This window comes from Callospermophilus lateralis, chromosome 15 (assembly GCF_048772815.1).
Source record: "Callospermophilus lateralis isolate mCalLat2 chromosome 15, mCalLat2.hap1, whole genome shotgun sequence".
NCBI lineage: Eukaryota > Metazoa > Chordata > Mammalia > Rodentia > Sciuridae > Callospermophilus > Callospermophilus lateralis.
Window position 1 is genome coordinate 63,345,473 of NC_135319.1, and position 144,179 is coordinate 63,489,651.

A 144,179-nucleotide genomic window follows, 5' to 3' on the forward strand; every position below is an offset into this window, starting at 1 on the left:
CCAGCATCCCCTAAGAAAACCAACAAAGTGGGTGGGAACAAAATTGCAATGCATGGTAATATGTCAAACCTTACCTTAGGACATATTTCAGTTTGATGTTTGTGCACCTGGGAACCAGTTAGGATCAATTTGACTGAACAGGTGTGCTACAAAACCTACAGTTCTGACTGGAACTGGGCATAGGATTCTTGTTACCTGGTTTTGGGACTCCTCCTCTTTGTCCACCCCCTTTCCCTCTTCTTTCCTATGACCTTGCTCATGTCTGTGTTACCTATCTAACAAATTGACCTCATGGGCTTCCTTATCTAGTCTACTAAGAAGAATATAACATCACCAACCTATGTCACTAGTGTTTAATCTAATCCAACCAAGGAAACAACAAAGTCAAAGTGGGGGTGACATATGTAACAAGGTGATTATACTAGGGCATCAGCAAATTTCTTTAAAAGGCCAGATAGTAAATATTTTAGGTTTCAGGGCAACATGATCCCTGTTACAAATTTTTGACTCTGTCATCATGGCACAAAAGGAGCCTTACACGATAGGTACATTAAGGAGTATGCCTGTGTTCTAATAAAACTTTATTTATAGAAATAAGTGGTCAGTCTACGGAATGTAATTTGACAATGGCTGGCCTAAACTCTTAACAAATGATGTTGTTAAAAACCAAAAATAGACTATTCTAGATGGAGAATAGTAAAGATACATGACAACTAAAATATATGTATGACCCTTATTGAATCATGGATCAAAATCCAAACCAATTACATTGGGAAATCTGAACATAGGTGTTTTAGTCAGCTTTTTTGCTGCCATGACTAAAGGATCTGACCAGAACAATTTTAGAGGAGGAAAACTTTATTTGAGGGCAGATAGTTTCAGAAGTCTCAGTCCATAGAAGTCCAGCACTATTCCTCGGGGGCCTCAGATATATGTACTTTTATATATATATATATATATATATATATATATATATATATATACACATACACATACACACACACACACACATACATACACATCTACATATCTGCATAAAATATATACAAAATATGCATACATATATAATACTAATGTTCTGCCAACCAAAAGTCCTTTGTGTTCTTCCTTCTCTAAACTGACATTTGCATTAATGGATCATAAAATTCAGCAAGCTATTATATGTTCTTAATCTCTAATATTTTTATACGTCTTATTCTCACAATGAATACTTTGAGCTCTTTAAAGATGGAAAGTAGACCTGATGCTTCCTTTGTATTCCCAAAGAATACTGGGCATGGTAGCATGCATACAGTGTACAATAAACTTTCAGTTAATAAATTATATACTGGGCCTGGAGATGCTTCCTTAGGATGTCAGAAGCCCTGGGGATCCATCCCCAGCACCACAATAAACTAACAAACTGGCATGTGACCATAAAAACCTGAACAAGCATTTACCTGGGCCATAAATCCCAGTAAATAATGACAAGTAGTAATAAGGTCACCCTACTTGATTGAACCAATACCTAGACCACATACAAAATAAATAAATGCAATAATTTTAAGACAAATTAAACAAATTATTAAAATGTAAGTGGTAAAGCATAGGTAACAGATAATTTCATTAACACTGAAATGAAGTGAGTCTTCTCTGGCTTGGTCACATTCTGGTGAGAATTAAGGAGTAGTTAGTTGTAATAATGATTACATTGCAGGCTTTCATTTATCCCAGAAACTTTCATAAATATTATCCTGTTTATCATATGTGAGTTAGGGTAGACAATTTTTAGGGAAGATACTATCTTCACTTGAAAGATTATTAAAAAAAAAAAAAGAAAAGAAACCAGAATTGATTGTAGTTGTCAAAAGGCATGGAAATCTCATGGGAAAGTGGAAACCCAAATCTAGGTCTTGTCACTTCTCTTAAGGGACATCCCATATTTGAGGCAATAAAGGCAGCAAAGAATAGAAGACTCTGTTTAGGAAGACAAGGGTCGATTTGTCCTTCCCCATTTAGATTCATTTAAAAAAAAAAAAAGTATGTTCTACAGCAATCTTTTTTTTTTTTTTAATGTTGATTCTTTTACTTATGGTGAAAATGCAAGCTTCTCAAAGTTTCTTCTTGATTTCTGTCCTGTTTTCTTAGAATAACATGCTTGAGTACATTTTTTTTTTTTTAATTCCCTGTTGAGAGCTACAGCTGAAGGGGCCCCAGCAAACTTCCAGCTGATTGGCTCACAGCAGCCCCAGCAAACTTCCAGCTGATTGGCTCACAGCAGCCCCAGCAAACTTCCAGCTGCCAGCTGATTGGCTCCTCTGCGGTGATGCTCATTGGGCTGTTTCCCCACCCTTTCAGACCATGGAGCTGCTCATTGGGGGATTCTTTTGGCTCCGCCCATATGACCCAGCCAATCGGCCTCAAGAGCGGGAGAAGTGGGGGGGTTGAGAGGCTCCCCCAGAAGCTGGTGGTGGCAGTTGGGCTCCGAGGGAATTCCTGAAGAGCTAGTGTGGTGCCCTGTGTGAGTTCTAAAAATAAAGTTTGTTTCTGCTTGACAAGTGGCTCCTGAATTGTGCCCAGCCAGGCTGCGGCAATTCCCCACACCACAACCATATACTAGACTCCTATGAAAGTGAAATTTGGTGTAGCATTAGTGAAGGGTATGTATTCTTAAGTTATTTTTACCTACTGTCCTGGATCCTCATTACATTCCTATGATCAAATAATTACCTAATTGTTATCATTGTATAGAAAAGGAAACTAAAAAAATTAATTACCAAAAGTTATACAGCTACATAGTTGAAAGGGGACAACTTGGACTGTAGCTATAGCTCAGTGGCAGAGGGCTTGCCTAGCATATGTGAGGCAGTGGGTTTGATCCCTTGCACCATGTAAAAATAAACAAATAAAATAAAGGCATTCTGTCCATCTACAAGTACAAAAGATATTTTAAATTTAAAAAAGGAGGAGAGAACTAGAATTCAAAGTATTCTTTTTTTTTTTTTTAATTTTACGTGATGCTAATGATCTAACCCAGTGCCTCACATGGGCTAGGCAAGATCTCTGCCACTGAGCTCCAGCCCCCAAAGTATTCTCCTTTTAATGCTGCCTAACCTTTAATACAAATAGTTTTATAATACTTCCTATTATAGAAGCAGCTACATTTTTTTAACCCACTGTTATAGCAACATTCTATAACCATGGTTACTGATCTCATGACAGGATAAAATTCAAACCTGCCCAGGCTCTTTCAAGGCCTGGTGTCACACAGACTGATGCCATCATTTGAATCTTAACTTTCACCACACATCCCACCCAGAAATTATCTCTTTGGTCCAGCAGGTCTCCTTAGAGTTCAACAAATACATCAAGTTCCTCCCTCTTTTTTGTTTTGTTTCTCTAGTTTCCTTGACCATTTAAACCAGAGTTTCTCAACAGGGTGCTGGTAATGTTTTGAGTAAATAACTCTCTGAAGGACTGCACTGCCAAGCATTCCTGGAAAGGTGATAATAAACATTTGTCCAACGTTTGAATGAATGAAAGTCTACAGATCATTGCTGTGCTCTCCTCCATGCTAGTAACTTCCTTAACTCCATCTTTTCGGGTTTTCCTAGAACATTTTCTGTGCGAAACATGAACTTGAATGGTCCATTTTCAGAATATAATATTTAGCCTTAATTGGGAAATTTTAAAAATCGATTTGTAGTCATTTTTAACTATCGTCCTTCCCTTTGCCCTCCCCTATTTTAAAATCAGTTGATCATGTAGACTAACCTATGTGACCAACTATAAAGAGAAGAGGACAGCCCACCCAAGTGTGCTTGCTAGCCAGCTTCCCAGCCCTTCTGGCAGAGTAAAGTTTGCCTTGGTATTTCTAAAATTTCCAAATTGTTAAGGGACTGAGGCCTTCTGCCAAACTGAGGTAGCGCAAAGAACCCCTCTTGAAAAAACTCTTATTCTTCTGACCAAGTCAGAAAGATTTCAGAAGTGGCTCAGAGTAATCAGCATGAGTTTATTGAAAGGATAGGAAAGGAGAAGGGGACAGTCTCAAGGGAGAGAGTGGGTCCTCTGGAGCTGAGAGGGGACAATGTGTCTCTCCTGCACTCCAGTTTTAATGGGATCCCAGAGAAGTTTCCAGAGAGTTCCATCCAGGTCTACCTCTTGACTTTTGACAGAAAGGTGACATCAGACTTTTTTTTAAGACCACTATCATGGCAACTCTAGGTCACCTTGGCCTGTGTGCACTGGTTCTAATTGGATTCTTAACTGCACTGGCTCTCTCTCATCCATCAAGGAGGTCCACAGAACAGGGTAGAGGAGAGTATGGCCACAGAATTGCTAATCACCCCGGGGGGGAGACCAAGCAGGAAGTTGGTCTGATTTTATAATGCAGTTACTATGTATATATATTCAGGCAGTAACTAAGCAGATTATTGTCAGTGACCAGTACAATTTCTGGCCAACTGTCCTTGCAGGGAGGAGCTGGCCATGGACCAAGCGCAGGGACTGCAATGTGCGGCCTCACACTCAGGGCTGTGCCTATGGGATAAGCAGTTTGCCACTCACACACCTAGCATGGGGGAGTGGTTTGACATTCAGACCCCCTTAACATAAGCCTTGTATGCGGTACTCCATGCCCTTGTCTCCACTTAATCATACATTTTTACTGATTTTATGGTTAGGAGGAACTATCCCTATCTCCCAGAGTTTCAGGATCTGGTCACAAAAGTCTCCTCCTTCATGGTAACTTGGGTTCCTCTTATCAACATTATTTGTGACCTGCATTTCTCTGCCTTTAACAGGCAGTTTGCTGAGGAATGTGATATATCCTGTCCACTTAGGCCAGGCCAGGCTGCAGGTAAATTGCTTCTTGCAAAAGAAAGCATGTGGGGGTCAGCACAGTGGGCCCATATTATAGAATTATTCTCTTAACCTTCTGATCCCACCATTCACATCTGTCTGTCCCCTAACCCAAACCATACACGTTTATTGAAATAGTTATTTTCACGGGGGCCCAGTACTGGGGAAATAAACAATGCAAGTTGCTTCGTTTAGTAAGCAAACATTACACAAGCGAGCATGTCCAGCATGCTCTGAGACTCTTAAAACATTAAAGTATCAAGGCCTGTTTGCTACTTGGTCAAGTGTGCACTTGAAGGGCCGCTGGCCGCCACACTCAGCTTCCCAACAAGGCAGACAAAACCCGGAGGCATCAGCAGGGCTGGCAAAGCCCACCCCACGCTGCAAGAAAGCCACGCCCCAGGTGATTATAGTCCCGGGCTCCCGCCCTGAGCGCTAATAGAGGCTGAAGACTGAGGCGCCCGGATTCTGACCCCGGGAAAGCGGGGGAACAGACGCGCACGGCTCCCGGGATTCCGGAAAGCAAGGGCTTGCGCGCTCCCCGGCCCCGGCCCCGCCCCCGCCCCCGCCCCCGCCCCCGCCCCCGCGCATGCTCCCGGGCCGGACGCTACGAGGCCGGCTGAGGAGGCTTGTGGGCGGTTGGTTGGCTCTCTGGCTCAGCCTAGCGTCGTGAGCTCCGTGTTCGCTGCCCAGGCACAACGGAGGCCCTCTGTCCCTCCAGGTGAATGTGATGCTACCCGTTAAGGCCCCCAGGACCCTTTCCTGACAGACACTCCGAGCTTGGGTTGAAGCCCTGTGCTGTGAGAAAACCCGCGGGGCCCGCCTAAGGTGGGCGAGGGGATGGGGTGGCTCAACGACTTGGAACTGCTCTAGTTTTGGGGGACAGAGTCACTCGGAACCCGGGGACTTGCAGTCCCCAAGGACCTGTTCCGTTGGCTTCCCCTCCTATTTGGGGAAGTGGTAGAGCATTGGAGGCCAGCACTTGAGATGCATCAAATGCCGGTGGGCAAGGTGTTTGTGTGACGAAAACAAGTCCATGACCCAGCCTTCATCCTCATTTAGAATAAGCACAAAGATGAACTTGCAAGGTAGGATGCAGTCAACAAAAACTCGCCTACAAACGAAGTGCCTTCAAAGTCAAGATCAGAGTGGGGGCGGGGCGGGGCGGGGTGGGGTGGGGGGCTTTCTGGAAGATGTAGAATTTGTGTCAGTCTTTGACACAGGAATGTTCCAGGCCAGTGGAAGTTGCAAAAAGCAAAGAATGAAGATGGCAGGAAATGTAAGAGTTTAATCTTATTTGGAGGTTTATGTTGGAGACCTCATTAGAAGGCCGGAGGGCCTTTTGGCCTCACTTGGAGACAGGACCTATGGTTGACTTTCTCTCCAAAGAAGACTAAATGCAGACACAGAGTTACCCCTTGTTTTAAACAGCTTTTTATTTGCTGTGACTAAAGGATTGACTAGAACAACTGAGAGAAGGAAAGGTTTATTTGAGGGCTCACGGTTTCAGAGGTCTTAACCCATGGAAGGTTGGCTCCATTCCTCAGGGCTGGAGGTGAGGCTGAACATCATGCCCGCAGGTGAGGGTGACAGTGGGAAACAGCTTACATCACAGTGATCAGAAAGCAAAGAGAGAGAGAGAGAGCGATTCCACTCTACAGATACAAATATATACCCAAAGTGAGGCCCCAGTTCCCACCCCCTGCAGCTATACCCTACCACTTCAGTTACCACTTCAGGAGATTGAATCACTGATTGGGTTAAGACTCTTATAACCCAATCATTTCTCCTCTGAACCTTCTTGTCTCACACGTGAGCATTTGGGAGACACCTTCCATCCAAACCATAAGACCCCTTGAGTTTCAAATAAAAGACAGCTTCACACACTTCCTCCAGTCGACTTTCTGGACCTCTTGGTGTGATTGCTCTGTGAATTCATATACTTTACTCTCGCAATTATTTTGTGGGTAGCATAATTACTTAGAATTGTGTGTCTGTATTAGATACAAACTTTCAAAATACACCATGGTTTTCATAACCTGTTTCCACATTTATTTAATTTGTACTGAATTGTACCAGAAGTCCCCACACAAGAGAAATGGGCCCAAATGGTTCTGGACCTACAGGAGCGGGTTATGATTTGGGACTTGGTCTTGAGAATAGTGGGTCATTTAAATTTGATACCTTTCAAAGACATAAGAATTCACAGGTCAGAAAATGCTCCTTCAGACCGTGTATTCCTGTTTTGGTTTGGACAGTAAGATCCCACTAAACTAAATTATGTTAATTATCCAACTTGCCAGGTAATGGAATTCAGAAAGTCATGATGCTATTCACAGAATGCTGTAACATACTGCTATATCACACTTAGCTAAGTGTAGAATATTTGTTTTTATATTTATACTTTTAGTTGTAGTTACTGTATCACACTTAGCTAAGTGTAGAATATTTATTTTTATATTTTTAGTTATAGTTGGACACAATACCTTTACTTTATTTATTTTTATGTGGTGCTGAGGATTGAACCCAGGGCCTACATGTGCCAGGCGAGAGCTGTACTACAGAGCCACGTCCTCAGCCCTATTTTTTTTAAACTCTAATTTTCCATGTCCTCACGCCAGTAAAGGGTAACTGATTCCGTATGTTTAATATTTTTATTTTGACAAAATGTAATCCATTGTCTTAATTTTTATCATACATTAAAGTGAGACTTTGATGTTTTTTCATAGTAATCTAATTCAGATCAAAGAAGTCTGAAAAAGCTTGATTTACACTGCTAAAGGAGAGTTCAGAAAGAACTCTCATCAGAGTATGTGACAATAGATGAACCCAGATAAAGACAAAATTGTACTTTGGACTGAATTTAGTTGTGTTATGAAAGGAGAAGGCATTCATTGGCAGATATAGAAAGATTTCCAACAAGAGCTAGGAGGAAAATAAGGGAAAAGAAATTTCTGTTTAGCTTAAAATTAACCAGAGAAACTTAGTAAGTAGTACCAAATGCATTTTTGTGATCATTCTATACACTAGTTTTTTTTTTTTTTTTTTTCTGTAATTTTATTCTGGTAGTACCCATGAACCCGAACTGTGTGACAGAAGCAGTCTGGTTGAAAATTGTGCTGAAAAGAAGTCTGCTGAATCCTAGAAGACATTTCCTTGTGGTCGGTAGTACTTCAGCATTCTGTTCCAAAACTGAAGATCCAGTCAGGATCTTGCATAGCCTTATAGTCCCAGAATTCATTTAGAAACCCATGTGGGACCTGGTACAGTGGCACACGCCTATAATCCCAGGGATTTAGGAGGCTAAGGCAGGAGGATTGTGAATTCAAAGCCAGCCTCAGCAACAGGGAGGTGCTAAGCAACTCAGTGAGACCCTATCTCTAAAAAAAAAGTAGGGCAGGGGATGTGGCTCAGGGGTTGAGGGCCCCTGAGTTCAATCCCTGGTAACCCTGCCATCCATTGCCGCAAAAAAATAAAAAAGAAAACTATGTGGTAGACTAGACTATCTTGGAAATTATACAGACAAGTATTTGTAGCCTTTATGTTGAATGACACTGCTGCAAGGAGTACTTGTGGAGCCAGAAATGAATGTGGAAAGAGAAATAAAGCTGGCAGGATCATTTTGGCCTCCACAAATCTCCATTCATTTAATTTAATATTTTCTTTAATTTGTAAATATGAAAGACTTTCAAATTAGGCAATTGCTGCTTATTTTGTTGTGTTACCCTCAACAAGCTGCTCTTCAGATTTTTTTTTTTTCTGATTACATTGCTGTTTTATTTGGTTTTACAGAAGCTGGCTTCCATCCTAAAGACTGTGTAAGAGTGTGAGATGTCAACCTTCACAGTCATTGGAAAGTAATGTCTTTGGTTTCATCTTTGACTTAATTACATTAATTTCAAATAAAAAGAACCTACAGTAAAATTTATTGTGCCAACATCCCTGTTTGTAAAACTTTTTATATTCTATTATATCTATTTCCAAGGAGGCATCATTACTAGATAGATGCTTCCAAAATTACAAGTTGGACTTTGAGGGGCATATTTTCCTATGCCAACCCTTCTAGGAGTAGTTCTCCTGTGCAGCTTTTTTTTTTTTTTTTTTTTTAAGGATTCTGAAAGGTCCCCGTGATATATTCTTGTTTGGATATTAAATTTGCAAAAATCATAAAATATACTTTAGGAAGCTTTATTTCAGGACTCATTATGATATATAGTACTTCTGGTAACTGGCAAAACCCAAAGTTTTCCCATTGCCAGGCAAGAAGGAAATATTTGTACAAATAGAATTTTTTTTTTTTAAAGAGAGAGTGAGGGACAGAGAGAGAGAGAGAGAGAGAGAGAGAGAGAGAGAATTTTTAATATTTATTTTTTAGTTATCGGCGGACACAACATCTTTGTTTGTACGTGGTGCTGAGGATCGAACCCAGGCCGCACGCATGCCAGCCGAGCGAGCTACCGCTTGAGCCACATCCCCAGCCCTGTACAAATAGAATTGCCTTCTGTTAGCTGAGGATCAGAAAAGCCCAAATGAACTTCTAGCTTTAATTGTCATGCTTTGGATGTGGACTTATAGGCCATCTGACCCCAAAATAGTCAATTTCTTTACCCTTTAGCTACAGGAATTGCAAATTAGCAATATCCTCACAGAGAATATTGGGTTTAACTTTTGGAGTCAGTTTTCTAACACAGAAAGTTGAATTGTTGTAAAAGGGATATTTCAGTAGAGCAAATGCAGTTTTTATCTAATATTTTAATTTTATCCAATATTTTGAGTATAATAATTTATTTATCTTTTATGTGGAATAATAAATGAATAGGTTAGGAACATCCTCAGGTGTGCAAAAAAAGGATAAATATTTTCTTACACAATAACATTTTATTTGATAATTTGATTAATTATTACACTTTTACTATCTTTAGGTCATACTACTGCTAATATTTTCTCTAGTTTAGAAGAAAAAATTTAAGTGTGGGAAGCCATTCATGAATTGTGCGTGAACTAAAGTGATGTTAATGCCATTAGGCAAGAAAGTATGGTATCAGGAACTCCCAGTAGCAAGCTTGCTTGTTTGAGAAATGCATTCTCAAACTGGTAACTGGCAAAACCCAAATTTTTCTCATGAACCATGCGGTTCATGTGACATCCTGCCTAGCTCCATTTCAACTTCAGCACAGCACCAGAGATGAGGTGACCTGCTGGAGCCACACAGCCTCTGGGAGATGGGTGTGGCTTGCCAAAATGCCAATCAGCCTGTTTATTGCAAGACCTGTGCCACACCTAGAAGCAAGCACCCTAGATTCCTCCCCCTGAAACCTTATTCCTGCCTTTGATGTATCCCCCTTAAATAAAAAAAAAAAAAAAGAGTATTTTTTTCAGTTGTTCAGTTCTAGCTTCTATCAGGACTGGAAGATTCTGCTTTTCATATCTAATTTCTGGTTCTGTCTTTATTTCTCACCGATTATTTCAGACTTTTTATTTCCCAGGCGGCTCACACCTTCTGAGCAGGAATCTACCCTGGCGGGGGTGCTGGTCACCTCAATACATAAGCATCAAAAAGCCAGGTATTGATCAGAAGTTCATTTCAGAAATTCTTGAAGAATGGAAGGTAAATTCAAACTTCAGTTTTCTTGCTATCCTATTCTAGTGGCGTGTATGTAATAGCTACTCAGGAGGCTGAGGCAGGAGGATCACAAGTTCAAGGGCAGCCTAGGCAACTAAGTAAGACCCTATCTTAAACTTAAAAAATTTATTTCAAAACAACTCGAACTGTAGCTCAGTAGTAGAGCACCTGCATGAAATGTTCGAGGCTCTTGGTTTGATCCCCATAGTTCACACACACACACACACACACACACACAGTCATTAAGCCAATCTGTTTAAGTGTCTTTTTTTAACTGTTAAACAAATAAAAAAATTAACTTAGACTTGATTCTATTCTGTTCCAAATGCTTCAGTCTTTTTAAATACTTCCAAACCTTTCACCTAAGTATCTCATTAACATCCATTCCCATTCTCCATTTCCACATCCATTTTTAAAATTCAGATATCTATTATTTCACATTAATATGATTAAAATGACCTCTTAGTTAATCTCTATGCCTCTGTGTAGTATTTCTATATTTAGTCAAACTCTGATTTTTCTCCCACAGTAAAGTTTAATAGTTCTGCAAGGAAGAAAATTCCAACATATTTTAAGAAGTAATTCTTAGGTATTTTGGAATGTTTTTAAATCGATGTTATGAAAGTGATTTTTTCCTATTATATTAGTATATAGGGAAGATGCTGACTGCTATATATTTTCTCCCTCTTGATAACTTTCTTATTATGTCTAAATGTTTTTGATTCATTCTCTTGAGTTTTCATATATAAAAACTTATCATCTACAAATGATGATAATTTTGTCTTCCATTTCTTAAAGTTCTCTTGTACTTCTTTTGTGTGTCTTGTTACATTGACCAGAATTTCTGCTAGATACTAAAGGGTACAAAAATGATAAATATAAAAAAACTAAAGGGAATATTTATTTGTTTTGTTTTTATTAAATCAGAAAATTTAAATGCCATGTTTATCTTAAATATCACAGTAGTCTTCTTTTAGCATCGTGATAATCATTCTTAAGAATATTTTTCATTTATTTAGAAAGTGGATATGAAAGAAATATCATGAAAAAGATCTCAAAGAGAAGAGACAATATTAAAAAAAGGGTAAAGTATTAATGGAGTTTATAAAGATGTCTAGTATGAATGTCTTATAGCATTTTACCAAGAGGTATGTTTTCCTGAAGACAGTTTACATTTTCATTCAATTGCTTTTGTATTCTCTGCCAAACATTCTGATTCTTAAATAGCCTGTGTACCATGTGGACATCATAGTATTGGATAGAATTAGCTTTACAGAGGTCATTAAAATCATTCCCTGCTTCCTTCCAGGCAATCGAGAATTAATTTTATAATTTCATCCACTAAACAGCACAGGCTTCCCAATCTCCTTTGGTAACTCATTTTAATTATCAACCAACACTTTTCATCAGCGTTTTTTCCCCACACAAACTACTGAAATGAAATGCCTCCACTATTTTTCACTTTTTAAAACCTTAAGGGAAAAAATTTATTGCAGTTTTTAATAAAATCATGAGTTTGTATTCAAGTATTTTTATTAAACCAATCAAACATTTCCTTTTGTTCTTTTCTTTTTGTTCTTTTTAAACATTATCTATTTGACAATGTTTATTATGTACAACATGTTTTTTAATTTGTGTACATTGTGGAATGGCTAAATTGAGCTAATTAGTATATGCATTGTCTCATGTACTTGTTTTTGTGGCAAGAACATTTCAAATCCACTCTCTTAGCAATTTTCAAGAATAGAGTACATTGTTATTAACTCTGGTCACCATGTAATACAACAGGTCTCTTGAGCTTGTTCCTCCTGTCTTTGATCATCATCATCTTCTTCTGAATATCTCCTATCATCCTACCAGACCAGCCCTTGTCCTCATCCACTCCAGCCTCTAGTAACCACCATTCTGTTCTCTCCTTCCATGAGCTCACTTTTTTCAGGTTCCACATGTGAGTGAGATAATACAGTATTTCTCTTTCTTTGACTGACTTACTTTACATACTATCCTTTAAGTTCTATCCAGGTTGTCACCAATGACAGGATTTTCTTGTTTTTAAAACAACAGTATTGCATTACATAAATGTACCACATTTTCTTTATCCATTCATCTGTTTATGGAAACTTAGGTTGAGTTTACAACTTGGCCATGGTGAATAGTGCTGCAGTGAACAGGGGAGTGCAGGTATCTCTCTCATGTGTTTCTGTGTATATATATTTAAACACCATAAGTTTATCTTAAATATCACAATAGTCTTCTTTTAGCATCATGATAATCATTCTTAAGAATATTTTTCATTTATTACACACACACATACTCACACACACACACACACACACTCACACACACATACACCACTTGTGGGATTGCTGGATCCTGTAGTAGTTCTATTTTTAATTTTTTGAGGAACTTTCATGTTCTTTTCCATAATGGAGCTACTAATTTACATTCCCACCAACAGTGTACAAGTGTTATTCAACACTTGTTACCTTTCATCTTTTGGGTATTAGCCATTTTAACTGGGGTGAAATGATTATCATTGTGTTTTTGATTTGCACTTCTCTGATGATTAGTGATGTTGAGCATTTTTGCATATACATATTGATCATTTGTGTGTTTTCTTTTGAGAAATGTCTATTCATATCCTTTGTTCATTTGTAAAAGTCAGTTTATTTATTTTCTTATTATTAAGTTTATCAGTTCCTTATATATTTTGAATTTTTAACTCCTTCTTATGCACATATTTTCTCCCATTCTGTAGGTTGTCTCTTCACTCTGTTGATTGTTTCCTTTGCTGTGCAAAAGTTTTTTTCATTTGATTTAGTTCCATTTGTCTATTTTTGTGTTTGTTGCCTGTGCTTTTGGGATCATCTTAAATATCCTTCCAATGCATGGAGCTTTTCTTTTTCTTTTTTTTTTTTACATTCTTTTTTTTTATTGGTTGTTCAAAACATTACAAAGCTCTTGACATATCATATTTCATACATTAGATTCAAGTGGGTTATGAACTCCCAGTTTTACCCCAAATACAGATTGTAGAATCACATCGGTTACACATCCACATTTTTACATAATGCCATATTAGTAACTGTTGTATTCTGCTACCTTTCCTATCCTCTACTATCCCCCCTCCTCTCCCCTCCCATTTTCTCTCTCTACCCCATCTACTGTAATTCATTCCTCTCCTTGTTTTTTTCCCATTCCCCTCACAACCTCTTATATGTAATTTTGTATAATAATGAGGGTCTCCTTCTATTTCCATGCAATTTCCCTTTTCTCTCCCTTTGCCTCCCACCTCATGTCTCTGTTTAATGTTAATCTTTTCCTCCTGCTCTTCCTCCCTGCTCTGTTCTTAGTTGCTCTCATTATATCAAAGAAGACATTTGGCATTTGTTTTTTAGGGATTGGCTAGCTTCACTTAGCAAAATCTGTTCTAATGCCATCCATTTCCCTGCAAATTCCATGATTTTGTCATTTTTTAGTGCTGCATAATACTCCATTGTGTATAAATGCCACATTTTTTTTATCCATTCATCTATTGAAGGGCATCTAGGTTGGTTCCACAGTCTAGCTATTGTGAATTGTGCTGCTATGAACATCATGTGGCAGTATCCCTGTAGTACGCTCTTTTAAGGTCTTCAGGGAATAGTCCGAGAAGGACAATAGCTGGGTCAAATGGTGGTTCCATTCCCAGCTTTCTCAGGAATCTCCATACTGCTTTCCAAATTGGCCGCACCAATTTGCAGTCCCACCAGCAATGTACAAGAGTACCCTTTTCCCCACATCCTCATCAGCACTTGTTGTTGTTTGACTTAATAATGACTGCCAATCTTATTGGAGTGAGATGGTATCTTAGGGTGGTTTTGATTTGCATTTCTCTGACTGCTAGAGATGGTGAGCATTTTTTCATGTACTTGTTGATTGATTGTATGTCCTCCTCTGAGAAGTGTCTGCTCAGGTCCTTGACCCATTTGTTGATTGGGTTATTTGTTATCTTATTGTTTAATTTTTTGAGTTCTTTGTATACTCTGGATATTAGGGCTCTATCTGAAGTGTCAGGAGTAAAAATTTTTTCCCATGGTGTAGGCTCCCTATTTACCTCTCTTATTGTTTCTCTTGCTGAGAAAAACCTTTTTAGTTTAAGTAAGTCCCATTTGTTGATTCTTGTTATTAACTCTTGTGCTAAGGGTGTTCTATTGAGGAATTTGGAGCCCGACCCCACAGTATGTAGATCATAGCCAACTTTTTCTTCTATCAGATGCAGAGTCTCTGATTTGATATCAAGCTCCTTGATCCATTTTGAGTTAACTTTTGTGCATGGCAAGAGAAGGGGATTCAGTTTCATTTTGTTGCACATGGATTTCTAGTTTTCTCAGCACCATTTGTTGAAGATGCTATCCTTCTTCCATTGCATGCTTTTAGCCCCTTTATCAAATATAAGATAGTTGTAACTTTGTGGATTAGTCTCTGTGTCCTCTATTCTGTACCATTGGTCCACCCGCCTGTTTTGGTACCAGTACCATGCTGTTTTTGTTACTATTGCTCTGTAATATAGTTTGAAGTCTGGTATCGCTATGCCGCCTGATTCACCCTTCCTGCTTAGAGTTGCTTTTGCTATTCTGGGTCTTTTATTTTTCCATATGAATTTCATAATTGCCTTATCTATTTCTACAAGAAGTGCCATTGGGATTTTGATTGGCATTGCATTAAACCTATAGAGAACTTTTGGTAATATCGCCATTTTGATGATGTTAGTTCTGCCTATCCATGAACAGGGTATATTTTTCCATCCTCTAAGATCTTCTTCTATTTCTCTCTTTAGGGTTCTGTAGTTTTCATTGTATAAGTCTTTCACCTTTTTTGTTAGGTTGATTCCCAAGTATTTTTTTTTTTTTTGAGGATATTATGAATGGGGTGTTTTTCCTCATTTCCGTTTCAGAAGTTTTGTCACTGATATACAGAAATGCCTTTGATTTATGCGTATTGATTTTATATCCTGCCACTTTGCTGAATTCATTTATTAGTTCTAGTAGTTTCTTTGTAGACCCTTTTGGGTCTTCTAGGTATAGAATCATGTCATCTGCAAATAGTGATAATTTAAATTCTTTTTTTCCTATTTTTATGCCTTTAATTTCTTTCATCTAATTGCTCTGGCCAGTGTTTTGAGAACTATATTGAATAGAAGTGGTGATAGAGGGCATCCCTGTCTTGTTCCAGATTTTAGAGGGAATACCTTCATTTTTTCTCCATTCAGAATGATGCTAGCCTGAGGCTTAGCATAGATAGCTTTTACAATGTTGAGGTAAGTTCCTGTTATCCATAGTTTTTCTAATGTTTTGAACATAAAGGGATGCTGTACTTTGTCGAATACTTTTTCTGCGTCTATCAAGATGATCATATGATTCTTATCTTTAAGTCTATTGATGTGGTGAATAACATCTCTTGATTTCCGTATATTGAACCATCCTTGCATCCCAGGGATGAATCCTACTTGATCATGGTGCACAATTTTTTTGATGTGTTTTTGTATCCGATTTGCCAGAATTTTATTGAGGATTTTTGCATCTAGGTTCATTAGAGATATTGGTCTGTAGTTCTCTTTCTTTGAGGTGTCTTTGTCTGGTTTCGGAATCAGGGTGATGTTAGCCTCATAGAATGAATTTGGAAGAGCTCCCTCTTTTTCTATTTCCTGAAATAACTTGAAAAGTATTGGTATTAATTCTTCTTTAAAGGTTTTGTAAAACTCCGCTGTATACCCATCCGGTCCTGGGCTTTTCTTGGTTGGTAGTCTTTTGATTGCTTCTTCTATTTCATCCATTCATATTGGTCTGTTCAAATTGTGTGTATCCTGCTGACTCAGTCTGAGCAAATCATATGACTTAAGAAATTTATTGATGTCTTCACTATCTTCTATTTTATTGGAATATAGGTTTTCAAAATAATTTCTAAGTGTCTTCTGTATTTCTGTAGCATCTGTTGTGATATTGCCTTTTTCATCCCGTATGTTAGTAATTTGAGTTCTCTCTCTTCTTCTCTTCGTTAGCATGGCTAAGGGTCTCTCGATCTTATTTATTTTTTCGAAGAACCAACTTTTAGTTTTGTCAATTTTTTCAGTAGTTTCTTTTGTTTCAATTTCGTTGATTTCCGCTCTGATTTTAATTATTTCTTGCCTTCTGCTACATTTGCTGTGTTTTGCTCTTCCTTTTCTAGGGCTTTGAGATGAAGTGTGAGCTCATTTATTTGTTGGGTTTTACTTTTTTTGAGGAATGACCTCCAGGCGATGAATTTCCCTCTTAAAACTGCTTTCATTGTGTCCCATAGATTCCAATATGTTGTGTCTGTATTTTCATTTATCTCTAAGAATTTTTTGATTTCCTCCTTTATGTCTTCTGTAACCCATTGATCATTCAGTAACATATTGTTCATTTTCCATGTGATGTAGGATTTTTCCTTCCTTCTTTTATCATTGATTTCCAGTTTCGTTCCATTATGATCAGATAAAATGCATGGTATTATCTCCACCCCTGTATATTTACTGAGGGTTGCCCTGTGGCATAATATATGGTCTATTTTTGAGAAGGATCCATGTGCTCCTGAGAAAAAAGTATATCCACTTGATGATGGTTGATATATTCTATATATGTCAGTTAAGTCTAGATTATTGATTGTGATATTGAGTTCTATAGTTTCTTTATTCAATTTTTGTTTGGAGGATCTGTCCAATGGTGAGAGAGGTGTGTTGAAGTCACCCATAATTATTGTGTTGTGGTCTATTTGATTCTTGAACTTGAGGAGAGTTTGTTTTATGAACGTCGCAGCACCCTTATTTGGTGCATAAATATTGATAATTGTTATGTCTCATTGGTGAATGGTTCCTTTTTACAGTATATAATGTCCTTCCTTATCCCTTTTGATTAACTTAGTCTTGAAGTTGATTTTATTCGATATGAGTATGGCCACTCCCGCTTGCTTCCGAGGGTAGTGTGAGTGGTATGATTTTTCCCAACCTTTCACCTTCAGCCTGTGTATGTCTTTTCCAATCAGATGTGTCTCCTGGAGGCAGCATATTGTTGGATTTGTTTTCTTAATCCATGTTACCAGCCTATGTCGCTTTATTGGAGAGTTTAAGCCATTAACGTTTAGAGTTACTATTGATATATGGTTTGTACTGCCAGCCATGTTTGATTATTTATCTTTTTTTTTTTAATTTAGTTTGTTTCTCCATGATTAGCTTTCCCCCTGCCCTCTGTCTTTACTGAGGTACTTCCCACTGTTGGTTTTGGTTATTGTTTTTCATTTCTTCCTCATGTAGTGTTTTGCTCAAGATGCTTTGCAATGCTGGTTTTCTGGCTGCAAATTCTTTTAATTTTTGTTTATTATGAAAGATTTTTATTTCATTGTTGTACCTGAAGCTTAATTTTGCTGGATACAAAATTCTTGGTTGGCATCCATTGTCTTTCAGTGTTCAAAATACGTTGTTCCAGGATCTTCTCGCTTTCAGCGTCTGTGATGAAAAATCCGTTGTTAACCTTATTGGTTTACCCCTGAATGTAATCTGCCTCCTTTCTCTTGTAGCTTTTAATATTTTCTCTTTGTTCTGTATATTGGATATCTTCATAACAATGTGTCTTGGCGTTGGTCTACTGTGATTTTGTATGCTCGGTTTCCTGTATGCATCTACAATTTGTATATCCGTTTCCTTTTTTATTTCTGGAAAGTTTTCTATAATTATTTCATTCAGCAGGTTGCTCATTCCCTTGGTTTGAACCTCTATACCTTCCTCTATCCCGATGACTCTTAAGTTTGATTTTTTTATGTTATCCCATATCTCTTGGATGTTTTTCTCATGATTTTTTACCAGCCTTTCTGAGTTGGCTAGACTCTTTTCAAGATGATATATTTTGTCTTCATTATCTGACGTTCTGGATTCTACTTACTCCACTCTGTTAATGATACTCTCATTTGAATTTTTAATTTGGTTTATAGTTTCCTTCATTTCTAGAATTATTGTTTTGATTTTTTTTATAATCTCTATCTTCTGATAAAGATGCTTATTTGCTTCTTTTATCTGTTTATGTAATTCATTTTCAATGTGTTCTTTCACTGTTTGAATTTGCTGTCTCATATCCTCTTTAAGATTCCATTCCATCTGTCTATTCCTTGAGTTCTTTATTTGGCCATTTTTCTGATGCCTCTAGATCCTCCTGAATATTTAGACTGTCCTGAATCGTTTGTACTCCTTTTCTTCCTTGCTTTTTCATGCTGCTCATGTTACTTCTTGTTCTGTTTGACTGCTGAGTTACTGTTTACTCCTATAAATTTATTTGATGCTTGGGAGGAAAGGTTTTAGAAGGGAAGGGAAGAAGTCACTGTTGCCGCAGGTTTCAATGAAGTTATCTCCTCCGTCGCATTCTGGTGATGTCAGTTCTCTGCCATGGTGGTATCCCATGCAAATGGCGACAGCTCGTTCCCTTTGCCGGGTGACCAGTGCAACGGGTGGGTCTTGACTGGCTCTCCCAAGGCCCGTCTCAATCCTGTGGCCACTGCCTATGAGGGCTCGGTTGGTATTAACCTCCGCAGGTTCAGAAGGGCCAACCAGTTATTAGAGCGGGATCATTTAGTGCTGAGTCACAGCAGTTTGTCTGCGAGATGCAGGCAAATGGGAGCTTGAATTCAGCTGATCCGGGCTCAGTGTGTGTTCTGAAAGGCCCAGACTGTTTACCCCAGATCCACGTCAGCTCAACATTGCCTAGTGATCCTGAGCAAACAGCATTTAGACGGTTTACGACTCCCTATGCCCGCACAGCTGAAGAGGTCAGAGACTTGATCTCTCAGTGCCCACCGCCATGTTGGATCTCTCCAGAGCTTTTCTTTTATGCTTTCTTTTAGTAGTTCCACATTTCTGGGTCTTATATTTACATTTTTAATCCATTTTGAGTTGATTTTTCATATTGCATGATATGAAGGGCTAAATTTATTCTTCTGTATATGAATATCCAGTTGTTTCAGCATTGTTTAATGAAGAGATTGTCCTTTACCCATTGTATGTTCTTGGTACACTTGTCAAAAATCAATTAATTGTAAATGTGTGGATTTATTTCTGGGCTCTCTATTCTGTTCCATTGGTCCACATTTTTATGACACTCTAGAGCTTTGTAGAGTATCTTTTGAAATCAGTATGATGCCTCCACCTTTGTTCTTTTTGCTCAAGATTGCTTTTGCTATTCTGGGTATTTTATAATTATGTACAGATTTTGTGATTTTAGAAAGTAGTTTATAAGGATTTTATTTTACTAAATAACCTAATTGTAGAATAATCCTGATAAATGTGATATGTTTAGTTTTAAATACAAATAATTTAATTCATATGTTAATAGGAGAGGTATTAGGTACAAATTATACTCTTTTATTTAAGTCTGTCAGTAATAGAATAGGGAGCTTTAGAGATGATTTACTTATGTATTTATTTAACTATCCTCCAACTTAAATATCCATATATTCATGTATCAGCCAGCCAGCAATCTGTTTCCTTCTTTGCTCAAAAAAATTTTGGGCATAAATGCACGCCTACATTTCTAATGACTGGGGAGGCTAAGGCAGCAGAATCACAAGTTTGAGGCCAACCTCAACAACTTAGCAAGACCCTGTCTCAAAATAAAAAATGATAAAGCAGCTGGGATATTACTTGGTGGCAGAGCACCCCTGGGTTCAATCCCCAGTACCAAAAAAATTTTTTTTTGTCTAGTCAGTTATTGAAACGTATATGGACAAATATTTACCTGTATCTTAGAATAACTCAATTAAGATTCATATTTTTGTCCCTGCCTTATAAATGGAGATGGAAAATTATTAAAATAGGATTGTTGGGCAAAAATATTGAGACTTAAAGGCAGACCTTTGTCAGTCATTTTTCAGGGTTGATATTTCATCATACCTCCAACAGTTTACTATCTCTTGGTTAAGAATAGAATTAGGTAGTAATAATTGTCTTAAGAAAGATATTAAAGGTTGAATAAGAAATAGGGGAACATCTTAGTTCATGTTGACTTTATTCAGTAATTTTAAAATATGGTATAAGAATAATTGGAAGTTCTTTCAGAAAGTTGATAGATTGTACTTCTATCATAATAATGTTTTTATCCCAATCATGTTAGTACCTTGCTTTTTGGCATTTGACACAAAACCATGTTTTAAATGTGATGGTAAAGCTGATGTGTGTCTTCTTGCTCTCCTTCCTTCTCCATAGTAATTTGGTTATTGTGGATAGTTGTTCTTTTAACTAGTATATATATTTAACTAGTAGCTCTAGTAACTATAATAGTCTTTGCAATTACATTTCTTAAAGTTAACAGGAAAAGTATATTCCATATCACTATAAAGGATTTAACATTGCTAGCTTAGTTTACTTTAGAATATTTACTATTAACATATTAAACTTTTAATGATGGTAAAACATTCAACTAGGATTATTGAAATATGGTTTCGATGCTCAGGAAAGCATTCAAGGCTGGAGACACAGATTTGGGAAGCCATGCACTCTCCACAGCCTTGGAATGCACCTACCTGTAGTCTATGGAGAGAAGCATGACCATTAAAGAATATAGGGAATAAGAAATTTAAGAATAGAGGGACAAGAATATGGAAAGTTTCCAGACAGTAAGGGTTTTTAACATTGTCAAATGCTACAGAGTAATCAAGTAATAATTAACACTATAGTGTTGAATTTTCAAATTCTTTTCATGTGTATCTGATCCCATTTGACTCTCCTAGAAGATATATGAAGTAGGTAATATATGAACACTAAGAGTTAGCCTGTGGATTTTATTATTAACAGATACTTTCTGATATTACAAAGAGCAATTTCTTAAAGGTCCATCGTATATATAGAGAGAGCTTGGATAAGTTCATTAAAAGATGTAATTTAAGAAAACAAGCAAAAGGTATGAAGTGGCATTTTAAAGGAGATGATGTTCAACAGGTTGATGAACACATAAAAGATATTCAAAGACAAAACATAAAGATGCAAGTAATCCTTTGTGATTTTTGCTTTTTAAAAAATTTTTGCAGATTTCAGAAGAGACAGTTACCAGTTCAGTAGAAGAAATTGAAGACACACATCTCTCAAAAGGTTTTCATTAAGTATTTCACAATTTTGATATTCTTGATTTTTATTTTTAAAATCATAAATGATTACTCCTATGGTAGAGTTTCAGCTTGGACATAGTTTCTTAAGAAATGAGTTTAAGTGTAAATTAAATTTACTAGATAATACAAGATTGGCGTAGAGAAATACATAGAAGAGTCAATGCATATATAATAAGTTCTATTTTCTCCGTCTTTCTCTGAAAACATGGAGTACTCACTAGTGCTTGAGACTGTTAGAATTTAAACATACATAGATAACAGAACCTGCTTTAAGTAGTTCCAAAGACTTGGGGAGAAAAATAAATAATGGTTGACCTCCGGTTCATTCATTCAACAGATGTTTATTGAGCATCTATTATATATCATGTGCCATTGTAAAATCTGGGAATAGAGTGTAAACAAAGTGAATGATTATTTTTAAATTATTCCAAGGAATGTTATATTTGAGACTAAAATTTTTCATGTCCTATTGTAATTTAAATCTATATTACCCTTTACTTCCACCCATGCAGTATTTAGTTAGGGAGAGGAAAAGACACAGTGTCAGGCAAAATGACCAACAGGTCTTCCTTCCTGTGTCCAGGACTGTGACCTTTGTCTTTCTCAATACATCTGGTAGATCATCCAGTGGATGAGCAGAAAATAATACTTAATTAGGAGTGCACACAACAGCTAGAGCCTTCTGTGTCCCTAAAGACTGATTTGTTTCTTCTAAGAGCTGGCTGAAGTAGGGGTTAGAAGTATTATATTGATTTTTCAAAACTGACTTAAGAACTTAAAATAGGTACTAGAGATTTACCTCTTTATCTTTCAGATTCTGCAGCAGACCCAGTTCCCCCACCCAAAACACCCTTATAATTAAGCTTCTTCTCCTGTCAGATCAGCAGGATGTCTGAAGAGGTTATTGTGGTTGGTAGTTTTGAAAATTCCTCAGGTGTCCAGTCCAGCCTCTTCTGTCCTACTTCAATTCCTTTCTTCCAGTTTAATCAAACAGCTTTGATATCTGTATATTTGTATATTCCACAGAACAGTTTATATAGAATATGACTGTTCTCATGGATTTTTTTTCCCGAACAGGAAAAAGATAAAAGTAAGTTTGTCTGAAGAATCAGAAAAGGAAAGTGACAAAGAGAGAAGTCACAAAAGTAGCAAAATTCATCATAGATAAAAAATATTGATTCCAGATTAGGAGGGGCAAAGGACATCCATTGGTCTTAGGTTCTGAGCTTTCATGGGGCAATGACCTAGTCTTCATAGTTGTCATGATGCTTAGAAATGCATGCAGTTAAGATATTTAACAGGTACTCTTGATGTTTTTTGATGTTTAATTATAAGAAAGTATTATGGAGGCTGAGTTGTGGCTCACTTGCCTAGCATGTGGAAGGCACTGGGTTAGATCCTCAGCACCACATATAAGTAAAATAAATATCCATTGACAACTTTATAAAAAGTGTATTAAAAACTTATAAAAAAGAAAATGTTATGAACTCTATATTATATTTATTTTCTGATAGAGTTAGATACAGAAGAAAATCAAAACATTATAGAGACACTGAGAGGCAAAGTAAGAGAAAAACTAAAAAATGCTAAGGTAAGATTTTTTAAATTTTCCTGTTTTTTCAAAAAAAATGTACTGTTTTAAATGAAACATGTAACATAATAACCTGAATAATAAGCTGAAGCTCAGTTCACTTTTGTTTTGCTTTGTTTTTTGCAATGCTGGGGGTCAGACTCAGAGCCTTGCATACATTAGGCAAATCCTTTATCACTTACCCCCACCCCCAGCCTCCATTGAGCTCCTTAGATCTAAAAGCCTTTATGTTCTTTCCTGGTTTTTGTTTTATTTTGTTTTGTTTTGTTTCCCCCTTTAGTCTCATAGCACTGTGTGATGTCAAACCTAAAGCAAAGACATGTTAAGTGATTTCGTCATAGTAATTCTATGTGACATTTAAGGGAAATACATACATATATTTTTAAAAAGAAAAATATTGAGAAGTCTTGATTTATTCATTTTGGACAGATGATTGATGAGCATAATCATGTTTATTTTTATAAAAATTTATTTTTGTTGTGTTTCAGATTAACCAAGGGGAAAAATCTTCAACTGAGACGCTCATTGATTCTAAGATATATCAGTGGTTTAAGGTGAATAACTTTTTTTAAAAAAAAAAACTTTACGAAACAGCATTATGGATGTATACCTTTTCTAGAGAAAATTCACTCATTTTAACCCTATGATCAATGACTTTCATTTAACTTACAGAATTATGTAATCAACAACACAGTCTAGTTTTAGGCCATTTTCATCATTCCAAAAAGAAGTCTTATGTCCATTTGCAGTCATTCCCTATTTCTTCTTGACATTCCCTATTTCTTCTTGACATTCCCTATTTCTTATTACTTTCATCCTTAAATTATATTAATTTTTATTGGTAAAAGGTAAACTTAAGCACATTAAAATTCTGAAGAGTTTATTTGAGCATAAAGTAGTTCATGAATTAGGCAACTCTAGACTGCAGATAATTAGGGCTCCACCAAAGGGGCATGAGGGTAGAACTTTCACAAAATAAACAAGGCAAAGAAAACATAAAAGTGGAACAGTAGCCTTCACATCCTATTGAGAGGTTAGCTGGCAGTTTCTGATTGAAACTTGAGTTTCATTTTCCTAGGATATGACCATTCATGCTGAGTTGTGTTTCAGTTTACTCATAGAAATTCAGGGCCCTAGAGCCACCTTAGCCTTCTGACCTTCCAATTAGTTATTCTAAAAATACTATAGATGGTCCCCAAATTACAGATTTTGTTCTAAAATTCAGTATGTGATTGCATACTTAAAACATGAAATGACAAAACAATTCATTTTGGGCAACTGTATTATTAAAAGTATAGGTTAAATAGCTGTAACAAAAAGATTTAAGTAAAATGTCTTAAGAGTGAAGCTTTTCTTCTTTCTGGTGTTAACAATAAGTTGTTCAGGCTGATGGGGGAGTTTTGCTGCCTTCAACATGTGCTTTTCATCTCTTAAATTCATGGCATGGCTCCACTGTTTTCATTTGCAAGCCAAAGAAAAGGGAGGAGCAAATAACCAAAGGATTGCAGGTTAATCTTGTGGGACAAGACATGCAGACTGCACACAGCATTTCCAGTAGAGAATATGGGAGCAGTGTCTAGGCATCCAGCTAAAAATAGGTTCTTTTATTAGAGATAGGAGAAAAAAAACAATAAAACAATGATATACAGCTAGTAACTTCTGCCACAAGCACCTAGAGTATTTAAATCTGCAAATTTTAAAATGTAAGAATTGTTGTTGTGTTTGTTGTTGTTGTTTTATTTTATTTTTTATTTTTTTAGTTTTAGGTGGACATAATACCTTTATTTTATTTTTATGTGGTGCTGAGGATCAAACCCAGTGCCTTCACACATGCCAGGCAAGCACTGTACCTGAGTTACAACCCCAGCCCCCTTGTTTGTTGTTTTTAATTCATCTTTATCTCCTCCACAGTGCCTCTCTTGGATGCTTAATTAAAAATATTTTAACTAAGTTAGAAATACAAGCAGATTAAAATGATGTTTGTGCACGTTTTAAATTCAACATATGAATAAGAGTATACCTAAATTGGATTTAATTAAAAATAATAAAAACTATGACCAACACAATGTTTGCAGAGGTTGAACCATTGAGTATAAAGAAAAGAGGTAAAAAGAAAGAGAAATGGGCTCAAAAGAATTTTCATTGTAAGTATTTGACAGTAGTTTTGAGATGAGCAGAGATGATGGAAGTAGTTTTGAGATGAGCAGAGATGATGGAAGTAAAAATACATATTGAGAATATATGCAGCATTGTTGCAAGGTGACACACTGAAAGATAACATGACAGCTAAACTATAGATACAAACAGGATATAAGATCAATTTTCACATTTTACATTTTCAAAAATTCTTTGATTCCTAGTAGCTATTAGTTTTACCTCATTAACAGAATTGATTCCTTTACAACCCCTCTTAAAACAGTTTATTTTAATATGCTTCTGTGAGAAAGAAGCAATGTGATTTATATTTCAAAGAGTCAGACTTTACAGTATGGAAAAACAGGGTGTATTGATCAGCAAGTTTATAATGAAGACTATGGAACTTTTAAAACTTTAGTCACTTCTAATGGCACCAGACTGTGTAGTGAGGTGGTGCTTGTCTGCATCCATGAACACTTGACAGTAGAGGGAAATTTGACCAGTATCAGCATTTTGATCAAGCTACAAGGCAAGGTAGTGCTCTTAAGTCTCAGACTAAAGTAAGAAGATAGTTTGGGAGGACAGAGATTTTGACTTACTTTAATGATTTTTATTGCAGTTACTAGAACATTAAAAAAAAACAAAAACAAAACTAAAAACTCATTTCGAACTGAAAAGACTGGAAGCTAAATATAACTTGATAAAAATAATTCAGTCCTGCTGTTCTTTGCTTATTAAGCAGAAAAGGTCTTCATTTAAACACTGAACGCTGGTTTACTGTTGTTTAAAACCCACAGACTGAAGTCTTATTGGATGAAGGTCTTTCATTTTTCATTCTGAGTGGTGAAGAAGGCTCAGTTTTGGACCAGTCGTCAGAGCAGGTTGGATTTGTTCCCCTCTCTCCCACATCCTTGCTATCAGGAAAAGCAACTCTTTCTTAAATGTATAAAATGTTATAGTTGGATGAGAGATGACATTTTTATTATTGTGCCTTCCTTTTTTCTTTGAAAAGAGAAATTGTTCATAATAATAATAATACCCAAAACTTATTGAGTGCTTACTAGATACCCAGTGATATACTGTTTTCAAAGTGGACCCTGAGAGATAGGTTTTATTGTTATCTTGACTCTTGAGGTGAGGGAACCTGGGCACAGAGAGCTGAGCACTGATAGAGCTAGGGAGCATAGCTCTAAAGCCTGTGTTTCCTTCCTTTGCTATTCTGCCTTCTAAGTGCTTCATGTTGTTCTCCATGATCTTTGTTAGCCTTGATAGTTTCCCCAGTCTCCATCCCTCAGAGGCCAATCCTAGACCCTTCGCACTCCTCAGTCTACTGCTGCTCTGTGCTTGCACTTTCCTGCATTATTAGTCTCACCAGTCTTTCCTTGTCCTCTTCTAACTTGTCACTCTCACTAGCCCCCCTATTTGCTCCTGTTGCTATAACTTTCTCCAGTTCCTCTGAACCTTCAAATCTGTTCACAGTTCTCTTGAGGCCCCCATCACCCAGAACGTCCTATTCCCAATCATCCCACCTAACGTCTTCTGACACCTCTCAATCATTTCTGCATTCCCCAGGTCCTCCTTTCAATTCCTTTTGAACCCCCATTTTTCTTCTTACTTACTCCCCAATCTCTTCCAATTTTTTCTTTGCATTCTCCTCTAGTCTTTTCATTCCTTTCTCGTTAACTGCTTTTTCCACAATGAAAACCTTGTCTTTTAAAATTTTGAACAAATAAAAACATTCATAAATAAAAATGTTAAGTATAAAAACTTAACATGAGAAATAAATGAAAATCATCTGAAACCCCACTGTCCTGAAATAAGCACTAATTGTCATTCTTTCTTATCTTTCTTGTACTTATGCCCATACATGCACACACACAGAGGTTACATAAACAACCATAGTAGTAAATGGCAGTTCCAGTTTTTCAATAACTCAGCCAAACCTTGGTGTCATCCTTGGATCCTCTTTTACTCACATGCCTCAAATCCAGTTCATCACAAATCATGTTGGCGCTACCTTCAAAGTATTCCATTATCTGACTCACTTTTTTCTACCTTTATAGGTATCACCCTAGTTTAAGTCACCATAAATTATCTTCTGGACCATTGTCATAGTCTCCCTCTGAATTCACTGTTGCTCTTATAACCAGTTTTCCATACCATACAATAGTCAGAGTGATCCTGTTAAAAATCTGAGAAAGGCCATTCTGAAATAAAAGCTGAAGTCCTTATAGGAACCTTCAAGGTTTACATGCCGTGTCCCCCTTAGTACCTCTTGACTTCATTTCAATTCTCCTGTTTCCCCCCTCTCACCTAACCGCCCACCACATGAATGTCCTTCTGTTCCTCACAACATGCTCTTGCCTTATGGTCTTTGTTCCTGTATTTCTGCCTAGAAGATTCTTCGTTATCCTCATGCTTTATCCCATATTGTCTTTGGGACTCTGTTCAAATGACACATTATTAAAGATACTGTGTCTATATGTTATAATCTGTATGTACAGATATAGATAGCATAACACATATGTTATAGTTTGTCATACACATATCATAGGCTTCTATGTTAAGTCTTCTTTCTTTTTCTTAAATATCTTCAAGGAAATATGTCTATTCCACATAATTTTGGGTAATATTGCTCTTTGAATGATTAAAAAGAAAGGTGAGGGTGGTTAAGACCATATGGTCTGATAACTTTAGATTATCATACTTATATAATGGTCCAGTATCTCTGGGCATTTTCCATAGGACAGGAGAGGTTTAAGTTAGTTCTATTTCAGCAGTCTTTCATTGGGCAATTGCAAAAATGGATTATTGAAAAATCGTGTTGTATAATACTAAGCCTTAAATTAATTTCTCAAGGAAGTTTCATTATAAGAGTTTCAGCTAGCACTTGTCTGGGTGAGGTGAATCAGAAAGAAATATCACAGTAAAGTTCTAGTACACTTATCTTCATATTGACCATTTGGGACAAGGATATAGACTTATTTTTCTTTTTTGGTATTCAACAGAAGTCAGTAAATGATAGTTATTTCAAACACTTTTCCCTTGGTGATAATTCACAAAATGTTGCTGAGAGCCAAGATGAAGATTTTATGGAAGAAATCCTTTTTGCAGATTTAATTGAAATAAAAGCTGCAGAATATGAAGATGATCAAGAACAAATCAAAAAACAGCAGGCAAATATTTTTGTGCCAAGTAGTTCCCCAGGTAATGTTCTTTTCCAGTAAAATATTTAAGTCATTAATGAGTCATATTTAGGATAATCACTTCTTTGTATGCTGGATTAATAAGAAGTATTGATCTAAAATCATGTAAGTTTTCTGTATTTGTTCTTCTATTTGGGACTTTAAATTAACACCTAAGTTTTGTTTTTAAGTGGCCAACCAGTGTAAACTGCCAAAAGGTATGATACCACGCATTTTAGAAGATGAAGGATTCTATGTTCAGAGAAAGCCAAAAATATATAAAAAGACCTGCAACAAAATGGAAAACCGTCTACTTAAATTAGAAAAGGCAAGTGTATCAGCTAAGAAGCTAAAACACTCATAGATAGTGTGGCATTTGTTTTAGTGAATGTTTAATTAATATATTTAAAAAATATTTTTGATAGGGAAAGTGTTGGTTTGAAGAAAGTGGAGAAATAATGTCATTACCTTCACCTATTAAACAGTCATGGAATTTCAGACTAAATATAAGCAAGGAATCTTTAAATCCAGCACTAAAGACCATATATAGGAAGGTAATCAGAAACAGTTTATTTATAATCATGATTGAAATTCTCACAATATCAATTATAAGTTGTGGTTTTATTTTTCCCTCTAAAGATATTAAGTCTGGTTAAATTGAATTAAAATATTACTTGGCCCTTAAGATTATGTTCTTGGTGAATATTTAATGATATGGGGAAGTGCTCAAAATAAAATGTAAAGTAAAACAAGCAGAATACAAAATTATGTATGATCCTAATTTGATAAAAGTAATGAGTAGTATTCAAAGTAACTACTAATATAACTTCTACCATTGTGATTACTCTTGCCTGTTAATTTTGCCTATTTCACATAAATAAAATCATAAACTAAGTACTCTATGTTGTGTGCAACAATAGTTTGCTCATTTTTTTCCTAGGTAGAATGATACGAAAAATACATTTATTTATTTACCTCTTCTGCTATTGATACAAGATGCATCCAGTATTATCTATTACTAATAACACTGCTGTGTAATTTCTGCACATGCATTCTGAATAATATATGTGTATGTATTTTCTGTTGGGTAAATATCTCAGAATACAAATGCTGATTATAAGTTTGTATGTGTTCTGTTTACTATATAAGGCCAAACAGTTTTCCAGTTGACTATAGGAAATGATACACAAACTAGAAGCTTGTGAGAGTTCTGTTTTATATTCTTGCCAATAGTTGGTATTGTCTATCTTTTAAATTATGCCCATTATGGTGTATGTAAGTGGTATTTCCTTAATGTCTGGTCATTTTGTGCTTTTATCTGGGCTTTAATCCATTGTTGCCCTGATCTTTGTGCTTTTGGTATAACACAGTTATCTGTTTCAAGAAGCCTTTTTAAGCCTCTCAGTTAATCACTGCTTATAACCAGTGTGTCTGGGAGCTTACTGCCACCCAGGAGAATTCATTCCAGTGTTGCACAGTTTTCATTGTTTATTATTTTCTGTTATTGAACTAAAATCTGCCTCCTGATCACTTCTACTTATCTGAACTTATTTGGCCAACAGAGAACTCATAAAGTACTTTACCTGTATGATACCTCTTCAGATATGTAAAGCCTACAGTCACTTCTACCTTTAGCTTTTGCTCTCCAGTCTAAACTCACTTCCTTTGGTTGTTGTTAGAAATTCCACCATCTGTTACTGTCCTCTAGCTCCTGAGTACCACAATCAGTAAGTACTCAACAAGACAAAATCAAAGGCAAAGGTCTATGTCATTCTAATAGAAACCTAAAGCAAGTAGCAACATAGTTATTTTCCATCTTGCCCCGAATCTGCTTAACCAGATGGGCATCTCTCATTTGTAATTTAGTTGTTTAGAACTGAAGCTGTTTATCCCCCTTGGTGCTTTTTTCCTGGTGATGACCAGTTTACCAGTTTGTAACCAATTGACTAAATCCCTTAGGTGGAATCTGAGTTGGCCCTTACACAGAGAATAAGAACTTAACAAATATTAATTTTAAAAGAACAAGCTTTATGGCCATTCTCCCTGAAATCCAGTAAGGAAGAAAGGAAGGTTCCCAACTCAGGAAAGAGTAGGGAGGCAGAGATTTAACCGCCATTCTGGTGGCCTACAGTCCTTGAGGATCCTTGATCCTGCCACTACAGGTTTGGAGTGAGGCAGCACTTTTTTCAGCATAACAGCAGCTGTACTACAATAGTATAGACTATAATACAGTACCACAGACCATGTAATTTTTAAAGAGAATAGGTTTGTTTTGTCTCATTGTCCTGGTCCAGAATTGAGGGACTACAGCTGGGGATGATCTTGTTCGCAGTGTTCTCAAACAACCCAGATCATCACATGATGATAGGCAGGGAACATTCAAGAGATCTAGCCAAACTGTCTTTTATATTAGTTCCACTCTCAAGATAACCAATTAATCACATGAATAGGTTTATCTACTCATTAGGGCAAAATCCTAATCACCTCTTTAATGGCCCTACCTGATCTCACCTCTTAATATCTCATAATGGCAGTTAAATTTCAAGATGAGTTTCAGAAGGGACAAGCAACATTCAAACTATAGAAGTGTGTCATTTTATACCATACTAACCCAGGGAGAGGAGCTCAGTGCTCTCCTCAGGTGGATACAGTCATGGCTCTTACTGGGGGTGGCTATGCATTAATGGATTAGGCTCCCTGTTAAGTAATTCACCCACCTCAAATTATATCGCAAAAACCAATCACATGCATATTCAGATACACATGCTTAAATTCAAAATAGTGGGTGAAACATGCATGAATCATTTTGCATATAACTTAAGTTCTATAGACTTCAACTAATTTGGAACAATCTAGTACCCCTAGATGGAGACAGTCTCATATACAAAGAGTATTTGTTAATGTAGAATTTGCTTAAATGATCCAGATAACTTAATGGAATTTTCCAGATGACTATCAGTAAAATGATTTAGAAACAATGCTTTAATTAGTCATCATTTAGCTCTGATACACAGATGAGCAATACACCATCATGTTACCAAACTTGACCCAAAAGTTAATATCTGTCATAATGTCCCTATATGAAATTTGTTTTCATCTTATAATTTGAAAGTACAACTTCCACTGGTAAACAATAGTGAGGTGCATGGCAATAGACCATAGCAATATAATTAAAATGCTGTAATCCAAATATATTTTAAAAATTTAAGCCATAATCAATTTCAAAGAAGACTGAATTATTGTTTTTAGCTTTTCCATATCTTTTGATTTTTCTACAATTGACATGTTACTTGTAATTTAAAAAGGAATAGCATAAAATTAACATTGTATACACATTTTTCTTTAAAAGGCAATTAAATATGACCTAGGAAGCTCTTTGAGGAGCAAAATGGAAGGTCACAGAGAAATGTACCAAATAGATCTCAACATTGTGGGTTTGCAATTCAGCCATCACCCTCTCTTCAATAAAGAACAAGTATTATGTGCTAGGCTGCTCCAATTTTATGAATGTTTTCAGGAGAGACAGCAACAGAATTTACCTCAGCTGCTGTATGAGAAGGTGAGAACGGCTTTTGTTTTAGTTATAGAGCTGAACATTTAATAAACAGAAAGAAAAATATCTTAGTACAGATCAAGTTATTGTAGAATATTTTCCCTTAGCACTGTAAATATTGAACCAATTAGAACAATGGTTTGATTTCCATTTTTCTGAAAAGAAATTAGGACTAGACTGTCTGAAGAGATAGCTTCAGATATTCTGCAGGATATTTTACGCATGTAAATAATTTACTTACTAATCAGTGGTATTGTTGGTCCTATGACTCAATAAGAGTATTTAAAAAGAGTAGGACTTAAAAGAGTCATGTATTTCTTTTTTAATATATTTTTAAATTTTTTTAGTTGTAGTTGGACACAATACCTTTATTTTATTTATTTATTTTTATGTGGTGCTGAGGATCGAACCCAGGACCTCACCCATGCTAGGCGAGCGCTCTACCTCTGAGCCACAACCCCAACCCTCGTGTATCTCTTTTATAATAAATTTTTTAGTAAAAATATCAGAGATCATGAATCTCAAGTCAAATTTAAGAGTCTTGACTTAATTCAAATATGATGGATGACTAATCCAAACAGTCATTTAATGACATTATGAAGGATATATAAATTTTGAAGAGGAATAAAAGGGGCTACCTACCAATTATTTTCACAAACTTGTACCTCTTGTTTAAATTCTCTGCTGAGTTTCTTTCAGGAAAGGCAGTTTGATAAATCTCTTTCAACTAATGAGTACCTTTGAAATTAAATACCTACCTAATGAGATATTTATTTAATTAAATAGCCAGTTCTGTTAGAGTCACCAGACATCTCAGTAAGCTTGACATGAAACTACACCTTAATAAATGTTTGCTTTTTAAAAAATATTTGTTTAGTTGTAGATGGACACAATACCTTTATTTTATTTGTTTATTTGTATGTGGTGCCAGGCATCAAACCCAGTGCCTCACTCCTGCTAGGCAAGCACTCTACCACTAAACTGCAACCCCAGCCCCATAAATGTTTGCTTTTAAGATGTAAATACAAAAACCATAGGACTTATTTGAATATTCATGTTAGGCATTGTGTAGGAAAATTTAATAGGTGAACACCACCAACACTGGAATAAGACAGACATTGAATATTCTAACTTTTCACTTACTACAGCCATTGTTTTCATGAATGGAGGAACCAACTCTGAAGTTTAGATTCAGCTCACTAAAAAAGTGTCATGGTTTATAGATTTCTATTTTATACAATTTTCTCCAACAATGTTATCTCATCTTTAAAGTCTAATTTAGCAATAATGATTTTATTTCATAGCATACTATCTATTTATACATAGAGAAATTTCAGGTTTATTTTTTCATATAGTATGCATGGCTTTGCATAAAATAATAACCTCTTAGGATCATTGTTTGTAATATATAATGATATTATTGTTATTGATTCTTAGGTAATAGGAATTCTCTAAGAAAAACGATCATTTAAGAACAATTGATAGTGTCTGATGTCTGATGTACAAATCATAAACATAATTTTCTGTATATTTTTGTGATATGTCTGCACGTGTGTGTGTGTGTGTGCGTGTGTGTGTGTGTGTATGTGTGTGTTGTGTAATTTCTAGGCTTTTGTTCTATCTATAATTTATAGCTGTGTCTTTGGCAAAGCTGACTTCTAACTCAATACATAATCCCCCAAAAGTTAGCCTAATAGTTAAACAGCATCATTTCTCTACTGACTTCAAATTCTGCCTTTCTCATAAAGCAGCTGGACATAGTGATGTAATCTTGTTTAAGGATTATTTATTCCACTGACATATTGGTCTAGTCCTATCCTGTTTTCATTATAATATTTAATAATTAAACTCTGATATGTCACGGGACAAGTGCCTTCTCTTTATTGTCTTTCTAGAGTGTTTTTGAATACTTCTATGGATTTGATCTTTCATGCCAACTTTGGAATTAGTTTGCCACCTTCCTTTTTAAAATTCCTGTTGCTGTTTTTACTGTGATTGCATTATATCATTATATTAATTTTTATCTTTATTGGTTCTTACATATGATGGTAGTTATATTAATTTTGAAAGAAATCTTGTCTTTATAAAAATTGAATTTCTTCATCCAGGAATACAGTGTCTTCCTATTTGTTTAGGTCCTTTCATTTGTCTTCCAGTGAAAGTTGTGAGCAGTTTACTTTAGTCTTAAAGGTCCCGCAAGTTACCCTTAATTGACACATTTCTCCTGCCAAGGATTTTAGGATATAGTTTTCTTCAGTTTTATTTCTCTATAAAAATATGTTTAAGATATGTGTTTTATACATTCTCAGTATATCTTTTTTCTTGATTTTATTTTTTCTTATTTTCCTATGTTGTTATGCATTTATATTGTTATAGAAAGGCATAGATAGTTATCAATATAGGTTTTCAGGTGTGGATGTGATGATGGCAAAGTCTTTATGGATAGACAGATTTTTTTCTGTAATCATGAGATTTTAGGTGGAAGATAAGATACATAATCTGTACTTGATCTGCCATCTAATGGCATTTCTTTATCAATCAATGAACTGATTGCCTAGTATATTCAAGGTGTGATATTTATTCTTAGATATTGAGGCTCTTCTCAGTTCTGACCCAAGGTTTCTATATGAAATATATTTTGGAAGACGAAATAATAATACACAAACTACTTAAACATTTATGCTTCTGCTGCAAATCACTATACATTTACATATGTACAGATGAATTGGAATAATGGTTACAAGTGGATGAAATATAATAAAGAGCTTTTTTCTTTGTTGTAGCTGAAAGCACTGACAAATGCTATCAAAACAGAAAGTGAAAATTTTGAAGTAGATCAGCTTACCAAAAAATCTTTACAAAACTATTATTGGCAGATAAGGTAGGTTTTAAGCTATTCATATATTAATCAAATATTTAATTAACTTTGGGTTTGCACTTGAAATGGAAGATATAAAATAAGAAAAGTATAAGAGGTCTACTCTTTTTTCTGCATTTTTATTGGTGCATGATAGGTGTATATATTGATAAGATTTGTTGTTATGTATTCATACATGCATATAACAATATAATTTAACCAATATCAACTCCACCATTTCCCCACTCCCTCCCCGCCTTCCACCATTGGTCCTTTTCCTCACCTGCTCTCCCTTTGATTTTTAGGAGATCCACCTTCACCTTTCTTCTCCTCTCTAGCTTCCACATGTGAGAGAAAACTTGACCCTTGACCTTCTGAGTTCGACTTATTTCCCTTAACATGATGGTCTCAAGTTCCATGCATTTCCCTGCAAATTACATAAATTCATTTTTCTTTATGCATGAATAAAATTCCATAATGTATATATGCTACACTTCCTTTTATCCATTATTTTGGATGGACATGTAGGCTAATTGCTTGATGGTCATGTAGGCTAATTCCACAGTTTGGCTATTGTGAATTGTGCTGCTATAAACATTGATGTAGCTGTGTCATGGGTATGCAGGTTACCATTCTAGTAAGATGACTTTAATTCTTCAGGATAAAAACCAAGCAGTGGTTTACCTGGGTCATAGGATGGCTCCATACCTAGTCCTTTAAGGAACCTCCATACTGATTTCCATAGTAGTTGTACTACTTTACTACCAAGTACTACCAAGGGTGTAAAAGTGTTCCTTTTTTTCCACATCCTATCAAGCATTTATTATTATTTATATTCTTGATGACTGCCATTCTGACTGGCATGAGACAAAATGTCAGTAAAGTTTTGATTTGCATTTCCCTAATTGCTAATAATGTTGAACATTTTTTTCAAGTATTTGTTGAAGAGCACTATTCTTTAAGAAATTATAGAAATGGCTACAATATTTCCTTAAGACTCTTTTATGTAAAAATATTTCAGAGTACCATGAGAAAGTAGTTGTAGTTTTAATATGCATTAATTTTGATGTTGTTGTGCTGGGGATTGAACCTAGGGCCTTTCACATGCTAGGCAAGCACTATATCCTAGCTACACCCTCAACCCTAATATCCATTGATTTCTTAAAAAAAAATATTTGTTGAAGAAAAACTACTATGATGGCACCAATGCTTTTAGATTATTTCAGTCTCAGATGTTGTATATATTTGGTAATCCCTATACATTTACATATGTGCAAGATATATTATTTAGTCTAAAGATAATACATCATGACCATTTGGATTTAAGAGCCCCTATTTAAAAACCTATATTTTACAAATTAGAAACATTGGACTAGTTGGGAAGAGAAGTTATAAAAACATGAAATAACTGGAAAAATAACACTAAAATAAAATAATCATGTCAAGGAATCCCCAAAAGCAGGAAAGCTCACTGCAAGGTACTTACTGCATAGAAAGTTCAACTGTGTAGTGCTTTTGGTAGCATGACACTCCTCATAGAAACAGAAAAAGTAATCATGAAATTCATCTGGAAAAATAAGATACCCAGAATAGCTAAAGCAATCCTTAGCAGGAAGAGTGAAGCAGATAGCATCACTATACCAGACCTTAAATTATACTTTACAGCAAAAGTAACAAAAACAGCATGGTATTGGCACCAAAACAGACTGGTAGACCAATGGTACAGAATAGAGGACACAGAGACTAACCCACATAGTTACAGTTATCTTATATTAGACAAAGGTGCCAAAAATATGCATTGGAGAAAAGATAGCCTCTTCAACAAATAGTGCTGGGGAAACTGGAAATCCATATGCAACAAAGTGAAATTAAACCCCTATCTCTCATCATGCACAAAACTCAACTCAAAGTGGATCAAGGACCTAGGAATTAAACCAGAGACTCTGCATCAAATAGAAGAAAAAGTAGGCCCTAATATTCATCATGTGGGATTAGGCCCCAACTTCCTTAATAAGACTCCTTTAGTGCAAGAATTAAAACCAAGAATCAATAAATGGGATGGACTCAAACTAAAAAGTTTCTTCTCATCAAAAGAAACAATCTGTGAGTGAATCGAGATCCTACATCTTGGGAGCAAATTTTTACCCCTCACACATCAGATAGAGCACTAATCTATATAAAGAACTCAAAAAGCTAAACACCAAAAAAAAAAAGCAAATAACCCAATCAATAAATGGGCCAAAGACCTGAAGAGACACTTCTTAGAAGATGATGTACAATCAATCAACAAATACATGGAAAAAATATTCATCATCACTAGCAATTAGAGAAATGCAAAACAAAACCACTCTAAGATTTCATCTCACTCCCGTCAGAATGGCAGCTATTATGCATACAAACAATAATAAGTGTTGGCGAGGATGCAGGGGAAAAAGATACACTCATACACTGCTGGTGGGACTGCAAATTGGTGCAGCCAATCTGGAAAGCAGTATGGAGATTCCTTGGAAAACTTGGAATGGAACCACCATTGGACCCAGCTGTCCCTCTCCTCGGTCTATACCCAAAGGACTTAAAAACAGCATACTACAGGGACACAGCCACATCAATGTTTATAGCAGCACAATTCACAATAGCTAAACTGTGAAACCAACCTAAATGCCCTTCAGTGGATGAATGGATTAAAAAAAATGTGGTATATATACACAATGGAATTTTACTCAGCAATAAAAAGAGAATAAAATCATGGCATTTGCAGGTAAATGGATGCAGTTGAAGAAGATAATACTAAGTGAAGTTAGCCAATCCCAAAAAAACAAATGCTGGATGTTTTCCCTGATATAAGGTGATTGACTCATAGTGGGGTAGGGAGAGGGAGCATGGGAGGAATAGACAAATTCTAGATAGGGCAAAGGGGTGGGAGGGGAAGGGAGTGGGCAGGAGGTTAGAAATGATGGTGGAATGTGATGGACATCATTATCCAAAGTACATGTATGAAGACATGAATTGTTGTGAACATACTTTATACAGAGATATGAAAAATTACATAAAGATCTCTATATGTGTAATAATAATTGTGATGCATTCTGCTGTCATGTACTTAAAAAATAAAAGCAATTAAAAATAAATAAATAAATAGAAAGATAGATAGATAGATAGATAAAAAACAACTGTCTTAAAGGTGCCCAAAGAAGTAAAGGGAGATGAGAAAAAATCCAAGAAAACGTTTATGGACAAAATGGAAATATCATTAAAGATATGGAAAATTGAAAAATGAAAGAAATTTCAGAGCTAAAAAGTAGAATAACAGAAATTTTAAAAATCACAAGAGGGATTTAAAGGCATATTTGAACAAAGAGAAGAGTCAGTGATCTTAAATATAGGACAATGGAAATTGTAGAGTCTAAGGAATGAAAAGAAAAAAATATTGAAGAAAAATAAACAGAGCTAAGGGACTTCAGGGATGCAACTAAATTGACCAATATACTCATTGTAGGAGATCCAGAAGGAAAAGATAGAAAGATGGAGAGAAATTATTCAAAGAAACAGTGAATGAAAACATCCCAAATTTGATGAAGGGTATGAATGTAAATATTCAAGAAGTTCAGCAAAATCCAAGTGAGATGAACTCAAGGAGACCCACAGCAAGGCACATTATAATCAAATGTTCAAAAGACAGAGCCTAAGAGAGAATCTTAAAAGCAGCAAGAGAGAAGCAACTTGTCACATGCAAGAGATTCTCAATAAGATTATCAGCAGATTTCTCATCAGAAATTTTAGAGACCAAAAAGCAGGGGTTGATATATTCAAAGTTCTGAAACAAAACAAAAATCTGTTAACCAAGATCCTATATCCAGCAAAAATGTCCTTCAAAAGTGAGGGAGAGGGCTGGGGATGTGGCTCAAGCGGTAGCGTGCTCGCCTGGCATGCGTGCGGCCGGGGTTCGATTCTCAGCACCACATACAAACAAAGATGTTGTGTCCGCCAATAACTGAATAAAATATTAAAATTCTCTCTCTCTCTCTCTCTCTCTCTCTCTCTCTCTCTCTCTCTCTCTCTCTCCCTCTCCCTCTCTCACTCTCTCTTTAAAAAAAAAAAAGGAGAAATTAAGATGTTCCCAGATAAACAAAAGCTGAGGGAATTTGTTACCACTAGAACTCCCCCGCGAGAGATGTTTAAGGGAGTCCTACAGGATGAAATAAAAGGATTCTAGATAGAATTCAAAATTACATAAATAAAGATCTCAATAAAGATAAATAGCATGGTCAATGATAAAAACTAGTATTTAACAAGTATTTGTTTTTTACATGGTTTAAAAGACTAATGTATTTAAAAGAATTATGTTTATGTTTTGGGGTACAGAATATAAAGAGAATTTTGTGATATCAACAATTGAAAGGGATGGTGACAGTCACTAAAAGAGCATGGTTTATGCTATTAAAGTTTAAGCTGGATAAATTCAAGTATTTATACAAAGTATTACTTGCCATTAGTGTTATTTATTATGAGTATTATAATTTTAGCAGTCCCCATGGAAACTACAAAGAAAGAATCTATGAGTGTACACAAAAGGAAATGAGAAGGGAATTTAAAAACTTCCCTTTAAAAAAATCAACTAAACACAAAAGAAACTATAATGCAGAAAATAAGAGGAAAAAAAAACAAGCTTTAAGAGATATGAAAAACAAATAATAGAATGATAGAAGTGTGTCCTTTCTTACCAATAGTTACCTTAACTTGCCAATTAAGGATTGGCCAGGGGCTGGGAATGTGGCTCAAGCGGTAGTGCGCTCGCCTGGCATGCATGTGGCCCAGGTTCGATCTTCAGCACTACATACAAACAAAGATGTTGTGTCTGCTGATAACTAAAAAATAAATATTAAAATTCTCTCTCTCTCTCTCTCTCTCTCTCTCTCTCTCTCTCTCTCTCTCTCTCTCTCTCTCTCTCTCTCTTTAAAAAAAAAAAAAGGATTGGCCAGGATTGACAGGAAAGATATAAATATGTGATCCAGTGAATATAGTCTATATGAGACACTTTAGATCCAAAGATGCAAATAGCTTGAAAGTAAAAGTACAGAAAATGAAATTTTATACAAATAGTAACTAAAGAGAACAGGGATGGCTCTGTTAACATTAGACAAAATCTACCTTAAAAATCCCATAGAAGAAAAAAAATAGCAAAAAAATTTTTTGAAGAATCAAACAAAAATTCAATGGAGGACTCTCATTTCTAGTAATGCCAGCCAACCATCCTTCCAAAAACAACTAAAAAGAGTAGATGAAATATATATATTTTCTCTTAAATGCACAAAAGACACAAGAAAAAATTGAGAATAAGGAGGATACCAGACATCAAAGGAGCTCAAATAGGTGAGCCATCTCTGTCTTGGGGTATGAGCCCCAAAAGAGAAGTAGCTGGGAGAGAGAGTTCACTTTTGTCAAACTGGGATAAGAATGGGGTAAGTGGCAGATGAAATGCAAGTTGTTCTGAGGACAGGGAACAGAGTTCTATAGGAACCAGAAGTAAACAAATCCCATCCTCAGCCTCCACACACTATATTGATAGAGGTAAGCTAAAATTTAGAAAGGATTATCAAAGAGACATTATAAGCTGACATTTGAAAGAGAAAATAAAAAATTTAGAGGGATGAAGCCAGACTCCACAATGCACTCCTGTAACCTCAGCAATACAGGAGTCTGAGGCAGGAGGATTACAAGTTTGAGGCCAGCCTGGGCAACTTAGTGAGACTCTGTCTCAAAATGAAAATGGCAGAGGATGTTGTTCAGTGGTAGAGCACCCCTGAGTTAAATCTCCAGTACTACAAATAATAATAATAATAATAATAATTAGAGGGATGAAAAATATAATAACCAAAGTTAAGAATTCAGTAAGTTGTCTTAATGGATTAAGCCTAAATTCATAAATTTATGGATAGGTCAAAATAAACTAGCCAAAATGAAGCACAGAGAAACAAAAAGATGAAAGATAAAAATGAGACTATAAAAACACAAGATACAGCAAGAAAATCTAACATGTATTTGAGTCCTAGAAAGAGAAGAGAAAGAAAATGAGGCAAAATAATAACCAAAGAGGTGATGTTAGATTTCCTACAGTTGATGGAAAACGTCCATCTATTATTTCAAGAAGCCCAACAAACCCAAGTAGACGCCTAAACACATTATGTGGACTAAGACAAAGAATATATTAAAAGCAGTCAGAGACACGGGTATGTCTTTATACTTACTGGAATAGCTATTATCAAAACAAACAAACAAACAAACAAACAATTGGTGAAAAATGTGGAGAAATCTGAGCTCTTTTGCATTGCTGGTTGGAATATAAAAAGGATACAGCCTCTGTGGAAAAAATTTATTGTGGTTCCTCAAAAAATAAAAATGTAGATTAGTGGTTGAATGCATGCTTAGCATGCATAAAGCCCTGAGTTTAATCCCCAGGACCTCAGACAAACAAATAGAATTGCCATGATGTAGCAATTCTATTTCTGGGTATGTATATCCAAAGAAGTGAAACCAGGGTCTTGAATAGGTATTTGTACATGCATGTTCGTAACATATTCACAAATATATCCAAAAGGTGGAAGCCACCCAAGTGTTCAGCAGTGAATGAGATTCATAATATCATGTCTAATATAAACAAAATGCCATATATACACACAATCTAATGTCAGCCTTGAAAAGAAAGTAAATTCTGATGTACGCTGCAGCATGGACAAAATATAAGAATATCATGCTCCTATGGTTTGAATATTTGTTCCTTCTAAAACTTAGGTTAAAATTTAACTGCAAATGTATCAGTAGCGAGAGGTATAGCCTTTAAAAAGTGATTAGGCCATGAAGGTTCCACCCTTATAGGTGGGCTTAGTGCCTGAATAAAAGGACTTTGGGGAGTGCTTTCTGTATCTGGCTATCTCTCTTCCCTTCTGCCTTCTGCCATATGATGAGGCACTTGAAAAGCTACACTGAGGAAGTGATATAAACTGACTTTTGAAAGGTGTCCTCAAGCACTTTAACTAAATAAGAATTCTTCTCCAGCACTTCCTTAGAGTGATTCAAACTATCGTATGGGGCCACTACCATCTTTTCCATCAAGATCTCTTGAGATTTTGGCATCCTAAATTGGAACTAGTCCACACCCTAGTGACTTTGAAGATACCAGTTGCCGCAGTCTCTGGCTGGGCACAAATCACGAGTCTCCACACAGCTTGTAGATTCAAACAGCAATTCTTTATTCCCGAACTCACACCGGCCGTCTACAAACACGCTCTGGGGGAATCCACGTTCTCTGCCCAAATCCACCCGCATGGGCTTCTGTCTCCCAAAATATACTGTCTGACCCTAAGCACTCAAGAGGAACTCAGCAGCAGGATACGCCCTATTCTAAAGGGGGAACACCCTAATCTCCTATTATGCTAAACTGCCCTATTCTAAAGGGGGAACACCCTAATCTCCTATTATGCTAAACCGCCCTATTCTAAAGGGGGAACACCCTAAACACGGATCCTGCCCTGGTCCTTGAGCAAGGTCACCTTTCAGAAGTCCTTCCACTAGACAGCATGGGAGTAAGCTGGCAAGGAATTTGTCATACCTACTTGGCTGATGGCTCCCAGCAACCAGTTTGAACTTATTAGATGGCAAAATAAAAGCTGTGAAAGCATCAATCTGCCAATACAAGTGAAAGCATTGAAAGCATTGCCTTTCTTTTTCATAAATAGTGAAGTTAATTAAAATGCTACAGACCCTGCAAGAACAGTTGTTGTCACAATGTATGGGTTTTCCACCCTTTCTTTCACTGTTCTTTTCTTCTTATTTCTGTGGTACTTCAAGATCTTGTGGAATTCACGGTAGGATATTTCCTTTTTCAGGAGAATTTTATTTTGTCAGGGCACTTTTGAATAGTGAAAAACCTTCAAGGAATTATTTTTTAATGATTAAATTTCAGTGGGTAGAATTTTTAAAATAAGATGATGCGGGTTTCAGATGTAAACAAAATGGGGAAAAAAATAAGGTGAAGGGACCGACAGGAGTAGTTCTAACACATTCTTCCAGACCATTTTTAAGGACTTATAGTTGTAATGCACCAACTTATATTTGATCTGCCATTATTGTCGTAGTAACACAAAACAACTATATGACTTAGAAAAAGAAAAGAACCTCTCCCTGCTACACAGTATGTTACAGACCTGGAAACAGATAAAATCCCTGAGACTACGTCAAGGATTTACAAGCACTCCAATAAAGTTGCAGTTTCAGAGGTAAGTGTTTGCTCTGTTTACTCCTATAGCTCCTCCGAGAAACAGCCCAGGAATAAGTGGGACTTCTTGAAACTAGACAACTGTTCCACGTAGTGTACAAAGGACTTGTATCGTGAAGTCAGACAATTTTTACAATTTAGTAAGAAGACAATCCAACTTAATAATGGGCAAAGGCTTTGAATAGATACTTCACTAAAGAAGATATATGGATGGCAAATAAATACATGAAAAGATTCATAATATCATGTCATATCAATAAAGAAATTTACATTCAAACTGCAGTGAAATGCCACTACATACCTATTCAAGTAACTAAAATCCAAAACAGCGAAAAGAAACAGAGGTTAGCAAATGGCTCTTTTTAATAAAGTTTAAAATAGACTCAACAATCATACTCCTAGGTGAAACATTTTAGGTAAGTGGCTAAAGTTATAAAAACGTATATACTAGAAGAAATGTCATTATAGTTCAAAACTAAATTTATTAATAAGTTACTTATGAACTCATAGTGAAATAGTTCCTTCCCCACAAGTTCAGTGTAATTTTAGGCAATTAGGAAAGATGTTTATTTTACTGATATTTTTTTTCTGCTGCAGTAGATTTTAGCAAAAGTGCATCTGACAGTTTCTTAACCTAAGCCCACCGTGGAACTTTATCTTAGATTCCTAAATTAATGTAAACTTGATAACTTGACTTGTCATATTATGATCTCCTGTGTAAGAAAGAAGAACTACAGATAACATAAATAGACCCATATTGCCTGCCCACCACCACGTTCTGTTCTCACTATTCTGAACTCCAATCCCACATGAGACCCTTTTTTTCTTCCTCACATTTAACATTCAGCTTTCTCAGTAGACCTGGGCTTACATTCAGTTCTCCAGAATACTTTTAATAGCCTATTGAGATATAATTCACATACCATTCAGCTCACCAACTTAAAGTATGCAGTTCAATGGTTTCTAATATATTCACAGAGTTCCAAAACGGTCAACACAAAGTAATCTTAGAACATTTTAATCTTTCCCAAAAGACACCATCTTCCCTTTAACTTTCACTCCTCGGGTGTGGGCATGTTTTCAATTCTCTTGGGCATACCTAGGAGAGGAATTGCTGTGGCAAATGATAACTCTGTAGTTAACCTAGTGAAGAACTGCTAGACTGTTTTCCAAAATAGCTGAACCACATTACATTCACAACAGAGCACAGAATATCTTCCCAAATGATTTTCTTCTTAAAGTTTGAAACTAAAAAAAAAAAAAAAAAAAATGAAACCTTATACTGAGAGGTTTAAAAAAAAAAAAAAAAAAAAAAAACCTTTAAGGTTTTTTCCTGATAGCTTAAGCTATCAGGAAAACTCAACTCCTTGGTCGGTTATTTTCTGAAAGGATTCCAGACAAGTGGGGTTTTGTTGAACTAATAAAAGAAAAAAAAATAGTATACTCACTTCACAACATTGTGAGACTTGAAAGAGTTAATATGCATAAACTTCTTAGAACATTGCATATAGTGAATACTCTGTAAGAATTAACTAATACAAACAGTAGCAGATAGTTAATGTCAGTAATTACTTACTGTTTATGCATAAGCACCAAGGAGTATAGCTATGTTCTATACTTAATATGTGGTCACCTGCCTTTATACCTGGTCATGGTCTCATAACTTAAACAGAGGGAAAAAAAGTGAGAGGAGACATGGTTGCCGGTTGCTCTTTAGTTACATCACCCCATTCCTCTGGTTATTTATTCTCACCAGAGGAAAGTTTGCTTGATATCCTTAGAAAAGGACAGTGAATGCTAATGGTAGATTTACTAAGTAAGGAGAAATCTGTGAAAATGGAACAACCTTAGGAAGATTTTTTTTTTTTGTTCATCATATTGTTAATTTCCTTAGGTTATAAGAGTATTTGTTGGAAGAAATTGGTTTTGTGTGACTGTGTTTGCATGTATGGGTTTTGGTAAGACCTCTAACAACTCAAACACCTCCATTATTTCTGCTTTAAATAATTCTATTTATTCTTAATTAGGACAGATATAAATAAATTTGATAAGCAGAAACAAACAGGAAATCAAGAAATGTCTCAGACTAAGAAGAAAACCAAAGGAAAATCACTTAAGAGTAGAGGAAAACAGGAGGTATTTTTTATTGCAAAATAACATTCAACTCATCTTAAGCTAATCATAGTATGTCATTTTTTGTAGAATAGGAAATCTTGATACATGTAACAGATTCTAACAAAATGATAAATATAAGAAGTCAACTTTAATTTTAAGAATAATTATCCTAAACAATGAATGTACCTGGTGTAAGTTATATATTTTTTATTTTTATTTTTACTTTTTTGGTTCTAGAACCTCTTATGTTTATCATCAGAGCTTGAAGAAACAGAAAATGAAATAATAGAGCCATTTTCCTTGATGCCACAACTTTCTTTCACAGCAGAATTAACACATTTATCCAAGTGTTCGCTGTAAGCATTTTAAAGAATTTTTTTCATTACATAGCCTATTAATTGAATTAGTTTTAATAATTATTTCTTGAATGAGTGCCATATACTAGACACTCTGCTAAGTTCATTTTTTTAAAACATGCTCATGTTTGACAATCCCCATAGTTCTGTGGAGTCTAATGTTATCCTTATCTTAGAGGTGGGAGAATGCAAGGGTCACACATCTAATATGTGACCTGAAGTGAGACAAAAGCCAGTTTGGCTTGTCATAAAGGCTATAATAGCTTCACTAGTAAGTGTAATATATAGTCATTGTTTTATTAGGATAGTAATTTTTATTCATATATATATAGGTGGAATATAAAACTACTGCTTAAAAAAAAGCAAACAAGATTATACTGTCACCTGTTCTCATTAAAGGACCCCTTGCTCCCATAAAAACCGTTCCCTATCAAGAGGACCTGCAGACAATCTCCTTCTTCAACAGTACAAATTTCATTCTATCCCACTTGTGACTTCTTCATTGAACTATGCACCTAGTAAATTATGTAAAAAACTGGCATCATACATAACCCATTTCTCTCATCTACTAAGTCTGTGGATCCAGTCTCCCTTAAAGAGGATAGGGCAAGTCAGAACGCTGAACTAAGTCCAGTTCCTCAACATCTCTGTCCCATAGGAGATTTTGCTATTTTATCTTGAAGTATTTTGGAAACGCACCATTTAGCATGGAGTTAGAACATAGTGGATACTCAATAACTGTTCATATTCATTGATAGTTACATTTAAAAGTGAACATTAAGAGTAGCAGACACAAAGCCACTCTTTCTAACTAGAGATGTGCAACAATGAAGCAACACTCATTTGCTCTACACCTTCCCAATAAATGCCTGAAATCAATTATTATGTCAGTCACATACAAAAGGATCATCTAAATGAGGGGAAAAAACAGAGCTATAAAAATATGAGTTGAAGGGAAAGAGGAAAAAGAGTTGGAAGAAGATATTAGTGCTAGAAAAGCTGGATTAAAACAGTGGAAGTCAAGGCAAAAGGAAATATAATGTTTCATAATCTTTCTACAGCCATTGCTATCTGGTAGTGTTGCTATCCATTTAAATATCCAGCTGAATAAAACTTGATTCTTCAGAGAAAAGTAATATGTTTATATCAAGGATAGAGATATGAAATTAATACAGAGATTGAGGAGGAATTAAGAATGGTTTAGGGCTGGGGCTGGGGCTCAGCGGTAGAGTGCTCACCTAGCATGTGTGAGGCCTTGAGTTCAATCCTCAGCACCACATAAAAATAAATAATATTGTGCCCAACTACAGCTAAAAAAAAATATTTTTTTAAAAAAGAATGGTTTATAGATGAAGAAGAAAGTCGAGATTTCTTGAAGATAAATATAATCCCGATTTAACAAATTTTCATAATCAATTTATGAGCTCATTGTTAAAACTACTTTTAGAAAGTAGTATAAAGGGAGCTAGGAAGAAATACCTTTTTCCCCCTAAACTTCTGAGAAGATTACAGAGAAGATGGGCAGATAATGGGCATGGAGGTTCTGGGTGCATAGGATGATCGGTGGGGGCAAGGGAGGGGGCACTAGAAGGAAATTTTCAGTCTCAATCTAGGGCTTATCTTTCAACAAGTGTTCTCCCTTCTCAAAAGAGGATCAAGTCTTAGATATCATTGTGTCAGTTTCCCTGCAGCTGAGAAGATGCTCCTAAAATGTTGGTTGGGTGGATGAATGGATGGAGGGAAGGCTCTAGGAGTTTCATATCACTCGTGGATCATTTTGTTTCCAATAAGTGTTTCCATAGAAACCTCAGGGAAGTAACCTAGTTTGTCTCTCTGATCTTTGGGTTCAGAGAAAGAATGGCTTCTCCGCTGTCTTGTGCACAGCCCAAAGCCTAGGAGATTTACAAAGACCTTTCAAGAAGATAATAGCAGGCCTATTGCCTGTTGCACAGCTTTGAAGTTATTGAAAACACTGTGTGTGTGTAATGTGTCTTATGAAATCTAGAAAACAGATGTACGTTGTCCCCTAACCCCTGCCCCATGACCAAGTTTCTCACTTTTCTTCTCCTACAGAACATTTGGTGGATAAATGCTGTAATCTGTTATAATTTGGTAAAATAAATAGCTAAATTATCTATAGTACCCTGATTTTAGTTCTTTTTCTATTTTTGAATATATATATATCTTAAAAACATCTGACTTGGAAGGGGAAACTTTTATCCACATATAGGCAGATATTATTTGACTTAAAGATACCATTCGTTCTCTAAAATAACTATCTTTTTAACATACTAAAATACATTTTGGAAAAAAAGATATTTTATAACCATTCTGTTTTCCATGGGTCATTTAAAGATTCATTTAATTTTTAGGCAAGAACAAAAGAGAAGAGCCAAAATTCAGAAGCTTAAATATTTTCTTAAAATACTTTACAACAATAAACAGGTTTCTTGCACTTCAGTATCTCCTCTACAGCTTGATTTTAAAGTAATGTTTCAGCAAATTTTCAATATCCAGTTAATATATTGGCCTGAAACAATTTGCTTGGAGGTATGCCATTGTCATTACTTTTATATCTTATTTTTTGCCATGCATAATTTTTCATGTTAGCTACTGTTATGTGATAAGTTATTTTTATATTAAAGATGGTTTTTCTATAGTTAACAATGTGTATATAATTAATAAATGCATATTCCATCTCTCTTATGGCCTTTTATTTCATAAATACAAAATTATTTTATTTGTGGTTAGTCCTGCTAAAATTCTTGCCAATCCTTGATGTGCATTATTACTGTTCATTCACAAGTGAGTTGGAAGAAGGCTGTTTAAAATATAATAAGTTGCATATCTACTAAGAACATTGAGTGATTTCTCACATTTCCCTATCCTTGATCTGATGGCTTCAGTATTTCTGTATTTTTTCTTCATATTTTAAATTTTGATCCCTTTAAGAATCAGGTGAAAAAACATACAGGAGACTCCTGATCCCTGATCAAAGACCACTTGTACTAAAAGCAGAAGAAAGCAGGATCATTTAAAAATTGGGAACAATTAATAGAGTTAGACAATAAGTCCTTGTGGCTAATGTAGGGGTTAAATTTGAAGCTAGACCTAAAAGTATTTATTTATATGTTTGTTTTAAGAGGGAATAAAGATTTATTTGTGTGAAGATAGAGTTTGGAGTGTGGAGAGAATTATAATTACAAGTCTGATTTTAAATTATTTTGTAATGCTTAGTATAATTTTGTTCTATCCCTGATGAGTGCTTTATTCATTATTTATTTACCCAAGTTTCTATCACCTGCAATATCCTTCTATTGAAGTCCCTACGTTAAAAATATGCTGAACAAGCCCAACACAGTGGTCCGTGTCTGTAATCCCAGCTACTCAGGAGACTGAGGCAGGAGGATCACAAATTTGAGGCTAGCCTTAGTAATTTAGTGAGACCTTGATCAAAATAAAAAATCCAAAGGGTTGGGAGTCTATATTAGTGGAAAAGAGCCTCTGGGTTCATTCCCAGTATCAAAAAACTATGTTGACCAGACTTCTTACCATTGCCATCAGTGGTGTTAAAGACTGTCTCTGGGAAACCTCACTGGGTAGAATTCTTTTGTTCACTTCAGTTATTAATATATCTTATTTTTCACATAGGCAGTAAGGGACAAGGTGATCAAACATTTATATTTCAAAGCACAAAAGGAGAAAGCATGAGTAAAATTTATGCAGAAGAACTATAGAGCAGAAGTTTGAACTTTTTGTAACCAAGACATTTTTATGAGGTGTACAGTTTTCTTCCCTGAGGGAAGTGCAAATTTTTCTTTATTTCTTTCTTTGTTTTTAACTCATCAAAACAAAGTCCTGTCTACATTAACACAGGCTCGAGAAATAATATGATATTTTTCCAAAGGAAAAAAAAGAGGTTTTATTTGTTTGTTTTTGACTTCCTTTATCTTCTTAGAAGGTAGAATGTCTCCTGTAATTTTTTTTTGGAGGGGGGGGTTTCAGCTATCTTTGCAGTGAATTTCTAACAGAATATTTCTCTTGATATTTTTCTGAGTCAGAGATCAAGTGGTTCTATACAAAGACTGGCTGTGCTCTCAGTTAAGAATAGGAGATTTTAAGGAGCTTGAGAAAGGTAATCCAGTCTGCACTTTACCTTCCTTCCTTGCAGTTCCTCTAGAACTTTTTTTCAAAATGGTCTAGAGAAGTGAATTAATTTGTCATGCCAGTTAATCGGTCATAGGAAAATGCTGGTCACTAAGGGTTTCAGAGGTTCAGTCCATCGTCAGCCAACTCCATAGCTCTGGACCTGAGATGACACAGAATATCATGGCCAAAGAGTGTGACAGAAGAAAGCCACTCAGTTAGTGACAGGCAGGAAGCACAAAGAGAAAGCACCAGGTGGAATTCCTTAGCCCTCTCCAAGGTCTGGCTTCCCACCTGTAGTCTTCAAACCTGGATTTGACAGTCCACTGAGAATGCATCTGCATACCCTAAGCAAATTGATGCAGCTGATGTATAAAATCAGAATGCCAATTCAACATCTGAATATATTTATCTGTTTATTTTCTCTTTTTAATTAGTTAATTTACTGATTTACAATAAGAAATTTATTTCATAGACGTACGACTCCTACAAAAAAAAACTTTTTTGCATTAGGAATGCCTTTGTCAAAGGGACCAGTGTGTTGGCTTAAATTCATTCTCACCAGGAAGTAGCAACCACAAGAAATATTGATCTCTTTGTCTTTCATTTTTCTTGTCTTCTTGACTAATCAGCTATCCTTTTGATTAGCTTCCTTCCTTATCTTTCAAGGAGCAGCCACACCCCCACCCCCATCTTGGTTTTCTTCTTTTAGACTACTTATCACTGTTTCTCCAAGTACTGACAACACAGTCTAGGCCAAAAATAAGACTTTTCTATTGAAAAAGAGCTAGGTTTCTAATGATGGCAGTGAACTTACAGGAAACTCTATAGAAAGCACAGTGTATAGAATCACAAGACCTGAGTTTCGTGCCCAGTGTTCTCTGGGGATGTCTGCTTAGTACCTCCCTTTTTCTTCTTGTAGAACTTTCCTTCCTCCCCAGCTCCCATAACTTCTTTTTGCTTGTGCTTGGATTTCATGAGCCAATAACTCTTACTTTTTCCTACGTAATTCAACCTAGATTTCAATCACAATAAAAACTAATATAGTTTTTTTTGTTGTTTTGTTTTTCATTTTTTTTATTGGTTGTTCAAAACATTACAAAGTTCTTGACATATCATATTTCATACATTTGATTCAAGTGGGTTATGAACTCCCATTTTTACCCCAAATACAAATTGCAGAATCACATCGGTTACACATTCACATTTTTACATAATGGCATATTAGTGACTATTGTATTCTGCTACCTTTCCTATCCTCTACTACCCCCCCTCCCCTCCCCTCCCATCTTCTCTCTCTACCCCATCTACTATAATTCATTTCTCTCCTTGTTTTTTTTCCCATTCCCCTCACAACCTCTTATATGTAATTTTGTATAACAATGAGGGTCTCCTTCCATTTCCATGCAATTTCCCTTTTCTCTCCCTTTCCCTCCCACCTCATATCTCTGTTTAATGTTAATCTTTCCTCCTGCTCTTCCTCCCTGCTCTGTTCTTAGTTATTCTCATTATATCAAAGAAGACATTTGGCATTTGTTTTTTAGGGATTGGCTAGCTTCACTTAGCATAATCTGCTCTAATGCCATCCATTTCCCTGCAAATTCCATGATTTTGTCATTTTTTAGTGCTGCATAATACTCCATTGTGTATAAATGCCACATTTTTTTATCCATTCATCTATTGAAGGACATCTGGGTTGGTTCCACAGTCTAGCTATTGTGAATTGTGCTGCTATGAACATCGATGTGGCAGTATTCCTGTAGTATGCTCTTTTCTAATATAGTTTTGTATGAGGTTTCCATTTTTTATTTGTAATGTGAGAAGAATAATATAAGAACTTTAAAAGTGCTATACAAAGATAAGGCATTAGGGCATTATGTTATCTGTACACAAAAGTCAGGTTATTAGGGTATTATGTTATACATATATTCTCAATACTATATTTGTAAGCCTCATATTCTGCTCATTTTCTATGAAACCAGCAAAAGGCATTACACTTCTAAGGTCACATGATTATCTACTTTCCTTTTAATCCTGTGAATGAAATCTTATTGAATAATAGCTGATTTTTAGTCTAGTATTTTAAAAATGATATAAATATCTTATTGATGGTCCTTGTATTTTTTCTTTCACTTTTCTGTTTTGTATTTTCAGTGAGTTACCAACATTTTCTCTTATATTTAGGTTTATGAAAAAAGTAAAAGGACAAGCTTACTGGCAAAACTGTACTTACCTTTACCTAACAACACCGAGGTGAAAGGCAAAAGTGTTCTGGAATATATAGAATTTAGTTCTGATAAGCTGGTAATTCCCGTGGATGAAGAAGTAGGAAGCAGTGAGTTTATTAAATATTTTCTTATCCCCCAGTTTTGTGCATAAGTAACAAATCCTAAATGATCCTAAGGGACTCCAGAACATGTGAATTAGTCTTCAAACTGTGTAGAGGATGGAGAAAGAAAAGAGGGTAGGAATAAAGGAGGGAAGAATTGAGAAAAGGACAAAAGAAAGAAGGGATGTTTCTGTCCATTTATTTTTGCACCAATTTTACTCTTCGTCTGCAATTATATTTAAGTTAGCAAATCTCTGAGAACATTCTTTCCTTCTTCCCAAGATTTCTTTCTTTCCACCGTAGGGATTTTTTTAACCACTTGTGCCCATCTGGTGAAAAGAAAGGAGTTATGAACAAATGAACAAGGAAGAGAAACAAGAAAATAAATAGTCAAAGAGCCTGGAAAGGACAGAGGATGAGGAAGAATGTAGTCTGCCTGGAGTCCACATGAAGCAGAAAAACAGGGAGAGAGATTGAGGACTCAAAAAATTTAGGGAACACTAGGAACTTAGCACAAGTTTCAAGTATGTTAAACTTTCTGGAGATGGAGAAAGAAAAAGTTGAAAGAAGACTCAGGAATGTAGAGAAAGCTGGAGAAAGAGTAGCTCTCATGCCCACTTTCTGCTGCCAATGGTCCTTTCTTGCTGGAAGCCATTCCAAGAAAGAATGGTTATGAAATTTCCAGGCATAAGAAAAGGAAAACAGAAATGCTCATCCCTGTGTATTCAGCTCAACATTTCCCTCTATTTTTTGTAGTCTGCCTGAACCTGTTTCCCTTGAAGTACTTTAGAGAGGAAATGAGGGAGTGCAGAGATAAGAGTGGGGGTCAGCATAAAACTTTGTGTTCCTAGAGGAAATGAGGAAATGTGTTCTAACTGTACATGTTCTAAAAAAATCATGTCTTTAATGCCTTTTATAAAACAGATGTGCCTTTCCTTCTTGAGGGAAATGAAACTGAAGAACTTTGTCTTTTGACATCAGGAAAACTTAGCTATTCTCTATCATGGGCCTTAGATGAAAATGGTATTCCTCTAACACCTATGTCACAGTCAAGATCTGCATACTGTAGGTAAAACATGTTGTCGGCATCCTCATCATCATCCTCTTCCTCTTCCTCCGCCTCCTTCTTTTCCTTCTTCTTTTTTTTTTTTTTTTTTTGTGTGTGTGTGTGTGGGTAACGAACTTTTATATTTCAAAAAGAATGCCAAGTCTCAGCAAGGCATCATACAAAATGTATGTGTAAAAAAAGGGAAAACCCAAGCAGCAGTAGAAGCAGTTTACTTTATTTGGATGTAGATTTATTCCTTTATTTAAATCACTCTACTAAGTCATTAAGTGCGTTTGTAAGTAAGAGAATGTATTAATGCTTAGAATGTTAGCCACATGGATAATGAGAAATGCATTTCCATAGCTCTTCATTTGTAGGCAGCCAAGACACCCCAAAATTTTATTTCTGGAGCTTTTAAATCTCCTAATCATTCTGGATTAACAAAGAATGATTTATGCATTATCACTTTGCTGGAAGGAAAATCCTAGAAATTTTATTCTTGTTCCAAGAAATACACATGCCCCTTGTGTATTTCTAGCTCTCCATATGCAAAGTGAATATCTTAAATCCTTCGATTGGTCTTGAGCCAAGAGACTGTGTTACTCACTTGGTGTCTGATTGGACAGGGATTTTGCCACAGCCCACAGCTGAACACCTACTTATAGAAAGCATCTGAGGGAGTCTTTGTAATCCAACCCTGTGGTTTTTACTACTTTAGTTTTTACTACTAATATTGTGTTCTTCCCTGAGACAAATCATGGGATTATATTGAGATCCAATAATAACTTCTTTTCTTTAAGAGAATATAATGGGTATTCTTTTCTAATACAGTTAAGCTTTGCCTCTGGCTCTATTTTCTAGGGTATCTGGGCCAAGATCATTCTTAGGAGAAGCTAATTTTATTACATGATTTCAGGTCCAAAATATTTCTTATGACAAACATCAAAATAATTCAACCATGAGGGAAGAAACGTGAAGTAAAGGAAAGGGAGACCACTTGAACTTCACCTATGTAATTGGCTTACATCCTACTATACCAGACATTGTCTGTATTAATAAATCCTTCAGAAGACTCTTCACAGAAATACAGAAATATGAACCAATATTGATGAAAAAAAGACAATATAAAACTTGGTTTATATTTGGCCTGAAGCATTATTGAATCTGTGTCAGAACTGTGTTTATGGAATCCAAATTTATAGTTGAGAAATTATGAATCAAGTTCTTTACAGAAGGGATCTTGGAAATCCAAATTCTTCTGCTTATACATAATGAAACAGATCATCTGTGAAGAGATTAACTGAATAATCAATGGCTGCAAACAAATCTTTAGAGTTGAATTCCTTTTACACTTAGCCTATGGCTAAAATCAATTATGAATATATTATGAATCTAGCCTCAATATTTGAAGATCTCATATGATCAAAGAACTCCCTTAGACCACAGTGCCCACATTAATTGCATTGTTCTCTGTTATATTTCAACTACAACAATATAGCCTAAGAGTTTTTTTAAATATTGTGTACTTCCTTAATTTTGCTTAAGCAATTATTTGAATTAAATTTTAATACTGTGCATCCTATGAAAAGATAATATTTAATAATTTTATTATGCTTAGGGTTTATAGAATACAGCCAATAAATACCATTCATTTAAGCATCTAATATATTTTAGCTATTCCACAGAGTGAATGACAAAGATGAATTTTTATAGAACTTATATTTAAGAATCTTGTTGTCTCTTAATGGAGAGTAGACATTTAATAAAAAGCTATCATGAAGTAAAAATGGGAGAAAAGTTAGGAGAGATACATATCTAATCCTTCCATTTTATCCTTAAATGCAAATATGGATAGATTTTAGATTTAAATACCCAGAATAGGTTAAGTGTTAGCCTGTATAATGATGTATAACTTGCATATTATGTGCAAATTCACAAAGTATTTTCTCTGTTAGTGTGTTAAAGAATGTAGATGCAAGAAGCATTCCTGGAATTCCCTGGCTAGTCAATGCACAGAAACTTTTTGAATGGGCAAATGAAGTCAGAATTGATCCAAATAATCCAGAATATTCTGATTTAGTGGAATTTATGACAGTAAGTTATAGCAAATAACAATACTATAATTATACTCTATTTCCTAAGCTCTACTGCCTTGTACTTTCCCATAGTTCGCTGTATATTTTTCTAGGAACTAGGGATCATATGACAGTAAACTTGAGGAGTGTTTTCAGCCATTTTACTGTATTGTTAAGGTAATTAGAAATTTAGCAACTAAATAATAATTACTTTAGGCCTGATGGATTGTATTCTGCCTCTACTTTCAGCCCACAGCACATTTAGCAGGCTAACCTTCAGACTAACATCCATGGTACATCTGTTATGTGCCAACCATAATATTAGACACTAAAAATATCAAGATGACTTCCCTAAAATTCCATTATCTGGTCACTTTGATTTGTCCTTATAGTCAACTGAGCTGCTCTGTGTACCTACATGAGCTTTCTTTATACCTATACTCATGCCATTACATGAAGCGGGCATTCGTGGTACCTGTCTTACCCACCCTGTAAGTCCAATTTGCATTAGACCTGTATTCTTTTTTTTTCTTGCCTTCCTGCAGCCTTTCTTTTGACTCTTCTGCCTTTTATTCATTTGTGTATTACATGTTTCCTGGGGGAACCACAGCTAATAAATCTTTGTCTCTCTGATGGCAACTAGTCATGCATTTGCTTTTGCATATGTTGAATAAAGCAACTCCATTAATTAGATTATTGCAACTAAGTTTTCCTAGATCAGAGCTTCCCAACTGATGGGCAGAATTGGCTTCAGGTGGACAGAAATATTGATTCTTCCTCAACTTTTAGGGCAACCAGCTAGAAGCACTCTCATCTTTTCATTCTGTGTGCAATATGAATTTTTTTCATTTTTTGTGTGAGAAAAGGTTGGGAAGCCTTTTAAGCTGGAGTCTGTATTTTTCTGGTCTTATACACAGATTTACTTGCTCCATTCCTACATATTTTGTGAATCTTAACTCTTACAGTTGAGGTGGAAGGGGAAATAGTGTTTTGAAATAATCTCAAATTTTAAAAAATATTTTAAGAAAAGATGTTACATTTTTGTGTCTTACAGTATATGAGATATAAGGGACAGGATATTTCAAAGTATTTCCGTCTTGAACAGATACAAGATGAATTTAACTTTGTTTCTGAAGAGGAAATGAAAAAGAGTAAACGTTTCCAGCTTTTGCAACTTAGAAATGCTGGTCAATTAGATGTTTTCATTTTGCAGCAAATGCCTCTCTATGATTCAGAGATTCCAGATTTAGTCTTCCAGGTACTTGGTTTTTACTTGAATATGATTTATTATATGAGAAAGTTAATATTTTTTTAAACCCATCTTAATTTCTTTGTTAGTATTTTTTGGGGGGGAGTCGGTACCAGGGATTGAACTCTGGGGCACTCAACCACTTAGCCACATACCCAGCCACATTTTGTATTTTATTTAGATACAGGGTCTCACTGAGTTGTTTAGGGCCTTGTTTTTGCTGAGACTGACTTTGAACTCTCAATCCTCCTGCCTCAGCCTCCCAAACCACTGGGATTATAGGCGTGTGCCACTGTGCCCGGCATTGTTAGTATTTCTTAACTAATAATCTTTAGATAGAGTTTTCTCCCTTCTCTTTATCAAGTCCTAAATTCCAAAAAGTCTTCAGCTTGCTTTTTAGCTTAGTGTTCTTGAGACAATCTATTTAACAGCCAAAATCCTTTTTGTGTATTCTAAATTTATGTAACTGTTTTATTTTTGTTATCATAAAATGCATTACCAATTTAATAACAGCTTTGGGGGACTGAGGAGGGAATATAACTATAGTTAAGTTATACATTTATTATAAGGCACATCTCAATTTCAGAATCTTTAAGATGTATGTGTGTCAGTGTGTGTGCGTATATATATATATATATATATATATATATATATATATATATATATATATATATATATATATAATCTTATTTGACAGTGTGCTACAACTGGCTGACTCCACCTGGTGAGAGCCTATCATGTATACCTATTCCCAACTCTATTTTAGTGATTTCATATTGTTGCTTTAAATCTGTTCAAGGCAGAGCTTTTATGCTATAAATCAACAAATGCTATAAATTGGAGCTTCTCCTCCAAGTTAGAAAAAATTTGTTCTTAAACATTTATCAACATAACACTAGTCTTATAATAGATGAATTATAAGAGATGTTTCCTATAAAAATAACCAATTGTATTGTAACCCTAGCACCTGCTCTTGCTAAGAGGTAGTTCATGAAGAAAGGAATTATTTTTCCATCTCTGAATAAAATGCCTGTGCAGAAGTATTACCACTGCAGGGTGATGTCAGCAAAATTAAATAAGATACCATATTTTGATGTCCACTCAGCCACTTAGAGGACACAGAAACAAAATCATACAGGGCTGGGCTGGGGATGTGGCTCAAGTGGTAGCGCGCTAGCCTGGCATGCGTGCGGCCGGGGTTCAATCCTCAGCACCACATACAAACAAAGATGTTGTGTCTGCCAAAAACTAAAAAATAAATATTAAAATTCTCTCTCTATCTCTACCCCCTCTCTATCTTTAAAAAAAATCATACAGGGCTCATTACATTTAAAACTCAAGTTGCACCAGGCATGGTGGCACCTATGATCCCAGCTATGTGGGAAGCCAAGACAGGAAGGTCTCCAGTTGAAGGCCAGCATGGACAACTTAGCAAGACCCTGATTCAAAATATAGAATAAAAAGTGCTAGGGCTGTAGCTCAGCAGTAGAGAACCCCAATCACCAGTACCACATACAAAAGATGACCTCATCCCAGAAGCAATTATAGTATATAGTTCTAAACTAAAAAGCCAATTCTCAGCGAAAGAATTGTAATGTTTTCTCCTGTCAGTGCTATAGTGTGGCCACTTTCCTCCTACATGTGAACAGAACTGGATAGCAATATTTTATTGCAGCAGGTCATATATGAAACCTGTAAAACTAACTTATTTCTCTGTTTATAGGAGTATGAAAGTCAGGTAGAGAAGGATATGTCCATTTCAGATGTGAATTCTATTACTGCCCAAAGGATTACTTCTGTCAATTTTCTGAAAAAGGTAACAAAAACAACACAATATTATCAGTATTTTTGCATTTGTTTTTGTGAAAACTGGTGTTCTGTACACATGGTATTATATATACTTCCCTGAGAGCCAGATGTACAAATACACTTATCATCCCCTCTTTCTAATCACAGTTCCTTTTTGGAGCTAGGTTACTTCCTGTCCAGTGAACTCATTGTTAAAACACATCCCAATCTTGAATAGGAATGTTATAGACGTCCCAAAGTTCATTTGGAGCACCCCACATCACCAGAAGGCGTATTTTATCACAGTTATATCAAAAACTTGGTTGTGCTTTAATAATAAGTCTGCTGTTCTGACAAATATGAGAGATATGAGAGAACTCATCCTTCTTATCCCTTCTATCTCTCATACATATATTAATATTTAATGTATATAATATATATAGCTTAACATATATTAACAGATATATACATATATCTTTTAATGTTTGGAGAAGCCCAGGAGGGAGGGAAGCAGAGGGCAGAAGATGGGCAAGAGAGTAAGAGAACAAGTAATGCATACAGGAATCTTGGGAAGGAATTTTATTAAATTTCAGTCCCTGTGAAGACTTCTTTGCTGTCTGAGGATGGTTAAAGCTACATGTTTGGTAGGTTCATGTAATAATTACTATAATTACAGATACTTTAGATTTGACCCTGAAGGCCTATTATGGCCATAGGTGCTTAATTCCTTCCTTTGCTGTAGGGTTCTTTAAGTGTTTATTGTGTGACTCTATAAATTTTGTGTGGTTCCATTGAAGGAACTCATAAGACCCGGAGTCGTGTGCACTTTACTTCTTGTTGCTTTACTGGGATCAGTGAGGCCAAGGCCAGGCTTATAGCAGTAAAGAATGAATGGAGTCCCAGCAATCTCGAGGATTACTAGATAGATTTTTGCTGAAATGTTTGCATCTAAGAGGCTAGTGCATCTTCTCAATGTGTCCCTTTCCTTCATTTATTCAGTGAATATTTATTGAGTATCTACTACAACCTCTGACCTCTTGGAGTTTGTTTTCTTGTGGGAGAAGTCATATATAAACAACATATTATTAGTCTCTCAGCGAGTAAAACATACTAAGAAATGAGACACGAGTTCTGTGTGTATGTGTGGGTGGGGTGGGTGGGGGTATGCAATGTAAGGTGATTACAGAATCCTTTGATAAGGTAATATTTTAACAGTTAACTTGTACTTGTTTAAACCTGAAAGTGGCCAGGGAGTTTTCTGGGAAAGAATATTCCAGGCTAATGGAACCACATGTGAAAATTCTGAGGGTAAAGCATACTTGGCCTCTGAGAGAAACAGCAAGGAACCCCATCTGCAGGATGCTAATGGAGAAAGGACGAGAGTGAGCAGCCTTTGGTCCAGTGGGGTCTGGTTCATCTTCAAGGGAAACAATTTGTTGCCCATGTGGCAGGATAATTTTATGTTTTTTTCCCATTCTTCTACCACTTCTGCCTCATTTGATCAGGTAATTAGGCTCTAGGTTACATGTCCCTGGAATGATTTGTAGCAGGACAGAAAGTAGAAAATTGCAACCAGAAGCTATACTTACTGGTTTCATATCTGTAAACCTAAACCCATTATTAAGGATAGAACTAAAGGAGAAAGGGAGGGGTTTCCTCAGACTTAATAGGAGACTAAAAGTAGTCTTTTGAAGAATCAAGGTCTGTTGCAAGGACTTAGGGAAATGGCTCTGTTTGGGCATTGACTTTCTAGCCAAGCAAATGGAATGAGAGCATAAGTTTGACAAAGAAAATACAGAAATGTGACCGACCAGATGTCTTTGAGTTTATAGATCAAGACTCATGTGCTAGTGACATATAGAAATGAGCTCACAGGGCAGTCATCTTCTCTGGTGAAGAGTAGTTCTGACTATGTATTCTTTGAGTTAGATGGGAAAAAAATGAGCAAGGAATTTAGGATGAGATGTGATGGACACAGAAGGGAAAAATGAAAAAAAGTGAATTTGCTTTAGTGTGACAGCGTGTGTTGGAGATGATTTTAATAATGGTAGCAAACTGAACCATATTTTCACTCATCTAAACTTTCTATTTGTTGCTAGCAAAAATTAGGAGTAAAATATACCAGAAATATTATAAATACCTAACCTTAAAATATAAATAATACATTTCTTTAAATTTTAAAAACTTTTTTAGGTGAGAAGATCAATAATGAAAAGAATCATCAAAATTAGCAAATATAGCTTGCCAGATATTGTGGCTGATTATGAAGAAATTGTATCTGCAAGGTACTACTAAAATTATTTATTAAGTATGAAATATAAACCTGTGAGCTAATACCTTCCAACTACTCTAAGTTCTCTACTTTTTATATTAATAAAGACACATATCAAAAGATGACATCTCAGATCATAAAGCAAGAGGTAGAGATTTTAAAATATATTTGGTCACTTTACAGTTGCATTTTAGAATATCTACATGACACGTTTGTAATGGTATAGTACTTTAGGGAAGTTTGTCACCTTCTCCTTATTGATAGTTTTTAGGATATGAAAGAAACGCCTTTGTCTTAAGTCCTAAGATTTTCTTATTTTGAGACTGCTACTGGGCTACCCATTGCTGGTAGCCTGTAATTTCCCCCATCCGAAAATCTGAAAATCCTCAGCAGTGCAAAGACACTGAGACCCGAAGCAGTTGGGGTGGCCTTTGCTGCAGCAACTCATTTTTTGTGTTGTCCATTTGTTAAAGTTAAGGGTAGGAGCAGGGAGGTAGCAAACCTCCCTGGGGCCATGTGCAAATTCTTGGTATTACCAACAAAGCTTTAATTTCTTTAAGATGATAAAATCTATTGAATTTTATTTTTCAGTCCTTGGGAAAAATGAGTGTGACTCTAGAACTATAATTCATGGATCTATGTTGGCAGGGCTGTCAGTTTATATAACTAACTCATTTCAAAGGCTTGGAAATTTTTGATATTCAGTCACTTTCGAGAAAATGCTTCCTAAAAAATTGAATCATCTTCTGAAAGTTTATCATGCTTTAAGTCTTTATTTCTCAATGTCTTTGCCTCTTTTTGGACCATGTTCCCGAAAGGCATGGAGCAATCACATTTTCTCTCCAACAAGAGGGAACAAAGCATCTCTTCCTTTTTATGCTCAGAAAAACAAGATTTCTTCCTGGGGTTTAAAACAACTTTATCCCCCGCTCCATAATGGGGAGAGTGTGGTTCAGAATAATGGCCTTATTTTCAATTGGTCAAAAAAAAAAAAACAAGTAACTTATCAACTATGTTATTTTGTGTATGTGAGGCTAATCATTTTTTTAAATCTTTAGCCAGTTGACATATGCAATTTGTAAGTTTCTTGAACCACGAAGAAGGTTAAAACCTTGGAGGAAAGAAAGGAAAAAAGTCACAGCACAGAATATCTCTGATGGAGATATTAAGATTCTCATCCGAATACTGAGGGCATATAACATTCCCACCAGGAAAACTGCAGTTAGTAGTAGGTAAGGCAGTATGCTCCAATTTATAGAACTGCAAAAAAAATCAGTTTTAAATGTGATAAATTTCCTTGATTTCTTATTTGTGAAACTTTTGCACTTTGTTACTACTCCATATACATAAAATAAATGAAACTTAATATGTTCATTTAGATAATCAAATTAGCTTTCTGTTTCAGTTTTCAGAAGTTTGAGATTCCTGAAGTAAATTTAACATGTATATTTTGGGGGTATTTGCACCATGCTCACTTTCCCATGCTATATCAAAAAAAAAAAAAAATTCCTTCTGTCTCTATTCCCTGTTGTGAAACTTCTAGAGCTTCTACTGCCAACACTATTCCATGCCATTGTCACTTCTCAGTGTTGGAAGCAGAAAGTTGAAGAGAGTAGGTGGGATACAAATTTTGTTTTATGAAATGTGTCAGGAAAGCTAAGGAACAAATGTGGAAAGCTTTATGAAATCAGAATTGCCACAGTTGTATTATTCTGCTTTGGGCTTAGTGAAAGTAGGATTTTACTCATTTCTTTTTTTTTTTTTTTTTAACCTTTTGAACAGGGCTTGTTGGCATACCCCGTTTTTTTCTGCATTTTTAAAAAATTTATTTCTTATATACAAGACAATAGTGGAGTGCATTACATTCACAATTATCCATTCACAGCACAATTTTTCGTAACTCTGTATAGAGAGTACGTTCACGCCAAATTATGCCATTATACGTGAGCTCTTTTTTTTTGCATTACAATTCTTTTTAAAATTTTATTTTAGTTATACATGGACACAATATCTTTATTTTGTTTATTTATTTTTATATGTTGCTGAGGATCGAACCCAGGGTCTCTCAAGTACAAGGCGAGCGCTCTACCACTGAGCTACACCCTAGCCCCTACAATTCTTAATATACCTTTATACCACAATTTATCATAGGATTTTACTCATTCTTCAGTATGCAGTCACTGGGTTCATCTACTTCTTGTAGAGGATATGCAAAGTCAGAATGTACTTCATAATGAATGGTCAAATTAAAGTATCATAAACATTAAGTGCTCATGTATATTTAGTGTATTCTGGATATTTAGTGTCTCCTATATTTATTGTCTTTTATGATTGATATATTATGAATATTTATACCCAAATGCCTCAAAAATATTAGGTGTCCCTGTCTATGTTTAATATGGTATACTCCGCTTGCTTATTTTATTCTTACTATAACTCATGAATTTAACCTATGAAAAACAAATATCCAGGTGCAGTGGCACATGCTTGTAATTGGGAGGCCAAGGCAAGAGGATCATAAGTTCAACAATTTAGCAAGCCCTTAAGCAACTAGTGAGATTTTATCTCAAAAAATAAATAAATAAAATGGATTGGGGATATAACTCAGTTACAAAGCACCCCTGGATTTAATCCCCAGTACCAAAAAATAAGAACAAAAACAAAACAAAAACATCCTCACATTAATCTATATTTAAAATATCCTAAAGTTTTTCCCAATGTTTTATGAACTACAATCTTATTTATTAATGGAATTCAATGTTCTCAAAACAAATGTACATTTCCAAGGTTGTTTTGTAAAATAAGGACATATAAAATCACCACTATTTTCTAAAATCATTTTGTTGAAGAAAATGGTAACGCCAAATAAATAGAAAAAATATATTCTCAAAATATGACTTGTTTATTTTTCTCCTTTTGTTGAATATCAGAGAAAATTTTGTCATAGGCTGGATCCAACTTTTAGTTGAGCATTTGGGAGTTGCTTTTCCTGAGTACTAATTATCTCTTACCACTGACTTACACTATGATAAAAAAATGTAAGATCCAAGCCATGGGGAAAATTACTCAGTCCTACCAAACCTAATATTAAAACTAATTAAGTTGATCTGGTGTCTGTTTTGGTGTCAATACCATGCCATTTTTGTTACTACAGCTCTATAGTATAATTTAAGGTTGGGTGTTGTGATGCCTCCTGCTTCACTTTTCTTGCTAAGGATTGCTTTGACTATTTTGGGTCTCTTATTTTTCCAAATGAATTTCATTATTGCCTTTTCTAGTTCTGTGAAGAATGTCATTGGGATTTTAATAGGAATTTCATTAAATCTGTATAGTGCTTTTGGTAGTATGGCCATTTTAACAATATTAGTTCTGCCTCTCCAGGAGCATAGAGATCTTTCCATCTTCTAAGGTCTTCTTTAATTTTTTTCTCTAGTAATCTGCAGTTTTTATTGTACAGGTCTTTCATCTCTTTTGTTAGATTGATTCCCAAGTAGTTTTTTTTTTAATTAATTTTTATTGTAGGTTGTTCAAAACATTACATAGTTCTTGATAACAAGTAGTTTTTTTTTTGAGTCTATTGTTAATGGAGTAGTTTTCCTAATTTCTCCTTCTGTAGAGTCAACACATTTGATATATGTGTTGATTTTATAACCTCCTACTTTGCTGAATTCATTGATGAGTTCTAGAAGTTTTCTAGTGGAATTTTTTGAATCTTCTAAATATAGAATAATGTTGTCAGCAAATAGTGATTGAGTTCTTCTTTTCCTATTTGTATCCCTTTAATTTCTTTCCTCCTAATTGCTCTGGCTAGAGTTTCAAAGATGATGTTGAATAGAAGTGGTGAAAGAGGGCATCCTTGTCTTGTTCCAGATTTTTAAAAGGAATGCTTCCAATTTTTCTCCATTTGGAATGATATTGGCCTTGAATTTAGCATTATAGCTTTTATGATGTTGAGGTATGTTCCTACTATCCCTAGTTTTTCTAGTGTTTTGAACATGAAGGGGTGCTGTATTCTGTCAGATGCTTTTTCTGCATCCATTGAGATTATCATGTGATTCTTGGTTTTAAGTCTGTAGATGTGATGAATTACGCTTATTGATTTCTGTATGTTGAACCAACCTTGCATCCCTGGGATGAACCCTACTTGATAGTGGTGCACTATCTTCTAAATATATTTTTGTATGCAATTTGCCAGAATTTTATTGAGACTTTTTGCATCTATATTCATAAGGGATATTGGTCTGAAGTTTTATTTCTTTGATGTGTCTTTGTCAAGTTACTATCAGGGTGATACTAGCCTCTGAATGAATTTAGAAGGGTTCCCTCCTTTTCTATGGTACAGAATAGAAGACACAGAGACAAACCCACTTAAATACAGTTATCTCATACTAGACAAAGGCATCAAAAACATTCACTGGAGAAAATATAGCCTAGTCAACAAATGGTGCTGAGAAAATTGGAAATTCACATGTAACAAAATAAAATAAAACCCCTATCTCTCACCCTGCATGAAACTCAATTCAAAGTAGATCAAAGACTTAGGCACTAGAACAAAGACCCTGTGTCTAATAGGAAAAAAAAATGTGGGCCCAAGTTTTCGCCATGTTGGCCTAGGATCTGACTTCCTTAACAAGACTTCTAAAGTATAAGAAGTAAAATCAAGAATCAATAAATGAAATGGATTCAAACTAAAAAGCTTCTTCTTGGTAAAGAAAACAATCAATAATGTGAAGAGAGAGCCTTCAGAATGGGAGAAAATCTTTACCACATGCACTGCAGATAGAGCATTAATCTCCAGGATACAGAAAGAACTCAGAAAACTTAACACCAAAAACACAAATAACCCAATCAAGGTACAATCAATAAATGGGCTAAGGAACTGAACAGACACTCCACAGAAGAAATATAATCAATCAACAAATATATGAAAAAATGTTTATCATCTTTAGCAATTAGAGAAATGCAAATCAAAACTACTCTAAGATTTCATCTCATCCCAGTCAGAATGGCAATTATCAAGAATACAAGCAACAATACATGTTGGTGAGGATGTGGGGGGAAAAGTACTCTCATATATTATTGGTGGGAATGCAAATTGGTGCAATCATTATGGTAAGCGATATGGAGAGTCCTCATAAAATTTGGAATAGAACCATCATTTGACCCAGCTATACCACTCCTCATTTTATATCCAAAGGACTTAAAATCAGCATATTACAGTGATACAGCCACATCAATGTTTATAGCATCTCAGTTCACAATAGGGAAATAGATAGATGGAATCTCACTCAGCCTTAAAGAAGAATGAAATTATGGCATTTGCTGGTGAATGGATGGAATTGTAGGATATCATGCTAAGCAAAATTAGCCAATCCCAAAAAAACAAAGGCTGAATGTTTTCTTTGATATGCAGGTGCTAATTCACAATAAGGGTGGGGAGGAAGCTAGGAAAGAATAGTTAGATTAGGTAGAGGGGGGTGAGGGGAGGGGAAGGGGGTATGTGGGTAGGAAGGACAGTAGAATGAATCAGACATTATTACTCTATGTACATATATAACTATACAACTGGTGGGATTTTACATCATGTACAACCAAAAGAATAAGAAACTATACTCCATCTATTTATCATATATCAAAGCGCATTCTACTGTTATGTATAGCTAATTAGAACAAAATTTTAAATTTTCAAACTAAAAAAAGCAATATTTTTTAAAAAGCTAATTAAGTTGTATGTCTCTATATTGTTTTTCCTAAAGATCCTTGGATATGCCTGCTTATTTGATGTCATCCATATCTCGCCTCAGACATAAAGAAACAATCAAATCAATAGGCTCAGATGAGATCTTAAATGAGATAAGTATTTAACACTGCTATAAAGTATATTATTGATTGTTTGCTGTGAATTGCAACTGGTTCCTAATTGGCCTCTCCATCTCTATTTTCTTTGACTTCCAATTTACTTTCCTAACATAGTGAAGATCTTCTTTATAAAATTCTAAGCTTTTTATTCTCTGCTCTCAGTGTCTGTAGAACAAGGTACAATCTCCTTGAAATGGCTACCAAATGTTCAATCTTCTGGCCCTTGTCCACCAACCAGCCTCAGTCCTGTCCACCCCACAGCCGAGTCTCACTGCTCCTTGTTCTACAAGGCCTCCTCTGGTTTCTTCTGCATGCAGTGGCCTCCCCACCTTCTCAACCAGTATTTTCTCTGTGATGTTCTCCTTGTTCTAACCTCAGAAACTTAATCATTCCTTGACTTTAACATATTTCTTCTGTTTTATTTCTTATGTTCCTTCATACTTATTAGTTTATTATTTATTTTCCCCTGGTAAACTTTAAAATTCTTAAGGGAAAGTTCTATTTATCTTTGGGCCCTGGAAAGTAGCTGATGTGGATAGGATGAATGGATGTTCATTAAGTCAGTGGATGAATACTGGCCATTTGGAAAACTAGTTGCAATCCAGTTGCCAAGTAATTTCCTAGCTTTCTACCTGTACCAACTAAGTAAAATATTTCAAAAATCTAGTCAATGTTTATTATGTGTTTCAGGATACCATACATCCTTTTATAGAAGTTTCTTTTCAGCATACAGTATACCAAACCAGTACTGCAAATGGATCTCATCCTTGCTGGAATGAAGAAATTAAAGTAGATTTTATGTAAGTTGATCCATTTTCCTGAGGCTTTTTTTTTTTAAAAAAAGTAAAAGAAAATTGTTTTCCTAAGCCATTAATTAAAAATAATGATACACTTTAAACTTTTAAATTGTGAAATATTTAATTCATATAAACTAATATACATAATATATAGTATATATAAGTTCTGAAGATAGATAATAAAATAAATACCTGCATCCAGATTTAAAAAATTGAATATTACCAATTCCTTAGAAGGCCCTCTGTACCATTACTTAACTATCCCTTTCCCAGAGGTAAAAAAAAAAAAAAAAAAAACATGAATTTGTGTTTGTCATTCTCTCTCTTCCTTTATTTTACTTCATACATATTTTCCCCAACATTTATGTATGCATGTTTTCAGCTTTATACAAATTGAGTCACAATTATATATTCTTTTTTAATCTTGTTAATTTACTCAAATTATTTTGAGAGATTCATCCTTGTTCATAATTATGGTCTAGCTGTTTGCTCTGGTCTGAATGCACCCCCAAGGTTCAGTGTTGGAAACTTAATCCCCAGAGCAGCTGTGTTGGGAGGCGGAGCCTAGTGGGAAGTGTTCAAGTCATGATGGCACTTCCCTCACAAGTCAGTTAATACTTTTATAAAAGAGGTAGAGGGATTGTGTTCCCCTGATCTGTTCTTCTGTCATATGACAATATAGCATCTATTCCCTTTTGGTCTTTCAGTTTCTCATCATGTAAAGACACAGCACAAAGGCTTTCACCAGACTCCAGAAACTGGTGCCTTTTTCTTGAATTTATAGCCTCTAGAAATATGAGAAACAGGGCTGGGGATGTGGCTCAAGCGGTAATGCGCTCTCCTGGCGTGTGCGGGGTGCTGGGTTCGATCCTCAGCACCACATAAAAATAAAATAAATATGTTGTGTCCACCGAAAACTAAAAATAAATATTAAAACAAAGAAATATGAGAAATACACTCTTATTCTTTATAAATTACCCAGTCTCAGGTATTACATTATAGCAGCATAAAATGGGTTAAGACTGCTGTTTATTTTTTTCACATCTATATAGTATTACATTGTATGAAAACATAATTTATTTATGCTTTCTTCTGTTAATGCACATTTGTCTAATTTTCTAATTTTCTTGTATTGCAAGCAGAGTTGCTGTGGACATCTTCCTATAGCTCTGTCTTTTCCTTTTTTTTTTAAGGAGTTCTCTGTATCTTTTGGATATTAGCCCTTTGTCTCTTATATGTGGTGAAACTACTTTCCCTAATGCTTGGGTTTTCATTTTCTTTATAATATATTATGATGAAAAATCAGTTATTAATTTTACTATCATTTTCCTTTATGGTTTGTGGTTTTTTTGATCTTGTTTAATTTTGTGCTTATCTTCTGAAACACACGTCTAAGAGTTTTTTTAATAAGACAGTGGCTCTCAAACTTTTTGTGCATTAAAATCACCTACACGGCTTCTTAAAACAGATTTCTGGGTTCACCTCCCTAGTTTCTAATTCATTAGGCCTTATAATTACAGTCCTAGCAAGCTACCAAGTGGCACTAATGCTGCTAATCAGGCAACAAACTTTAAGAACCTCTCCTCTCTCTAGTCCAGGAGCAGAATTGCTTTGTTGTAGTTGAATTCAATTTCAACTTCACTAGATAATGCCAAACTGTTTCCTAAAGTGATTGTACTAATACACATTATAACAACAATGTATAATTGAAATATTTTTTATTTTTTCTGATATAATGGATCTAAAATGGTATTTTCATTGTGGTTTAATTTATATACTTTTTCCAGGCATAGTGGCACACACTTGTAACCTAGCAGCTCAAGAGGCTGAGGCAGGAGGCTTGCAAGTTCAAAGCCAACCTCAGCAACTTAGCAAAGCCCTAAGCAAGTTAGTGAGACCCTATCTCAAAATAAAACATTAAAAGAGTTGGTGATGTGGCTCAATGGTTAAGAGCCCCTGGGTTCAATCCCTGATACAAAAATTACACTCTTATTTTTAATATATATATGTATATATATACATATATATATATATTACACTCTTATTTTATATATATATTACACTCTTATTTTTAATGAGGTATTTTTTTTTTCTTCAGCTTCTTAAATCTAACAGATTTTATTCTTTAGATCAGTTTTAGGTTTACAGTAAAAGGGTGTGGAGAGAGTTCCTGTGTACCCCCTCACTACAACACAGCCTCTTGGCATCAACATGCTATATTATTGTGGTATATTTGTTACAACTGATGAGCCAACATTGACACATCACTGTCTAAGAGTTTTTTAAATAAGACAGTGGCTCTCAAACTTTTTGTTCATTAAAATCACCTACATAACTGTCTGTCATCAGCCAGTATGCATGGTTTACATTAGGATTCACGCTCTGTGTTGTACATTCTGTGGGTTTTGATAAATATACAGTGCCATTCACCCATCATTATAATATCATACAAAATAGTTTCACTGCCCTAAAAATTGTATGCTCCATCTGTTTGTCTCTCACTCTTCTTAGAACCACTAATCTTTTTATTGGCTCCACATTTTGCCTTTTCCAGAACAGTGTTGTATGAATCAGGATTCTTCAGAGAAACAGAACCAAAGCGGGGTGGGGGGGTGGGGGGTGGGGTCCACAGGGAAGTCAGTCTTTTTAGTGTTTTCAACTAATTGGAAGAAGCCCACCTTTATTGTAGAGAGTAATCTGCTTTACTCAGAGTTTATTAATTTTTTAAATTGCAACCAAAATACACTTTCACAGAAACATGTAGAATAACATTTGACCAAATATCTCTGAAATGTGGCCTCACCAAGTTGGCACATGAAATTAGCCATCACAGTCATATAGTCGGAATAATACAGTATGGAAACCACTGAGCTGCATCCCCTGCCTTTTGTTTTTATTTCTGATTTTGAGACAGAATCTCACTAAGTTGCCCAGGGTGGCCTTAAACTCCTCCTGCCTCAGAATCCAAAAGCTGGATTACAGGTGTGGGCCACCACCCTGGCTCCTTCATGTCTTATCATGGTTTGATAACTCATTTGTTTTTACCACTGAATAATACTCCATCGTATGGACATGTCAGAATTCTATTTGTCTGTTCACCTTGAGCTTCTTTTCATAGGCTTTTCAATCATTAGTATTTTATTTTCTGTACATCTTCCTATTGCTCTGTCTTTTCCTTTTTTTAAGGAGTTCTCTGTATCTTTTGGATATTAGCCCTTTGTCACTTATATGTGGTGAAACTACTTTTCCATAATGATTGGGTTTTCATTTTATTTATAATATATTATGATGAAAAATCAGTTATTAATTTTACTATCATTTTCCTTTATGGTTTGTGGTTTTTTAAATCTTGTTTAATTATCAGTGGTCTCCTTTACTTTCCTTACTTTAAAACTTAAATTAATTTGCATTGAAGTTTTAGAATCCTTGCACTTTCTAAACAGCATGTACATATATATCTTTCTATGCTATTCCTATATATAAAAGGTGTAGCTGATAAATCATAATTTTTAAGCCTAAAAGAAATACCCAACTATGTTTCTTGCTACCAGGAAGGAACAAAACAGACTAGAATTTCTTGATTCTGTAACTAAATGTGGTGTTTAGGAACACACACTCACACACATACACAAAACCCAGGGAAAATTGATATAATTAAATATGTACTTTCTCTAATATAGCTGTGCTTTACTTCTGGGTACAAATTTCTGATCAAGCATCTGTAGCTGTTAAATATGTAAATGTTTTCCTAATAATATGATGTTATTTTTATCTTTAAAGGTGGGAAAAATGATTTCTTATTTGTATATGCAGATGAGGACTGTCTTATGGATTGAATGTCATATAATTTATATGATTTTCTAATTTTTTTAGAACTTTGTATTAACATTTTATATTTCACATTATTTTATAGTTCATATATGATTATATATGATTGTTTATATGCTCTTATATTATTTATATAATTTATCTAGTGTTAACATAGTCATTTCCAACCTCTTATATGTAATTTTGTATAACATTGAGGGTCTCCCTCCATTTCCATGCAATTTCCCTTTTCTCTCCCTTTCCCTCCCACCTCATGTCTCTGTTTAATGTTAATCTTCTCTTCCTGCTCTTCCTCCCTGCTCTGAGGGGAAGGGGAAAATAAACAAGGAGGGAAATGAATTACAGTAGATGGGGTAGAGAGAGAAGATGGGAGGGGAGGGGAGGGGAGGGAGGATAGTAGAGGATAGGAAAGGTAGCAGAATACAACAGTTACTAACAGGGCATTATGTAAAAATGTGGATGTGTAGCCGATGTGATTCTGCAATCTGTATTTGGGGTAAAATGGGAGTTCATAATCCACTTGAATCTAATGTATGAAATATGATATGTCAAGAGCTTTGTAATGTTTTGAACAATCAATAAAAAAAAACATAGTCATTCCCATCAACAAGTCTTAGAGACTCAGTAGAACTAACATAATCATTTACATATATATGAAGACATTGTGTAGGCTATATAAACCATCACATTCCAGCTGCCACTTTACATGGAAACCTCCAGACCCTAACCAGGATGTGCAAGGAGAGGGAGACCCTGAAATCATATGCCATGACTTCAATTGGATGAGGAAAAAATCATAATAGACTAGTGTGCCTTTGAATTTTGTTAGCTCAGATGCTATGGATACTTTTACTAACAGTAGAAATCAAATTTGTTCTTCCATATTTAATATCAGCTCAGTTGTATTTTCAGAGTCTTTGGCTATAGTTCCCAAATAGCTTTTCTTATTTGACTGCCTGTGTAGATATTGTACCTCTTGCTTTGCCCTTCATTCATACTTGATTTCCTGAAATTTTATTTATTTTTTAGTTGTAGATGGACACAATGCCTTTATTTTATTTATTTATTTTTATTTAGTGCTGAGGATCGAACCCAGTACTTCACATGTGCAAGGCAAATGCTCTATTACCAAGTTACAACCTCAGCACTTTCCTGAACTTTCCAGTCTTTGTGTATGAAGGAGAGTGTTCATTTAAAGAGAATATTATATTATGTCAAATTCACTAATTAGTATATCAAATGTATTTTCTTTAAAAGTTTATAAAAGTAAGCTGGGCATGGTGGTGCACACTACTCAGGAGGATGAGGCAGGAGGATCACAAGTTTGAAGCCAACCTGGGCAACTTAGTGAGACCTTTTCTCAAAATAAAAGATAAAAAGAGCTGAAGATGTAGCTCCGTGGTAGAAGTGGTAGAGTGCTTGCCTGGCATATTCAAGGCTCTGGGTTCAATCCCCAATAAAAAATAAAAGCTTGTAAATGTAAAATATGTGGTTAGATGTGTTTGAAAATATTTAGAATATTAATTTAGACATTGAAATTAGAAGAAGTATACTGTATTAAATAATTTGGGAGGACACAAACAGATAAATAAACTTCTAAGTGAACTAAAGACTAGAGAGTGTTTTCATTCTTGCAACTGTAACAGTGACCTAAATCAAGAACACACTTGGGTTCAACTGAATGGATCTGACAATTCAGCCAAGGCAAAATCATATAGGGACCACTTTTTATGGCCTCCAAAATAAGTCCCCTATTTCTCTTCTTCCTGTAACATTTTAGTGACTAAAAATCCATGCAGATAGTAATAATAAATAATTCACAAGTAGTACATAGCCCTCTAAGCCGAAGTTTGGAGGAGGAACTATGGCAAATTTTGAGGAAAGTTTGAATACAATACAAGATAATTCAGAAAGACTTGAAGGATTTAAGGGATATTCTAAGATAACAAGCTTCAAAATGTCTTGAGGATGATAGTTGTCCCTCCTTCTGCCTGCCCTGCCCTGCCTTAGGGCTTTCCAACATGAAAGGAAACCCTTGAGCAAATTAGGGGAGTTAGTTGTTAATTTGTCCCTCAGAAATGTAAGGGACATTTTAGTTTAAAATTTCTCTCTAAATTCAACTAGCATTTTTCAGTTATCACTACCTATTGGACTCAGAAAGTTATAGGAACCGTTAAGACATCCTTTGAGATAGTACCTGCTTCTTTAAGTAACAGTCTTTAACAAATAATGTTTGAGCTGGGTGCAGTGGCACACTCCTATAATCCCAGCTGCTTGGGAGGCTGAGGCAGGAGGATCACGAGTTCAAAGCCAACCTCAGCAAAGTGAGGCACTAACCAACTCAGTGAGACCCTGTATCTAAGTAAAATACAAAATAGGGCTGGGGTTGTTGCTCAGTAATGGAGTGCCCCCGAGTTCAATCCCTGTACCACCCCCCCAATCAAAAAAATAACACAAACCAAATGATGTCTGAGCTCTGCCACTTGGTGGCAACACCAATAATTGAGCTTCAATTACCCCATGTATGATAACCTACTATACAGGATTGAGATTTTCATCTTAGTTGAATGTTTGATGGAGATTCGATACTCTAGCTGGAGCTGAGAGTGGAAGGTCATTGCTTATGATATATACTGTCATTTCTGTTACTTCCAATATGTACCTAATCAAGTAAGCTATCAGCAGACAACTTGCAAAATTAAATATACTCTATTATCCCAATTTCTGGTTGGAGAAAATAAACATGAGAAAAAGAATAAGCTTTGCAGTTATTAAGTAATCATATCCATGAACTGGAAGCAAAAGAGGGTTTTTATTTGGGTTTTTTTATATTCTTTGTTTATTTTGTAATCCAAGGGATTGAGCCCAGGGGAGCTATACCTCAGAGGTATATCCCCAGCCCCTTTCTATTTGGAAAGGTTCTCACCAAGATGTCCAGTTTGTCCTGAAATATGTGATCCTTTTGCCTCAGCCTCCTGGGATTTCAGGAATGTGCCACTGAGCCCAGAAAGAGCATTTCAACCATATATATAAACCAAGAATTTAAGATAGTAGATAATCTTAATACAACATTTCCAGATAATGTTTCAGTGGATGGCTCTGGTGGAAGCCTTTCTGCTTGATAGTTAACATTTTTACTTTTCATCTTAAAAGAGATATAAGGTAAATTCCAAAGCACCTACTGATTCTAATGGAAGGTCACAGCTAGTCTTCAAAGCATGCAGCTTTTTCTAGGTTTATGTTTTATAAAGAAAGGGATATGACAATTTTACCATACTTTATGAATAATGCTCTCAGAAAATAAATGGATTTTGAAAAAAATAAGCACTTACCTATGTTTTTCTTATTTGCAGCTCACCAGGACATGATTATAGCTTCTCAAGCTTATCTAAAATAAAAGACAATATCTGTATCAACATTTTTGATGAAATGATAATTGAAAAACATGAGGTAAAGTAGAATAATTGCAAAGTCAATGTTCAAATAATTCTAAGAAGATCCAACTGTTCAACTCAGGACAAGTGGTGTCCTTACATACATAAAATTTGTGTGTGTGTGTGCTACTAGAGATTGAACCCAGGACAGCACATGCTAGGCAAGTGCTCTAGTACTAAGTTATATCCCCAGCCAAGTTCTACTTCTTTTTAAAATTCTTTTACAACTTTTAAATAACCTTTTATAATTTACCCAAATCTTTATTTAGTTGTGTATTGTATCTCTTTCTATTTGGGGATCATAGTAGTCTTCACATGTATTCTGGAGCAGGGCAATAGGCAGAGCCCTATCCTAGACAAAGCTGGCCTTTTGACAAATCTTAACAAAAGTTTTTACATTTGAAGCTAATCTATTCCCTCTTTCTAAATATCATTCTGTTTAGGTAGATGTGGAAACAAAGTTTTATATATTGTTAATTTGTAAGGGACATATGAAGTTAACATTAATAATATTGCATCTGAAACTTGAATCTATCAGAAAGACTAAGAGAGCCCATATTTTTCTTTCCTTGTGAAAAAAGGGGCAAAATATTTTTATGTTGCACATTGCCAAACTTAAATCAACCAGGCTCTTATTATCCTTCCAAAAATACATTTAAATTCTCATGCTGGTATAAAGAATTATATAATTCTCCATATAACTTATTGATAACAGGTTACTTTTATTCAGTTTCAAAATATTGAATAGCAAAATAAATCCCTGTTATGGTCTACTTATGAGGTATCCTCCAAAAGCTCATGTGTAAGACAGTATCATAATTTTCAGTGGAAATTATTAGATTATGGAGATGTAAACTAATCGACTGATACTAGTTAACTGGGTTGTAACTGTAAGCAGGTAGGGTGTGGCTGGAGGAAGTAGGTCACTGTGGATAGGCCTTTGGGGTTCATATTTTGTCCTGGTGAGCAGAGTTCTCTCTGATTCCTGATTGCCAAGCTGCTTTCCATCTGCTGCGTCTTTCCACCATGATGTTCTGTCTTACCTGGGGCTATAGCTGTGGAGTAGGCTGACCATGGACTGAACCTCTGAAACAATGAGCCAAAATAAACTTTTTCTTCTCTAATTATTCTTGTCAGGTCTTTTGATAACAGCAATGACTGAAACAATCCCCCTTAATTTTGCCTTTTAAGAATAAATAAAATATAGTAAAATAGAACACGTTTAGAGATGTACTCCCTAGGTGACCAGTGCCCTCAAACATTTTAATTATCAGAGTGGCATCGTTTGGAATGTCAACTGTTTGGACACATCTAATTATCTTTACTCAAAAATGATATAATGTAATTAGGAACACACAAACATAATCCTGAAAAAATTTGTTCCAAGAAACGATTTTAGTTTGGAGGATACAAACTTGGTAAACTGTTTTCTGTAGTTTTGTGTTTTAAAAGAGTGTATACCTGTGGGATGCAAAGTGTACATTTAACACACAAAGAAGCCACAATTAATTAACATCACAGTTACACAGATGTCATATGTATAAAATTAGCTTTTATTCTTGAAGCAAAATTCACAATTTATGTTTTCATGGAATATAATTATGTGAGTCTGCCTGTAACAGGTTTACATAGACTAATAATACTGAAAAAAAATCAAAGAATATCTTTGTATGGTTTAGGAAGCAGGGCTAATAATCCCAAAGAGATTTATCATGGAGTGTAAAAATGCAGTACATCTCATATACACCATAACAAAATATGTTGTACAAAAGAGAACACTTACCAGTTACCTTGCATGTATTAAACCTTCATAACTTTAAAAACTCTTGTGTAACATTTAGAAAAAGCTCAAATACACAGCATATTTAGCCTTCCGATGTATACACAACTCTAGTCACAGATATATAGTGTCAAATATATCCTATAACCTAAAATAACATATTTAATTAGAGTTATAAAGTGATCACTTAAAAGATTTTAAAATAGACAGGTACTTATACAAACCTTGATTCTTTGAAGACTTAGTTTTCCTAAGAAAACCTAATAGAAAAATAAATTGTCTTGATAAAATACAAAGTCTTTGTTCTTTTTTTTTCAAAAAATAATGATATTTATTTTAGAATAGCAGCATATTGCAATGGGAATACATTCTAAACTATGGGCATATTCAAAGAGGTTGAGGCAAGGGACATTTTTAAAGGCAAAAAATGGAAATGATTATATCACATATTTTGAAACAATAATCTTTGGCCACAATGATTAATAACCAGATTGGTACCAGACAGTTGCTGGACAGATGACCACATTGAAGTATTTTTTGTATAAGGTTGCAGAAGCCTCCATGCAAGCTTATAGTTCTGACTGTCTTTTGTTGTGGTTACTACTAGGCAATCATGCATAAGAACCCCTCCTTCATAACTTCCAGCCTTATTTACTTCCTTAGGTTAGGGTTGACACAAGCAACTCCATTTTTATTTTAATAACTTTCACAATTTTTTACAATAGATACACACATATATATTGATTGATAGATAGCTAGATAGATTTTTTTTTCTCTAAGCAACAATAAGGTGTGGCAGGGGGCAGATGATCAATTGTTCTACCACTTTAACATCTGTTGCCATGTGACTTACTAATAATTTTTTTTCCTAGGCTAGAAGTCCTCCCTTACCTGACCTGGTTCTTCTCTGACATCATACATGAGAACTTATCAACAAATGTAATGAGTTCAAAAAATAATAATTTCAAGAAAAATATTTTTTGTTAAAAATCTTCCTTTTTATCATATATTTCCACAAGACAATTAGAAATTATAACAATGTAATGTGGACTCACATTTCTTTTCAAGACTGTGTAACTCTCACCTTGAGAGTTGTTAACTCTTTACAAGGAGATCTCTGTGCAGAACTGAAATGAGCTCCTCTCCTTGTTGATTTTCCCCTTTCAAGGGGCTCCTGTTGACAGCTCTGGCTGTAGAGACACTGCCTAGATTCCACTCTTTACTCTGCCACTTTGTAAACTGGCAAATGTATGTGTTCTGAACATCTCTGTGCTCCAGTTTCCCCAACTGTAAAATGCAGGTAGTGGCCTGGCTATCCCCCTGGTGGGGTTTTCTGTCCATCAAACAAGTTAGAAGGTGAAAGGTACAGAGAACAGGGCCTAGACTACAGAGATGCTGAATGTAAAGATGCTGCTACCTGTACCCACAGAAGATTTGTAACAGATGAAGATAAACAGCAGAAGTACCTGGATTAGGGAAATACAGGACTCATAGAACCAATGGCTACATAGAAAACAGAGAATTTTCTACAGAGTCCTATGTAGTTATAAGAGCTGAAAAGTTAGCTCTGAGCTTCCTGGAGATCATATTAAAAAGGGAAATAGTTACATATCTTAATAGACAAAAAGAGAAACTGTACAGTCTATGGGGAGAAAATCAAAGCTTTTTATAGATTTTAACTCTGAGAGAATTTGCTCATATTAAATTTCATAATGGGGACACAAGAAGTTTAAACCTCTCACAACAGGAATGAATTTCATAAGATTATTTGTTATTAATTTTTACTTGGAAATCATTTCAAACCTATAGAAATACTGCAAAAAAAAATGGTACAAAGAAGTCCCCCATATTCTTCACTTAGATTCCCCAAATGTTATGTTTGTTCTGTTTTTTTTAAATTGGTTGTTCAAAACATAACAAAACTCATGACATATCATCTTTCATACATTTGACTCAAGTGGGTTATGAACTCCCATTTTTACCCCAAATACAAATTGCAGAATCACATCGGTTACACATTCACATTTTTACATAATGGCATATTAGTGACTGTTGTATTCTGCTACCTTTCCTATCACCTACTATCCCCCCTCCCCTCCCTTCCCATCTTCCCTCTCTACCTCATCTGCTCTTGTTCAGTTCTCTCCTTTGTTTCCCCCCGCCCATTCCCCTCACAACCTCTTATATGTAATTTTGTGTAACATTGAGGGTCTCCTACCATTTCCATACGATATCCCTTCTCTCTCCCTTTCTCTCCCCCAACTCGTCTCTGCTTAATGTTAATCTTTTCCTCATGCTCTTCCTCCCTGTTCTGTTCTTAGTTGCTCTCTTTATATCAAAGAAGACATTTGGCATTTGTTTTTTAAGGATTGGCAAGCTTCACTTAGCATAATCTGCTCTAATGCCATCCATTTCCCTGCAAATTCCATGATTTTGTCATTTTTTAGTGCTGCGTAATACTCCATTGTGTATAAATGCCACATTTTTTTTAATCCATTCATCTATTGAAGGGCATCTAGGTTGGTTCCACAGTCTAGCTATTGTGAATTGTGCTGCTATGTTCATTGATGTGTCAGTATCCCTATAGTATGCTCTTTTAAGATCCTCAGGGAATAGTCCGAGAAGGGCAATAGCTGGGTCAAATGGTGGTTCCATTCCCAGCTTTCCCAGGAATCTCCATACTGCTTTCCAAATTAGCCGCACCAATTTGCAGTCCCACCAGCAATGTACAAGAGTACCTTTTCCCCACATCCTTGCCAGCACTTGTTGTTTGACTTCATAATGGCTGCCAATCTTACTGGAGTAAGATGGTATCTTAGGGTGATTTTGATTTGCATTTCTCTGACTGCTAGAGATGGTGAGCATTTTTTCATGTACTTGTTGATTGATTGTATGTCCTCCTCTGAGAAGTTTCTGTTCAGGTCCTTGGCCCATTTGTTGATTGGGTTATTTGTTATCTTATTGTTTAATTTTTTGAGTTCTTTGTATATTCTGGATATTAGGGCTCTATCTGAAGTGTGAGGGGTAAAAATTTGTTCCCATGATATAGGCTCTCTATTTACCTCTCTTATTGTTTCTCTTGCTGAGAAAAAACTTTTTAGTTTAAGTAAGTCCCATTTGTTTATTCTTGTTATTAACTCTTGGGCTATGGGTGTCCTATTAAGGAATTTGGAGCCCGACCCCACAGTATGTAGATCGTAGCCAACTTTCTTCTATCAGATGCAGTGTCTGATTTGATATCTAGCTCCTTGATCCATTTTGAGTTAACTTTTGTGCATGGCGAGAGAAAGGGATTCAGTTTCATTTTGTTGCATATGGATTTCCAGTTTTCCCAGCACCATTTGTTGAAGATGCTATCCTTCCTCCATTGCAGGCTTTTAGCCCCTTTATCAAATATAAGAAAGTTGTGATTTTGTGGATTGGCTCTCTGTGTCCTCTATTCTGTACCATTGGTCCACCTGCCTGTTTTGGTACCAGTACCATGCTGTTTTTGTTACTATTGCTCTGTAGTACAGTTTGAAATCTGGTATCGCTATGCCTCCAGATTCACACTTCCTGCTTAGAATTGCTTTTGCTATTCTGGGTCTTTTGTTTTTCCATATGAATTTCATGATTTCTTTATCTATTTCTACAAGAAATGCCATTGGGATTTTGATTGGCATCGCATTAAACCTGTAGAGAACTTTGGGTAATATCGCCATTTTGATGATGTTAGTTCTGCCTATCCATGAACAGGGTACATTTTTCCATCTTCTAAGATCTTCTTCTATCTCTCTCTTTAGGGTTCTGTAGTTTTCATTGTATAAATCTTTCACCTCTTTTGTTAGGTTGATTCCCAAGTATCTTATTTTCTTTGAGGATATTGTGAATGGAGTGGTTTTCCTCATTTCCATTTCAGAAGTTTTGTTGCTGATATACAGGAATGCCTTTGATTTATGCATGTTGATTTTATATCCTGCCACTTTGCTGAATTCATTTATTAACTCTAGCAGTTTCTTTGTAGACCCTTTTGGGTCTGTTAGATATATTATCATGTCATCCACAAATAGTGATAATTTAAGTTCTTCTTTTACTATTTTTATGCCTTTAATTTCTTTTGTCTGTCTAATTGCTCTGGCTAGTTTTTTAAATAGAAGTGGTGAGAGAGGGCATCCCTGTCTTGTTCCAGATTTTAGAGGGAATTCCTTCAGTTTTTCTCCATTTAGGATGATGCTAGCCTGAGGTTTAGCATATATAGCTTTTACAATGTTGAGGTAGGTTCCTGTTATCCCTAGTTTTTCTAGTGTTTTGAACATAAAGGGATGCTGTACTTTGTCAAATGCTTTTTCTGCATCTATCAAGATGATCATATGGTTCTTATCTTTAAGTCTATTGATGTGGTGAATAGCATTTATTGATTTCCGTATATTGAACCATCCTTGCATCCCAGGGATAAATCCTACTTGATTATGGTGCACAATTTTTTTGATATGCTTTTGTTTCGATTCGCCAGGATTTTATTGAGAATTTTTGCATCCAAGTTCATTAGAGATATTGGTCTGTAGTTTTTTTTCTTTGAAGTATCTTTGTCTGGTTTTGGGATCAGGGTGATGTTGGCCTCGTAGAATGAATTTGGAAGAGCTCCTTCTTTTTCTATTTCTTGAAATAGCTTGAAAAGTATTGGTATTAATTCTTCTTTGAAGGTTTTGTAAAACTCCACTGTATACCCATCCGGTCCAGGGCTTTTCTTGTTTGGTAGTCTTTTGATGGCTTCTTCTATTTCTTCCTTTGTTATTGGTCTGTTTAAATTGTGTGTGTCTTCCTGACTCAATCTGGGCAGATCGTATGACTTAAGAAATTATTGGTATCTTCACTATCTTCTATTTTATTGGAATATAGGGTTTCAAAATACTTTCTAATTATCTTCTGTATTTCTGTAGTGTCTGTTGTGATATTGCCTTTTTCATCCCATATCTTAGTAATTTGAGTTCTCTCTCTTCTTCTCTTCATTAGCATGGGTAAAGGCCTGTCAATCTTATTTATTTTTTAAAAGAATCAACTTTTAGTTTTATCAATTTTTTCAATGGTTTTTTTTGTTTCAATTTCATTGATTTCTGCTCTGATTTTAATTATTTCTTGTCTTCTGCTATATTTGCTGTTGTTTTGCTCTTCCTTTTCTAGGGTTTTGAGGTGTAGTGTGAGTTCATTTATTTGTTGGTTTTTTCTTTTTTTTGAGGAAAGAACTCCAGGAATTGAATTTCCCTCTTAAAACTGCTTTCATTGTGTCCCATAGATTCTGGTATGTTGTGTCTGTATTGTCATTTATCTCTAAGAATTTTTTTGTCTCCTCCTTTATGTCTTCTGTAACCCATTGATCATTCAGTAACATATTGCTCATTTTCCAGGTGATGCAGGATTTTTCCTTCCTTCTTTTATCATTGATTTCCAGTTTCATTCCATTATGATCAGATATGGTGCATGGTATTATCTCCACACCTTTATATTTACTAAGAGTTGCCCTATGGCACAATATATGATCTATCTTTGAGTAGGATCCACATGCTGCTGAGAAGAACGTGTATCCACTTGATGATGGTTGATATATTCTATATATGTCGGTTAAGTCTAGGTTATTGATTGTGTTATTGAGTTCTATAGTTTCTTTATTCAGCTTTTGTCTAGAGGATCTGTCTAATGGCGAGAGCAGTGTGTTGAAGTCACCCATAATTATTGTGTTGTGGTCTATTTGACTCTTGACCTTGAGGAGAGTTTGTTTTATGAACGTTGCAGCACCATTGTTTTGTGCATACAAATTGATAATTGTTATGTCTTGTTGGTGGATGGTTCCTTTTAACAGTGTATAGTGTCCTTCTTTATCCCTTTTGATTAACTTAGGTTTGAAGTTGATTTTATTCGATATGAGTATGGCCACTTCTGCTTGCTTCCAAGGACCATGTGAGTGGTATGATTTTTCCCAACCTTTTACCTTCAGCCTGTGTATGTCTTTTCCTATCATATGAGTCTCCTGAAGGCAGCATATTGCTGGATTTGTTTTTTTTGATCCAGGTTACTAGCCTATGTCTCTTGATTGGTGAATTTAAGCCATTAACATTTAAGGTTACAATTGAAATATGGTTTGTACTTCCAGTCATGTTTATTTATTTATTTATTTTAGTTTGGTTAGTTTTTACTCTTTGGTTATTTTTCTCCCCCTTTACTGAGATACCTCCCACTGTTAGTTTTGGGTGCTATTTTTCAATTCCTCTTCTTGTAGTATTTTGCTCAAAATGCTTTGCAGTGCTGGTTTTCTGGCTGTGAATTCGTTTAGCTTTTGTTTATCGTGAAATATATTAATTTCATTGTCAAATCTGAAGCTTAATTTTGCTGGATACAATATTCTTGGTTGGAATCCATTATTTTTCAGCGTTTGAAATACATTGTTCCAGGATCTTCTCGCTTTCAAAGTCTGTGATGAAAAATCAGTCGTTAACCTAATTGGTTTACCCCTGAATGTAATCTGCCTCCTTTCTCAAGTAGCTCTTAATATTCTCTCCTTGTTCTGTATGTTGGCTATCTTCATTATTATATGTCTTGGAGTTGGTCTATTATGGTTTTGAATGTTTGGGGTCCTGTAGGCTTCCAGGATTTGGCAATCCATTCCATCTTTCATCTCTGGGAATTTTTCTAGAATTATTTCATTTAATAGGTTGTCCATTCCTTTGGTTTGAACCTCTATGCCTTCTTCTATCCCGATGACTCTCAAGTTTGTGAGATTTAAGCATCCTTTCTGTGTTAACATCTTTTCAAGTTGATAAACTTTGTCTTCATTATCTGATGTTCTGACTTCTACTTGATCTAGTCTATTTGTAATATTCTCGTTTGAATTTTTAATTTGGTTTATAGTTTCCTGCATTTCTAGGATTACTATTTGATTTTTTTTAAGATCTCTATCTCCTGGTAAAGCTCGTTCTTTGCCATTTGAATTTGTTTAATTCGTTTTCAAAATATACTTTCATTGCTTGGACTTGCTGTCTCATGTCTTCTCTAATATTCCGTTCCATCTGAGTTAGGTATGCCTTGAGTTCTTTCCCTATCCATGTTTCTGATGCTTCTAGGTCCTCCTGTAGATTTAAGTTGTCCTGCATTGTTTGTAATCCTTTTTTCCCTTGTTTTTTCATGTTGTTCACATTATTTTCCAGCTCTGTTTGATTGCTTTGTAACTCAATAACCAGTCCAAATAAATAGAAATCCTTCCTCTAGGTTTCGGTGTACCCCAATTTTGCTGTAAATTCCTAACAAGATAGCTTTTTGTCGTTCTAACTCATTATTCACCTGCACAGTGACGCGGTACACGGGGTGTGATGCACTCTATTCTCGGCCATCTTCAAAGTCTTTGTTTTTTAAGCCAGTTCTTTGTGAACGTTAATATTAGCAGATTGCTGTTTGTTTGTTAAACTTATTGCTTTCAATATAGAGAATTAGAGTCTGGTTTTATATCAGTTCATTAAAATTTGACTTTGGAAAAACTATTAAACAACTTAATTCCAGCTGACTTAATCACACATACAAATTTCCTAAGGTTTATTTTTGTAAACCTTCTTTGACTTGACTTAGAGTCTCTACAACTTATATACAATCCTTTCTCATCAAAAATCATTCCTTTCTCCTTTTAACTTTCCTTACCAATAATATATCCCCTCAGCTATAACTTTCTTATGTCTCTTTTCTTTTACTTAATATTTTTAAAATTTATAATTTGAAACGAGCCTTACATATTTTCTAAATTTAGGTAAATTATTACTTTTTTCTCAGTAAGATAAATACTTTTTTGCATATTTTTAAAAATCAAAACATATCTTAAAGCCTTAAACATGTTAATTAGAATGTTAACTCTCAGCAACCTTGCTTTTTAGTGAAGACCCAGAAAAAAAAAGAAATCTTAATTGCTTTTCCACATACCAACAATTCATTAAAACACATTTATTAATATACTGTTGTGAGTGAGCTATGCCTTTAAAATAGACCAAACACATTTGTCTTTACACAGTGTCAGAATTTATTGAATAACAATATATTCACAAGCTCCACCACTCTCAGTGGTTTCAACTCACCAAATACTTGTGGGTCACCTGTATTCAGAAGCCAGACAATCACAAGTTCTTTATTTCAATCTCATCTCTATAATACTGAAGTCCCACATCACACTTTATACAATGATATAGATTACAGAAAGTTTAAGAAAGGGTTAAGGTAGAGGAATGGTCAGTGTAGCAGAATAAATTTATGGGGAAGGAGGAGAGATGGGAAAGGGTAGGAAATGTGGAATAAATTTGACAAAATCTCACTATGTATGTATAAATGTAACAGGTGAATTCCACCTTTATGTGTATTTGTACAGACCAATTAAAAATAAATAAACAAGGAGGACTCAGGAAGCAGAGAGAGGGAAGACACAGAGGGAAAGGGCCACAGGGAAGATGCACCTTTCTAGGTCACACCCCTAATGACTCACCTCCTTCAGTCATGGCCCCCAGCCTATAGTTACCAATCCTTCCATTCAAACCAAGATGCACTGATTAACTTATAGATCTCATAGTCTAATCATTTTACTTCTAAATATTCCTGCATGAACAGAAGCTTTTGAGGTATGCCTCATATCCAAACCATAACAGTGACATGGCCTCAAATTTGCAGCTTTCCCGCCTCAGCCTTCTTCCTTGCTGTGATAACAGGCGTATACCAACATATCCAGCTAAAGCTTGTATCCTGCTTTTAGTTGCCCAGAAGGCATCTGTGGGCCCAAGTGAAGAGTCAGTGCTTTTAGCAAAAACACCTCACCTACTTATGACACTGGGGATGAAAGAGCTGAACTGAACTGGATTTGGACTTGGCACAGAAAGCTAGAAGCATCTTCCACATTTGGAATTTAGGTGAACTAAAACTGTTATAAACCCTCTGATCGCCACAAAAAGAACTTTACTCCAAAGATGTTGGTTTAAAAAGGAAAAAAGAAAAAAAAAACTGGGGGACCTAGCCAACATCTGTAATCCCAGCTGAGGCAGGAGGATTATGAGTTCAAGGCCCGCCTGGGCAATTTAGCAATACCCTGTCTCAAAAGTAAAAATTAAAAAGGCTAGGTATCTAGCTCAGAAGAAGAATGCTCTTAGATTCAACTTCCAGTACTGCATTTTCCCCCTCTTTTTAAAAAACATTTTAAATTTATCAGCATATCATTTTCATCATAATCCCTTAAAATAATTTTCCTAGTATTATCTACTCTTCCCTAACTTTATCCAAATGTTTCTAATTTTATTCCATGATTTATTTTGGAAGCATTTAACCAAGACTCATGAAACCAGACGATCTCTTTAAAAAGGACTTTATTGAGCCAACACAGATGCTTCTAGAAAGAAAGGCCAAGTCCTGAGACAAACAAGTTCCGGCAGTAACCACAGTAACCAGCAGTATGGCTCTGTAGCGGTTGGAAAAATGCTCAATGGACCTTTAAAAAGCCAGAGTATTTTATAATGCTAATCTGGGGGAAAGAAAGTATGAATTATTTATAGTCAACTTGTCACTGGAGAAGAGACTTCTCCAGAGAAAGGTCTAAGAAGTTTCCAGAGGGGAGGGGGAATTCGAGTCAGGACAAGGGGGGTTCTTGGCACATGTAAGCGGAAAAAAAATTTCACCTGGAATCTAAGGCATAGACAGAGGTTTATTTAGGAAGTAGATAACACATTCTAGGGAGAATGCAGGCTCTCTTGAGAGTGAGAAGCCCTTCCTGGGGCTGGGGGGTGCAATATTTTCCAGAAAGGCCATGGTTAGGGGCCCGGCTGGAGGTGGAGCCAGGTGGAGCTACACAATTTTGCACCCTGAGCAATTTTCCCTGTGCTTGTGTGTTTCCTTTATTTTACAGGGACATGGGCCAAGGACATGTCACACAAGATTTACAGCTGTGCTTTCTGCTTCTCAGTGGCTCCCTTAAGATCAGTATATCTCTCTCTTTACACTAAATACCTATCTCAAAACTACATTGGCTGTAGACAAGAGAGGATTACACAAGGGTGGGAGAAACTTTGGGGTAGGAGGGCAGAGAATAAGAAGGAATTCGGGTCTAGCTGAGGTTCTAAACAGAATGAGGTGACAATTCAGGGTATAAAACTGTTTTCTTCTATTCAGTCTGTAGTTTCTTAGCTGTATAACTTCCCCCATTTCACCTCCCCTCCATTATTCATCCCTTATAATTAAATTTAAGACATCTCAGAATTTTTCCTATTAAAAAGATTTGTCTAATTTTTAAAGAACCAACTATTGAAATTGTTTTTATATTTCACTTTTTTTGTGTTTTTCTAATTCACTTACTTCTGATTGCATTTTTATTGTTTTCTTCCTTCCAGTATCTTAGAACTGATTTCTGCACTTATTGTAGTAAAAATGTTGAGTGCCTCATTTGTTTGATCTCTTTCCTTCTTGTAAATGTTCCAAAGACTATTGAATGTTCCAAGACTATGAATTCATCTCTAAAAACATCTTAGACTATATCTTTTACATATGAATACCTACTACTTTACTTTTCATTATTTTCTACATATGTTTATTAATTTTCTTTCTTGACCTAATAGGTTTTTTTTAAAATATTGTGTTTTTAAATTTTCAAATGTTTGAGAGAATTTAGTGTAAAACTTTTGGTTTTAATTCTAGTTTCATTACATTGCAGCCAGTTGTATTGGATATTTGGGCCTCTTAGCCACAATTCATTGGTCCCAATTCTGTGGTTGCCAATAAACATACATAGGTATTAATCCTAGTAACAAGATTAAGGCCACACTGTGCCAGCTGAATAGCTCACACATACAGAATCAAATGCTGGGACAAAGATGAAAGGGTTATTTTGATTTGCAAGGAGTTGAAGAAATCAAATACACAAAAATCTTGGTCTTACTTACATCGTGTATCCACAAGAATGGTCCAATCGTAGCAGCTCCACCTCAACCATTTATTCATCAGAGTGCTTCAACTTATAATGCCGTGTTGCACACTTACCACATACACATGGAACAATTAGGAATATTAAGTCTTGTTTTATCACTTGATATAAGTAGTTCCTATACCAGCAGATTTCTAAAAGCTTAATTAAATATGTAATTTTATTCATGGTCTTTTTTTTTTTTAGTACCAGGAATTGAACCTTGAGGTGCTTAATCACTGATTCACATCCTCATCCTCTTTATTATTTTTATTTTTTAAATTTTTAGGGTCTCACTAAGTTGCTTAGGGTCTTTGCTGACATTGGCCTCAAACTTACAATCCTCCTACCTCAGCCTCCCGAGTTACTGGGGTTACAGGCATGTGCCACCAGGTCTGGCCATATTCATTATCTTAAAAATAAATATTTTTCATTGCTTCTCAGAGAAGATGCATAGGGAACCAATTTTAATGTGAACCTCAACACAGGTAAGATTTATTGCCTGAGATAAAATGGTCCTATGAAGCCTGCAGGACCCTTGGGATTGGTTAATGCACTTAAGATCACATCAGTCAGATGTGATCTTAAAAAAGCATAAATTGCTTCAAGCTACTAAGTGTATCTGTTACCTTTTAGACTAGAGCAGCACAGTCCCTGCCAAGTTCTGTTGTTTCTAGTTAGCTTCTAGATTCTTCTAGTATTCTCTGGTCAAGTGGAAGGGTAACCTTTCAAGTACAGAAAAGTTTGAAGGGCCCAAAGGCAATGGGAACTGAAGGTGTCCCCTACTTCTGGCCTTTGGTAGATGAATGAAAAATGTGACTGTAAGCAAAAATAACAGAAAGGGGAGCAGACCTCAGCGGATCAGCTAGCAGTCTTTATTAGGCAGTGATGAATGGCACATGGCACATTTTCAGGGGAGAAAATGGCAACCAGTTACAAGAGGGGTCTGTTTTTTATAGGTTTTAATGAGATAGCAGAATGTTTTAGTGTGACTTAATCATTAGAGACTTGGGCAGTCAGGAAAATAGTTGTGCAGGTTCAAAGTCTAAATCAGAACAACAGTTGTAAAAGTTTGAAACCCGTTGATACTGGGATGAAAGTCCAGAGCCCAGAGCCCACGGTTTGCCTTCTCTCTCCCTGGGAGTTATTATTCCATATCCTTCAGTGATGAAAAGTGGAGTGGATCATAGGGTCTGCCAATGGGAGGGGTGGTGGTGGTAGGAAATGCCAATCCTTTTTATGCCTAATCCCTTCTTCTCCCCACTACACATACTTCTTCTAATCTTAAAAATAGTGTTATTGAGGAAAAATTGGAAGAATCTGCACATATTTGAGGAAATTTCTCAAGTTTTGACATTTATATATGATACCGGTGATGAGAATCAAGCTGGAGTCCCGTCTCCCTTAGGTGAAGATTGAACACCAGATTTCTCTTGTGGAGGCAAGCACAGAAAGCAAATTTTATTTAAAGGATAGAACAGAGAGAGACTTTTCCAAAGAGAAGGGGCCCCAGAGCTGGGTGTCTGAAGAAGTGGGGGTGTCTGACCCTTTTATAGGTTTTAGATTTCCTTTTTCTCATGTTCTCTCCCCTATCCTGCCTACCAAACTAGTGACCAAAAGGTGGGCCAAACAGAGGGGAAGGCGCCTTCCAGAATGTCATGAGCAGTTCCTACAGACTCGGTCTGAGGCACAGTTAGATTCAATTCGATATATTTTATTGATGCTCATCACACTTCAGACACACATCCTAATTCTAAGTCCTGAGTCTACACCCCAGGGTTCCAGATGCTCACCTGTGATGCTGGAACTCGACCAAGGCCAGAGGCCTCTGGTACAGGGGGGACAACAGCGACGGAGGCCTCGGCCTGTCTGTCCAGGTTTTGTTAGTCCTGTCCGCCCTCAGAAGCACAGGTTTTTAAATTCTAGTTCAGTTGTGCTTGCAGCTGATAACTGGGTGAAGTCTGTGGTGTCCACCCCAAGTCTTACATCACTAAATTAAATTTATCTAAGTTCTGGAGTATATCTAAGTTTTGCAGTTCATATTACATCATGGGCATACTGCTTATGGTCTTTTACTCAACACACACTAATTGATATAATCAACAGTCAATAATCCTATTTCTGGCATTCATATCACAGGGGTATAGGCAGGAAGGGAGCAGTCCAAGGGGCATTCATTCATTAACAACACCTACAACTCCCTGCAACTACAACTCCCTGAAACTCCCTGCAGGGAGCAATCCCTTGGAGGCAGGTATCTTTGACAACAGGTTGGAGGAAAGGGAGTGATCTGAAGGTACTTTATTTCCTCTTGAATGAACCCCCATCTTTCTTTCTTTTTAAATATTTTAGCTGTAAATGGACATAATACTTTATTTTTTTATGTGGTGCTCAGGATTGAACCCAATACTTCACAAGTGTGAGTGAGGCAAGTGTTCTACCACTGAGCTACAACACCAGCCCGAGCTCCCATCTTTCTGATTAAATCATTTATTACCTACCCTGACTGTCCTTTTGCCCCACACCACCTCTTATACACCATTAAATTATCACCACAATCAAAATGAGCATATCCATTATCCTCAAAAGTCTTCCCCTGCCCAGTTGACATCTCCCTCCCTCTCCTTCGGGTCTCCCACCCAGGCAACCACTGGTCTGCTTTGTCACATAGTTTATATTTTATGCAATTTTATAGAAACTGAATCATCTTTACCCAAAGTATGCAGGAATTGAAATGTCACATTGTACTGCATAATATGGTACAAGTGTTGAATTAACTAAATTCCAATGATCTTACTAATGTTAATGTTTGTGTGATAAATTCATATAGATTAGCTGTACCTTTTTATTAAAATATAATATTATACATACCATTTTATAACCTTTTGATATGATGATATTTTGAATTCTTTTGCAAGTCAATAAACATGAAATTATATTACAAAAAATAATAATAATGGAATCATACAGTATGCACTCTTTTTTCCCCCTTGGTCTTGCTTCTTTCACTCAGAAAAAATTATTCTGAGATTTATCATGTTGTAGTGTTTATCAAATAATTGACTCCTTTTTATTGTATAGTAGTATCCCATTGCTTATTTGTTGATGAACATTTAGGTTATTTTCGGTGGGTTTTTTTTTTTTTAGGTTCTTTTTTGTATTTTGAGGTGTTGGGATCAAATTCAAGGCCTCACGCATGCTAGACAAGTGCTCTACCACTGAACTATACCCACAGCCCAATTTTCTTTTTTTAATTATTAAAATAAAGCTTCTAAGAACATTTATGTACATTTATATACAAGTCTTTTTATAGACAAATGCTTTCATTTCTCTTAGAAAATAAAAGGCTGGATATTAAGATGAAAAGCTTCTGAACTTTTTTTTGTTTATTTGCACCAGAAACATATGACACAGTTCTTCCATTTTTTACAAATACGTTGTCAAATTTTTAAATTTTAGCCATGCTAAAAGATTTGTGATGGTTTCTCATTGTGATTTTAGTTTGTATTTACCAATGACTAATGATGTTGAGTACTTTTCCATGTATTTATTTGCCATCTACATATCTTTTTTGGTAAAATATTCAATTGTGTTCTTTGTTTTTAAATTGAGCTACTTATTTTTTATTATTGAATTTTGAGTGTTCTCTGTATATTTTACATGTCATATATCACACACAATTGCAAATATTTTCTCCCAGTATAAAGCTTATATTTTCATTTTCTTGAATAGTTTCTTTTGAAGGAAGATGTTTTTAATTTTGATGGAGCCACTTGCTTCTGTCCTCATATTTTTCAGCTCTACTTTTGCAACTCTCTTCTTAAGTTCACATATATTTAGGTAGGAGTGTATTTCTTCATGAAGAATTGATCCTTTACTGTTATGAAATATTTCTCTTTATTCCTTATATTTCTTCCTGTAAAATCTGCTTTATCGGGCTGGGGATGTAGATCAGTGATACCACACATATTTAGCAGGTATGAGGCCTGGGGTTTAATCCCTAGGACTGAAAAAAAATCTGATTTATCAGCTATAAATATAGTCACTGTGACTTTCTTTTAGTATTCATATGACATATTTTTTTCTTTCTTTTAACCTGTATCTTTCTATTTAAAATGGTAAGCAGCATATAGTTGAGTCTTGCCTTTTTATTCATTCTGAAAATCTCTGACTTTTAATGTATGTCCATGTTACAGTTTAAATCTGAGGGGTCCCCAGAAACTCATGTGTGAGACAATGAAAGAATTTTCAGAGATGAAATGATTAGATTATGAGAGATGTAGCCTAATCAATGTATTAATCTGGTAATCTTATTAACTGGGCAGTAACTATAGGTAGATAGGTTGTGGGTGGAGGAGGTAGGTCAGTGAGGGTGTGCCTTTGGGGCTTATATTTTGACCCTGTGAGTGGAGTGCCCACCCCTTCTCTATCTTCACCCCTCCCCTTCCTGGTTGCCTTGTCCTGAGCCACCTCCCTCTGCCACACCCTTCCAACATGATGTTCTGCATCACCTTAGACCCACAGATATGGAGTTGGATAACCATGGATTGAACCTATGAAATCATGAACCAAAATAATAATAATAATAATCTTTCCTCCTCGAAATTGTTCTTGTCAGATACTTTGGTCACAGCTACAAAAAGCTGACTGAAATGGAAACTGGTACCAAGAAGTAGAGCTGTTGCTGTGACTAACCTAACCATGTGGTTCAGAAGTTTTAGGAGCTGGTTTGTAAGAGGAATAAAAAGTTTTGAGAGTCAAGCTAGAAAGATTTTAGAATGTTTTGAGTGGAATTTAATGGACTATTCTGGTGGGATCTCAGAAGACCAAAATGCCAATAGGACTATGAACAGTAAAGAGTAGGTTCATGAGGTTCAAGAGGGAAGGAGGACTATACTGGAAATTGGACTAGAGGCCATCCAGCAAAGAAGTTGTCTACATTTTGCCCATGTCCTGAGGTTCTGTGAGGCTGATGCACTAATCTGGTGGAATAAACTTTAAGGCAGCACAGGTTTCAGATGGTGACATAAATATTACTGATGGCTTTCAGTCAAGTTAACTGTGACAGTCAAGAGCAGAAAGCAGAGCAAAAAGATTTGAAAAACTTGCAGTTTGGCCAGTAAAAAAAGTGCAAGTGCAAGTAAAACTGGGGCTAAGGAAGGTGTGGTTGTTACAGAAATTACAGCCCCTAAAGAGACATTGCTAAGTACTTTATCCAGAAATAATAGGAAAGATGGCTTAAGGGCATTTCAGAAATTGACAAAACCACACCCATCTGAGGCTCAAGGGTGTGAAGGTAAAAATTCCTTTGAGAAGAGACCACTGGGGTACCCAACTTAGACAGGGGGACCTAGAAAGTTGTTTCACTGTGGTCAGCCACAGGCACTCGGGGACTGCTACAGCCAGGGTTCTAGAAAGCTTGACTACTTCTCAGTACAGTAGTAGACCTTTGCAATCAACCACTTGGTACTGGATCTTCAGGATTGCAGGATGCTGGTTTTAGGGAGTCATGAAGATGTCCAGCAAGCTTTCAAAGGGAGACCTGGAAGTCCAAGCAAAGTGTGGCAGGGTCAGAGTCCCTTTGGGCTTCCCCAGAGAGGGCAATGCATGAGAAAGAAGCCAGAGCTTCATTGGAGTCTTCCAAGATGCCAATAATATGAAATGTATACTGAGGAAAGCTGCAGGAATCTTGCAGTGACCATGTGAGAGGCCATATGAGCTGCAACCAGCAAAGCTACAGGGGCAAAACTACACAAGCCCTGTGGAGAAAACATCACAGTGCCATGTGCCCCAGATGCTGGACATAGAGCTATGGAACTTTTTTGCCTAGCTGGATTTTGTTCTTACTTTGGTCCTATGATTAATTTTTGTGTCCCCATTTCTTCCTCATAAAATGCAAATGTTTATGTCATTATATATTGGATATATGTGACTTACTTTTGAGCTTTATAAGTATTTTTTTTTAATTTATGAGTTTGCCTTGAGTCTCAGATGAGAGTTTGAACTGGGACTTTTGGGTAATGCTGGAACCATTAAGACTATAGGAACTCTTGGAAATGGACTAAATGTATTTTGTGAAATGGGCATGAGTTTGGGGGTCAGAGGCAGAATGTTAGGGTTTAGATATGAGACGTCCCCCAAAATCTCATATGTGAGACAATGCAAGTATTTTCAGAGGTGAAATAATTACATAATGATAGGTATAACCTAATCAGTGGATTAATCCACTGTTACGGATTAACTGGATTGTAACTATAGGCAGGTAAGGTATGCTTGAAGGAAATAAGTCACTGGGGATGTGCCTTTGAAATTTATATTTTATCCCTGTTGAACAGAGAGCGTGTTCTCTCTCTCTCTCTCTCTCTCTCTCTCTCTCTCTCTCTCTCTCCCTCCCTCCCTCCCTCCCTCCCTCCCTCCCTCTCTCTCTCTCCCTCCCTCTCTCCTCCCCGCTTCTGGACTGCTATGTCCTGAACCTGTTTCCTCCTCTAGCCCTTCTACCATGATGTTCAGCCTTACCTCAGGCTCAGAGCTATGGAATTGGCTGACTATGGACTGAACCTCTGAAACCATAAGCCAAAATAAACTTCTCCTCCTCTAAATTATTCTTGTCAGATATTTTCGTCGCAGAATGAAAAGATGACTAAAACAGTCCATTTACACTTGTATAATTATTGATTTGTGTTCCATTTTCCTATTGTTTTTCTGCTTATTCCACCTATTTTTCTTTTGCCTTCTTCTGGATTGATACAGTACTTTTATAATTTCATTTTATTTCTACCACTGGCTTATTGGCTATGTTTCTTTGTTAAGTATTGTTGTAGGGTTTACAATATATTTTTTAACTTACCACATGTTACCTTTATAAAACATAGTACCACTCCACATATATTGGAAGAATGGGCTATTGTGAAATTTCCTATTCTTTGTGCTAATATTGTCATATATTTTACTTATAAATATCATAAACTACATAACAGTCATGTTTTTTGCTTTAAATAGTCAATTATCTTTTGAATAAATTAAAAAGCAAGAAAAATATATTTCTTTTTAGCTTTTGGTTTCTTTTAAAAAGAGAATAAAAATTATTTTAATGACCTATGGATTTTTGAAACTGCTCATCACATGACATTAAGTATTAGAAACTTTATTTTAGTAAATTTAATTTTAATTTATTTTAATAGGATAACTGTCTCAAGAGCTGTACTTGTCACTCATATTTAAGAAAAAACTGGCTTGGTTCCATTGTCTTACCTTTCTCTGCTCTTCTGCAACAATCTGAGGTAAGAAAATGGTTCTTTGCTAATTATTGGTTAATGAAAATGCTTTCTGTTGTTTTTAAAAATTAGATTCTGTGATCTACTGGTTGGAAAGTTAGTTGAAATGATCATGTAGGAGAGTACTTGGAGATTCAGAGTGTTTGAGGGTTTTGACTGTCTTCAGAACAGGATATGCCCACAAATTTATTTCTTATATCTTTAGAGCATTTACTGAGAAAGAATAACTAGCCTTAGGTCTTAAAGCAACATTAATATTTGCATATGTGAATTTTGTGAGACCAGGTTTATGAAACATTCTGATTAATGGTGTTGCTTATAATCATTGAATCCCAAGAATTTCATTTTGTGGGCACTGTTTTTAAATAATGATGAGACTGATGACTAGAACTGGTCTCTGTGGGACCCTTAGAGAGCTCTGCTCTTGGGTTACCTGGCAGGAGAATGCCAAGAAAGCATAAATCCACTGGCCTAGACTCCATTCTGAGCTCTGTCGCCCTTAGTGAGGGCTCCTAGGCCAGGCACTTGACATCTCCAAGGTTGTGCTAGACTCTGAAGATCTGAAGATTTAGAATTGGGTTTTCTACCTCAACGAGTTCACTATCTACAGAATAAAACCAAGATGTTGGTAATATGCGTTATGCTATCATGCTTTATTAGAGGCATGAGAGGTGTAGTATGAAAACATATGTAGGAGTGCTTTACTCTTTCTGGGCTCTAGTCAGGGCTTGGAGAGGTTGGTGTTGGCTAAGAGAAGAATGAGAGGTCAAGGAAGCCTTCACTGGAGATGACTTTTGAATCAAATTCTTGAAGATGAATTTCTCAAACAAATGAAGGCATTTGAGTGAGAAGGAATCAGGTGTGCATTAGCTAGGACTGCACTCTGCCATATGTGACAGAAAACTTAACAGTAGTTATGGGGTCTACTGCACTGCCAGCACAGCAGGTCCAGGATATCATCAAGAATCTAAGCAACTTGTTTTTCTTTCCCACTATTATTATTATATATCTTTTATTCTCTTAATTGCAAAATGTTCACTGCAACTCTAGCCTCATATCTATGTTGCAGCAGGAGACAGGGAGAAGCAAAATCTGGCAGTGCCTAACTAGGAAAACAGAAGGTTCCTCAGAAAACCCCAGTAGACTTCTGCTTGCTTCTTACTTATGTGACATGGCCTCTACCTGGCTGTCACATTACCAACTAAAACTGTTGATAAGAAAGGAAGAGAGAATGGATACTAGGTGGGAGAGCAGAAGTGCCTGCATAACGTGTAGTCACATGATGTCTGAGGGAGCATGCTGCAAATAAAGAGTGACAGGGATCTATGTTGTTGGAGGTACAGACTTCCTACACTCGTCAATCCCTGCAGCTACTCTCTGAAGCTAGACAGGAGGTAGGCAAGAATGTGGCTTCAGAGATGGACAAACCTGGGTTGTCATCCTGACTCTACAACTCATTGGTTCTGTGGTCTTCCACCAATTACTTCAACAATCTGAGCCTCAGTTTCCTTAGGTATAAAGTGAACATCAGGACAGTATCTATTCCACTGGGTGATATCTCTCACACTCTCATGTGTGCATACACATACACACACACACACAACACACACACACACACACACACACACACACACACACACCTATTCCCTTGTCATGTGGACTTCAGGTTATCTTTCCTGCTATAACATTTTTTCTTCCCTCTGGGTCCAGTCAAAATATAACATAATTGGGACTGGGATTATGGCTCAGAGGTAGAGCACTTGCCTAGCATGCGTGAGGCACTGGGTTCAATCCTCAGCACCACATAAATATAAAATAAAGACATTGTGTCCACCTATAACTAAAAAATAAATATTAAAAAATATTTGGCATCTTGTTAAAAAAATATATATATATAACATAATTGTTAAGCATCTTCTGTGAGCCTAAAATATATTTTCCAAGCACTTTTATCACTATGGTATAGTAATTTTCTTCCTTGATTCATCTCTTTCTCACTCCTTCCAAAGTACATATTAGGCAGGACCCAAGGTGTCAAAAGTATCTGTAGATCATCCCAGAGAACCTGGTCATGCTCATTCAATTACCTGTGTAAGCCTGTTCCCTCTTGCAGAGGAGATGGGGCTGGCCTATAATATATTTAACTATAATATAATTGATGTTGATTTTTATCATGCATAATTATTATGTCAATATGTTCTTTCAGATTAGTGGAACATTTCAAGTAAATATTCCACCAGTTTTACTTGGGTACACTTGGAGTAAGACTTATGTATTGCCTAAAGAAGATTATTACAATGGGCAGAATTTTAAAGAATGTACCTTCTTAAATATTTTTGCTACTATTGAACCTCAAATATCATACATTGCCTTTAATCCAAAACTAGATAAGGTAGGTCTTACACTGAATTTCTTTTAAATATATTATCAAAGAAGGATAAATTATTTCAAAAATCAATAATAATTTCAGAGCTGACAAAAATAAACATTGGCTTTTGTTATTTTCCTTTGGGAATAATATAGTACAATGCTGAAATACTTTCAATTTTATTCTAGTTTTCAGACCAAACAGATGTTTTGCAGAGAGCACAGGTTTTTAAAAAAAATTGTAAACTAGTGTTTCCCAATAGAAGAATCATAACTACTGTTTTTAATGATGAAGGGATACAGATATTAGTAACAAGATATATCAAGGCATTAAATCCACCTCGACAACTCCTGGATACATTTCTTCATGATTCTAATGCAACACTTGTAAGTAACAATTATTTTAAAACAATTTTGCTGTGATAAAAGAGTATCTATGAAGAATCACATATGCCTTTTGTTTATTTGGGTTCAATCTAGTCAATTGTCCTTCTTCTGAATAGTTATAGTATAAGTGAGTTATATAGTATATGTGAGTTATAAAGTTCCCTTTAAGTTAAAATCGAAAGTCTTGATTCATGTTGCTTTTGCTATTATCTGCTTTTCTGTTTCTTCCTGCCTAGGTGTCCAGGAGATAATAGAGTTCTCAGATTTATGTCAAAGGCATATCTTTTATGTTTAAATAAACAAATCTTTTTAAAAAAATTTTTTCGGTTGTAGTTGGACACGATACCTTTATTTTTATTTTTATGTGGTGCTGAGGATCGAACCAAGCACCCCTCATGTGTTAGGCAAGTGCTCTACCACTGAGCCACAACCCCAGTCCCTAAATAAATAAATCTTAACTTCTTTGCTTGTCAAGGACTGTGAACCATATGTATTAATTGCATGGAGCCACCAGTGTAAAAGGTCATAATAGTGCATAAATGGCAGCTACTGTACATTAATGAAAATGATAATGAGCTTTCTGTGTTAACTTATTATTATTTGCTTAATACAAAGGAATATAACCCTTTCTCCCTTCTTCCCTTACTCTGCATCCTTGTCTCCAGCACCCTATGGGGGAAAATCGACAGTAGAAATTTTGCTATTTGAGAAAGCAGACTGTACCACTATCTCTTGTGGCAGCAGCTTATAACAAGTTTACATTGAAAAAAATAAATTCAGGCTTTCAACCTAAAAGCAAACATTTTAAAAAGTTTAACATTTGTACTTTCTACCACATGTTTAATGTTGATGCATATAGTATAGCTTATAACAAGCTTACATTGAGAAAAGCAATTCAGTCTTTGAACCTAAAAGCAAATCAAACATTTGCTATTTTGCAACATCTTTTTAAATTTTTAACATTTATACTTTATGGTGAATATTTAATTTGATGCATATTGTTATGTTTAATTTTTAATAATTTATTATAATAAAATTTAATTACTAATTGCCGCAGTCTGGCTGGGCAAATAACCGGGAGGTGACAAGCAACTTGAAGGTTGAAACGGGAACTGCTTTATTACGGAACAACAGAGGTATATATAACCAACTGATTACACACAGCTTATCTCAATTAGCATTATCTAGATACAGTAGTCAGCCAATAAGGAATCCTCATCATCTTTTTTTTTTAAGATTTTCCAATCAGTTTATTTAGATTGAAAGAACTCAGAAGCTCTGGTGACCTTCAGATAACATCAGAGTGTGTGGCAAAGAAATGGGCCATTGCAATATTAGTGATTGCTCTATGCGCACCCCTCTGTGGCTAACAATGCACTTCTTTACATTTCCTTCGTCAGCTTTGCATTTATGGTTTTTAGCTAACATGGTCCTTAGGATGATAGTCCTAATAGGATCCAGGATCCTCCCTCTTCTCCTGTTGGTCTCTGCCTCTTCAGGCTCTTCATTTGTTGTGCTGGGGTTTTAAGCTCCTTCTGAGCAAGCTCTGATGCCTTCTCTGTGCAGGTGTCAACAGTGGTGGTGCTCCCAGGGGCAAATGATGGAGTTCTCTCAGGGTTCCATGGGGCTGTCACTGCACAGTGCCCTGACTGCACCGCCTCCCCTCCCAGTTGCCTTTTGCTGGGATCTCCTCTCCCTGGGGACAGGTCAGTGGGAATCCTCATCATCTTAATGGCTCGGTGGTTTTGCCTCACAAACCACTCCTCCTGGCAAACTGCCAGGTGCCATCTTGACTTGGTTGCAGTCCTCAACAACTAATGTGCACTCTGGAGTCAGGCCATCTGTGCTTCATCCCCACAGGATCCACATTATGTATTAGCTGTGTGATTCCTAATAGAATATCTTATCAGTTTTAAGTTTGGTTCTTCTTCCTTAAAACTAGAATAATAATAGTGTCTGTAGGCTTGTAGAATATACTATATGAGATGTGTACTAAATGAGATAAAGTTTGCAAAGCACTGTGCTAGTGATGGAGTTCACACTCAGTAAATATTAATGTGATTCTAGGACCTCATTGCTCGATTTGTGTCTTTGATTCCTTTTATGCCTGACACACTGGATGAAAATGCTGATTGTGATATATGGATAACATCAGAGGTAACAGATTACATTTTGTAATTAAAATATATTTCTTACTTTTCTTTTTTAAAATATTATGTATTTAGTACTTGTGAAATTTAAAAGTATTTGATAAATTTATGTATCAATTTCAGCTCTGTAGCAACCTACGGAAATAATTCATCAAAGTCAGAAATCTTTTCAACATTCAAGTGGTAGCCCATGAATATTTTGATTCAATGAAAATTTCAGGAGTGCAATATTATGACATTCTTGAGAGAGCAGTATAGCTTGTCACTATGGATGTGGTCAGGCTGAAGTCTATAGCCAACATCACCACCTTTCCCAAAGCTTTCCCCACTCCCCTGATCTGAATGAAAAGCTCATCTAGTACTGCTCTTCCTTAGCAATTGGATTAAAATTCTTTTTAGACTGATTGCCAAACAAATATAGTCCTGGGCAATATTGGGAACATACTCATATTAAAAAGCTACTCATCTGTGTAAAATTCAAATTTAACTGGACATCCTGTGTTTTTTTCCTAAATCTGGCAACCCTAATTTTAGTGGTTCTTCCATAATACCTTAGATTATATTTAATTACTCCTGGATTCATCCTATATCCCACACCCTGTATTCATATATTCTAATTGTAACCTCCCTGAATATAGAAGGAAACCTAGTTCTTATTTATTCTTCTGCTTATCACTTGGATGCTGCTTTCAGTTTAGCAGTACTTAATCTGGCACTTAATCTAGAATAATTTAGGGGCTGAGTTTGAGCTAAAATGGGTTTAGGGTGCACAGAGCTAACTTAATAGGTCAGCTTCTCTGCCTTCTGCTAAGGGAGACCAAGGGAGACATATGCACATGATTAGGTATCAAGCTCCAGTAATTCAAACCTGGTGGAATTTAGAAAGGTGTTATTCAGTCTGTACTCTTCTGAGACTCTTTAATCTGAATGTGTTCAAGGATATTATAATCCTATAGAACACTGAAAGAGACTAAGCTAAAAGTAACTATTCCAGCAAATACTAGTATGAGTCTCCTAACCTAAATGATGCACATAAACAGGAAGTTGCTACACAGGCTTGGGATTCCTCCTGATTAATGTTTTCCCACTGATGAACTCACCAGCCACAAGATGCTCCAGAACATGTGATTAAATTTTTCAAGATAAAAATTATTGATTCCCACCTAATATATAGTTTTAGGAGTCAAATGAACCTGGATTCAAATCATAATTTAATGACTTGAAAGTTGCATTATCCAGGAAAAAGTATGCAACTTCATCGGACCTTAGTTTCCTCATCTATATCATAAAGAAGTTTTGAAAGGACTAAATGCAAAACATCTGGAACTCAGAAAGAAAATATTTACATTCGCTTATTCTCTCCCTCTTCTTGCCATGAAATTCAGTCAGGGGGACTTCCTCAAAGTCTCTCCATCTCCTTTTAGCTCTTGTGTTCACATTATTCTTTCAGAAGGGCCTTCTTACCATCTTCCTTCCATCCCACATGATCACATTCAGCCTGTGCATACTAACATGGCCATGTCAGTTGTTAAAACATCAAAACGCCTCCATACCCATTGGTAAATTGCTGATACCAAGAGTTCCCTGGCTCCCTCCCATCCCCCCCACACATCTCGTTGGCATTCTGGGGACTGAAATTAACAAGATCACATGACTCAGCTAAAGCGAAGCTCCTTTAGCCTGCAGTGTAGCTCAGTGAAAGAGTGCTTGCCTATCAGGTATGAGGCGCTGGGTTTGATCCCCAGCACTGAAACATATGCACACACAAACACACACACACTTTTTTTCACATATATATGGAGTATTTTGCATTTAAACATTTGGGCACACATATTTGGTAGATCTTTGTAATTCTTTTCAACAGAAACTAGAAACAGAGTTTTATAGAAATTTTCCTTTTATTAAAAAAAATTCAAGGGACAAAGCAAAATATACCTGTAGACAAAATCTAGGTTATAAACCACTAGTCTGCCATCTCTGCTGGTACTTCACCTTACTAGGTATCCTGTATTTGATCTTACACCGTGCTCAGCTGCTCAGCTCTTTGAATCATTCTTTCAACTCAGATTTCCTCCTCCCTTTAAGTTGACTATTATATTGATACAGGACAGAATGTAGTTCCATTGTCCAAAGGGTTACCCAACCCCCAAACGCTATGCCATTCCCTACCTGATAAGGTTCCTCACAACACTGATTTATATGTCCCTGCTTGTCTGGATCAGCTTAATATTTGTCCTGAGAAAAACATCCTATTTTGGATGCAATTTAGGCACTCTACAATATCTACACTGTGTCCCCACACTGTGGGATGACCCCAGTGTTCTAAGTGAATGTTTTCTTCTAATGCCTAACAAAACCAGAACTTTCTGCTTTGCTGTCATCTTAGCAACATGGTTAAAAATATAATTATGTCTAGAACTGGAGGGTGCAGAAGGCCCTACCTACATTTGTTGGATTGCATGTATTACTCAACCTCCCCATCCTTCTTTCCTTCCTTCCTTTCTCTTTTCTTCTTCTTCCTTTGTTGCTGCTGTTCTTGTTGCCTTTTTTGTTTTTGCCTTAGCGCTGCATCAGTTTGGCCCTTGGAAATAAGGAAGAGCATGCCATCCTTCTCTGTAATTTCTTTCTGTATTTTGGAAAGAAGGCACTGGTCCTCCTGGGAACCTCATTATTAGAAGTAAGTGCTGAAATAGTGAGAGCAAAATTAAGTCAGATTTCAGCTGCAAGTTTAAAATATTTCAGCCCCAAGTTTTCATCTTTTTGCAAGCTAATTAGGGAATTTCATGGGCAAATAATTAAATTAAGAGGATACTGTTGGTTCATAAAAATAGTGCTACTTCTTGAGTTTTCTAGGAATATTAAATTACCTAGTACATATAAGGCACTGAGAATAGCACCTGTTATGGCAAATACACAATAAATTGTGGTGATGGTGGGATTATGTAGTATTAGTTTTAGTGAAGTTGTGGTGGCTGTTGTCAATCCATCATTACCAACATCATTATTCTGTGTTCTAATATTATATTTTAAGATGTTTAACAAATAATTTCCATAATGACCCATTTTTCAGGATTTTATCTATAAGAACAGGCTAGAAATTCATTGCCTATCTGAAATTTTTACAGCTTAATGTATTTACTTCTCCTGAATTCATACCTCCAGGAAGCTGTCTTTTTGGACCAACCCTACCATGAATGTCTTTCTAAGTGTAAACTTTTCACTCTGGACTTTTGGGGGGGGGGGTTATGGTCATTTACTTCATTATATTCTCTTGACATAGCTTATTATTTCTGTATCAAGTGTTAAGGAACAGCCAGCCTGGGGTTGATTTCCCATATTATCCCCTGCTGTAGTTTTAAGGGCCACTGGGTGGCAGTAAACAGCCAACAGTATTTCAACAAATCTTTGCATTTGTACCTGGGAACCAATGAGATGGGAGGCAGCCCTGGGTTTCAGCTAGCTGTGTGGTGAAGGGGCAGCCTCCTCTTTACTAGACAGAAGCTGAACACAGTGTTGAAGAACGAGGGCTTTGGAGTTAACATAATGTTAAGTTAATTTTGTCCCTGAGTTTGGGGCACAACAATCAGACAGGGGTTTAAAACCCTGTAGTGCCACTTACTATTTGTATAATGTCAGTTGTTTTGCTTCTCTGAGCCTCAGTTATCTACTAACAGACCTGGAATAATTCCACTTTCCTTTACCCCCAACAAGTCCCTTGACCTCTGATTCTTCATTTGGAAGGCGGGCATAATAAACATCCCTACCTCACAGAATTGGGAGTGACTTAAAGTGAGAAAGTCAGTGTAATTCTTACCATAGTGCTCAATACATATAAATGCATAAAATATTTTAAATGCTATTATTACTATTTTTTATTACCTGACATATTTATTCTTTTGCTAAGAAAGTATTACACCACAGAATAACAATATGACTTGTTTTTATTCCTCAGTCCGGTTTCCTTTATACTTTCGCTTTAGCCTCTGATTCCAAATCTTGTTCTCAAATTTAATTTAGTGACTTTTTTACTTCTTTAATGGTTCTGTCTCAAAGCAGTTTCTATTCCATAACTTAGCCTGGTGTTCACCCTCAGTCTTAAATATACTCTAACCCCAGTGGGGCTGGTTAATAGAGCACCCTGTGTGAATTAAACAAAAGGGCCCCTGCCTCAAAACTTTAATGCCATCTGTTGGAAATCCATGGTAATACACTGACTCCGCTAGAGTAACATTTTATTGCAGTCAGGGTGCACCTGCAGGACCAGGCATGGCGGCACTAGCACATAAGTTTTTTAATTTGAATTTTCATGCTAACCTGGCCTACGTATTTATGGAGCTTTGAGGGGTTTGTTTTTTCCTTTTCAAAAAAATGTAAAAGCCCTTTAAAAAGTTCTTTTAAAAACTGGAATTATAGGGGCTGGGGATGTGGCTCAAGCGGTAGCGCGCTCGCCTGGCATGCGTGCGGCCTGGGTTCGATCCTCAGCACCACACACAGACAAAGATGTTGTGTCCGCCAAATACTAAAAAGTAAATATTAAAAAAAAAAATTCTCTCTCTCTCCCTCTCTCTCATTCTTTCTCACTCTTTCTTTTAAAAAAAAACTGGAATTATTAAATTACAATTCCCACATACAGAAATTAGTTAAATCCATCAAAAAGGACTTAAAGGGATGGGGATGTAGCTGAGTTGTAGAGTACTTGCCTAGCATGTGTAAATCCCTGGATTGGATTGGATTCCAAAAACTACAAAAAAAAAAAAAAAAGATTTTTAATCTTTTTTCTTATACAGGGACATGTGGCTTATGTATTAACTCAAGAAATTGATGAATATTTGCTTTGGAATCCATCAACTGGGCAATGCCACAAGAAGTTTGATCCATTTTGTCCCTTACAAAGTGTAGACTGCTTATTCAATGATAGAAATGCAAGTATCCAGGGTAGATCTTATTTTGAATTATGTTCTCAAGAATCATCCTGGTGGGCTGGGGTTGTGGCTTAGTGACAGAGCACTTGCCTAGCATGTGTGAGGCCCTGGGTTCAATTCTCAGCACCACATATAAATAAATAAAATAAAGGTCCATTTATTTAGTTTATTTTCGACAACTAAAAAATATCTAGGAAAAAAAAAAAAACAGAATCATCCCGGCAATATGATAGGGTTTTTTTGTGTGTATCTTTTTTCGGAACTGGTGGTTGAACCCAGGACTTTGTGAACGCAAGGCAGATACTTTGCCACTGAGCTACATCCCAGCCCATGGCAACATGTTAGCTGGAGAAGTCTGAAGATGTGTTCAATCAGAATCCCTGGGGTACAGGGGTTGGACAATCTCTTATCCTTAAAGCTCCCCTAGATGATTCTGTAGAGCCTTTGAGGTGGAGAACCAATGATCACAAAGCCCTGGGGTCTGCTTCTGCCTCAGACCCTGTTTGGCTTCTGCCACTTCATTGAAGTAGTAAGATCATAAATTTCACCCATCCTAATCACTATGGGCCTTGTATTCCCATGGGCTCAAACTGACCTTATGTTAATCTTTTAATAGGTCTGGTTTAATATTCAACAAAATAACACACCAATGGCTGTGCATTTTGACTATTCAAAGGAAAATTTCTGGAAACAGTTGTTTCCAAAAAGTTTCCAGGGGATGAAAACACAAAGCATTCAGGTAAGTCATGTTTTCTAGGTGTGTCTGTATGAAAGTCACCATTTCTTCTAGTGACAGATCTTGTTATATTTTATAATTGATTGCTTATTGAGTTATTTGGCATTGCTCATCAAAAGTTAGTTTTCTTTGCCATCCACAAACACATCTGGGTTTGAATTACTTTGACTCCTTCCTCTATCTTCAGCAAAAAAAAGAAATTGAGAAAAAATATCTCAAATATAAATTTAGACTTTATAATTTTAAAAAATTTCATCATAAACATAGCATATAATGTTCAAGATAGGTGAATAAGTTCTAACATTGACTTAGCCTTGCTACTCCACATTCGTGGTGATCATCAAGTGTAAAATCAACAAACACGAAAATGCTTATTTGGTCTTACAGTGGTTATCTCATGGAATGGAAACAGGACGGAAACACTAGCAGTAAGGCTGAAGCAGGGATGGCAACAAGGATCTGAAAATGTCTCAGGAAAATCATGGAGCCAGATTAAGCATCACATTTTGAAGTCAAGAATTATGATGTGGCTCCCGTACTGCCCTGCTTTTGGAAGAAGATGGGGAAAACCCCTGAGAATGTGCTGCCTGGGGCTCAGGAGGCAGGAGGCCAAAAGCTGACCCAATCCCTAGATGTCTTGGCCAGTGAATCTGTCAAGTGCTCTGTCTCACTTTGGGAAGGCATTCCAAATATCATGCCCACGGATATTTCTAGATGAGGGCCATGGTATGGCAGGACACAGGCATTTGCAAAGTCCACAAACTAGGAGCTGAGAGAGAGAAAAAATAGGAAATAGACAAAAACAAAATAGACAAAAGACAGCTTACCTTCACTCATAATCAGGAAATTCAAAACAATAAAACAGTATTCGCATGCATAAAATTGACCAAAACAAAACAAAACAAACAAACAAACCCGTGATCACACCAACTATCAAAGATGCAGAGAAATGATAGAAGTGTAAATTGTTGTAATCTCGTTGGAAAGCAATATCGTATCTGGTAAGGTTGAAGATACTCAATCTGTGATCCACTAATTCAAATCTGTGCATAGATACCCTAGAGGAACACGCCCAGAGAGAGAAGTACAACAATGTTTATATGAAAGGATTGCTTAAATAGCAAAACATCGGAAAAAATTAAGCAATTAGAAAATTAGTACATGAGTTGTGAAGTATCCATACAATGAACTCTTCCATACAGCAGTGAAAAAAGATATGAATAAATTCAACATAGTTCTCAATTTGAACATGTGTTCCATCAGAATTTCTGAGGGTGAGACCTATACATCAAGATTTTTTAAAGCCCCTCAGGTGATTCTAGTGTGCAGCCAATATTGTGAACCACTAGCCAGGCCTATTGACATGTATGAATATTTTTTTTAATGTTAAACACTGGTGCACAGTGCACCCAGCAATTTGGGAAGCTAAAACAAGAGGATCCTCAACTTAGTGAGACCCTGTCTCTAAATAAAAAAAGAAGTACTTGGGATGTATCTCAGTGGGAAAGCGCCCTTGAGTTCAATCTCTAGTACCAAAAAAAAAAAACAAAAAGGTAATGTTAAGCAAAATAAAAAAATATGTGAAATGATACATATTATACAAAACCATTTATATGAAGTTTTAAAAACGCATGTGCAAATGCACGTGTGTGTATGTGTGTGTTTGTGTGTGTGTGTGTGTGCGCGCGCGCGTGTGTGAAGAAAGACAGCGATGTATAAAAGCATTTGTGGGACTGATAAATACTAAATTCAGGTTTGTAGTTACCTTTGGGGGGAGAAATAAATGAATGAGATCAGGGAGCAGTAGTACTTCAAGTACTAGATTTTTTAAAAATCTAGAACAAATATGGAAGAATGAATGCAAAGATTAGACATAGCTGAGTGGATGTCCATTACATCATCCTCTTTGCTTGTAAATTCAAGACATTCCAAAATATCAAAAAGAACAGTGGTGGTGGGCTGGGGTTGTGGCTCAGCCGTAGAGCACTCGCCTAGCATGTGCAAGGCCCTGGGTTTGATCCTCAGCACCACATAAAGATAAATAAAGGTATTGTGTCCACCTACAACTGAAAAAAAAGAACAATGGAGGGGGGACAGGACATGACACGACAGTACATGATACCTCAAAGAGTAGCAGAGTTTATAAAGGCAAGAGCTTCTCTCATGTTCAACGTTTTTCTCCCATCCTTAAAGAAAAACTGCTGTTCGTTGTTTCTTGTGCTTCCTTCTAAACATTCTCCATGCAGATCAAGCATATATACATATTTTTATGTTTCCTGTTTGAAACATTGTCTTGAAAAAAGGGGAAACATGCTTCCGTCTCTCTCCTGAACAAGCCACATTTAGAGCCTTTACAGCTCATGCCTTGCTTTCCCATCCCACAACTGTGGCTGGAGCCTCACTGCCTCCTAGGAGGACAGTGATCTATTTAGAGATGAGGTTTTTGTTTGTTCAATACACAATTATCCTCTTATTCATTCAGGTGATATTAATTGATTTCCTGCTGTGAGTCAGTGCTTTGCTAGGTGTGGGTACCCCTTCATATAAATGGTTTTGTATAAAAATGGAAAAAATACATCTTAGAGGTCTTGGAAGAGGAAATAGAAGGAAACAGACAAAGAAGTGGTGATTGATCAGTGCTATTTAAAAAATAAAAAATAAATGAGTAAGCTTTGCGGGTATGCAGGAGGTCCTGAGGAAGTGGAGTTCCAGAGCTCCAGGGAAAAGCTGTGACAAGCTAAGTAAGGAAGAATTGGCAGGAGCTTGCCTACATGAACGTTAGAGATCAGAATGGTCCAGCGGAGAGGGCAGCAGCAGGCGGGAAGACCGGCGGTGGTGAGATGTCTGTCAAGGAACTGACTACCCTACGTGGCCACGGCCAGGGCTGAGCAGAGACCTGGTAAGGATTCGGGTCTTTATCTCCAGGGCAGTCAAAGCCAACACCAAGGGCTGCCATAATCAAACTACTTTTTAAAAAGCCTTCTGACTCAGTAGAAACTAAATCTCTCTACCAAGTTGAATGTACAAATAGAAAACCTAAAGTAGTGTTGGATTTATGTCTCCATTGATTTCTTTTCTCTGGGTTAATGGTCCTTGTTCTTGCACCTTGCCACATTCACCCCCAGAACAAACCACAACTAAAGTGAACATCGTCTGTTACATACAACCGAGAACACAAATTTGAGCATCCATGATGAGCATGTGGGTATTCAGAGATGGGGTTGACAAGGAAACCCTCTTGAAGTATTGAGGGACATGAGTTCCTGGAAAGAAAGTGGCCTTTGCCAGAAAAAAACCAACAGACATCCTGTAAACTTACCAAGACAACATTCCCAGCCTCGGGTTGGGACCTGGAGGGGCCAAGCTCATCCACAGCAGTTGCCTGGTGAAAGATGGGAGGTAGACAATGGCGGTGCGAACAATCAGGGAATGCAGTCCACTGGTGTGTGTGGAACGGCTGCTGTCCCTGCAAAGACAATGGAGTTCATCCTTGCTTTTCTCAGTGTCTCTTCTCTCTTGCCATGTCTCTTGAGGAGACTCCCTGGGCCTGAGACTGTTATTTAATGGCTCATCAACCATGCAGGGCATCTAAACCACCTGGGGGGCTCATTAAAACACTAGGCCTCACTCCAGAGTTTCTGATGTGGAGAGGGCCAAGAGTGTATTTCAAACAAGTTCCCAACTCTAGGATTGCTGGTCTGGGCCATGCTTGGGGAACCTCTAGGCCTATCCCTTTTGCCCACTTTTGTAGAACCCTCATTCCACTCGTGAGGGGAACGTCTTTCCCTGTTCCTACAGCTGCCTAAGCTCTCAAAACCCAGCCCCTTGCTCTCATTCTTGTGAGCCCTGCAGGGAGGGGAGAGTTGAGTTGAGAGGGCACTTGAGAAGTCCTCCCCTCCTCCTAGAAAATTCTGTCTAGAAGGCGAACCTGAGGAAAAAGGAAGAACTGTGCCTCAGGGCTGTTGGGAGTGTGGGCCTGTGGCAAGAGCTCAGAGATGGGGGAGGGTAAAATGGATCTGGGTGTGTATGGGATTAAGTGCACATGCACGCATATGTAGGTACAAAGAATTGGCTCCTGACAAGTTTAAGAAGCAAGCACTCAGAAGAATAATGATAAACCTTGTTAGAAGAGGACTAATAACAATAGCATTAATGTCTGATGTTCATTGAGTATTCCATGGGTCCGGCTTTACACATACTACTCTATTTAAAAATCTTCACACACAAAAAAAAATCTTCACAAGATCCCAGAGCAGTAGGCACTATAACTGTCCCTGTTCTAAAGAGGAAGTAACAAACTCAAAAAACAGATTAGATAACTTGCCAAAGTCACAGTAGGCATAAGAGACCAGTGCAGCTGTCAAAGACTATTTGGTAGAATCAATGCATGTCAAATGCTTGTTTGAATAAATGAGGTGATGAAAGGTCTCTTACTCATGGAAAATGAGTATTATTATTATTATTTTTTTTTTGTAAATCCATGCCCTCTTCTTTGCTCTGTTGAAGCAATGTTGAAATCAAAGGAAATACTGTGATCTATGTTTTACCAAAAGGATGGAGTGTTTTTGCCTTGAGAGATGGGTTTGGGTCCCCTAGTCTTAGCATCCCAGGGGTAACTGTGATATAAAGATGGCCTCTCTACAATCTTTCCTAACTTTCAATCATCTGTATTTCAGCCTGAAGAAATCATTTATTCTGATACTAATAAAAGCATGGTAGAAGATCTAAAGAACAGGTACCGTGGTCTCCTGCTAATCTCTTAGTCAGTCACATTTCATTCCTCTAACCCAGCCTTTTAAAATACCTGTTAGACTCACCAAGAGAAGCATGAAAAGGAAGACATTAACCATTAGTTCCATTGAGCCACCTGTCTCTTGACAGACACATTGAAAAGCGAACCCTCTTATCATCCAGGGCACTCTTTGAAAGGACAGTCCAAATTAACTCAGGAGAACACTGTAGGCCACTGATGGAAAGTTCCCAGCACAGATGCCTGTTGAACCTAAGCTAATAACAATGCAGCAGCTAACGCTTCTTGGAAGTACATAAAGGAAAATGACAGTGATCCAGAGAATGGTAAAAACATCCCATTTGATTGATAGAAACATTGTTACTGTTGCTGCATGCAGGTACCTTGAAATGTTCAGTCAAGTCCAAAGGGTCACAGACTTTGCAGCGAGCCTCACTTCTAATCTAAATGCATCAGAAGCTTTTGGGTCTGACTGTCTCCAGTGACTTACTCACATGGCAGATACTCCACTACAACTAATCAGAATAGTGTGATGAAAATCATCTGGCCACTCCTTTTTCTCACTGGAACACAATCCACTTCACCCTCTGTTGTTTTCTTTCCTCATTTGCCAGGTTTTAACAAGTTTACATTTAAAAAATTTTTAATTACATGTCCCAGGGCTCAGGACAGACTTCTTGAATTTTTATCTGGAGGTAAAACATTCTGATAAAGCCCTGTAGGGGATTCTGAGAATAGCTACTATTGTGATCCTCTGCAAACTCCTACCTATTTAGCTGCATCATTAAACCTAGCCAAGAAGAAACTCCCAGCAGCTTTTGTAACACACACTGTGGTTAGAGACTAAATCCACGCAGTCATCCTACACAGAAGAGAGGCTTCCCAGGAGGTCCCCATCAACCATATTGTTCTGCCTTCCCTCCTCTTCCCAGCACAGTTCCTCACCAGACACTGTTCTGATAAACCCTCACTGAGCTATATTCTTGTAGAGGAAGGCTGATCATCAAACCCATCAGTCTATTGCCTGGTTTCCTCTCAACTCTGCTTATTAAATTAACTGATCTAATAATCTTGTCCCTGTTAACATCATCCCAGACAAGATATCTGAGTTTCTGTATTCTTAGAAAAACAATGTCATATATCAAAGAAAGGTCTTACAGAGTAGGGATGTTGGGCAATAGATGTTTTCAGCAGCTTCTTAACTCACGGGTAACTGGAAAAGAGTTGTGCTCCGGAGACCTAGTTTCTGGCCAACCAATCTCCAGCCAACCAACCCCTGTTTCTTCCTAATTTCATTAATGTGAATGGTGGCAGACCACCCTAGCTAAAGAGGTCTGGTTTCCTCTTACGACCAAAAAGCATCATTCTCATACTTAAAGAATCAAATGACAAAACTCTCATCACACTTACTAATTGTCACAGAATTATCTTTGCATTCTTACCTTAGGATTGAAAGGACTCTAAAGTGTAAGATCATGGAATGGAGACCTAAACACCCAACACGTTGGAATCGACAATGTATTTCTATTTTGCGACAACTCCTTCCTAAGCTGGAACTTGGCACAAGAAGCTTTGTTTCATCTGAAGAAGAGAGTGAATTTGAAAGACTGATGCAATTTTATTGGGTTTGTATATGATTTCATGCATTAATAACCTTGGGTTATCTGTGTTGTTCATTGCTAAAAAATAGCAATCTTCAATATTTTAAGTGCCTTTTATCTTTGTCCTACAAGATAGATGCTATGGCATTAAAATGTATTTACTTATAAACCAAAGGAAATTGCCAATGTAGTGAACAATTATTATAGAACCATATTGTGTGGCATTTTCTTGGGACAAGTTGCATGTTTTATGACATATGAACTACAAAATTTGAAAAGTGATACCCAAAAGAACACACACTGCAACTGAAAAATGAAAAATGATCTCCAGTAATAGACTGGACTCCCTGTTATTCTGGGCAAGAGGATTCTAGGCAAGCTTCAATATCTCCCATATTCAAATTGCTCCCAAATGTATACATTCTGCCTGGACTTTTTTCTTTCTTTTTTTTAATATTTATTTATTTTTGTTTGTTTTAGGTGGACACAGTGTCTTTATTCATTTTTATGTGGTGCTGAGGATCGAATCCAGTGCCTCGCGCATGCCAGGCAGCGCATTACCATTTGAGCCACATCCCCAGCCCTTGGACTTTTTCTTGACCTCCCTTCTTATATTCATTTGTCTAGTGACATCTTGACTAGTAAAGAGGCATCTCAAACTCAGCAAGTCCACAGGCAAACAAGTTGGGCTTTTGGTATTTGTTAGGGTCCTCCTTTCCTTCTACAGCTCCTGGGTGTACTTTTACCTCCGTTTCCCTGTAAACTGGTCCAGTGGATTTTTGAAAACCCCATACTTACAAGAGTGAGACTCCTTTCCTGTACCATCAAATAGATGAGATATATCCTAGGGGAACTCCCTGAGAGGTAAAGGACCTGTTGGCAGTTGAGTCCTTAGGCTTCAAGAGAGGGATCTGCAGGCACTATTCATTCATAAATAAGGAGAAAGTTGCTTTTATTTTGCTTGGTTTTTAATAGAATTAAAGGGGTGAACTGCAAAACATAGTAAAATAAAAACCAAGGTTTAACACTTGGAGTTCCTATGTAAAGTTATCTATTTAATAATACGTAGTCAAAAATAATAAAACTGGACTGAACCTTGTACCCTGCGTTCAAATCCTAGTGATGTAGCCACTCACTAGGGAAAATTATCTAGCCTCATTTTACCTTCTATCCCATTGGATAACAGGGATAAAAAAAAAAAAGCTGTTTTGTGGTTGTGGTGAGGATTAAATTAGTCAATATTGTACCCATTGTACCCAGAACCTAGATAAGTGTTTTTATACTAAATGTTAACTATTACTTTTATTCTACGTGCCAGGCACTGGAATTATGATAATGAACAGCAAAGATACAATCTTGTGCATTCACACAGATTATAGGCTAGTTAGACTAGAAAGCAGATAATTACAATATATTTTATTAAGTAAGTGAATGGAGAGATGCTGCAGTACTCAATCACATATGAAGGACATGTAAATGGATTTGAGGACCAGGAAAATCCACCTAAGGTATGCAATCTCAGGCTGAAAAAAAGAGGTTTATTACTGTCATCTGTCTTATTAAATAATTCTACATAGGACTGTATTCCACAACCCTTTTATACTATCACACGGTAGTCACTTAATACATATAATCATTGTTGAATAAATTCCTCATATGTAAAGCCAAGTAATATCCTTGTCAGCTGTTTGCAAGTCAATTGTGTAGGTTCTGTTATCAGACAGACCCAGTTAAGCTCTTCTCTATCTGTAAAGTGGCTGTTACAATAGAACCTACCTCATAGGGTCATTTTGGGATTAAATATGTATGGGAAGCATTTAGCACTGTAAAACTAGGACATAATCAGCATCCACAGAACAATTGTTTTATGAGTACTCTTTCTTTGAGCCTGCTATGATCATTTTGCATCCAGTAATTCCAGATTATCTCCATGATTGTAATATGGTTTGTGTGTTGTTCTGTTCTCGATCCAGATCACAGGATTTCCCATCCAGATGCGATACACTGATGTACAGTCTGTTATTGATGCTGTGTATCAGACTGGAATTCACGCTTCTGAATTTCCCCAGACAGAATATGCTTTAGCTGTGTACATTCACCCATACCCAAACAACATACTGTCTGTGTGGGTCTACTTGGCTTCCTTAGCCCGACATCAGTGAAAAGAAGAAGGGAAAAGGAAAAGACAGAAGCCACTAAAGCTTTTCTGGTACCATGGAATTTGACTGCTTATGCTCAAGTCCAATTGCATGCTGAGCCTTATTTACCTACACAATTGGGCACTATGGAGACTAATCCCCACCCCAAGTCTTTAAGGATGAATCTAGATGACCTCTTCACCAGAGACCTCCTTCAAGAGGACACTTGGGGCATTGAGGCTGTTGGGTGTCACTGTCTACAGTAGGCTTCACATTACTTCTGCCTGGAGAGTCTTGTTGAAAATGCAGATTCTTGGGTGCCTTGCAAGACTTACTGAATGAGAACCTCGGAGAGTGGAGCTCCAGAGTCTGCGTGATTTTCAACAAGCTCCCCAGGTGATTCTGTAAGCGAAAGCCCAGCCTTACAGAATGTCATCATTATTGAAGTGAAGCTGGTGTGTTTGATATTGGTACCTACTCCAGATTGAAGTTGTGGGAGGACAAAGAGGGGAAAAAGCAACCACAGCTGTTCTCTTGAGAGAGGAATCTCTGCTCCCTTGAGTTTTAGGCACCTCTGCATCCTCCCTGCTGTGCTGTTACCACTACATTTACTGCAGGATGTAACAAAAGCACCTTTGAAACTGTCCCCTGCTCCCCTGCCCTCCCTTTTGCCATTTCACTCCTCCCTAATTTTTTTTTTTTTTTTTCTGAAGAAAAACCCTTCCTTAGGTTTTTTCCTGGCTAGCTGCAGGAAAGTCCATAGCAATATCCTGGCCACAGAAGAAGAAAGGAAATACACCCCTCGGTGATCAAGACATCCCCCATCACCCAAGAGCATGTAGACTTCCTACTCTCTGTACTTCCTTTTCCTCCCAACAAAAGCCTTTCATTCCTGAGCCCTCTCAAGATGGAGCTTTGAGGCAATAAAAAAGTCCATCTTTTCTCAAGATTGGTAGCCCTTGAATAAACATGATTCTTTCCTACCAAAGCTCATCTCCTAAAGACTGGTATTCCAGCAGCAGGCAGCAGGGACATTTTATTCTGGCAACAGGATTGCTTGGGGGCTGGAGAAGGGAGGGAAGGAAAGGGGAAAGAAAGAAGGAAGGATATTGCCTCAACTTGTGAGCATTATGAGGCTACTTTCCCATTCCTGATGATTGAAAGGATTCTAGTGTTTTCTTTCTCTCCACCAATGCTCTGATAGCCATTTCTGGATTTCAAGCTAGGGATCCTGGAGAAAGAATGGGGTAATTCACCACCAGTTTGGTGATATTTCAAATTAAGATCTATCCTAGTCATCTGCTATTATTTACTTTTTAACCTGTCCAGGTTTTATAGCCACATTCAATGAGAAAGAAAGGGAAAAGTTTGTTTAATCTATTGTATTTGAGGTCTCCAGAGATAGAACCAATAGAACGCGTGTGCTCCCGCGTGTATGTGCATATGCATGCACGTGCATGGTGCATATAGGATATGTGTGCATATATACACATGTATGTGTATGTAGATGTTTATATATATATATATATATATATATATATATATATATATATATATATACAAATGTAAATATGAAGATATAAAAGAAAAATTAGCTCATATGATCATGGAGACTGAGAAGGGCCAAGATCTTTTGTCAACAAGCTAGAGATTAGGACAGTCAGCATGTCCTAATCAAATCCCATCCAAATCATCCTCAAAGTATTTGACTAAGTATCTGGGCACACTATGGCTCAATAAAGTATACACATAGAAATAACTATTATATCCATCTTATCTGGAGTAGAATCTCATGTAGCATTTTGAATTCTGGAACACTTTCTGGTAAACTGATTATAAGTACCTATAAATTCTAGCCCCTATTTTTAAAAATAGCTTTAGAAAGTATTTTTTTTTTCTTTATTTTATGTGCACGCACACACACACACACACACACACACACACACATATATAAGTTGTAGACACAATACCTTAATTTTATTTATTTTTATGTGGTGCTGAGGATGGAACCCAGTGTGCCTCATATGTGCTAGGCAAGCACCCTATCACTAACCTACAATCACAGCCCTAGAAAGTATTCTTAACATTCTATGTTATGCAAAGTGGTTTGGAAAAGTGACCCAGGAAATCTTCTCTATCAAGTGGGAGTATACAATGGTACAGCCCTTGCCTAGCATGTGTGAGACCCTACGCTTGATCCCTAGCATCACAAAAATAAATACATAATAGGTGTAATTTGCCTTTTTTATAACCACCCCAGATGTTAGGGTCAAATTTCTTGGAGAAGGATAGGAGGAGTACAATAAGACAATGATGCCTTAATCAAGGATGTTAATATGAATAGTAGTTTCAGTGAGATTAATAGTACAAATCACAACGAATCAAGAACCAGAGAAAGGGCTTCTGGATACCAGTCTTTACATTCACTAGAGCACAATGTAGCCACTGAAAGGAATCCTGGGTGTTCAGTCATGGAATGTTCACCAGAATATATTATATGACAAAAACAGGTACACAATATAGATTGTAATGTTCTACAATTTGTGCATAAAATGGGGTAAAGGGGCCATACACATGGATGTTTATAAAGACCTGGATTATTTCTGGAAGAATACAAAAGAGTAATAGTGTTGCCTCTAGGAAGAACTGGGATCAGGAGAGTGAGAGATTTGCTAGTCATCGTGTACAGTCTTCTACTGTTTAAATGTTTTATATTTTGCATGCATTTGTTTAAAACAAAAAAAGCAATTTTAAAAAAGTAGCTTTTCACTGAGTAAAGTTCAGTGAGTTACAAAAGCTGTCCAGAAATTCTGACCACACCCCATCTCTTGCCAAATCCACTTGTGTCTTCTACTGCAGGCATGCTGGCCTCTACAGTTTCCATTCTCTGCTCTTAATGTAGATGTTCTGTCTTTTTCACTTCTGTCCTTTTGTACCTTTGTTGATTATTGCATCCTAAATTTGGAAATCTTTCCTGTCTTCTTTTCACTCCAGCTAGAGAAATCAGTCTCCATTTTCATTCCAAACATGCTTTCTCCTTACAGCCTTTGCGTTTGCCATTTCCTCTACCTGGAATATTCAACCACCAGATATCTGCATGCTTCCTCAGTCCTTTGCACACCCCACCTTACTATAAAACAATGCCCCCCCACCCCCGCCTATGGTCACATTATAAACCTCATATCCTGTTTATTTTTTTTTCACCACACTTGTCACCATGTGATGTGTTTGTTGTTGTTCATTTATCATGTTTATCTCTTCCTAGTAGAATACAAACTTCGCGAAAACAGAGACTTCATTTAGGAATAGGTGAAATGCCTTGTATCCAGTTTGTGCTAAAGAAAGTACTAAAGAAATCATAACAAACCTGAAATTTGCATTTTAGGGATGTATAATCACAGTGGGGACACGCACACATGCCCCAAACATTAATGTATAAAAAAAATAAACACGAGTTTTATAATGAGGCAAATCCAGAAAAATAACATAAAGATGATTTCTGAACAAATGTCTTCTAATGAATAACCTCTTCAAAGTAGAAACTAGGAGAGACAACCTGTTTATTACACTGATGATTATAGTCTGTGACTCCTTTTTCTGAAAGAGTTCTTAAGGAGGCCCTGGTCATTTAAGTCATTTGTAGGCCAAATTATTGTCATAAAGTTGCTTAGAAGTCAGGAATTAGAAACTTAAGGAGGCAGGTACTATTTAAATACCATTAAAAAAAAAATGGTAAGATTTTATCCTTATGTGTCCTTTCCTGAGATATGTCAGGCAGCTTCTCCCTGGACTTTGCCAGGCTATGCCAACTTCCACTTCTGAGTTTCCCTTTTCTTGACATTGGTTCCTATTGCCCTGTTCTCCTGGGCATAAACATTGTCTATGATCGGCTGTCTAATCGTATGGTCTGCTGCTGTTCTGCTATTGTGACAAACCTCAGATTCACAGAAGGTCCATTCGTCACTTTGTAGTAATTCTTTATCATCCTGAGTCTTTTTGGATTCAAAAGCAAAAGTGGTGGGCCCCATAATTTTTTAGTATTAAGAGTCTGATTTATTATGTGCAGATCTGTCTTAAACTGACCATCCCCTTCTTTTGTGATAGTCCACCAAACGTAAAAATAACAATTGATTTGGTTTCTGCTAAACACAATTCAGTTCCAGCACCCCTTAATTGATGTTGCAGTGTTTCCAGTTTTGTAGTTTCCTGATTTACTACCACAGATGGTTAATTACATCCTCTATGACAAGCTAGGTTATTGAAGATAATGTTAATTTTCTTCTTGAAAAGTTCTCGGGAATCTCTAAAGCAAAGAAATAAGGCTAAGGATAGGATTAATTAGGTTTCTAAAAGAGGAGTGGATTTTGAGGTAGAACACCTCACGGAGATAACTAACCTTAGAGATTACGGAAACACCTAAAACCTATTTAAAAGGCCTGATGATTCCGAGCATCCCCTAGGATGTAGCAATCTGAGGTAGGGCCCATTGGTTTCACGCTGTGAAGGGCTTCAATCGCCAGAATAAGGCGTCCGAACTTTCTTTTGCCTGCACGCGGGGCACCGAACGTTCTCAGCAGGTGAGTGGCTTAACCAGATGGGTGACCTAATGGTCAACATTAAAATTTCTCGGGCGCTCTTTACCGACCCGGATCCGCTCTCAGGCCGGTTTCGAAGAAGGTGAAGGACCGGCTCCAGGCCCAAAGCACGAGGGCGGGCCGAGCCGCCCGGGGCCGCTTTGAGCACCCGGGAGGGGGCCGCCGAGCAGCGGAGCCGCTGCGGGGCGTAGCACCTGGGCACGGCCTGGCCGCCGATTGGACGGCTGGGGGCGACCCCGCTGTATCGCGAGAAGAGATTGGCAGTGCAGGACGGCATGTGCCCCCGCGCTGGCTTTGTACGCCGAGCCGCCTGCCGGTCCTTTAACAATGGGCGGCGCGAGCGCCCCGGCGCTGGGCCCGAGCTGAGGCCGGCGCGTCGCTGCCGACTGACCGCAGCATGAGCGGGGCCGGGGTCCCCCGCACGTCGGCGGGGCTGGGGCTGTGAAGGCCGCGGTTCCGGGTAAGAGAGCCGCGGTGCGGCCGAGCAGGCCTGGGCTGGGCGCGGGCACCAGTCCCGGGGGCGAGGCGCGGATCCTGGCCGGCCCGGCCTTTTGTTCGCCATTCAGGGTCCGCGCGGTTCCTCAGATCCCGGGGAGGAGCGGGCGCCCGGCCTTTTGCGGCTGGGCCGGGGCCGGGCGTACGTTCGATCCTGGCCTCTCGGAGGGAACTTTGAGCCCCAGCGGGGCTAGGACTGGTGTCAGGTCTACCCGTACCTCGGGGCGTTTCAACCCGGGTCCGAAGGCGGGCCTCCCGCCCCGGCTCTTGCCCAGCTTGCAGCCAGGTCTGTGCGTTGGCAGCTCGGGGTCCGAGTCGATCCCCTTCTTTCCCTGAAACTAGTCGGGCAGTTCCCTAAATAAGCTAGCTCCTCCTGAGTGCATAGGACGGGTCTTAAGTGTGGGATCTGGGAACTGTGTGGGTGCGTCCCGGACTTAGGACGAGTGAGGTGAAGACGAACTGCCGCACCGGGTAGCTGAGGTCACATCCCTCAGGGAGGGGGCGCGGAGGGTCGTGAGGGAAGTTGCTGGCAGTGACCGCGTCTGGGGCGTGTCTTCCAGACTGAAGTTGCCGCGTCTGGCTAGGCGCGCCGCCGAGTCTCATGGAGCTGGAGGGGCAGTGGTGGCGAGGACAACTGGCTGCTGATATTCACCAAGCGCTTCGGTACAAGGTAACACTGGTTCTCAACCTTGCCATTCGGGATCTTGCGCCAGTTAAAATGAACCTCAAGTTCCCAGAAAGTCCAGGTCTTCCGGGCCAGAAAACCCTAGTTCGCTTATTTGCTCAAGGTTAATTAACTTATTCGTTCCGTCCCTGGGCTATATCAGAAGAACCTGCAACTTAAATGATGCGAGGGCTTAGGAAAGGAAAAGTGGATGTTCTTGTCTCCAGATGGACCATGAATTTGATCTTGTATTTCAGAATACATACACTCTTGAGTTTTTATTGGGCAAAGCAGCCTTAATTGTTCTATGGTTAGTTCTGCATGCTGCTGTTGTAGGTCTCTTTTGTACATATCTAAATTTCCCATCCTTTCATCTAACTTGCTGTGAGACATTGGGCAAGTTAGTTTTCTGGTTCTCAGTTTGCCCACATGTAAAGTGAGGAATAATCATAATAGAATGTGGGGTGGAAGGTATAACTTAGTGGTAGAGCACTTGCCTAGCTTGAGCGAGGCCCTGGGTGATCCCCATCACAATAACAACAACAGTAGAACATACCTTATTAGGTGATTTTGAAATTTAAATGTATTGTATAGGGGCTTTAGTGCTTGGCATATAGTAAGCCCAAGTAAAAACTGTTATTATTACTTGACTCTAAAGATTTGGGACTGTTCAAAAAGGCTTAATATTAAAGGTAGAAAGGCCTAATATACTTAACAGATATTGAAAAAATACACTTTTCTGGGCACAAAATCTGTGTATCACAGCTCCTCAGATGCTTATGTCTCCTTTTCTTTGCATGTTACAAAACAGATTAATAGACAGCTCTGCCTTTCTGATAACCAGAAGGTATGACTTCTGATCCAAAATGATCTCTAGTTTAACTCACTTTCACTTTGGATAGAGAGAACCAAAGTGAGAAGCAAAACAGCCTGCTCTTTAATAAAGGGGATTCTGATCATTGGACTTGAGAGATTCTGGGATGATAACAAACTTTTATCTTAAGTCCCTGTCGACACTAAGTAGATTGGAAAAAAAAATCGAATTGACTTAAATTCTTAGAATTTTATATATTTTTAAAGCTGTAGGTTTCTAAATGCTGTTTACTACTTCTGACGTTCAGTCTTTTACCCTGAATACAACTCAGCCCCCTAAGAGAGCATTTTTACTGCATAAAAGTTCCAACTATGGAATGGTTCTCTGGAGTGTTAAGAAGAGTTGCAGGTTTTCTTCTTTGAAAATTGTCTGGATACGCTTTTAATTTTTTTTTCCTTTTGGCAGATGTCATCTTTTAGTTGGAAATGTGCTTTTCTAAGGGTTAGATTTTTAATCCCTCTTGTATGTGGTGAAATTAATCATTTGTAAATGATACATTTTTTTAATTGACCAAAACTTTTAAGATTTTTCTTGGTGATCCCTCATGGTTTTCAATTCTTGTATTTTATGTGTAGGTAATTTTAATCATGAGTAAATATCTGAGTTGGTTTTGTCAGTTGAATTTAGAAGTAGTTTTTTTTTTTTTTTTTAATCTGAGTTTGTTGAATGCTCCTGTGCATTAGTCTCTGAAGGAGCCAAAGAATAAGACAGCCCTGCACTCAAGTTGCTAATGAACTGTCATAGGACAAGATAGCACAGAGTCTGAAGGAATACCACTGAAGGTGTCTTGGGCCATCTGTGGCACACTATCCTGGGTTGAAGTCAAGGAAGTTAAAATGAATTTTTATTATAGAAAAGCAGGTTACGGGCTGGGGTTGTGGCTCAGTGGTAGAGTGCTTGCCTAGCTTATGTGAGGCACTGGGTTCAATTCTCAGCACTGCATATAAATAAATGAATAAAAAAAAAAGACAAGTTAAATTCAGGCTGTTAGTTGATGATTTACTTAGATAGTCATCTGCTTATTGTATTGAACATGCTGAGTACTTAGTATTATCAGGTGCCATACCAGTTGGAGCAGTAACTGAGAGACACAAACATCCCACCTTCATAGAATCCAATCTTTTTTCATGTGTCAGAACATCCAAATTTAGGTCTTTCTTTGGGGTGTTGCCAAGATGTTCTGTGTTTAGACCCAAGGTTTGTAGAGAAATAATCAATGTGACCAGCATTATTTCTTCTAGGGAAGAGTGAAATACAGTGACTAGAAATCCTCTTCAACCCTAAATGCCAACTACACAGTTTTTATAAAACACAATTTACTACTCAAAAAAACCTACAAATCAACATGTCTCCTCAGATGCTTATGTCTCCTTTTCTTCTCCTTGCTGCATTTAGTGTCATAGTTGTTTGGGAAAGAATTTTTAGAAGACTTAATGACAGTTCTCAAATTGTAGCTTTGTGAGAAACATTTAGAAAATATTTACCCCATAGAATTGTAGTTAAAATTATGAGTATTCTTTTAAGCCTGTATTTCCTTCCTGTATGGGAAGGGAATGGCATTTGAGAAGCAAGAATAAGACTGTTCAATTCTGAGGGATTGGGAATAGACAGCAGGGGAAACCTGTAAATTGAGAAAAACATAGTCATTTTCTTATGTTTACATAACTGCAGTACCTAGACAAGAACAGACTCTTGTTGGTTATGTGATAAGCACTTCTGCTTTACCATTTAAAAAAACCTAAAAGAGAATATATTGGACACATTATTTAAAATTGTCTATTGATGGCCCTTAGTTTTCCTTCCTTCCTCCTCCCTCTCTCCCTCAGTGCTAGGGATCCAACCCAAGTCCTTATGTGTGTTTGGCAGACACTCTGCCCCTGAGCTACATCCAGAGCCCCTCCTGACTTTTTTTTTTTTTTTTTTTTTAATTTGTAAGGTTAACATTGCTAATAATAAACCCCTCTAGCATTTTAAAGGTGTGTTTCCTAGTATGTCTCTTCCAGAAAACCTACCCTGGCTTTATTTTTTCCCAGTTCCTCACTCTTGAGCTGAGTTAGCCTTTCTCAGTGTACTCATAATACCTTGTGATTATAATATTGTGTTATAATGATCTCTGTATTTTGATTCACCTGCTAGAGAGAGGCTTGAGACTGTTTTTCCAGCTTTTCTCCTGGGGTTAGCACAGTGCCTGCTACAAGGGAGATGCTCAATATATGTCACATGACATGATGGCAGCAAAGAAAGGTAAAGTTACAACTCATTTACACCATTCTAAAAATCTATAGAAATAGTGAAGGAGAAAGGAAGAATCCTAGGAGCTATATGAGAAACCAGCATGTTCCTTTTATTGAGAGAAAAATTATTTTCTCAGTAGTGTTTGTTTATGCTATTATTATTATTATTATTTCTATTATATATTTGTGTATGTGTGGTACTGGGATTGAACCCAGGGCATTTTACCACTGTGCTAAACCCCACAGTCCCTTTTTGATTTTTATTTTGAGATGGGATCTTGCAAAGTTTCTCAGTCTGGCCTTGAACTTGCAATCCTCCTGCCTTAGCCTCCTTAGTCATGGGATTATAGGTGTGTGCCATCACACCCAGCTTGTGTTGCCTTGATCCTCTTAAGGTTCTTTTTCCTTGAAGATACCTAGTAAATCAGTATATCTGAAAATATAATAATATTTTGTTGTTCCTACAGAGGTCATAATATATATTCATTATTCTGTACCTTCCTGCCATACCACCCCCAATTTATGAGCTTTTTCCACATCAACCTATCTAGGTCTATTGACCTTTATTTTAAATGCTACATTACATCAACATCCCATAGTTTATTTAACTAGATCCCTATTAATAGACATCACACTTTTTTAAAAAAATTAAGCTTTATATTTTGAGATTATTGTAGAATCCTATGCAGTTATAGTACAGAGAGATCCCCTATAACCTTTACCTAGTTTCCTCCAGTGGTAACTTCTTGAAAAACTATAATCCTCTATCACAACCAGGGTAATTACATTGACATAGCCAAGATGTAGAATATTTTCCATCATCACAAGGGTGTGTCTTATGTTACCCTTTTATAAAAAGCATACCCTCCCCCTCTTTTTAAAAAGAGTTTTTTAAAAAAGAATTTTTTAACTTTATTTTATTTATTTATGTGGTGCTGAAGCTCGAACCCAGTGCCTCACGTGTGCCAGGCAAGTGTTCTACTGCTGGCCCTAAACCCCAGCCCCTCATGCCCTCTCTTAACCCCTGACAACCACCAATCTGTTCTTTCTATAGTTTTGTCATTTCAAGAATGTTATATAAATAGGGTTATAAAATATGTGACCTTTCAGGATTAACTTTTTAAACTCAGCATAATTTTCTGGAGATCCATTGTGGTTGTTGGGCATCAAGCTTTTTTTGCTATTAGAAACAGCTACAAAAGGATTCCTTTTTATATATGATATATTCCTGGGATTAGAGTTTTTAGGTTAAAAAGCATTTGTACTTTTAAAAAAATCATCTATTACAAATTACTCTCCAATAGTTGTCAATCTGATCAATAGTATATGAGAGCTACTATTTCTCTCTCAATAGCATAAACAAAAATTGATAAAACCTGATCTAGTAAGTAAACAATTACATAATGCTTTAAATTTGAATAAGATCTGACATCTTTTTATATATTTTTGGTCCTGTTGTATTTTTCCTATGATCTTGGTTCATATGTTGTCTTTTTCTTACTGATTTACTTGTAAGAGTTCTCTAAACAGTAAGAAATTAGTTCTTCATCATATTTAACAGAAATATTTATTAAATATATCTATTCTCCCCTTATTTGAAATGCCATTATTTTCATATATCTTATCCTGTCCAAGAACATCTTTCCATGTAAGTCCTCCACACCTATCAATTTTTTTATCTTTTTTTTTTTTTTTTTTTCATATTACAGATTGAACCCATGGCTGTTTACCACTGAGCTACATCCCCAGTCATTTTTATCTTTTATTTTGAGACAGGGTCTTGCTAAGTTGCCCAGGCTGGCCTTGAACTTGTGATCCTTGTGCCTCAGCGTTCTGAGTCACTGGAATTACAGATATGCGCCACCTCACCCAGCCAAATTTATCTTCATACAGTGTTGGCATATGTAAATCTATTCTTGGTCTTTATTTTTATAGATACTCCTGTGAAATATTGTATTAGATTGTATAGAAAAACTATTTTAATATTAATTTTATAATCAACCATCCTACTGAAATCTTACTGTTTCTCTTTATTTTTTCTGTTGATTTTCTTGAGTTTTCTGGACACAAATTCTGCCATCTAAAAAGTAACAATTTGTTTCATGAGAATAATTTATGATTCTTCCTTTCCAATAAGTATACCTTCACTTTTTTCTATCTGAATTGGTTAGGTAATGTTTCAATCATAGGCACTAGCCTGATAATCCTTCTATTGTTTCACCTGCAAGTGAGATGCAGGCTCTTATATGCAATACCTTTTTACCTCCATCCAATCCATTCCTTCATTAAAGATATGTATGAATATTTGTTCTGTTTCTCCCAGGGTCACTTTTATTTCAGATGCTGTTGTGGTATCTGTCAAGATGATTGTGCATATTTGTGTATGAATTTTTTTGTGAATTACAGTTCCTAATACCAAACAGTCCTTGTATTCATGAGAAGTATTACAGCTGATTATGATGATGCATTTTTGATATAATCTAATATTTTCTAAGATTAGATTAGTATGTAACTTCCCTGTTTTCATGTATTGTTAAATGTACATGTGATAAAATTTGCCATGTTAACCATTTTTAAGTGACAGTTCAATAACATTAGGTACATTTACATTGTTTTGTTTCTATCACCACTGTCCCCTCTAGAACTTTTTCATCTTCGTAAACTGAAACTCCATACTTAGTAATTTCCCAATCTTCCACCCTTACCCTTCTACCCCTGGTTACCACTATTCTGCTTTGTCCCTACAAATTTGAATATTCTAAGTACTTCACGTAAGTTCAACCGTAAAATAATTATTCTTTATAATCCAACAGCATACTGTCTTCTCTGTAGCATTTATCAGAATTTCTTTTTTAATACTGAATAATGTTTCATTGTGAATGCCACATTTTATGTATCCATCAGTCAGTAGGCATTTGGGTTGTTTGTTTTCATGTTTTGGTGGTGACATGAATGTGGGTGTACAAATATCTGTTCAAATCCCTTCTTGCTGTTCTTTTGGATATACCTAAAAGTGCAATTGATGGATCATTTGGTGATTATTTAAATTTTTTGACGAACTGCCACCATTATCCATGATAATATGGATGTGAACTATACCATTTGACATCCTACTAGTATTGTACAAGAGTTCCAGTTTCTCCACATCCTCGTTAACACTTATTTCTATTTTTCTTCCTTTTTTTAATAGTTTTGATTTGCATTTCCTTAGTGATTAGTGATGCTGAGCATCGTTTCATATGCTTCTTGGCCATTTATTTATGTTCTTTGGAGAAATGTCTATGCAAGTCCTTTGCCCATTTTTAAAGTGGGTTAGTTTTTTATGGTTGAATTGTAATAGTTCTTTGGATATTAATCTTGTCAGATATATAATTTGTAAACATTTTCTCCTATTCTGTTGGTTGCCCTTTCACTCTGGGGACTGGACATTTTTCTTTTTGCCTGTGCTTTTGGTATCATATCCATGTTACTTCCTGCTATTGTAGTACCTGTTAGTTAAGTGTCAGTTTTATACTTATTCATAAAATGAATTTAGAAATTTTCCACTTTTCTCTATGCTCCTGAAATATTTTACTAGTATATATTTTCCAGTTTTTGAAAAACTAGTTGGTATAATATTTAAGATTAAAAACTGATGATGGGAAAAATTTAGGTATATAAAGGGCAAAAGAAAGATTAGGCAAAAGAAGATCATAAAACTGCTGAAAAGGACATGAGATTAGAAAATACTAAGGATGAGTACTGGTCTCTAGATCTCTGCAAGTATAACATAATTTATGCAGCATACCAGGAACATATCTACCTTCTTAAGAAAAGTTTTGAGATTCCTCAGGGGTGTGTGTGTGTGTGTGTGTTATGGTTAGATTTTTGGCAAGGACACATTTTTTTGAAAACACATGATAGTGAAAATACAATTCTCTTTTTAAAGATCTTTGTAGAATGCATCCATTCCATAAAGCAAGAAACACTTAAAATTGGTCGCGTCAGAGGTCGTTAAGAATAAATAGAAAACTTTGATTTTAACCAGATTAATTTTTAAATGCCATTTATTATCCTCCCTTTTTTCATTTCTGTGTTCCTCTTAGGAAAAGTGTGTTTTGGATATACTTGTAACACTAATATATTGGAAAGACTATGTGGGGGTATTTCTACAGATTATGTCAGACTAAGTGTTGTTCTTCTTGCTTTAGGAGCTGAAGTTGCCCTCCTACAAAGGCCAGTCCCCTCAACTAAGTCTCAGAAGGTATTTTGCTGATTTGATTGCCATTGTGAGCAATCGCTTCACACTCTGCCCTTCTGCCCGACATCTTGCTGTCTATTTGCTGGACCTGTTTATGGATCGCTATGACATCTCTATCCAGCAGCTGCATTTAGTTGCGCTTTCCTGTCTGCTTCTAGCAAGTAAGTAGGAATGTGATTTACATGACTGGAAATCTCCATTACTTATGTGATAAAATAGACTTACATAGAACTCAAATCCTATTCATTAGTACTATCAGGAAGTTTATGATGAAAGTGCTTTTTTAGCAGAATGATTGTTAACCAGACATGAAAAAATGGTTCTGGAGTATTTGAAAAATATATGCCTAAGCCCAACATGTTGAAGATTCTGATATAAATGCAAATTCTAGACCACCACAGATCTATTGAGTCAACATTTACCTAGTGGGACCTGGATAATTTTAAAAAGTTACAAAGATAATTCTGTTGTGCTTTTCCAATTGAGAATCATTATTTAAAATCAGTGATTCACAACCAGGAACAACTCTGACCCGCAGGAGATGCTCATCAACATGTGAAAGCATTTAGTGCACAGAAATTTGGTATGCTGCTAAACATTCTATAATGCACTGGACAGTTCCCCAGAATAAAGAATTCTTTGGCTCCAAACATTAATGAAGCTAAAGTTGAGATACTTGTTAAAGTACCATGCTCTTAGATTGTTAGAATGCTTTCTACTACTATATAACAAATTGGCTTAGTGAACTGAACATTTGTGTAGCTACTACAGATGGAAGAATCTTTCTTGTGCATCAGGCCAACTAATCTTTTAAACCCAATTTTACAGAAGGTACCACTAGACCTTTTCCCACCTCTTTCTCTTAATATCTAATTGTAACTCATTTCATTGCTTGCTAGTACTCTCAGTGAAGAGAAAGGGCAAATAAAGGAATTGAGTTTTTTTCTTTTTTCAGTAATGAGAATGTCTTTATTGAAGTCAAAGTGATGTATACTTTTTATATTATCCATGTTACTATAATAGAAAGTTAAGCCCTGTAATATGTACATATATCATCAGTCTTCACCTCTAATCACCACTGAAGGGTTAAGATCCAATATGGCTGCTATCCACAAAACATTCCCCCTATGCCAGTGGCACTGAAGTTCTTTCTGAAACACCTTTGTGTTTTGGCTGCTAATAGAACCAAATGTAGTCCCCTGTGGTTTGATTTCTGGTACTAATCTTTTCTCAGATTTTATTTTCCTATCTTTATTCTTCCTGTGATTTGATGACCTCATCTACTTACTTTGTCCCCTTGAATATCTTTTTGTATGTTATTTCAGATCTCTTGTTAGGACAAGAATGAATGTAAAGTCATTATCATGTAAAGCCATGACTTCCCACTATTTGTGGTTTAAGGTAGAAACTGCTTACTATAGCATTTAAAATCTTTCATCTGGATCTTGTTACCCAGTCTCCTTATTCAAATTTCTTCCCAGATACCTTGAGCCAGATTCTTAGCAGAATACTATCTACTTCCTGAATAACTGCATTTCCCCTTTAATCTGTCTTCCTCCTAAGACCCAGACACATCTCACATCTCTTCCCCACCCAGAAGCCAGAGAGGTACTCTTTGCACATTTATAATTAACCTTTAACTTTTTTTTTTAATATTTATTTTTTAGTTGTAGGTGGACAAATATCTTTATTTCATTTTTTTAACCATACGGTTTATTTTTATTAGTCATACATGACAGCAGAATGTATTTTGACGTATAGTACATACATGGAATGTATATACATCAATCATATTGTCTATTCTGCTGCCCTTCCTATCCCCCCTACTCCTCCCCTCCTCTCCCATCCTTTCTCTCTATCCAATCTATAAAGGTCTGAACCTTTAACTTTTAATTAAAGTTTCATGCCCATAAGTAATCACATGTACAATGCTGTATGTTTCATCACTGACTGTGAAGCCCTTTGGGGTTTAAAACTTGGGATCATTAATAAAAATTTTTTGCTTGCTGTAGCTGACACTGTCATTTTGCCACTACAAAATCACACTTGCTCTGCCTGTAGTGCTTAAAAGAATGGTGTAGGTCAAGTGGGAAGCTCATCTTTGTGGATTATGAAATTAATAAATGATGCATGGTCAGTTCATAGACTGACTTATGTGACTAAATTAATTTTCAGTGTCTGATATGTTTTAAATTTGTAGAATTCATTCTTAGTGTTATATTCTCATACTCTGCCTTCTTACATTTGATGTCAATGGCAGCTCTCCTGTTAGTTACCATAAACATTATTCAGATAACTGCTATCTTCCTCATAGAAGGACTGAACTCTATTATGATCCTCCCCCAACTTTTCCCTGCTTTGGGTTGGGCATCCTGGAGTATGAAAGTAACTAAAAGGACCTGGTGAAATTTATTTCAGTTGTGGAATAGGTTGAAAGACAGCAGCTTATAAAATTCCAGGAGCTTAAGTTGCCAATTCCTTGTTGTAAAAAATTAATGAGTTTATTATTAGAGAAAGGAAGAAGGATCTACACATTATTTCTGATTGCCTTGTTTTAGAGCAGGGACTATAATGATGGATTTTTCTGGATTTGAATCACCCACAATATGAATTTCAACAACCTTGCATCTCAGATTATTTCTCTATTAAGATGAAAATACAGATCCCTTGCCTTACAAAGTTTTGAGGATAAGGTGGGTTTTAACATAAGAAAATGCAACATAAAGGGTTTGACATTGTAATTATTCCCTAAGAGTCCTGGTTTATCCTAAAATAGACCCTGGTTTATACAGGGAAATTCTCATATCCTGTTTTTATCACATGTAGCATGGCTTCCGTTGGTGTCTGTGGCCAGCATGAAACATATGAAGAGCTTGGAATCAGTCTTGAAGATGGGGTGTCTGATAATTTGCTTAAGGTCTTATGAAACTAACAAATGATCTTGGAATCAAGATGAAGTGAAAGTGAAATTATAGACTTTTAGTAGTAACAATTGTAGCAAGTGCTTGTTTCTCCTTGACACCAGTAGTGGGTTAGCAAAGTTTTTTTTTCTTTTTATAACTTCCTCTTAGGGCAAAAATATTTCACAGTTGATCTGATTTATATCTCAAATTTCTAATGAGCTTAGAATTTTTTTCTATGAATTACCTTTTTCTGTTCTTTATCAATTTTTCTATTAGATTGATGGCCTTACAAATTTGTGAGTATTCTTAGTATGTATTAAGGATGACTTTCCTACTAAATAATTAAAAAAATAGAAAGTGGTTTGGCAGAGCTCAGAATTTCCCCAGATCCATTCCCAATTCAGTGTACAACTCTTCTCTAACACATATCTGTCATTCACTGCTGTCTTTGAAAATGTTGCTTTCCATGACTGACTTGCACATTTCCTCTAAAGGAAAGACAACTTGGTGTTTTGTTTTCTGTGGCCTCTTAATTCTTTATTTTCTGGGAAACTGATATGAATTTCCTGTGCCCTTATATCCTGTTTGGGGCCTTTATCAATATAATCACATGGCTTCTGGTATTTCCTTTCAATTGAAGAAACTGATCTTTTTGATGTGTATGTGTGTGTAGCATTATGGATAGATAAATAGATTTAAAGTACACACACATAGCATCAGCATAATAAAAACTATAGATATGAAAGCAGTTACTCATTGATGTTATCACACTCTTTGAATTTAATGTCCACAGAGCTGAGCACTTATATCACTATACATAATTAAAAAGTTCCAAAACTCTTTAACCTGAATTAGAATTCTAAATGTGGCTATATATGCAATATGCAAGTTATTTTTAACTTTGCAAATCAGTATGCAAAGCCTTTTACATTTATAATCATTGAATACTTACTCTATACATGTAAATATAGAAATCTGTCATTCTAGTAGTTGTCTCTATAAAATCTGGTACAGTACTTTGGTTCAGATTTGGGAATTCAAACATAAATCTTCCTGTTGGCTTCCTTTTTTTGTTTAAATCAGTTTATTTGACCCTAAATGAATTGGCCCACCTCACTATCTGGTTTCTTGAGATGTGAAATCGATCATATGCAATTTTATTTCTTTATTTATTTGGCTTGCTTTATTTTGGCTTGCTTTATTTTGCTTTGCTTTGCTTTGCTTTGCTTTGCTTTGCTTTGCTTTGCTTTGCTTTGCATTGCTTTGCTTTGCTTTGCTTTGCTTTGCTTTGCTTTGCTTTGCTAGGGACCAAACCCAGGGCTTATGGTAGGCAAGCACTTTACCACTGATCTACACTCCCAGCTGCAATTTTATTTTTGCTGGTGTAAGTTTCAAAGAGATAATATGAAACATCCTTGATCTGTGAATTATGGTATATTAATTTCTTCAAAGGAACTCCAAACATGATATAAATAAACTCATTAATTTTTTACAATGTTCCTTTGAAGTATACTGCCAGTGTGGCTGCTGCTACACAAATGGCAGGGTGCTTTGAAAGCTTTAATGATTCATCCTGAGGGCTTGAATCAAATTCCTAGGTCGTCATTCTTCTGAAGAATTTCACTTTAAAAACACTGAGAACAGTCTGTCTTCTTCCTTCACTTTATTCAGTGGATGGTGGATAACTATATTAAAAAAACACTAAGATGTTTTCAATTATACAAAGTGTATACTAAACTTGCAGAAGTCTTCTTTATGTGATTTGAACTAGAAAGAGCTATCTAGATTTTAAAGTCTGAATTATGTAAGTTATAGATCAACTCCTATCTTCAGCTTTATTTAGTTAAAGAGCAATTTAACTTTCTTGAGCAGGAAGAGATAACATCTCTCCTCCTTTGGGCTTAGGTTTTTCTCAAGATGGGCACTTAGAATCTCCTGCATCAGAGGCAGAACTTAAACCCAGTTCTGCTGCCTAAGCAAAGATCAAAGGCATGTAGCAGCAGTTTTTCCTCAGCACTGAATAGGTCATCATGAGTGAATTTTTGCTGGCTACCATACAGTTGCCTATACTTTGAGCATCTGCACTGAGTGGCCTCTACCATTTGTTGTTGCAGCTTTAATGTGTGGTACAAACCTATCCCTCTAGATAGGGATAGGTTTCCATGTCAACTTTGACATGGAAACTTCTAGTTTCTCTCACTTTGGCAATTTTTCTGGCTCTTTTCCAAAAGTGTTTTTAAATGCATAAAATAAAATTATAAGATTTCCAAGGAAACCACATATATTGAAATTGTTATCAAAATATTGAAATGTCAAAATATTTTTTAAACATTAATGTAAAATAGAACACAATAATGGGAGTTAGAAGGCTTTAGTTATTTCTGTTTTATGAACTACCAAGGAATAAGACCCAAAGAGACTTGAAAATAATGCTGGTTCTATTGCTGCATCTGAAAAATCTTAATAGTGATAGTTCATGACTATTCTCCAGCCATAAGTTCTAGAAATACCTAAAATGCATGCTTTATGTATAGGAAAATGCTTATTTGGAAATAGTGTGAGGTGATACATACAGATAATAATCAGTAGAAATGTGTTTCTTGGGCTGGAGAGGGAATCTTATTCCTCAATTGTTCATTGTGGAAACCTTATAGATGAATATTTCCTGAAAAAATAATGCCTTTGAATAATGAAATCCAACTATCATGTTGTCTTCTATTCTGCTTTGAGTAAGGGGATTTGAAAGAGGATAAAAAGTATCTTCTCCTTTCCCCCTCCTTTTAAAATAGACTTAGCTAGATTTTTGCCTAGAATTCAGAAGAGGAGAGATGGTATTTTTTTGTGGTGTGATAATGCTTGCTAGACATTCACCCAACCCTACCTCCCCATCTCTTATCTCTTTCTGGAATTGAGATTATGCTGAAAATATGCCAAAATGAGACACTTGAGCTTAAAAAGCTCTGACATTGTCCTTTAAACTCTACTCTGCTTCTACCTTAAAATAATTTTCTTTCAGCAACCATCACCTGCCCACAAGAAGGAAACTTTCTGAAAAGAATCAGCTTGTGAGATTTGAGTTATTTTTCTCATTGGCATATATAACTATTTTCTTTTTACAAGGTAGGATACAAATGAAAGTATTCCATGCATATTTTTTTTGGAAGATAGGGAAAATGGGAGATGGTGTTACCGGGAAGGAAAGTACGTGTGCAAATACAGAACCAAAGTATTCTGGCACAGTTCTATCTCAGTAAGGTAGAGAAAAGAATGTCTTTGGATCTAAATCTTGATGGCAAGTCAGAAAATCCATTTAACTGAATAGACATATAATGATCTCTTACCTAATACTTTTTCCAACCTTTCCCCTTTTCTTAAAAGGTAAATTTGAAGAAAAAGAAGATAGTGTGCCTAAGCTGGAGCAGCTCAACAGCCTGGGTTGTATGACTAATATGAATCTAGTATTAACAAAACAAAATTTGCTACATATGGAACTATTATTATTAGAAACCTTTCAGTGGAACCTCTGCCTTCCAACAGCTGCCCACTTTATTGAGTATTATCTCTCAGAAGCAGTACATGAAACAGATCTTCATGATGGCTGGCCAATGATTTGCTTGGAAAAAACTAAACTCTACATGGCCAAATATGCAGATTACTTCCTGGAAGTATCTCTGCAAGGTGAGTTGTTATGGCTGCCAGTAAGTAACTTGTGGGCTTATAACTTGGTATTCTGTTGCTTAAGTTCATTTTTGGTGTCTCCACAGATTATGCCTTTCTAAATTATGCACCTTCTTTAGTAGCTGCTGCATGTGTGGCTTCTTCGAGGATTATACTTCGTCTTTCTCCAACGTGGCCTACAAGACTACATCGTCTTACTGCTTACTCCTGGGATTTCTTAGTGCAGTGTATTGAACGACTGTTGATGTAAGCCTTTTTAGTCTTGTGTTCATAGTTTCTCATTAACGTTTTTATTCATGTGTAAGGTGCCCCCAAAAAAAGTTCTCAAAGGCACAGAGCTCTTAGGAGACTTGCTCTTGACAGCTGCTTGCTCCCATGAGAACAAGCCTCTGTATGAGCAGGACTCTGTAGAAGGGGAGCTCCTTTTGGCTTCTAGTAAGTTAGAAGTTACCCTTGCTACTGTGGTTCTAGGTACATGATAGGGAAAGGAGCTGCTCTTGAATGTCTATAGGCCATAACTTTGAGATCAGTCCAAGTAAATCTCACCCCATTCTTATTTCCACTTCAAATTTTGGGGCTCACAAGAGTGTTACTAAAGTCACAGTCAAAATTAAGTGCTTATTTTGGACACACCTCCCAAGTTGGAAATAGCCTTAGGAGGGTACAGGGAAGATCTTGCTGTTGGGAATTATGGTGCAATGACTGCTGCCTGTGTAGTGGTGGCATTTGATGGAGTGAGCTGTTGAGGAGGTAAAGGTGGGAGTTCCCTACAGATTCTTCTCAAGTAATGTTATTGTTTCCTTTTTCCTCCATGTTTCAGTGCTCATGATAATGATGTAAAAGAAGCAAACAAACAGAGAGGACAGGCAGGCCCTCAGTCAGCACAACTAGGTGTGTTCCAGACAGCCTCCCAGCCCTCACGGCCGGTCCATTTTCAGCAACCTCAGTATCTCCCTCAGACTCAGCAGACCTCACTGCAGTATCGCCATCCTGTATCAGAACAACCAAGCTGTCAGCAGATTGTATCTACCACACACACCTCGTCTTACACACTACAGACATGTCCTGCTGGCTTCCAAACCAGTGTTCAGGGCCTTGGGCACATACAGACTGGTGTTGGGATGTCCCTAGCAATACCAGTAGAAGTTAAACCCTGTCTGAGTGTTTCTTATAACCGGAGTTACCAGATAAATGAACATTATCCTTGTATTACCCCGTGCTTTGAAAGGTGATTGTGTGCAAAGGCAGTAACCAACCCAGACTGTCTTGTGACTTGAAGCTCTGGGACAAACTTTGTAAACTTCTCTTCAGAAGGAAAGGGATCTACCAGAAGACTGAATATCCCTTTCAGTGCACCATTAATATCTAGGAGGACTAAGCAAACACTTAATAGTGTGTCTCAAATCCTGTTACAAAATCCTGTGTGACAGATATGTTCAGGCCTGGCTGATGGTCCAAATATTTCAAATATTTTCAATACAACAACAAATTTGGACAGACTCCAATTTGCCATTTTGAGGTTTGACCTGTGGTAGGCTCTGGGCCTTATGTTGGCTTATATGTCAAAGACTATAATGATTATCTGTGGACTTGCCAAACCGTCTTCTATGAAGGAAAGTTACAGTATTAATTTTTGAAGAGATCTTTTGTTTATTCTGCAGTTTTGAATTGTTTTGTTTTGTTCTGTTTTTTTACCTACAGATTAATTTCTGACTAAGGTTAAACTCATGAATTGATATGCTATACCAATCTGTGCAGTAAAAACTTTTTTCAGATGATTCTGTATAACTTTCTATCATAAATAATATAGGTATCTGAATTTATGTACTAAATTTAGGGGTGGAGTAGATCCCATGTCTTGAAATCATGGTCATAACTTTTGTTTGATTGCTTGCTTGTTTGTTTTTTCCCCTAAGTGATCAGCCTCAACTCTTTAGAATTAAAACACATTAACTCAGGGAATTTGTACTACTTGGAAACATTTAACTGTAATGCAACATGCTTTGGGAATGTTATAGTATGAACTACCTTTATAACATAGGTTAAATACTCCTATGCTAAAATGTGTTTTCCAATGAGAACTTAATATTGTAGCACAGAATGAATGAAGTGGTGGTTCCTATGATTCATAATATGTATACAGGTTTTGCATTTCTCAGTGCAATCAATGATTTATATTCAGATTTGAGAATACTCTTAAAGAAAAAGGTTTTTTTCAAAGGAAGACATAACTGTAAAATATCAGTACTAGAATAAAGTCCCGTAGATTTATTTTGGAGAGGGGAGTGGCCAGGGTAGTACTCAGGTTGTGCTAGTGCAGCACTTTGTTATGTGGAAGACAGGTTTTATAAGCAACCATGGAATCCAGCTAGTTGGTCTAAACAGGCAAGAGTACTGATTTCTAAATTTCAGTAGCTGCTTTCATTAGGTTGGGCCCACAACTGCCCTGGCATATTTCACTGTACTCATGATGAGTGAAAACACAATAATAGTCATGTTAGCAAGGGCAACTTGGGAGAAAATGTTTTGGGGGAATAAACTTAAAAAGTAAAAAATAATAATAATGAATAACTGTATACATTACTCTCTTGTTAGTGGGAGAAGAGAGATTTGGTGGAGGGATGCTTTCTGGTTTAAAAATTATTAAGATGTGTCTATTTGTGTTTTTTTAAGGATAGCACTTGAATAGAGGGGCATCTGCATGGCAGATATGCAACCGCCACAATGTGCATTGAAGACAAACATAATGATGTTGTGGGTATGCAGCAGGAGTCTCAGTAATCAAGCCAATGGCCTTTGTGAGGAAGGGAAGGGGCTCAACACAGCAAAGGACTGATCCAAATGGCTCCAGTGGTTGAGTGTGGGTGGGTGGCTTCTGCCAGCATGAATTCTTACAGAAATGTCCTTTCCTTAAAAGGAAAATAACTTTTATATAATTTAGAATACAGAGGGCATGATGTGCATTTATTAGTCTGGTAAATTTAAAAAACCACTCAGGTAAGAACACTCGCTCATGGCAGTTTTCAAGTGTGGAAATTGCTTTCTGAAAGTATCATCATTTTTCCTCTAAAAAGGCTGCTAATTGGAGCAGGTTTAGTAGTTCTTACCGTAAGAAAACTTGAATCATTGGGGGGAAAATATGTTCAAAAGATACTATATCTTTCACATTCACAAACTCAGCAACCTGGAGTCCAATTTTCAGTATTTTAACTACCTCAGTAATGCTATGAATGTAAGATATTGGGATAGAAATCCTAACTTGAAACAACAACCAGTGCCTGTGGTGATTTAATGTCTTGTCAAATGCTTTTATTGATTGGTTTGTATGTCATTCTTGTTATAGAAGAATATGCCTTTTTTAAAAGCTTATTAACACTTTTCCCAATTTATATTTAAAAAAGCTAAAGAACACTGGATTAATTGGGGAGGGGTAGAATAAAATAATTGATTACTATTGCTGCATACCCAGGGTGGGGTGGGGTGGTTGGAGAACCAGGAGTGTTTTTAAAACATTAGGTTTCAATATAAATACAACTCACAACTGTTAGCTTTGGGAGGGGGTTGGGTGGGGGAGTTGTGTGGGTTTTGTTTTGTTTAATTTATTGATTAGTCTTTAAAGCTGTTTGTTATTTTGGTTTTTTGTTTTTGTTTCTTGAGATTACTGGACCATCATTAAATGTGTACTGTGAAGAGATTAATATGTATCAAGGGCTTTACCAAAGTCCACTAAATAAACACTACTCAAGTACAGACTGCAAACCAAAATGTATCTGTGTTATGATATTAATTGCAAATAGCGAGCATGGTGCTAAAGTCTACACCAGTGGAATTAGATGAGTGCTATGCACTTAATTTTAAAATAAAACTAGTTTTCATTAAAATGGTCTTGGTGTTTTTGTTTTAAATACAGACTAGTAATTTACAGTTTCATTGAGCCATGTCTTTGTACAAGTCAGACTTAGAATCACGATTTACTAAGTCATCCAGATGTAGGATATAGCCACAGTGGTGGGAAAAATTGATCCATCATGTATTCCATCCTGAGCATTTTATTTGACACCACTGTTGCCTTTTGATCTTAAAATTAGCACTGCAGATTCTAATTTGTTACAGAATGATACAAGTTTCAGAATACTCTTAAGAAAAATATGGACCCAAATGATCAAGGATGTGAGAGGCAACAGAATTAACTAAGTAGTGGTCTGTTTATCTGGGTGTAAATATTTTCTACTTAATCTAACTTAAACCTTAGTAGATGTAAATTATTTTTAAAGAGTAAAATCTAACAGGTTTGAACAAATGGATTAGGGATTTATACCCCTAAACATTTTTAAAATAAGTCCTGTAAGAATTTTCACTTACTCTGGCATAATGCCAGGGTTTAACAATAGCTCTTGACAGTTAATATGCAATGTTCTTTAGGGCTGAATTTAAGAGAGGAAAAAAAAAGCAACAAGCATTCAAAACCAGGGCAAGAAACTTTGCATTGAGGTGATTCTGTACCCTACATGACAAGGTGATAACTGCCTCTCGAGCACATTATGAGACTTGTCCTCTCCAGCCCTAAGCAGCTTACATCTAGGTTAATAAATATGACAGGCACACTGTAAGCAATTAGAATGGTGTCTGGAACTCAGTTTAATGTTTGGTTTAGGGATCACTCAGTATCCATTTTTAAATCCCTTAGATTTAAAAAAAAAAAAAAGTACACTCATCAACAGCATAAAGATCAGGCTCAAACTGTATAGAAAGGACATCTGCTACCTGATGCCTGCCCCCACTACCACTTTTCTTAATATTTACTCCCCGAACACTGTCTACTAGGGAAGCATTACCACCCTGAATTGAAGAATCTGGAGTCCATGAGACCTTGCCATAGTATTTATGTATAAAAGTTTGCCTCTGTCCATATAATTTTTTTAGTTATTCAAAGGGATCTGTGATTAAAAATAGTAGTAGCCACTATCTTATCTGTTTACTTGCTAGTTTTCTCCTAATTTAAAATGTTCTTTTTTAAAAAAGGCTTTTAGAAGACATTTAGATTTATAGAATTATTACTAAAATAGTAGAGTTCTCATGTATCCCAATTCAGTTTTCCCCTTAATTTTCATCTGACATTGGTGTAGCCCAATGAAAAAATTTGTCCCAATGAAAAAAATAGGTTATTGTTAACTAAAGTCCAGAATTTATTCAAATTTCCTTAGTTTTCCTCTAATGTCCTTTTCTGTCCCAAGTTCCTATTGGGGATATCCCCTGACTTTTACTTGTTAGGTCTTAGGTAACTTGGTTGTGCTAGCCAGACTTTCCTTGTTGATGATGATCTTGATAGTTTGGAGGATCATTTATCAGGTATTTCATAGAATGAATATTTGTCTTTTGAGAGGTGGGCTTTATTTAGATTTAGTCTTACTCATCTTGTGCCCTTTGTGTGATAGAGAGCCTGGCAAAAGGCTCTTGGGACTTTAGGTAACTCAAATACCACAGTGGGCAGGAAACAAATGCTGTCTTGGCTGATTTAGAAGTACAGTGATCCAGAAAAGGTAAGGTTCCATCGGATTTGGTAGTGATTAGATGGTATCCAGATAATCCTATGAACTGAATTGAATAAATCAAGTGTGTCTGAAAGCTGGTGATACATCTAGAAATGATGTTTCATGAGAAACAACTGAAGGAACTGGTGAGTTTTTCCACTGAGGGGAATGTGAAACACCTGTCTTCCCACTTACAGGTAAGATGTCCTATAACTTGAAAGGGCTGAGTTAAAATAATGGTCAAGGGGCTGGGGATGTGGCTCAAGCGGTAGCACGCTCACCTGGCATGCATGCGGACCGAGTTTGATCCTCAGCACCACATACAAACAAAGATGTTGTGTCTGCCAAAAACTGAAAAATAAATATTAAAAAATTCTCTCTCTCTCTCTCTCTCTCTCTCTCTCTCTCTCAAAAAAAAAAAAAAAAAAAAAAAAAAAAGCCAAAAGTTTTTTACATTTTGGTGAAAAATAAGCCAGAATATTACAAATGAGTGCCTGGGTTCCTTCTTAGTCACCAGAGGTCCTTGACTTAGACCAGAAAGAGGATGAAAGTAATTCTCAAACCTGGTTATAAAAGAGACTGGATGACTTCTACGTTATTTGCCAATTCTCAGGAGTTTCTTGGGCTCTCAAACATTTCTAAAAGCTTTATGGATAGGAACTTAAGCTGGGTGTACAAGGAAAAGCCTCAACCACCCAGGGCAGCTACAGAAGGCATCACCCTAGTGATGTCCATGAAGCAGCTCCGACTAGCCTGGCTAAAGCTCGTCCATCCTCCTATACTCTACCCAACTGTTGGACAGTAAGGACAGACTCGCTGAGAAAATGTGGAGGAAACAAGGTGGCATGAGGCTGGTTTATTGAGTATTTTTTGTTTGTTGCAGTAGTGGGATTGAACCCAGAGGCACTACCATTGGGTTACTTTCCTTGTTCTTTTTATTTTATTTTATTTATTTTTTGGATACAGGGTCTTGCTAAATTGCCTAAGTTCTCCTCGAACCTATGATCCTCTCAGCTTCCCAAGTCACTGGGATATGGATGTGTGCCACCATGCCCACCTGGATTACAGAGTTTCAAAAGCCAGAAGAGAAAGATTTTGTGAGGATCAAAGAAACTTCTGAGGATCTGCAGTGCGATTTGGCTGATTTTAGGACGAATGCTGTATATGTATTGTAGTTTTGTGAGAGGAGATAAGAGTCAGGAAGCCTTTTGAAATAATGACAAATCAAGTAATGAAAGTGTATGGATATTTAATAGTACAAGGGTAAACACTAAGGAAGATGACAGAATTAATAAAATTGGGTAATGGAATTACAGAAAAGAAATAAGGAAATACACTGTTCTAGCATTACTTGTAAAAGTGAATTACAGATATGAAGGTAGTAGCTAAATAACTAGAAAACAGGATTTTTTGTACAGTCAGGATATTACAGAAATATAACTATGAAAACAAAAATACAAGTCTTCCTCATTAAAAGAAAAAATAAACTTATCCATATAGTAATATTTTTTAAAGATATAAATACTGAAAGTTAACAAAATGGGACAAAACTAAACAAATCAATGAGCTAAACTTAACTATTAAGAAAAATTTTCAGATTGAATCATAAACTAACTTAACTAATTAAAAAATTTCAGACTGAATCATAAAGCAAAGCTCAAATCTATGTATGACTTTGATCTAAAATATAAGTGATTTAGAAAGGTTGAAAATCAAAGGATGAGTAAAATACCAGAAAAAATTCAAACAAAGCAAGGATCAAGATCTTAACAGACAAGGCTGAATCCATGCCAAAATACATTAAATCAGACCAAAACAAAGCACTCCTAAATGAGTACAACTCACAGTAATAATGAGCAGTTATAAATAGCTGTGGGTCAAATAACTTAGCAATTTTAAGCAAAATCTACAGGGAGTATAAGAAAAAAGAAAAAAAATAGTAGGAGAACTAATTCATCTCAGTCTGTGACAGATCCGTAATTACGAAAAAACAAGGATATAAAAATCTTCATATTGTTCTGGTAGGTCAAATTGATAGCTGTTGAGAAAGTCTAAAAAGGGAAGTGGTGCAGACTGGGCATAACAAAGAAGAAAAACAAAGGACATCAGACATACAGACAGCCTGTCATTATATCAAGAACAAAAGGAAATTACTTTCCTTGTTGATCCACTTAGGTGTCTAGGATCAGAGTGCCCTGACTGGCCTCTTTGTTAGCTGCCAACTAATCTGCACAGCTCACTCAAAAAGAAAAGAAAAAAAAAAAAATTCATGGTTTCCAAACTGCAACTTCTGCCTTTGTTCAATGAAAGCAACCATGGTTTCCACTATATGCAAGTAAGCAATGCACCATTAATTGACTTATATTTCTTCAAGTTTTCTTTGATAATATCAAACTCCAGTATGAACTTTCAAAAAACTTGACCATGCCTTAATCCAGAAAGAAAAACTAATCAAGTCTAAAATGTAGAAGCAATGAAGAAAACACTCTCATGAAAATGTGACTAAAATATTTAGTACGACCAAAGAAATAAGGAATTCATTTGAGTCAGATAAGAAATCTGAAATTTTAGAATATTTAGAAAATTGCCATAAAGAAAATTCTACATATCACATCATGAGCTCTGGGATAAAGATAAAACCGTGCTCACAAGAAAATTAACATCAAACTGAAAAAATTTAAGAAAGAACATCTAAAACAAAAAAACTGAAGGTAAGAAATAAGACAAAGGTAAAAATTAATGATTTACAAAAAAAAACTAAGATCCATATATAAACATGCAATGAAAAAATAATGTTTAAAAATTGGAAAAAGAGAAGGTAAAATTACCATTATTTATAGATATTACTGTATACCTGGAAACTTCAAGATAATAAACTGAAAAACTATTACAGACATTAAACAAATTCAATAAATTGGGAACATAATTAAAATATCTTTCCTATATACACAAACAGCCAGTTAGGCTTAATGCAAAATATACTCAGTTATAACGGCCACCAAAAATTAATATTAATAAGGCCTAACAATATAAGAAATGTGCAAGATCTACAAAAGAATAATTGAACAAGGCACACCATAGTCTTTCACATCAAGATGTCAATTCTTAATCTATAATCTCACAAGCTGCTTTTTAAAAATAATCTAAACATGCAGAATAACCAAGAAAATTCTAAAAAATAATAATGAATGGTCACAAGCCTTACACGAGCCTTCAATAAATAAAATATGATGGACTGGCAAATAAGTTGACAGAAAATAAAACAATAGAAGTTCTGGAAATACATATGGAAATATATAAAAAACATTATTTGGTAAAGGTGGCATCTTAAAATTAGTGGAAAAAATATTGATTATTCAATAAATTCTGTTGGATTAACCAGATAGCCACTTAAAAAAAAAACTATCCATACCTCAAATTTTTAAATTCTGATTTAAACCATACAAGAATTATTTTGTAATCTCAGAAAGGGAGTAAACTTTCTAAACATGTAGAAGAATTCTAAATGCACTAAAATTGAACTATATAAAAGTTTATAAAATTTCTGCATGTCAAGAGACAAATAGCATGAGTGTTTACAAATAATCTCCAAAGTAATACTTTTCTTAACATGTAAAGAGAGAGCTATATGAACAGTTCTCAGAAAAAGAAATATGGATGTCTCTGAAGAAAAGACACCGAACCTTATTTTTACAATTGACTTAATAGTGTTGGTGAGGGTATAGGTAATATCGTATGTTATTTATGGAGTGTCTGAGAGATCAAATTCTATAAAAGGACAATTTGGCAATATGTTTCAAAATTATAAAGGCAAAAATCTTCTGACCCAGAAATTCTGCTTCTAGGAATTTAATTTACAGAATTACATACATGTGAAATGATATAGGTACAAATTATTTATTTTACCATTATTGATAAGAGCAAAAGATTAGAAACAACTTAAATTCTCATCATTAGGGGACTTTGTTTTACTATTACAATGGCATTAAAAAAACAGAGTATTTCTCTATACACATTGAAATGCCCCATCTCCAAGAGATATCACAGTATAGAGTACACTCCCATTACACCAGTGCTTACAGGACCACATAAGGTATCTTGTTTATTCATGTTCACTGCTTTTTTTCTGATGGCCAATGTAGAACCTTTAGAAAATGAAAAATATAAAGCAAAAGGACATAACTATAAATTTGGTTTTGATATCTTCCCTATACATACTTTTCAATGACTTGCATGTAGAATATACAACTTCATATTCTACTTTTTGTACTTCACAATTTATCAGCAACAATTTTTCATAAAATTAAAATATATCCAAGGGGCTGGGGATGTGGCTGAAGTGGTAGTGCGCTCGCCTAGCATGCGTGAGGCACTGGGTTCGATTCTCAGCACCACGTGAAAATAAAATAAAGATATTGTGTCCCCCTAAAACCAAAAGTAAATATTTAAAAATATATATATCCAAGTCACACTTTTAAAGGTTGTTCCTACAAAGTATATAAATAAAATATAATTTAACCATTTCTAATGTTTTAAAATAATGAAAAATGCTAAAATGAATATGTATTTTACCAAATTTCTCTACTAATGTGTGTTAACCTTAAACTATTTCATCTTCAAAACTTTAACAAGTATGCTAGTCAGCTTTTCTTTGCTGTGACCATAATACCTGAGAAGAACAGCTTGCAGGAGGAAAAAATTTATTTAGGGTTCACAATTTCAGAGGTTCAGTCCATGTTGGCCAGCTCCATTGCTCTTGACCTGAGGTGAGGTAGAACATTATGGCGAAAAGGCATGGTGGAAGAAAGCTGTTCTGCCCCTGGCAGCAGAGAAGCAGAGAGGAAGAAGAAAGGAGACCAACAGGGAGGAGCTCTCAGGAGGACAAGATATAATCCCTGAGGGCACACCTCCAGCGATTTACTCCCTCTAGCGACTTACTCCCTCCAGCCAAGTTCTACCTGCATAAAATTTATACTTAGTACAGTAGTCCTTTCAAATTATTAATCCATCAAATGAATTAATACACTGATTAGATTACAGGAAAATATCCCAGTTTTGTTTTTTATTAGTAAGTCTTAAATTCCAAGTGTAGTTGAACATCTTTGAATGAGCCTATCAATTACTTATGATTATCCATGAAATATTTGTTCATTCCTTTATCAGTTTTTCTCTTTGGTTAATTCTAACCTTTATTTTAAAAAGCATTCTAGCCAGACACAAAGGCGCAGGTCTGTTATCTCACTTAGTTAGGAGGCTGAGGCAGGAGGATCCCAAGTTCAAGAATAGCTTATGCAACTTAGAGATCCTATCTCAAAAGAAAAGATAAAATGGGTCGTGGATGTAGCTCAGCAGTATAATGCCCCCAAGTTCAATCCCCAATACCAAATATAAATAGCATTCTACATAGTCAAAAATTATCTA

General features: G+C 36.3%; 2 protein-coding genes across 2 annotated transcripts; both read left to right on the forward strand.

Annotated features, from left to right (window-relative positions):
- Nucleotides 1-5,428: 5,428 nt before the first annotated feature.
- Cc2d2b (coiled-coil and C2 domain containing 2B) lies at nucleotides 5,429-113,568 on the forward strand. The gene is given in 35 exon segments (XM_076834343.1): nucleotides 5,429-5,481; nucleotides 5,533-5,560; nucleotides 21,527-21,587; nucleotides 23,119-23,195; nucleotides 23,684-23,751; nucleotides 26,119-26,212; nucleotides 28,340-28,538; nucleotides 28,708-28,844; nucleotides 28,942-29,070; nucleotides 31,866-32,075; nucleotides 34,853-34,950; nucleotides 43,059-43,199; nucleotides 45,226-45,334; nucleotides 45,551-45,669; nucleotides 48,042-48,219; nucleotides 52,000-52,150; nucleotides 53,069-53,213; nucleotides 55,148-55,286; nucleotides 56,322-56,525; nucleotides 58,240-58,332; nucleotides 60,498-60,589; nucleotides 61,635-61,808; nucleotides 66,333-66,453; nucleotides 67,126-67,235; nucleotides 74,414-74,510; nucleotides 94,401-94,499; nucleotides 96,700-96,885; nucleotides 97,050-97,247; nucleotides 99,315-99,404; nucleotides 101,961-102,074; nucleotides 104,185-104,319; nucleotides 104,936-105,058; nucleotides 109,732-109,790; nucleotides 111,253-111,430; nucleotides 113,380-113,568. Coding segments are annotated over 35 exon segments (4,398 nt in total).
- Nucleotides 113,569-118,465: 4,897 nt separating this feature from the next.
- Nucleotides 118,466-136,711, forward strand: Ccnj (cyclin J). Its single transcript, XM_076834367.1, has 6 exons — nucleotides 118,466-118,599; nucleotides 119,195-119,304; nucleotides 126,597-126,807; nucleotides 132,928-133,227; nucleotides 133,314-133,473; nucleotides 134,048-136,711. The coding sequence occupies exons 2-6, from the start codon at nucleotides 119,236-119,238 to the stop codon at nucleotides 134,457-134,459; spliced, it is 1,152 nt and encodes a 383-aa protein (XP_076690482.1). The 5' UTR covers nucleotides 118,466-118,599; nucleotides 119,195-119,235; the 3' UTR covers nucleotides 134,460-136,711.
- Nucleotides 136,712-144,179: the final 7,468 nt, after the last annotated feature.

Bases quoted from the DNA above. Each gene is read 5' to 3' on its own strand.
- Ccnj (XM_076834367.1), top strand. From the start codon at position 119,236: ATGGAGCTGGAGGGGCAGTGGTGGCGAGGACAACTGGCTGCTGATATT. The intron at 119,305-126,596 runs GTAACACTGGTT...TTCTTGCTTTAG, and splicing joins ACCAAGCGCTTCGGTACAAG to GAGCTGAAGTTGCCCTCCTA. The intron at 133,228-133,313 runs GTGAGTTGTTAT...GTGTCTCCACAG, and splicing joins CCTGGAAGTATCTCTGCAAG to ATTATGCCTTTCTAAATTAT.